This window comes from Vulpes lagopus, chromosome 4 (assembly GCF_018345385.1).
Source record: "Vulpes lagopus strain Blue_001 chromosome 4, ASM1834538v1, whole genome shotgun sequence".
NCBI lineage: Eukaryota > Metazoa > Chordata > Mammalia > Carnivora > Canidae > Vulpes > Vulpes lagopus.
In genome coordinates, this window is record NC_054827.1 from 87,713,245 (window position 1) to 87,834,235 (window position 120,991).

The 120,991-nt window shown below is 41.7% G+C and overlaps 3 protein-coding genes and 2 pseudogenes across 7 annotated transcripts in view; 2 read left to right on the forward strand and 3 right to left on the reverse strand.

Moving 5' to 3' along the window:
• BHMT (betaine--homocysteine S-methyltransferase) overlaps window positions 1-5,129 on the reverse strand; it is an 18,765-nt gene extending 13,636 nt beyond the window's left edge. The window contains exons 1-2 of the mRNA XM_041752673.1: window positions 4,968-5,129; window positions 3,089-3,221 (exon numbers count right to left, since the gene is read on the reverse strand). Of these exons, the coding sequence (XP_041608607.1) occupies window positions 3,089-3,221; window positions 4,968-5,000 (166 nt within the window). The 5' untranslated portion in view covers window positions 5,001-5,129. The remainder of the gene's footprint in view (window positions 1-3,088; window positions 3,222-4,967) is intronic.
• LOC121489538 lies at window positions 966-1,590 on the forward strand (annotated as a pseudogene).
• Window positions 5,130-13,851: 8,722 nt separating the features above from the next.
• Window positions 13,852-19,862, reverse strand: LOC121488812 (annotated as a pseudogene).
• Window positions 19,863-27,551: 7,689 nt separating this feature from the next.
• Window positions 27,552-41,385, reverse strand: BHMT2 (betaine--homocysteine S-methyltransferase 2). Of its 3 annotated transcripts, none has more exons than XM_041751667.1 (8): window positions 41,213-41,385; window positions 37,249-37,381; window positions 35,267-35,358; window positions 33,910-34,101; window positions 31,800-31,947; window positions 31,176-31,358; window positions 30,729-30,957; window positions 27,552-28,734 (listed from the first exon to the last, which is right to left on the reverse strand). In XM_041751667.1, exons 1-8 carry the CDS (start codon window positions 41,243-41,245, stop codon window positions 28,653-28,655), a joined length of 1,092 nt encoding a protein of 363 aa, XP_041607601.1. In that variant the 5' UTR covers window positions 41,246-41,385; the 3' UTR covers window positions 27,552-28,652. The 3 variants fall into 3 exon arrangements, with proteins under 3 accessions (XP_041607601.1, XP_041607599.1, XP_041607600.1); XM_041751665.1 differs by having other exon boundaries at window positions 30,885-30,957; window positions 41,213-41,369; XM_041751666.1 differs by lacking the exon at window positions 41,213-41,385 and adding an exon at window positions 39,603-39,621.
• Window positions 40,820-108,299, forward strand: DMGDH (dimethylglycine dehydrogenase). 3 transcript variants are annotated; one of them, XM_041751664.1, is made up of 16 exons: window positions 40,820-40,965; window positions 42,732-42,906; window positions 48,335-48,433; window positions 50,089-50,253; window positions 53,239-53,443; window positions 59,674-59,922; window positions 61,750-61,948; window positions 68,608-68,777; window positions 69,915-70,068; window positions 72,589-72,754; window positions 73,215-73,345; window positions 74,583-74,800; window positions 76,479-76,636; window positions 78,544-78,603; window positions 95,664-95,798; window positions 106,954-108,299. In XM_041751664.1, the coding sequence occupies exons 2-16, from the start codon at window positions 42,847-42,849 to the stop codon at window positions 107,167-107,169; spliced, it is 2,385 nt and encodes a 794-aa protein (XP_041607598.1). In that variant the 5' UTR covers window positions 40,820-40,965; window positions 42,732-42,846; the 3' UTR covers window positions 107,170-108,299. The 3 variants fall into 3 exon arrangements, with proteins under 3 accessions (XP_041607598.1, XP_041607596.1, XP_041607597.1); XM_041751662.1 differs by lacking the exon at window positions 40,820-40,965 and adding an exon at window positions 41,415-41,547; XM_041751663.1 differs by lacking the exons at window positions 40,820-40,965; window positions 42,732-42,906 and adding an exon at window positions 42,965-43,472.
• The last annotated feature ends 12,692 nt before the right edge of the window (window positions 108,300-120,991 follow it).

Genomic DNA, 120,991 nt, shown 5'->3' on the forward strand with positions numbered 1-120,991 from the left:
AGAGAAAGAGGCAGAGACACAGGCAGAGAGAGAAGCAGACTCCCTACAGGGAGCCCGATGTGGGACTTGATTCCAGGACCCTGGGATCACAACCTGAGCCAAAGACAGTTGCTCAGCCATTGAGCCACCCGGGCGTCCGTACTTTGAATATTATTTAGGGATAGTTCGATTTGAACAGAGAATTTCTATACTTCTCTAGCAGAAATAGATGAATACAACCAAGATACCAAGAAGAGAAAAAAAAACAATGAATTTAATAATAGTTACTAGTGTTTAACATGCATCAGGCTATTTTAATGACTTTACATATAACTTATTTAATTCTCCCAACAATCTTGTGAGGTAGATGTTAATATTATTTCAGTTTTATACAAGAGGAAACTGAGTCCCAGAGAAGGTAAGTAATTTCCCCAGGGCCACACAGCCTGGTGGCTGTCAGGATTGAATTCAATTATTCTGGATCCAGAACCTGTATGCTTAATCTTAAAGCTGTCCTGTCAATTTATGTGCTTAGTTAGTTTCTATCCCTTATCACTGAGTTCACTGAAATGTGCTCTTTAATAATCATTAAAGACAACTGTTCAACTTGTATAATATTCACAAGAACTTTCTTCACTTTCCTCTGAAAGAATCAGCTTCTTTCAGTTTTGGCTACTGATGGCTCTCCGCTAAGACCTTATCTAAGAAGTGCTCTAGAGCAGAGGGAGCTTCCTTGCCCAGGGGTAAGCTCTCTGTTGGGAGAGGGAGAGTTGATAGTTTGCAATACTTGGTCTCACTTGCTTCAATTTGGGACCACTGTGAAAGGCCTGTCCAACTCCAGAGCTTCCTGAGGGACTGGCCAAGGCTTCTGTAACAACTGCATCACAGTGCAATTCCTCCCCTGCCCAATCCTGCTTCTCTGACTGCCTCAGAGGTGTTATCTCATAAATGCACTCCGCATTAAAACTCCTGAGCACAGGAGAGCGATGGGCATCTCTCGGGACAACTGGCACAAGCGCCGCAAGACCGGGGGCAAGAGGAAGCCCTACCACATGAAGCAGAAGTATGAGCTGGGACACCCTGCGGTCAACACTGAGGTTGGCCCCCGCCGCATACACATAGTACGAGTCCGGGGAGGCAATAAGAGGTACTGAGCCTTGAGGCTAGACGTGGGGAACTTCTCCTGGGGCTCGGAGTGTTGTACGCACAAAACCAGGATTATCGATGTCTATAATGCATCCAACAATGAACTGGTCTGCACCAAGACCCCGATGAAGAACTGTATCGTGCTCATTGACAGCACACCAAACCGACAGTGCTATGAGTCCCACTATGCACTGCCCCTGGGACGCAAGAAGGAGGCCAAGCTGACGCCTGGGGAGGAAGAGATTTTAAATTAAAAAATGATCAAAGAAAATTCAGAAGAAGTATGATGAAAGGAAAAAGAATGCCAAAATCAGCAGTCTTCTGGAGGAGCAGTTCCAACAGGGCAAGCTTCTTGCATGCACCGCTTCGAGACCAGGCCAGTGTGGCTGGGCAGGTGGCTATGTGCTAGAGGGGAAGGAGCTGGAGTTCTATCTGAGGAAAATCAAAGCCTGGAAAGGCAAATAAATCTTCAGTCATGTTAAAAAAAAATGACAAAAAACTCCCCAAAAAAACTCCTGAGCACAAATCTCCACTTCTGGCCAGCTGGTAATGAGCACCTAAGCTCATGATAGGTGATAGAGCTCCTGGCATGCTCTAGGGGTAGATTGTTTAAAAATTTTCATCTGTGGTGAACTGGAATGAGATGTTCTTACAAGGAAATGTATTAGCAGGTGCAATATCTCAGATGTTTGAGAGGTTTAGAGGAAGTAGTAATTATAAGGACTTTAGAATCAGATGGCTATTGTTGGGTACCACCAATGTATTGGAGAAAGACAGTGAAAGGTAAGGGGGATTCATCACCAATTTAAGGCAAAGTATGAAAGTCTGATGGTCTCCTGGGTGGCATGGAAAGAAACTCACCTCTTCTAGCTAGAGAGCAGAAAAAGCTGAGAATCTGGCCCAGGACTAATTTACACAGGGAGCAGAGAGTCAGAGAGGTTGAATTCTCAACCAGGCAAGCCTTCTATTGCCAAAGCCAGGGCCTGATTAAGAAGAAATGGGACCCTGTGACTGGGATGAAGATAGATGGGCGGAGTCACTCACGAACCTCAAAAATCTAGATTCCCCCTTGAACTCTCTGGGCCTGCAGAAGTGGCCCATTTCTCCCTTTTATTTTTTTTTTAATTTTAATTTTTTCAATTTCTCCCTTTTAAAGATTAATGCTTCCTACTTGCTTTAGGCTGATACAGAAGCCCTGTAAGACAGCATTATCTCCCTCGTGTGCCATCCCAACACCCCTCTTGGCACTTCACCATGAAAGATTTGTGGTCCAAAAAGTAAAGTGAGAACAAGGTGTGTGGGTACAGGTGCAGGATAGGCAGATAATTAAATTTAAATAGGATGGGACTAGTATAATGGGTTTAACTAGTTGGTAAACATACAGTGGAGGAGGGCTCATCTACAAGACAGTGATTGATACTGTAGGTGAGGATGGACGATGACCATGTGGGGAGAGAATGGATAATAAATGCTAACATGGAAGGGATGAAGGACTGAAAATCTTGATGAGGTTGATGAGTGGGAGAATTAGAGTGAGCAGAAAAGATAGGAAGTGGTGGTCAGAAAGGGGGGTCCTTGTAATTGAGATTTCAGAAGTAGACAGTGGTGATGGCAAGGTCTAGGAGCAGGTTGCTGAGGTGGAGATTGGAGGACGAGTTCAGTTGGAAATGAGGAGGAGATCAAGGCACTGACAGGAAGAACCCTGGATAGATCATTTGCATGGACACTGAAGTCACCTAGAGAAGTGAGGGAGGGAAGGGAGTGAGCCCAGTTTTAGACTCATCTAGAAGAAAGGGCAGGAACCAAGAGGTAAATGTAGGTGACAGCAACAGGGATCAGCTCATCCAGTGTGAGTCTGTACATGCTGGGAAATGTGCCATAAACATATCTATTTGATGGTATGCTCCTCGACTGGTCATTGCAGGGCTCTTTATGAGAACTTAAAATAGAGCTATGCACCAACCTGCTTCTGGATGTTCCACAGCAGCTTCTGGGGTCCAAGGGCCCGCCTTCACATAGCCCCTCTTCTCCAGTGCAAAGACAAACCCTCCATCTCCAATCACAACTTCTCCAGAGTTTAAACGTTCTAGGATGCCCTAAAATTATAGATGAGGGGGAAGGAGAGGAGTTACTTGAGTCTTTAAGATGGTTTTCTATTTTTAGTACTTTTGCTATCATATCCTTGGGAAGTATGATTTCTTTAGAATTCTCAGAAGGTACATGTTTATAAATTCATGAATATAAGGCAAATAACCAGAATGCACACATAATGAAAATGTGTGTATACATGTGCTGGGAGTGAGGGTCTTCCAGAACGCATGAAGGGATTTTTAATTTTAATTTTTTTTAATTTTTTAAATTTTTATTTATTTATGATAGTCACACACAGAGAGAGAGGCAGAGACATAGGCAGAGGGAGAAGCAGGCTCCATGCACCAGGAGCCCGATGTGGGATTCAATCCTGGGTCTCCAGGATCACGCCCTGGGCCAAAGGCAGGTGCTAAACCGCTGCGCCACCCAGGGTTCCCTTTAATTTTAATTTTTAAAAAAGATTTTATCTATTTATCTATTTAGAGAGAGCCTGAGCAGGGAGGAGCAGAGGAAGAAGGAAAGAAAGCATCCCAAGCAGGCTTCACGCTGAGCACAGAGCCCTTTTGGCCATGGATCTCTCCCCTAGGATCATGACCTGAGCAGGTGTCAAGAGTGGGAAGTTTAACCCACTCAGCCACCCAGGCACTGCAGAACACATGAAAGAATTTTGAAGAATATGGTGGGAGACTGTTACCTTTGAAGAAACGTCTACAGAAGGACTGAACGAAGAGGTTTTTTTTGTAAAGTCTCAAACGCATGCTTAAGCACACTTTCCCAAAATGGTGAAAGCTAGTCTCCTCCAGCTTTCTGTAGACTTCTCCAGCTTTCTCTAGTCTTCTCCAGCTTTCTCTAGTCTCCTCCAGCTTTCTCTAGTCTCCTCCAGCTTTCTCTAGTCTCCTCCAGCTTTCTCTAGACCTCTCCAGCTTTCTCTAGACTTCTAGCTCTATCGGTAAACAGTCCTTACAGTTGGCCTGGCCCTGGCCTCTCCCGGGCTTCGACGCCCAGGGGCCAGGTATATTCCCCCCTTCCCCCAGGCCTCTTTTCCAACCGGCCCAACCACAGGCCTGCAGAGTCCGACCGTCTGTCTGTCCCTCCATCTATCCGTCCCTCCAAACACCCCCACCCTGGACGAAGGCCGCCCATCTGGGCTGGAACACTCATCCCGCTGTGGGGTTAACCCGGGGCTGGAGCGTCTGGGTCTCGGTGTTTGGACCCGCCAGCCCCTGTGCCCACCCCCAGCCCCCCTTACCATGGCCCGGGCGGCGCTAGCGGCGGGGCTGCGGCCCCGGGGGGGGGGGGGACGGCCGGTGGGGGCCGCGCGCCCTAAGGCGCTTCCCCCGCAGCTCCGACATAGAGGTGCGGCCGCCCGGACCTAGGGCGCGCTCTGGGTGCGGGCCGGGGAGCTGGGCCCGGCCCCGGGAGTGCGGGCACCTGCGGTGTCAGCCGGGACCCCTCCCCCGTGCGCTCCCTGGGGCTGGGGTGCGGGGCCGGGGTGCGCGCCCCGGGGCGGGGGGACCGTGCGCTGCGGCTCCTGCCGCGCTTCCCGGGCAGCTCCGACGTCGGGGTGCGGGGGTCTCGGGGCGTCCCCGGGTCTGCGGGCGCCCGGACCTAGGGCGCGCTCCGGGTGCGGGCCAGGGAGCTGGGGCCTGCCCCGGGAGTGCGGGCACCTGCGCTGGCAGCCGGGGCCCCCCTCCCCCGTGCGCTCCCTGGCCCCGGGGGGGGACGGCCGGGGGGGGGGGCCGCGCACTCACCCTCCGGGCCTTCCTGCCGCCCACGGGCGCCATCCTCGGGCGGGGAGCGCGGCGGCGGCGGCGGCGGCGGCGGGGCCCTTTATAGGGTGGCGGGCTGGGCCCCAGGCCCCTCGGGCGGGGCCACCGCGGGACCGGACTGGTGCGGGGCGCGCAGGGACACGGGCTGGCGGCCCCTCCCGCCCCTCCGCGGCCCGGGGTCGCGCTCGTACCCCCGAGTCCGCGGGGGACGGGCCCCGAGAATCCCGTCCCAAATATTTGCCCAAGGCCGGGTACAGGGTCACTATCGAGCGAGGCGCTGATGCCCGAGGGACTTCAGTCTCCAGGGTGAGGAGCGAACGACCTGCGGGGCTTGCGCAGAACCCGAGCGGCCGCACAGGTGCGAGGCGAGGCGGCCCCGGGGGGGGGGGCTGGGGGGGGCAAGGATGCAAGACTTTCCAGCAAGAATATCTTTGCAACGGTTAACCCCGCCCGATCGCTGACATCTACGTATCACAGTGGAAATGCACCCTAGAGACTTCAAAATTCAATTCCACAATTATGTGTAAAAAAAACCCCTAGGCGTCAGAAAAACTAGAAGGAAATAGAAATGTTGACACTAGTTATCTGAGGACGGTGGAATTAGGGTTTGCTTATAGTTCATTCATTATACCTTACTGTATTTTCCAAAATACCTTTATAATGAGAACACATAGATTTTAAAGTAATAAAAACATTGCTTTAAAACATGCGCAGCCCGGCGGTAAATATTCTAGAGAACAACTAAAAATCCTGAAGCAGAGTTCAGAGCCTGTTACCCAGATAAGGAAGAGCACACAAGAACATTTTGTATGTGGAACGACAGCTTCCATTTCAACAGAGGCAGAGAAGGAAATTACTGTAGCAAATGATGAATTAATAGAAACTTAGTTTTTGAAAATGATGTGCATTCGAGATATAACCGAGAAAGTAGAAAAGACCTTTTTGTGGTGATAACTGTCAAATTTAAAATGGGGAAAAAAAATCTAAGGATGGTAGGTGCATATATTGTGATTTCAATAATGTAATGTTTCGGCTGCCCGGCAAGAATGAGGAATGTTCCCCAATGCTTTTTCGACCATTAAAGCAACGGAGTGTCTGAGGAGCTAATAGTTTAGTGTATGCATCAGCTGTGCCCTGATAGAGTATTGGAGACAAGAGCAGGTGCAGAGCGAGCGCGGAGGTGGCTGCAGGGGGTAGATGTAGTGGTGGGTACTAGGCGCTAGGGGGCGGTATCAGGGCCCTGACGGTAAAAGCTCAAAGCAGACATTCTCAATTTCACCGGCCCAAATTTAGCAAAACTTACGATTTTAAACCATTAGCATTTAATTTAAAATGAGTTGTGAACTTTTAGTAGATAATGTAAACACATGGCAAATTTTAAAAAGTCTCCCCAGCTGATCAAGTCCTCACTGGAGGAAACCACTATTCCCTACTCTTCCAGAGGAAGAGTATGCCTATCTAGGCCTATCTAAGTGTATACATGTATAGATACGGTATAAAATACAAATGTATACATTTGTATACAAGTGTATACATGTATAGATACGGTATTAAATACAAATGTATTTAAATGTAGGAAATTTTAGTTATTTAAACACTTGTCTACCTCTGCCTTTTCCAAAATGATTTATGGGCAATTGTTGGAATATTTTTTGTTTTCTCCACAGCTTCCCTGTTATCCTACCTTCGCACCCCCATCCCAATTAGGGCCATTCAAAAGAATTCAGTCACCTAGTATTTCCAAAATAGATAATAATGACCCTATTTCATTGTTTACTATATGCCAGGCACTATATTAAGCCTTTTACATACATGGTATTATTTACCTCTCACAACTCTGTGAGGTAGGTACCTCCGCTTTGTACTCAAGAACTATGAAGTCAGAAAGCTAACACATACTGAAAAAAAAAAAAAAAAAAAGCAAGCTAGAGCAGTTAGCAGTATGACTTCTAAGGTTCTTTTGCTCCATTCCCAAAGGACTAAGTTCACTGGCTACCACCTGGGGAGTGAGTTCTGGAATAGCTTGTTTGGGAGGCTGCCCATGTTCTCTGTTCTCTGCTAGAACAATGAGATGACAAGGGTCGTAACACAGAAATCTTTAGCCTCTTATGAAGCTGTTTGGGGTTAGAAATAAATCCTGAATGGAAGAGGGAGGGTTAGAGCTGGAGATCCATCCTGAATCTTCAGTTCTATAACCTTCAAACGGAGGTTATCATTCTGTCTTCTGCTGGTGCTTTGCTCTTCTTAAAACTCCACTTATTCATTCAATAAACCTTTATTTATTTTTTTAAGATTTTCTTTATTTATTCATGAGAGACACACAGAGAGAGAGGCAGAGACACAGTCTCTTTATTCATGAGAGATACAGAGGGAGAAGCAGGCTCCATGCAGGGAGCCCGACATGGGACTCGATCCCGAGTCTCCAGGATCATGCCCTGGGCGGAAGGCAGTGCTAAACCTCTGAGCCATCCCTGCTGCCCTCAATAAACCTTTAAATGTTTCATTCATACAATGTTTCAAACACCATGCTTGCTGTAGGAGGTAAAAGTATTTCCTTCTTTTTTTTTTTTTTTTTACAAGGGGGGATAGGCACCCTCTCATGCAAGAGTTAAAATGTCCCCTGTATCAATATGTAGATGGGAAAATGTCAGGACTTTTCATATTCCATTCAATTGGGATCATCTCTAAAATGAAACTGGTTTTTCACAGATTTTTTTAGACTGAAAACATTGCCTATAGCCTTGGAACCTTTCAAGATGTTTCGTGTTTTAACACCATGTGGAGCAGTGTTTATCAGCTGGTGGGAACCTCTGTGTTTCCTTTGGCAAGGCCAGTGTTTTTAGAAAATGCAAATTCCTTTATGTGGGGCCTTCCCATTTGCCAGTCTGCCCCACATCCAGTTGTCCCACACTCTTCGGGTTCACATAATTCCCTTGTCTTGAAGGTATTTGAGTTTTCAACTCCTGCTGTAAATAGAAGGTAGAGTTGGGATTATCATTATTATTTTTTAAGATTTTATTTATTTATTCATGAGAGACACACAGAGAGAGGCTGAGACACAGGCAGAGGGAGAAGCAGGCTCCATTCAGGGAGCCCAATGCGGGACTCGATCCCGGACCCCGGGATCACCTGAGCCGAAGGCAGACGCTCAACCACTGAGCCACCCAGGTGTCCCTAGAGTTGGGATAATTAAAGACACATGAGATGTTCTTGGGTTTGAATTATCCCAAATCGCCCTCACATTGAAGATTTTACTTTCATTTATATTTTTCTGTTGCCAGGAACCCCAGCTATTTTTGGTTGCCGCTGCCCAGGATCAAAATAAAGGGATGGTGGTGGTGGGCTTTGCAAGCCTCTTCCCTGGGTGCCCGGCCTTTCCTCTTGATCATTTCGGGGAGTACTCTGTTCCCCCTGCCCGTGCTCAGCATACAAATCACCTCACACAATTATACCCGAAGAGCCTTGGTTTATTCATATGTAAAGTTCAAGTTGGAACTGGGTGACTTTTCAGATTTCTTTTTTAATTGGCTTGGCATAAACCTCGCCTGGCATGCACTACCGGGTAAAATGGCCTTTTCCCAGGGTGCTCACTTTGCCTTCCCCTAGGGGTCATCAAGCACCCAATGAGGTTGGCTGGGAGAGGGCCTCTGGCTCTTGTTCATGACTCCAGCTTTAGCCTATTCCTACGTCCTGGAGATGCAGCGCAGTGTTTTGCTTGTTTTTTCCTAGATTCTTCTTCAGGGCTTCCTTCCACTGCAGGTAAAAATGTTCGTCTCCGAGCTCGCAGAGCTGCCAGCTTGTACAGAGTCTCTGGGTTCCACAGAAGGGTCCTCCAGCCAGGGCTCCGTGAACTGTGGGCATGCCCAGTTTCCCACGGTATCCTTCCAGCATCGTACTTGCAACCTGAATTTTCCTTCTAGCTCTGAAATGTTCTCTCTTCTCTTCAGTTTTTCCTTTAATACTTTCTGACAGGGTAATGAGCCTGTCCTCTGCAGTCATGGGTCCCCTTGCTGCTGCTGCTTCTTCTTCTTCTTCTTCTTTTTTTTTTTTAAGATTTATTTATTTGTGACAGAGAGAGAGAGAGAGAGAGAGAGAGAGAGAGACAGGCAGAGACACAGGCAGAGGGAGAAGCAGGCTCCATGCCGGGAGCCCGACGTGGGACTTGATCCCAGGACTCCAGGATCGTGCCCTGGGCCAAAGGCAGGCGCTAAACCACTGAGCCACCCAGGGATTCCCTCCCGCCCCTTTTTAGAAAGATTTATTTATTTGTGAGAGAGAGAGAGAGAGAATGAGAGAGCCCTTGCTTCTTTTCTTAAAAACAAAACCAAACCCCAAACCTGGATAACTCTAACTTGATGAGCACTTACCCTGTGGAGTAGCTGGGTTAAGTGCTTCAGAGGCATTACGTGACCTTTACAGTAACCCTACGAGTTAGGACTTGCCCATCCCCATTTTACTGATGACCATATTGGGGCCCACAAAGTAAATGCTAACTTTCCCTGGATCATGTCAATAGGAAGCATGGGGGCTGGGAGGAGAATTTTGGCCGGGGCAGAATGAAGCCAAAGATCCCATTCTCCAGAGCGACTTTAAGCTTCCTTTTCAGTAAGTGAAATAATAAGCTATTTTTCTGAAAAGCTTCCCAACTCTTTATAACCTCATCTAATTCATGCCTCCCCCAGCCTCCCACCAGTAGACACTGGCTTGGCCCAACAAAGAGGTCCTTCTCTTGGTCAGAAGTTCAGACTCACTGGATGCAGTTTGTTACCCACAGCAAACAGTCTGGCTGTGCAGGTCATCAGCCACAAAGACACCATGACTCTAGGATTGTGTGCAACCCCCGGGGTTGATCAGTCATTTGGAAACTTTGTTTTAAATGGGTATCAGAGCAGAAAAGCCATGATTGCCTGAGATGAATGAAGACATCTATTGCCTCCTTGAATGGGACAATGTGGAGTAACAGCCACAGATCTCCTTTCCCGAGGAGCTGCCACATGATGTCAACTCTTGCATGTAGCTCCTCATTTCCATGCCATGTCCTGGTTGAGAACCTGAGGGGAAATCACACCGGGTTGCAGGGTATGTGTTATGAGAGCAGAAAAAAGACGCAGACATAGGGGAGGAAAAGATCATAGGGGCTCTGGGAACATCTGGGTGTGGTGCTGTGAGATGTGGTGCTCAGCCCAGGGAAGGTTAGACGTGAGCAGCACACTGAGGAGATTACACTGATGGGAAGCTCACTACTCGGCTGAAACCAAAGACTCCTCCTCCTCCCTTTTATTCTCGCGAAAAACCTTGCTATTTTCTCATTTCTGTGTCCTTTTGGCTTGCACATAATTGCTTAACCAGTCAGCTGCATCTTAAAGGGGATTTAGGAAGGGCTTTTAGGCTGGTGATGATCTTTATCCACGTAAAACATTTCTTTGCAGTCAGCTGGTACTTGACTTTGGTGTATGTTAAGATTATTACCAGTATACAACCCTTAGTTGATTCAGAAAAATAATAACATTTTTCTAAATAGCAAAATTGACATCACCCATCAGGTTCTGAACCTCAAGGATATTGGAACATATATATTTTCCAACTTAACATATGCATATATTAAGAACCCCAAAGAGGGCATCCATAAAAAATAAGGTTCTAACTTCCACCTCTCCATTTCAACTTTTTAATAACTTACCAGTTTAAAGAATTTTTGACAAAATATGGTACTTCCAGAAATCTTCCAATGATGCCAGTATAGGTGCACCAGAATAGATGAAATGAAAAATATAGATGTTGGGAGGGCATGAGGAGAGACTAGAACTCTCATTGCTGTTGCCATTATCAAAGATACTGGCCAAACAACTACTTAGAAAAAAATGTTTGGCCGGTACCTTTTAGAGCTGCACTTACCTATATCAAGCATTTCCACTGCTGGGGGAAACGTGTAAGTTTTCCTCCAAAGACATGTACCTGTTCACAGCAGCTCATTCATAAACGGCTCAAACTGAAATGTACCCAAACACCCACGAGTGATAGAATAGTGAGTTGTGACATGGTTACACAATGGAATGCTGTACCCAATGCAAATAATTCACTTATAACTGACTACATGCAGCAATATGGTTGAAGCTCACAGTGTTGAGTTAGAGAAGCCAGACACAAAAGGGCAATACTGTAAGATTACATTAATATAATGTTCAAAACCAGGAAAAACTAAGGTATCCTCTTAGAAGGCATAGTTGATTACCCTTAGGGAAGGGGAGAGTGATGAGAAGGGAATGGGGTGCTTTTGGGATGCTGGTAATAGTCCATTTTTTAAATCTTAGTGCTATGCACATAAGTGTGTTCACTTGCGAATGTTCACTAAGCTGTACACTCATAGCATATGTACTGTGTTTTGTATGTACCTCACGCTCTAATAAAAAATTAAAAACAAAAGTAAAAACATAAAACAGCTTCTTGGGTTTTTGTGTATCCCACATAAAGTCCAATAAACTAAATAAACTAAAAAATCTAAAATAACCCAGTCTAGGTTTTGAATATAGTCATTTTACTGGTGGTAGGGAATGATTCAGCAGACAGAATGAACTCTAATCATTTTCTTATTATAAAAGTAATCCATTTTGAAAAATAAATTCAGTACTTAATATATATAAATGGTACCCAAAATTCAAAAAGTCATTAATTGTTAATGAGATGAACTATATTAGCATGATCTAGAATAAACAATAAAAAGAAAAATTAAAATGCTATTTCAGGGTGTCAGTTTCACTTTATTTTTAAATGATTGTTAGATCAGCATTGCATAATGTATAGAAGATCCATTTTCTAAGGTAATGTCATTTTAATTAATAGGTTAATTAAAATAGGTAAGAGATATTCACTTGGTCCAAAGTTCAAAAGGGCATCTTATCCCTCAGGTACCGGATTCCAGTCTACCAATGTTCCTGCTCTGTTGTGGCCATTCAGAAATATTTTATGCACATACAACAAATACATATAAACATTTTTGCCCTTCATTTAACCAACTAGTCATGCACCATAGACAGTCTTTATTTTGCTTGCTTTTTTCCCCCTTAGCATAACTTCTCAATCATTTCACATTAATAGACAGGGAGCTCCCTCTTTTTTTAATGGCTTAATATTTTATTGTATAATGTAGCAAGATTTATTTAGCCTGTCTGTTTTGATGAGTAGTAACATTATTTCCATGCTTTACCACTTCGGATAAAACTGAAATGAACAGCTTTCTACCTATGTTATTTCATACATTTGAATAAATATCTATCTAGTAAATCTAGAAGACTAGTTAACTTTGTATCATCAATATTCGTTTGTTTTCTTCATGTAATCATTTTTGTTTTGAGCTTAAAACAATCAAAAGTGAGTTCCAGAGTTCTGAGTCATAAGAGTTTTCAGGTAGAAGAGATTTATTGACCCATGCACTCATTAATTCCATCAACAAATAATTATTGAGTCCTATTTTATTCTCCTGGGTGCACAAAAGAGACAACATTTCCTGCTGCCCTGGCATTTGCATCCTGGTGTGTGTGTGTGTGTGTGTGTGTGTGTGTGTGTGTGTGTGTGTGGCAGAGGGAGGGCAGGGAGAGGAGACAACACATAAAATGGCTCAGTTATATATATGTCAGGAAAGGTTAATAATGCTCTGGAGAAAATTACAGCAAGGATGGGGAGTTGGTCATTCCAGGAAGGGTGTCTCAGCTTTATTTTTTTTTTTTTTTTTTTTTTTTTTTTTTTTTTTTTTTAAATTTTTATTTATTTATGATAGTCACAGAGAGATAGAGAGAGGCAGAGACACAGGCAGAGGGAGAAGCAGGCTCCATGCACCGGGAGCCCGACGTGGGATTCGATCCCGGGTCTCCAGGATCGGGCCCTGGGCCAAAGGCAGGCGCCAAACCGCTGCGCCACCCAGGGATCCCGTGTCTCAGCTTTAAACAGGGCCAACAGGCCTCCGTTAGGACTTGGCATTTACCCCGCATGAGCTGGGAGCCGTTGGAGGAGTTTTCCTACCGTTATGTTTTTCCTTTCTTTTTGAAAAATATGATTTTTATTTTGAAATAGTTTTAGGTCTATAGAAAAGGTGCAAAGATAGCACAGATAGCTCATCTTCTCACCCTCATCAGAGAAGTCCTAACATAAGCACCCAGCCCTTGATAACTTAGCTGCGAGGATTTCTAAAAGAAGGCTGCCTCTCCCACTTTGTGTCTCCTGAAGGTATTACCTACATCACTGTGGTGCTTCTCTCAAGACTGGGAAACCAATATTAGGAAACTCCTGTTAACTAAACCTCAGACTAAAAAAAAGAGTTTTCTCTAGTTTTCCATGAATGTCCTTTCTCTGTCCCAGAACCTGATCCAGGATACCACATAGCATTTAGTTCTTAATGTCTCCTTTAGGTCCTCTCATCTGTGACTGTTTCTCCATGTTTCCATGTTTTTCATGACCTTGACAATTTGGGGGAGTATGGATCAGGTATTTTGTAGGATGTCCCTCAGGCTAGATTTGTCTGATGTTTTCTTTATGGCTAGACTAGGGCGATGGGTCTGGGGAAAGAATACTAAAGAAGTGAGGGCCCTTCTCCTTACATTGTATCAGGGCTGCCTGATACCTGCTGACCTCACCTGCTGACGTGAGGCTGACCTGGTCGTTGGTTCAAGTGGGTCTGCCAGATTTCTCCACTATCACTTCCTATTTTCCCCTTTCTATTCTTTATTCTCTGGAAGCCTGTCACCAAGTACTGCCCACACCTCAACTGACATTCATTTTAGAAGCCCTGCCCTTGCTCCTGGCTGGCGCTGGATTGTCAACAGGACAGGGGCAAAAGCAACTTACCAGGTAGAGTTGATGGGGTCACCATCAACTAGTGCACCACGGAGGAGGCAATGACTGGCTTCCGTTCTAAACTTCTGAGCTGGGGAGCCCTGAGCCCTGTAGGGATATGAGAAAACATAAGGATGTAGCAATAGACCAGCTGAAATCATTCCCTTCTTGCCTCTCAGGGCTGGGCTTGGGCATTATGTTGTTCCCTTTGCATGCCACCCAAAAAAGATTTTGGCTGTAGATGGGAGAAAGGGAAGTTTGGTTTACTCACTGAATTAGATAATTTATATATAGTGCAGGGATATAGGGGTTCCAAATACATGGTACTTTGGCACTTGCTATTATTTTCAGTTGTACAACAATTATTAATGGAAAGTCTATTATCTATTTCTAGATGTAAGTAAGTAATCATTGTTAGAAGAAACCATAGCATAATACCTGGTTCTCAAATAAATACTTGTTGAATCAGCCAGAAGAAATTAGGCAGCAGGTGATAGAGAGAGGAATGGCCACTCTCACCTCTGACCTGGGCAGGGCCTCCAGAGCTCCTCCTCTCCTCCTTTCATGGCTGTCTCTTAGCATTTCCTCTCTTCCTTCTCTTTTTCCTTCAAACAGCTGCTTCCTAGGGATAATCCCTTCACCATCATCCCATGCTGGGTCAGGTGGTTCTGTGGTTAGTTTGTTATGCCACAGAGGGCCAAAAGCCCTCAAGAAGTTAAATCTAGAAACAGCTCACCCATCTAGTCTTATTTCCTTCTGATATAAAATGAATGTGATCTTGCTTCTTCACTTTTGAGTGTCCAATAGTAGTCTTCTGGAGGTGACAAAAGAGTTATTCTTTTTTGTCTTGCCAAGTCTGCTTTCAGAAATCCCCATGGTTAAGTTTTTTTCCCCCATAGTTAAGTTTTAAAAAGCCAGTTGCTTGGGCACCTGGCTGGCTCAGTTAGTTAAACCTTCGAAATTTTTTTTAAAATTTTTATTTATTTATGATAGTCACAGAGAGAGAGAGAGGCAGAGACACAGGCAGAGGGAGAAGCAGGCTCCATGCACCGGGAGCCTGACGTGGGATTCGATCCCGGGTCTCCAGGATCACGCCCTGGGCCAAAGGCAGGCGCTAAACCGCTGCGCCACCCAGGGATCCCCTAGTTAAAACTTTGACTCTTGATTTTAGCTCAAGTCATGACCTCAGGGGTGTGAGGTCGAGCCCTATGGTGGGCTCCATGCCCAACAGATATCCTGGATTCTGCTTAAGATTCTCTCTCTCTCTCCCTTCTTCTGCAACCTGCTCCCCCAGCACTCACTCTAAATACATAAATACATACATACATAAATAGCCAGGTGCTTGTATTAGGCCCTGTACAGTTGGCCCTGTACAGTTTCAAAGCTGAAACTGTGCTCTGCTCTGTTGTTCTCCTACCTGCAGTGGGCTTCTTGCCCTTGTATTGTTGGTTCTTCTTTAAGATTCAGATCACATTTTTCTTTGGTCAATCCTCCCCGACCGACCACTCCTTCCCACTTCACCCAGAGTAGGAACTTGGTGCTGGCTTAGGAGCCCAATCACATTCCCAAGTAGGAAAATGTGTTTCAAGTTTAAAAATATTTATAAATTTGTAAACATATTTTAGAACACAACTACAAATTGTTTATATCTTTAAAAATGGTAAGCTATAGGGATCCCTGGGTGGCACAGTGGTTTGGCGCCTGCCTTTGGCCCAGGGCGCGGTCCTGGAGACCCGGGATCGAATCCCACGTCGGGCCCCCGGTGCATGGAGCCTGCTTCTCCCTCTGCCTGTGTCTCTGCCTCTCTCTCTCTCTCTCTCTCTGTGTGACTATCATAAATAAATAAAAATTTAAAAAAATGGTAAGCTATAAAATATAAAAGAAATTAATATAAAATTAAGATCATAATGTTTTTTATTTGGTTTCTTGAAATATGGTTTTGGATTTAGGTATTTATCTGAGACATGACTTGAGGCAGCCTGAATGAAGAAGTGGGAAAAGTCGGGCAGCCTGCGTGGCTCAGTGGTTTAGTGCTGCCTTCGGCCCAGGGTGTGATCCTGGAGAGCCAGGATCGAGTTCCATGTCGGGTTCCCTGCATGGAGCCTGCTTCTCCCTCTGCCTGTGTCTCTGCCTCTCTCTCTCTCTCTCTCTCTCTCGAATAAATAAATAAAATCTTAAAAAAAAGAAGTGGGAAGAGTAAGACAGGGAAGGAGTAAGGTCCATATGTGGTGTCCTATAAAGGCTGCTAGCTGTAAGTGATGGGGTTGCATTGCCTCTACTGTAGGACCTTCTGAGAATCATCCAGAATATCTATTGGGATTATCTAATTGGAAGAACAAGATGCTGGAGCATTAATCCACTGGATCTGTTCTCCATTAATTGGGGGTTACTTTGAGAATGTCAACTCCCTTACATTTCTGGTCATTCACCTGCACAGGTGAAGGCTCTGGGCCACCAGCAGGATGACTGGGGCGGCTCTAGAGAAGGGTGCTACTGGTGCCCCGTGACTTTGAGCCGCAGGTGAATTTCGGTCAGAGGTGTGGAGGTAATGGGACATGGGGCCCTGGAGCTGCCTGTTGTAGTCATGTGAGGAATTGAGGACACAGCATGGTAGGCACTGCTGTGGCTTGAAATTCTGGTCTGGGGCTCCTTAAATAGGGGAACTGGTTCTGGGTGCTTATTACCATTAACTTATTGTACAAGTCCCCAAATTTGATTGCATAACAGCTCTGTGAGCTACTCCAGGCAGATATTATTCTCTTGAGTCTTTTTAAAAATTGTGGTAAGATAAACATAGCACAAAATTTGCCATTTTAATCATTTCCATGTGTATAGTTCAGTGGCATTAAGTACACTTATATTATTATGTAACCATCACCACCCTCCATTGCTAGAAATTTTTTAGTCTTCCCAAACTGAAATTCTATACCCATTAAACAGTAACTCCCCATTCTGCTCTTCCTCCATTTCCTGTAATCACCCTTCTTTCTGTCTCTATGAATTTGACTACTTTGTGTACCCCATATAAGTAGAATCCTACAGTATTTGTCCTTTTCCAACTATGCTTATTTCATGTAGCATAATGTCTTCAAGGTTCATTCATGTTATAACATGTGTTAGAATTCCCTTCCTTTTTCAAGCTGAATAGTATTCCATTGTGTGTACACACCACATTTTGCTTATCTACCCATCTGTTGATTTTCGCTTGGATTACTTTTACTTTTTTTTTACTTTTACTTTTTGAATATTGTGAATAATGCTGCTATGAACACAAGTATACAAATATCTGAGTGTCTGCTTTCACTTTTTTTTAGGCATACACCTAGAAGTGGAATCATATGATAATTCTATCTTTACTTTTGTAAGGAGCCACTATCCTGTTTTCCACAGTGGCTGTACCATTTTACTTTCCCACCAAGAGTGCTCAAGTATTCCAACTTCACCACATCCTTGTCAATACTTGTTATTTCTAATGGGTGTCAGTTGATATCTCCTTGTGGTTTTGATTTGCATTTCCCTAACGATTAGTGATGTTGGGCATCTTTCCATGTGCTTGTTGGCCATTTGTGTATCTTCTTTGGAGAAATATCTAATCAAGTCCTTTGTCCATTTTTTAAATTTGGTTGTTCTTTGTTGTTGTTTTGAGTTCTTTAAACTCTGCAGGATGGATGCCCACGTGGCTCAGTGGTTGAGCGTCTGCCTTTGGCTCAGGGTGACATCCTGGAGACCTAGGATCGAGTCCCATATCAGGCTCCCTGGATGGAGTCTGCTTCCCCCTCTGTCTATGTCTCTGCTTCTCTCTCTCCCTGTCTCTCATGAATAAATAAATAAAATCTTAAAAAAAAAACTCTGTAGCAGTTCTTTATATATTCTGGATATTAACCCTTAATCAGATATATAATTTAGAAATATTTTCTCCCATTCCATTGTTTACCTTTTTCCCTCTTTTGTTTCTTTTTAAGATGTTGGGGCTTAGAGTGATTTGGTGACTCGTAAGAAACACAATATCATATTGGAGCCACTGGGATTTGAACCTGGGTCTCGTACTTTTTATCTAGTCCCCTTTTACACTGTCTCACTCCACTTTCTAACATTTGGTCACATCAACATAAAAAGTAGTTTGTCCTGTATAGGCAAAATACCAAGTAATAACATTTTAACTGGTCCTTTGGATGACCTCGGCTCTTGCTGTTCTCCCCAATTAGTCCTCCTCTCCCATCATCTAGTGCTGATGCTACAGAATGCACCTGCGGGACTTTAGTTATCTTAATTGGCTAATTAACTAATTAAATTTATTGTTTTCATCGTATCCACCTTAAAATGCTCTATTCTGCTCCTTAAAATGTTTTTAGGAATCAGAACATGTTTTCCAAAGGCTATTTTTTTTTACTTTAATAACTGCTTGATGTTTTACAATGAAGACAGCTGATGGGTTTTTCAAGCACATTTTACAGAAGAGACTTTTATTAGATGGAGCAAGTTTCCATCTATTCCAAATTAGTCCTAAAGCATTGATGCTAATAAATGCAGGCCACTGCTGAGTAGAGTGCCTGACACAAAGTAGGTCTCCAATAAACATTTGTCAAATGAATACCACGATGCCACAATGGGGCGGGGGGGAGGATTTATAGGAAAAGCAAGCTCAATTGTTTGATTTAGCAAGGGAAAAGAAGCAATATTTTCCATGTTATGGCCTCTGTGGAAATTGGTTTTATTTGTCTCATTCTTCACGCCTGAGGCTTCAGTACACAGCATACTCGGGAGGGGGCAGGAATAAATCTCTGCAGAAGAACACAGCAAGCTGGAGTAGCCTGTCTGGCTGGATGTTGCAGGGAGCCTAGTAGCAGACCCTTTTGATCAAAGCATCCTGCTTCCCCACTGTATTGTGGGAGGCTCTGAAAAAGGATTCTTGAAAAAAACGAGGAAACTATTTGGACTTTCAACATGACTTCTTTTCAACAAAGACCTTTTGAATAAATCAAAAACTTTCTTGGGCCTCTGTGTCCTCTCAGAAGCAATAGTGGAGTGAACTAGAAGGGCTACTTTCCTTGGTGCAGGAGAAGTCTGGAAAAATAGCTTGAGCAGGTCTGAGAGTTAAATGCACATCTTTTCTTTTCTTTTTTTTTTTTAGAATCCGTCCTTATAGAACTAGTTCATAGTTCATTTTTTTAAATTTAATTTCAATTAGCTAACATATAGTACATTATTAGTTTCAGATGAGGTTTTCAATAATTAAGTGTACATATTTTATTTATTTATTTTAAAAGATTTTATTTACTTATTCACAAGAGACACAGAGGCAGAGACAGGCAGAGGGAGAAGCAGGCTCCATGCAGGGAGCCCAATGTGGGACTCGATCTCGGAATCGAGTGGATGCTTTAGGATCCCACCCTGGGCTGAAGGTGGCGCTAAACCGTTGAGCCACCCAAGGATCCCCTGACTTCACTTTCTAAGATAAAAAGTAATCTTCCAATTATCTGTTCTTAAACTCAGTGTTTTATAACTAAAAAGTCAATAAAAAATATGACTGATACTTTAGTAACTATTTTTTTCTTGTGTGTCAGTACTTTTAATGTTGTGTACATCAAATTATAGTAAAAAGATGACTATAAACAACACGCACAAGAGTACAGTAAACCGAGTTTATATTTCACCATCAAGTGTGGTTCTCCCATTAGTTCACTTTGTGACAGGTCATTAAGATATCTTCAAATCCAATAGTCTCATCATTACCCCTCAAAATGTCCAGTGACAGGTTTGACCTTGGAAGAAATGTAAGACGCTGAATCTGCTGCACTGCCTTGAATTCCATTTGTAATTTCAGTGGAGCAAACAGACCTTGGATGTTTCTTAGTGTAGAAAATTTCATTGTATCTTGGTTGAGCTGGAAATTTTTTTCTGATAATTCAAGAGGATGATTGGGCAAAAGTTCATTTTTCACACAAGGAAGACCTTTTCAAAGAAGATCATGCTATTCAAAAGGTCCACTTGCTGAAAGTTCAGTAACTGGAATACTGACTTCGGCTGAGATCTAAGTCCTCTGGCATTCATCTTCACTTGCTCTGTGAACAGCCTCTCTTTAGTAACAGTTATTTATTCATTCAATAAATCTTACGCTCAGAGCTGAAAAGGATTTGATGATTAGTTAAAACACAAGCCCTATCTCTGAAAGCTCACCTCCGTTTTAAAGCTGAGCATCTATCCTTGTATAGCTTAATAATTATAATAATACTTAACATTAATGAATATTTACCTTGCTCCAGGCACAAGTGTTAACTCATGAAACTGTTCTAACAGCTCTGAGGGGAGGGACAGCTATTGTCCTCAAGCTAAGTCACTTGTTTAAGGCCACATAGCTACCGAGCCACAGAACTGAGACACAGACTCAGGTGGTCTGGGCCCAGACTGCATATTCTTTTTTTTTTTTTTTTAAGATTTATTTGAGAGAGAGAGAGCGAGCATGAGAGGAGGGGCAGAGGGAGAAGGAGTGAGAGAACCTCCAGGCTCCCATGACCTTGAGATCATGAATGGAGCCGAAACCCAGAGTCAGATGCTTACCAGCTGAGCCACCCAGGCCCCTCCCAGGCTACACATACTTAACACCACTCTATGGAGGTACATTCATGCCATATGAGAGTTTTGAGTTAGATGACATCATTTATATCCTTCATGTTTGAAACTGTTTCTCTTTCATTATAAAATTAAGAATCAATAGTCATCACTGAACCAGGAAAGAGTAGATTTCTCGTTTTTTTTAAGAGATAAAACTGAGGGCACCTGGGTAGCTCAGTTGGTTAAGCACCTGCCTTCAGCTCAGGTCATGATCTCTGGGTCCTGGGATGGAGCCCCATGTCGAGCCCCACGCTCAACGAGGTATCTGCTTGTTCTTCTTCCCCTGCCCCTTCCCCTGCTCATGCTCTCTCTCTCTTTTTCAAATAAATGAATAAAATGTTCAAAAATAAAAAGATAAAACTGAGCCCCCAAAAGGAGCGAAATCTTTCTGTCAGTTTCCTTGGGCACAGCTAAGAGAGATAGAACTTTCAAAAAGACAATTTAAGGGACTCCTGGCTGGCTCAGTCAGAAGAGCCAACTGTTCATCTCCGGGTTGTAACTTCTTGCCCCACGTTGGGTGTAGAGATTACTAAAAATAATAATAATAAAAAGACCATTTAAATACTATTTCTCCCTGTCCTGTTGTTTCCTCTTTGTGGCTTATTAATACAGTAGCCAAAATGATCCTGTCCTTTCCTGGATCAAAAAACCCTCCCGCGCCCTCTCCTATCACTCTGGGAAAGCAGAAATTCTTGCTAGGACTGACATGTCCTCACATAATCCGAGTCTCCTTGTTTCTCAGATCTCATCTCCTGTGACTGTCCTCTCACTGTGTCCTCAGCAAGCTTGGCTTCTTGGCTGCTCCAAGTGCACATGGGGTCAGCTAGCTGCCTCCGGCTTTGACCTTTCTGAACTGCTCTTCTCCAAAAAATCTATTGTGGTGATTGTTGTTATCTACTCCAGGGCTCTTCCTGAAAATAACCTCTTTTAGCAAAGGCTTCCTAGGGCCCTCTCTATTTAAATCTCAACTCTGTAGGCTCTGGAATGACTAACACTGGCCCAGGAGAGAGGGCTTTCCCAGCACACAGGACTTGCAGTGCTAAAACTGGATTTGTCTTGGGCAAACCAGGCTAGTTAGTCACCCTGTATAATCCCAGTCCCTAGAACAGTGCCTGGTTTGGGACACCCGGGTGGCTCAGCAGTTTGGCACATGCCTGCGGCCCAGGGTGTGATCCTGGGGTCCCAAGATCAAGTCCCACATCGGGCTCCCTGCATGGGGCCTGCTTCTCCCTCCACCTATGTCTCTGCCTCTTTATCTCTCTCTCTGTCTCTCATGAATAAAAATAAATAAAATCTTTAAAAACAAAAAACAAAAACAGTACCTGGCTCATAAGAGTCTTAATAAATATTTGTTGAATACAAGGAATGAATGAATAAATAAATGAGCAAGTAGGTAAAAGAGAGAAATATTTTTCGTGAGACTGAAGGGAAGGTATGTATTGCACCTAAAATCAGAATATATAGATGTTCATTATAGCAACTTGTAAGGCTTCTTCAGCATGGAAAGAAGCCCAACTTTCATGAACCAGGTACCAGTATTTTTAATTTCCTTTTTTTTAATATTGTATTTATTTATTCATGAGAAACATGTGCTGGTCTTCAAGGCAGCTGACTGTACAGCCAAAATGAATTGCTTAACTTTGCTTACGGTTTTGCAGGAGGGAATCCAATCACATCTGTGCTCACTGGGAAGGGAACTGCTTTCCCAGCTGAACTCTGGCCCCTAGATTCCGCCCATCTCTCATCCCTTACAGCTGTTCGCTGGTGTGCACTGTTGATTCTACACGCAGCCCGGCAGGGTTTATCAGAGGGCCATCTCCCCTTCTGGGTAACTCCCTAGTACAGTAAACATCTGCTATGGAACTGGAAAGATCTGGTTCAAGCCAGTTTTTCCCAGTTTCACTGAGCATTCTTAACTTTTGACAATTACCTTGTTCTTCATTCCCTCCCTACCAGATCAGAACCTGTAGAAATTCTGCTCTTCAAGGAAACCCTCACTTTTATCTGCTAAAACATTTAAAGTAAATTTTAAACAGTGCACATCAAAAAATTTATACACATCTTTACTTTTATTTTTTATTTTTTAAAATATTTTATTTATTCATGAGAAACATACAGAGACACAGGCAGAGACACAGGCAGAGGGAGAAGCAGGCTCCCCATGGAGAGCCTGATGTGGGACTCGATCCCAGGACCCCGGGATCACACCCTGAGCCGAAGGTGGACTCTCAACCACTGAGCCACCCAGGTGCCCCTCATGTGCATCTTTAAAAAGTGAGGACATTTTCCTACACAGTCAAAATGAATTCCGATTCCTACTCAGTCTGTATCCAAATGTTCCCAGTTTGTACCTAAAAAGTCTTTTATGTCAGGTTTGTTGAAACTAGGATCCAATCCAAGACTGTATTGCATTGGTTTCTTTCTTTCTTTTTTTAAGATTTTATTTATTTATTTGAGAGAGAGAGAGAGAAAGAGAGAGCAAGTAGGAGGAGAGAAATGGAGAAGCAGAGTCTCCACTGAGTGCTGGAGGCAGAGCTCCATCTCATAATCTGGAGATCACAACATGGACCAAAACCCATCAGAGTGAGCCGCCCGTGCACCCCACATAGGTTTCCTACATATAGATGAGCAGTCCCAAGGTACTGACCTATGGAATAGACCCGACCAGCTCTCCTACAGAATATATGATTCTCTTGATTGCTTCCTTGTGGTGGTGTTTATTCCAGTATCACTTGTATTTCCTCAAAATTGGATTAGAGTTCACTCAGGTACCTTTGCCTGGTGTATATCATTGATGATACGGAGTTTCTAATTCTGTGTCACAACAGGGAGCTCCTGATGTGATGATTTCTCCTCTTGAAATTAGAAATCTTGGTATAAATTTTAAATCTATTTTTTTGTTGTTGAATAACTACCCATATTAAGAAACCAAAAAAGGTATCAGAGAAAAGGAAGTTTTCTTACTGTACCATAGTTGGGTTTTTTTTTAAGCTTTTATTTATTTGGCAGAAAGAGAGAGAGAATGAGAGAGAGCACGAGAGCATAAGCAGGGGGAGTGGCAGGCAGAGGCAGAGGGAGAGAGCCCAACATGGGGTTTGATGTGGGCGCTGGATGTGGGGCTTGATCCCTGGGACATTGGGGGCTGGATGTGGGGCTTGATCCCTGGGACATGGGGGCTGGATGTGGGGCTTGATCCCAGGACCCTGTGATCATGACCTGGACGGAAGGCAGATGCTTAACCAACTGAGCCATCCAGGCACCCCCTCTACCATAGTTTTGTTAAAGCAGGCAGTTAGGTTCTAACAGGACACCGGGAGGCCAGCACAAAGGAAGTCATGGGCAGCTTTCGGAAAGTCAGAGGCCTGTCACGGCAGCACTTCATGAAAAGCCAGATCAAACCAGACAGGCCCAAGATGAGGGGTGCCGTGACAGGAAATCTCTGATATAAGGAAGAAAAGGCATGAAACCCTCCTAGGAAATCCCTGAGCCAAGTAATGAATGTTCCATCCCCTAGTTGAAGACTGTCAGTAAAAGATGGAAACTCGAACCCCAGGTCAGCATCTCTCTCTCTTTCTCTCTCTCGTTCACCAGCTCTCATATCTTCAGAGTGTACTTTTGCTTTCATAAACGTTCCCGCTTGTGAATTCAGATGTCCTTGAATTCTTTCTCGTGATGAGACCAAGAAACTTTGGTAAATTCTTTGGGATGGGTTGAGTCAAGGCCTCAGAGCCTGGGATCTCTCAGTTCACCTGGCAACAGTTTCAGTTGCTAGTCTCATCTTAGGAGGGAAGCATTCCTCCTAGAAATATTCTACCCAGACACAATGGGACCACACTCTCATTCAACAACATATCTAGGAGCTCCTTCCGTTCCAGTACCTGTTGACCTCAGGTATTCTTTTTAATGGCTCCGTGGTTTATCATCCTGTTGATGTTCCTTAATTCATTTAACTAATGTTTCATTATGGATATTTTGGTAATTTCCAGATATGGAAATAGTGTGGAATAGTGATTGTTGAGCAATGGTGACACTTCTACTGCTGATTCCAAGGGTTTGCTTGGTCCCCAGTTGCATACATTTCCCTCTCATAACACTTTTGAGCCCAAGAAGATTCGGTGAAATGGACTTCTGAATGCTAATCTTATAGGTGAGCACCCCCCCCCCCCATTTCTGCACAGAAAGTTGAGCTAAGACATATCAACAGAAAGTTGAGCTAAGACAGCTCAAGACTTGCTCTTGGAATAGCAGTTACTATTCCACATTATTACACATTATTCCCATTTGACTTCATCTTTCTTTAGAGTATTTTGAGTTTTGTGCATACATTTAAATGTTTTGTATGATAAATTTTATGTTTTTTTCTTTTATGTCTTTTTTCTTCTGGATTTATGTTTAAAACTTTGATCAATCTTGAACTTGAAAAAAAAAATCTTGAACTTGTTCTAAGAGATCTAACTTTTTCTTTCCATATAATTGACCAAATGTCCATCATTATTAAACAATCCAGCTCTTCTTCACTGACCTGAAATGCCCCCTTTATCATACATTAATTTCACTGATCTTTCTTTTTTTTAAATGCAAATATCTAGTGGCTTTAATCACTCCAGCTATGTTACATATGGTGATTATTTGGCAAGGCTATACCTTCCTGACTACCTCTTTTTCCCATCACCCTTCTGGTTTTCTCCTGGTATGAACCCAAGAGTTTGCCTATTTCCCCTCAATCCTGATGATAATTTCACTGTATATTACATTTATTAATAAATTTAGAATAACTTTACACCTTACAAAATTGTGTCTTTCTCTTTATAAGCATGTGTAGATTTAGTCGTCTTATTCTGTATCCTCAAACAGTAGCATCCTCAAACTTCCTTCAACAGCTCTTGTATATTTCTTTTTATTTTTTCAAAGATTCCATCTATTTATTCATGAGAGACAGAGAGAGAGACAGAAACACAGGCACAGGGAGAAGCAGGCTCCATGCAGGGAGCCCAATGCGGGACTCTATCCCAGGATCCTGGGGGTCATGACCTGAGCCAAAGGCCAACGCTAACTACTGAGTCACCCAGGTGCCCTGGCTCTTGTTTATTTCTTATTAATTTTTTCCTAAACACTTAATCATTTTACTGAAAATATAAAAGAGATCTCTAATTCTGCTCTACTTTCAAAATACTTGTCAAATCTATGTAGAAAAGCAATGACTTTTATATACAAAATTTTTACCAGCCACTTTACCAAATTCTTCTATTGTCTATAATAGTCTTTCAGATGATCTTCTTGAGATTTCTAGTGGTATTTTATTTTTTCATAAAAAATTTTTTTTTTAAGATTTTTATTTATTTATTCATGAGAAACACACAGAGAGAAAGAGGCACAGACAGAGGCAGAGGAAGAAGCAGGCTCCATGCAGGGAGCCTGATGTGGGACTTGATCCCGGGTCCCCAGGATCACACCCTGGGCAGAAGGTGGTGCTAAACCACTGAGCCACCTGGGATACCCCATAAAAAACAATTTAATCTTCAGTTTTCCAATATTTTTAGTTACCTAAATGTATTGTCTAGTACTGCCAAAACAAGACACATAAGAGTGGGGGACTGAGTATACTTTCATGACTTTCTTTTGGGGCATGATTATTACATCGGAGTTGGGACTGCATGGTGTGAAATACTTTTCCCATTACATTTTTATTATTATCCAAAATGTGATACAATCACCATATAAATTTTGGAGTCTTTCAATGCAGGAAATCTATCTTTTGAAAACTTCTTTGGTTACCTGTTTGTCTCTTAAAATGCTATCAACTTCCCTCTCATCAACATCCTGTTCCACATGTTGCACTTACTAATGAAGCCTGTGTGTTTCACAAATATAGGAAGACTTTTGTGTTATTAATAATGCTGAGAACACAAGTCATCAGAGCAAGGCAGTACACAGTGATATTATGAAATACACTTCCTGAACACAATTTTCAGGAGCTGCACATGCTTTCATCAAGTGGGTGTAACCTATGTTATTGCTCAGGCCAATCATGATGCCACATCAGATCTTCTTCAAATTCATTTTTCCTTATTACTTTCCCTATTCACATCTTTAAATCCATGTCACTCCTGTGACTAGGAAATTCTGAAGAATATATATATATGTATGTATTTTGATACATAAATTACAGTTATTAATCTGAAAAGCAGATGAATGACTTCACTCTCTCAAAGAGTCTAAATGAACTGCTCTTAGCAGATATGGTCCTCAGGTGACTTTCATTTTTTATGGACTGAGGGACCTAGGTGAGCACTTCCATATATAACTCATGTTTACTTGCTATATCACTTCTAGATTCTATGATGTGAAATAAGATGAAGGTTTTAGTTTGTACTGGTATAGACCCAAAGCTAGCTCCCCTTCTTGGATGTAGCCTCTTAGTTCTTGCTCTGCTCCCAATGCCATGCACTGCCCTTTTCACATAAAAGTCATCTATCAAGCATGCTGTTGTGCAAGAAACCACTCCTGGAGTGCAGGGTTCTGGGCTAGGTACTAAACTTAAGCTGGAGTTGGCCAGAGGAGAGTCACCACAAGGATAAGGGGATTGGGAACCAAGTCACTTAATTATATTACACTACATAATGTTCAGTGAAGGCCTACTATATGCCAGACACTCTTCCTAAGTATCTTTTTATTACACCTAATCCTCATAATAATCCAATGAGGATGGTTCTATTGTTATTGTCATTTAACAGATGAGGAAATTAAGATTGAAAAGTTAATTGTCCAGTATGATGGTGCTAGTATGGTAAGGCACATCTTAAAAGTCTATGCCTTTGATTGGGGGAAATGAGGAAGAGTCAGTATAGGGAAGCATGATACCTACCTTTAAATTTTTGAAGAGCTATCATATGGAAGAAACCATAAACTTTTTCTATGGATGCCCAAGACTAATATGTAGACAAACAGGCAAACTCTCATTCTTTAATCCCCAGAAGGGACAAATGAGTGTGGATGGATGGATGGATGGATGGATGGATAGAGTGTGAGAATGAGAGAGAAGCAAGAGCCTGGAACCTAATAAATAGTAAATGTTTGTTATTATTTTCCCAAGAATGTTCATGATATTTTAAATATCCAAACACTATAACAGGTAAATCATTTTTAATTTTACCAATTGTCACAAATTGATACATTGTTTTGAAAAAAAAGAGAGATTACTGGCATATGGCAAATAGCACAAACAGTAAGTCAAGAACATATTAGATCAAGATAGATTAGAACTCTGGCTTTTAAAAAGATCTTCTACAACTTGATCTATTTTTATTTAACAATCAAAAATAAGTGTTTCATTGAGCATCTATTACCAGGCCCAGCACAGTGCTAAATACTTTGAGGAAAAATATGAGAACATCATATTGTCCTTGTCCTTAAGTAGTTTACAATCTAGTTGTTTGTGACTTTTTAACATTTATTTTTTATTGGGGGTGAAGGGACAAAGGGAGAGGGAGAGAGAAAATGCCAAGCAGGCTCCATCTAGCGTGGACACAGGGCTCGATCTCACAACTCTGAGATCAGGACCTGAGTGGAAATCAAGATGTTTAACAGACTGAGCCACCCATGTGCTCCTTATAAGACACATTTAAAAAATTCTAGGACCTAACCTTTTTTTTTTAAAGACCTAACACCTTTAGGTAAAATCATCTTTGAAAGTAATCACTTTGGAAAGTTATAAACTTATTTCAATAACCCTGCTATTGCTCAAAAACATTTTTTGCATCTCTTCCTTTGGGATTGCCCTTGGAGTCATTATACAAATCACATAAGAAAAGCAGACTCATTGCTCTTCCTTCTTCTGCAAGCACCTAGTTTAGTTGCCTGAATTAATCATTAGATTTGGTGTTCAGCAACTTGTGGTTATTTTAAAATCTCAGATTCACCTCACCCTAAAAGACAAGTTTTGCTATTCTCAATGACCTTCAAAAGAATGTACCACAGCATTACTGGACAGTAAGCAGCTGGAGGACCAGGGGCCTTTCTCCTTATCTTTGCAGGATCCAGCTGGGTGCTCGTCTTCCACAAGAGTGCAAGGTGCTGGCTTGAACTGAAGGGCCAGCAGCACCTTAGCTGTTCAGTTAGAGATAGCAGGGTGGGCTGAGGGGAAAGGCGAGGAAGAGTTCCAGACGGGGCTGGGGCTCAAGGGGGGATTTCTTTCTGTTCTGTTCTTTCGGTGTTTTCTTTCACTACTCCTTAGGCATCCAGCTGTGATAGTGAAGGACAAAAAGGTCTGCCGGAAGCTGGTAGCAGATTTTCCCAATACTCCCTTCTGGCCCTGGGTTTAAAAAAAAATAATTAGTTTCAAAATGCATACCTATTTTATAAATCCAATATGTTTTATATATATTTGTATGTATGTGCGTGTGTATACATATTTGCCAAATACACAGAAGTGTGGTGGACAATCAGGCTAAAGTAGAACTTCAGTTTCCACATACAGACTGAAAAACTATGTCCGTTAATGCCTTTCTCACATTTCCGTCAAAAACAAGCACTGGGTGTCATCCCACCTTTCAGATAAAAACCATGTGTTTGAAATCTGGAGGTATTTAGAATTACCAGGAAGGACAGTTAGACCTCCCAAATAGGAGATATTTGGAGTGACCTGCTGAAAAAGACAGGATCCGAAAGGGAAGTAGCAGGCAGAGGAGACTGTGATGCCTATGGCATGAGAAGCACAGACAAAAAGTTCCTAGTGGCAGCCTGGAGGGAACCATGGCAGCACCCGTGACGATGTACCAGGCCCAGAAGATGCGCTCTTCCTACTAGGCTGCCAGCCAAGGACAGACAGGTTACTCCCCTTTCCATCCTCTCTTCTCTCCCTTTGAATTTGAAGAGATCAGAAATGCTGGTTAGCAAGATGGGAGGGGAGGGTTGCAAGCATAAGACCGAGAAATAGAAGGATCAGCCTGGGCTTCCCTAGTTTCCTGCCTATTAAAGACAATTGCTGGAAAACCAGAGAAAAATGTAAGATTCATGGGTTCCAGTTTTGATTTTACATGGAACTGAACGTTTCCTTTTTCTTTTTTTTTTCTTTAAGCAGGCTCCATGCCCAGTGTGGAGCCCAATGTAGGACTTGAACTCACAATCCTGAGATTAAGACCTGAGCTAAGACCAAAAGTCAGATGCCTAACTGACTGAGCCACCCAGGTACCCCTGGAACTGAACACGATTAATTACTGAATTAAAATTGTGTTTGCTAAGTAAGGTGGTCATGGAGCTTTCTATGGCCTAAGACTATCCAACAAAGTCCTGAGGCATGTAATATTTTCAAATACAGAGAGAGGAAACACTGTGCCCAATGAGCAGGCTTAAAGAAACAGAGGGAGACAAAAATAAAGTTGTATTCTGACGACTATATTTCATGAATCCTGTTTGTTTAATATGACAAATTTATTTCATGAATCCTGTTTAATATGTTTGTAAATGTTATTTATTAGCTTTACATTTTTATAATAAATTTACAGACTAAGCTTGAAAGACTTAGTTATAATTACAGAGCAGAACACAATGGTTATACACCTTGATGATGAAAAAGTAATGGTCTAAGTTAAGAAGCCAAGAGGTATGTGAGGGAGGAAGAGAAGAGGGGAGCAAAAAGTTCGTTATTATTTTACAGAATGGAAGTAAGAGATAATATATGTTGGCAAATTGAATATAAGTTAAAAAAAGAAAAAATAAAAAAAATAAGAGATACTGCTTTACATCAATGAATGGTTAAATGGAAAATTCAAACTTGAAAGATAATCAACAGAAGAAATAAAAATGTAATAAATCAAAATTGGGAAAAATGGAGCTGGGAGAGAAGGGAAATATTACATGGTTTAAATGCCTCTGCTTTTGTAAAGGGTTACCAGTAATTACAGCTTAAAATTGATAAACCAGAAATGAGGTATAAGAAGAACACAAATGGCCAACCGGTCATTACTTTTGGGAATGGGACTGGTGTCAGGAGGGGGGAAACTTAAAGTTTTAATTTTATATACTCGAAGGATGCCTGGGTGGCTCAGTGGTTGAGCATCTGCCTTCGGCTCAGGTGTCATCCCAGGGTCCTGGGATCAAGTCCTGCATCGGGCTCCCTGCATGGAGCCTGCTTCTCCCTCTGCCTCTGTCTCTGTGTCTCTCATGAATAAATGAATAAAATCTTTTAAAATAATAATAATTTTATATACTCGGATACTTTTTGAATTTTTATTGCATGCATAGTATTTCTGACAATAAATAAAATGAGATTAGACAAAAATAGTATGTTAATAAAAAAATTCCTACCTGGCTCTAATCCAGGGTTTGGTGTGCATATTAAGGCCCCTTCCCCAGCTGCCGTGTTTTTCTGAAGCTGGAGGCAAAAATCCCCTTTCTGGGGCCAGCTCCTCAGCAATAGCCCTGATGTGATAGGGCTCAAATCCACAGCACCCGCCAATGTACCTGACCCCCAGGTTGTAGGCCTCTCTGGCGTATTTTTGAATATCCCATCTGGTTGCAACTCGGGGTTCTAGTCCTGCAACACAATAATCACAGCGTTTCTATTACTGTCCCTACATTCAAATCATAGGTGGGCAAATGATGAACTTTAGGTGACGCTCATTTCTCATTAGCATTGAATGTTTTTTGTCTTACATAGTCTCTTTCTGTAAGACGGGATCATAACCATTCATGATAGCCATTTCCATGTTGTCACCACAAGAAAACACAACCTCTAATACGCCCTAAGCTTACCAAAGGGATATTCTGGGAGATCCACAAACCCGCCTTTGCCACAGTCAGGGGTATGGAACCCCAGGGACTGCACCAGCAGGTGTGCCTGCAACCCTGCAGCCTGTAGGCCCTCCTTCATGAGCTTCATTGTCTTCAAGCTGGTGCTCGGCCCAAATCGGCAGTTCACACCCACGATTGCAGCTCCTGTGCAAAGAAATACAGAACTTTTATATTTTACTTATTTTATTTTTAAATTTTTTAAAAAGTTAACTTTTTTTTTTTAAGATTTTATTTATCCATGAGACACGCAGAGAGAGGCAGAGACACAGGCAGAGGGAGAAGCAGGCTCCCTATGTGGAGCCAGATGTGGGACTCGATTCCAGGACCCCAGGATTGCACCCTGAGCCAAAGGTAGAAGTTCAATCACTGAGCCACCCAGGCAACCTTTATTTTATTTTTTAATAGTTGGAAATTGCCTTAGAGATTAGGATTAGTCAATCCTTCTCCACCTCCCAAGTTTTACAAATAGGGAAACCAATTCCAGTTCTTCTTTTATTTCTGAACTGCTCTTGCAAGATTAAGGAACCTTTGTTAAATTTCATAAATGACAGCTGAACCGCTTATCCCATAATGGGTCCAAATTACCTGCCTTCACCAGCTTAACGGCACATTCTCCAGGTGTCACACCACACATGTCTCCGTCTGGGCCTATGCACATGGTAACTGCCACAGGCTTACCCGATTCTTTTAAGACTTCCACAGCCCATACAGCTTCTTCTGCATGCTCAAAATACTAAGAGAAATCTCACTTTTTCTATTGGTCCAAACATAAAGCAGATTTTGAAAGGTGGAATGCAAATGTTGCAAAACAGTTATAAAAATGACCAAGTATATGTAGTAAAACTTGCTGAGGAATAGGTCTTTAGCAGACTAAAGAATACTTTTCTGAGTAAACATTTCAATTCCTTTAAGAATAATATATAGATTTTCATTCAGAGATCATCAATTCAGCAAGATGATGAGTGTTACAAAAAAAACAAAAACAAAAACGAAACCCACAAAGGCTTTTAACATAATTGAGTATTTAAAAATCATCATGATTTTGAAGGAATGAAAGTTGTAATAATAAATTTTATTTTGTTTTATTTTAAAGATTTATTTATTTATTTGAGAAAGAGTATGTGAGTGGGGAGAGGGGGAGCGGGAGAGAGAGAATCCCAAGCAGACTCCACACTGAGCACAGAGCCTGACTCAGGGCTCGACCCCATGATCCATGAGATCATGACCTGAGCCGAAACCAAGAGTCCCATGCTTAACCAACTGAGCCACTGAGGCACGCATGCTAACAGATTTTAGACCCTTCTTTTATGGAACTGGGGTAATCTCTGAGACCCCATGATCCATGAGATCATGACTTGAGCCGAAACCAAGAGTCCCATGCTTAACCAACTGAGCCACTGAGGCACCCATGCTAACAGATTTTAGACCCTTCTTTTATGGAACTGGGTGTAATCTCTGAAAAATAAGGACTAGTTTATTATGTTTTATACTTCAAAGTGCTTTTTATTTACTTCTCATTAGATGTTCATAAGCGCTCCATGCAGTAGGGAGAAATATGATGATTTCCCCCAATGAGACCACTAGGCTCAGAGCAAGGAGGAATAGCTACTGAGTTTTCTTTGTTGTGGGTGGACATGACACCCTGTTTGGTAAACCCAGGTCATTTGCAGGAGTCTTCCCAGGAACCCCCTTAAGGGCCACAATTGAAAAGCTGACCTTAAGTAAGTAAGCGAGGAAAGGCCAGCTAAAGTCTCCCTGTGTTCTTCCTCCTTGGCTTAGATTCCGTAGGAATGGCAGAGAGGGTCCACAGAGAGGTTCTTAAAAAAAACAAACTTGTGTTCCCACCCATCCGGAGAAAACACTGGGTGGAGTTTGTGCCCATCCCTGCAGATGATTGTTGCCAGGTGTGTCTTACAGGCTTTGGTGTTCTTGAGCCTCGGGAAGGTTGACAAAGCAAACTTTTTGGTGGATTCAGAGAGTGCCAGGGGAACAGCAGCTGGAAGGTGGCTGTCCTTGCTAGGGGCAGAGACTTGGCCTGAGAGCTTGACTCCAGGTGGTAGCAAAGGTGGAACATAGGGGATGAGGGCTTTTTAATTTTTGGAATTGGAAGGAAGAGAATGTTCTGGGCCTTCATGTCCAGTCAACGACCAATTCTTATTGATTCTTTTTTCAAAATGTCACTCACATTCTATAGCTTGAGTGGAAGCAGGGGGATGGGAGTGAGCAAAGAATGGACAGAGGAAGGCAAGGAAACTACTTGGCACCGAGTGTTATTAGTGGGGCCTACACGAGTCCGAGCAGCCACCTGGCTCCTAAGCTTTGCTCTCTCGCAGCCTCTGGCCCTTGCCCAGCGACTTCCTGCCCTGCCCCTCCACAGGAGAGGTTCCTCCAGGAAGCACTGTCCCCTTTCCACCCAACATTGCAGGGCTCCCTGCTGAGTCAGCTGCTACAACCACCCAGAAGAAAACCAAGGCCATGGTCAGGCCTGTCCTGGGTCTGCCCTTTGGCTTCACTAGAACCTAGGTACAAGTGAGAGGATGTTTGCCTTGACTGCAGTGTGTGTACACAAACCTTTGACCCTGTACCCTGAGGAAATGAGGGCACAAGGCAACCCAATGCCCCTGTGAAAGCTGAAGACCATGCAGTGGGATTTGTCAGAAGGGAGCAAATCCTTTCCCTAAGATCCTAGGCTTACCTCTGCAATCAAGAAGTCCACATTTTTCCTTATGAAAACCTCTAGCTGGAGTTGAAAGAGTTTTTTAACTCTAGCTTCATCCTTGTGGTGTCTGTACACTGATGTCTGGGAGATCCCTCCTGCCACCAAAGCATCACCTTTGCCAGCCACCTCCCTGGCAAGGTCACAGGCAGCAGCGTTCACATCTTCCCACTGAGGTTAGAGAGCAGGGGTTCAGATGGCGAGCCCGGCATTGTAGAGGTAAAATGTAATAGATACCAAAGGGGGCAATAAGCAAGTAGGATGAGTTCAAGTCATGGTTTAAACTACAATTTGAGGAGGGATAGGGGAACCGGGTGACGGGCATTCAGGAGGGCACAGGATGCAATGAGCACTGCATGTTATATGCAACTGATGAATCATGAAATTTTACCTCTGAAACTAATAATATACTGTATCTTAATTGATTGAATCTAAATAAAGATGAAATTTTAAAAATCTGAGAGGACCAAAAGAGTTGGGTACTTTCTCCTCTACTACCAGTGAGCTTCTAATTCCATTACTGTACTCACCACACGGGATTTTTGTAAATGTTTGTTTGTTTGCCTCCCTCACTTGACCATGAGCCTCTTCAGAATAGGGTCTTTGGCTTTCTTTAATCTTTGTTTTGAGCATAGATTGGACTATTACTGGTACTCAAAAAATGTTGGTTGGTGGCATGCATAAATGCGCATGAATGTTTACAACTTCTAACACTTTACCCGTACAGACTATCTCACAGTCCTTCCACATTCTTCCCCTTATCTACTTTTCTCAACAAGCCTATGCATTTAAGCATAAATTATCTGCATTTTGCTGAGAGAAACCCAGTGCTCCACGCAGTCAAGTGTCTTGCACAAAATCACACATCCCACAGGTGGCATCAAACCTAATTCTTTTCATTCCTAGGCCAGTGCTGTGTTCCCAAGGACCACCCTGTCTCCAGATGGGAAAGTCAGAAGAGAAGAAGGTAGAAGAAGGTGAAATAAGGCGAAATAAGGGGCATCTAGAAAGTGTTCTTTCTCTATAAAAAAGTAGCACAGAAGGATGACCATGTCCTTCCAATGGCCTATTCCTTCCTAATCCTATCTCCCCACCTCCCCGACCCCAGCTGAAGAGCAGAAAAAAGCTCATTTACATGGTACATATTCATTTACATAATAATTAATTTCCTAATAGACATCTTATGTGGAGTTTTTAATAAACTATAGGAACACATCAGGTCAGTTTCATAGCCTGCAGTCAAGAGGTTAGTTTTATCATAAATCCCTAACACTCACCCCACCCTAAGATCCTCCCTCCCTGCCTCCACCTCCACCCCAACCAAAATTACAGTTACCTTGCTTCCCATATTGTCCTCACTGGCGGAAAAGGTGAAAGTCTGCATGACATTTGATCCTGCTCTCAAAAATTCCATGTGAAGTTGACGAACTACAAAGTAATTTTAAAAATTAATATTAAAAAGATAAAAATTATAAGAGCTCTCATTTGTAGCAAAACAACTCTTTCAAGCACTAGTCCTTGTAAAAAAAATCGCAGATTAAGGTCAGTAGAGCTCAAGGACAGGACATGGGAGAGTCAGTACTAAATTGAGGCTGTTTGGAGTGGCCTCATATTGTCCTGTCAATGGGCCTCAATGGTCTTGTCAGTCATCGGCAGACATTAAGGCCTGGTTGGCCAATTGCTCCTTGGTCTTTTGGTATAGAGAGGGTTTATTCGTTTGTCTGTGTTGTGGAAGACTTAGTTGCTCCACTTACAGTCAAGAAATCCTTACACGAGGAAATTCTCATAGTGGACCAGGTAGGTGTGTGTGAGTGGTGCCCCCACCAAATTCATTCCACAGAAGGCAGCTCATGAGACACAGCCAGGGAGCTTCCTTTGGCCTATCAGGACACCCTTCCCTTCTCTCTCTTCATCTCTCCCCAACCCCAATCCTCATCCTTGCTATTTCAACACTTTCTTTCTGGCTTAGCAAAAAGATCTTCTAAAATTAAGAATAAGTTGGGACACCTGGGTAGCTCAGCGGTTGAGCGTCTGCCTTCGGCTCAGGGCATGATCCTGGGATCCGGGATAGAGTCCCACATCGGGCTCCTTGCATGGAGCCTGCTTCTCCCTCTGCCTGTGTCTCTCTCTCTCACTGTCTCTCATGAATAAATAAATAAAATCTTTAAAAAAAATTAAGAATAAGTTCTCCATGGGCCAGATGAAAACTTTGAGCTAAGTGCCAGAGAAACAAAACTTGGTCTTACCATATAACTCTGTGTGTCCAGTGAAACAATAAAACTGGCCAGTGGGTACAGTATGATGTGTTGGGCTTTTCGTGCAGGTTAACTCACAAGTTCTAACAACTAGCCCATGTCATCCTGTCCTGTGACATGAGTCAAGAACCTGATCCTGGGTGGCTCAGTCGGTTGAGTGACTGGCTCTTGGTTTTGGCTCAGGACATTATCTCAGGGTCATAATATTGGGCCCTGCATTGGGGTACTTGTCCTTCTCTATCTACTCCTGCCCCACTCACACACTCATTCTCAAAAATAAATAAATCTTAAAAAAAAAAAAGACACTGATCCTTGGGAAAGTCAAATGACTTGTTGGTCGGTGGAAGAATCAAGACAGCATCCCAGGTTTCTTGGACACATGGTGCATAGATGAATACAATCAGAGCAAACCAAAATCCCATTCCTGGCTTCTATTCATTTCATTTGTTTGCTTTATTTTCCACTTTAATTTAGGAGATTGCCCTCAAAAAAAAAAAAGAGTAAAAACAGAGTTAAAGTTCCAGTTTGATGTTCCTTGCCAATCCCATCATAGTTGCTACCTCCAACTTTTATTGTTTTTTTTCTAGCTCGGGGATGAGGCAAAACTGCGTTGATTTCTTCACACCCCTCTCCCCCAACAAAGCCCAAATGTCTACTGTCTAAGCTCTGTTAATTTGGTGGTTACTATTAATCATCTTTACGAAACACATGGATACAGTATAATATGTAAATTAGTCAGGAAGATTAATGTGAAGCAATAACAGTTTTACTATGTTAAGGAAACTCTTGAATATCCACAGGGTGAATATTCATGGAACAAATATTAAGTTGCACATTTTAGCACTCCCTGTATATGAAGTGTGGAGGTGGGTGGCTGGGTACGGAGAGGCCATTTTCCTACATATGTTTCAGGCCATGCACTGTCACTGTCTCTACATCTTGGTGACTCTGGCAAGTGAAACAGTCCTTGGACAACACTCAAAATTATTTCTTAATCTTCCTTCAGTCAAATTTAAGCAAATTGTCACCCAGATAAACACTCTTGGGAGACGCCGGCACTGACCTGCATCGGGATGGTCTACTATGGCCTCTGGAGTCCAGAGCCCAGCCTTCACGTAGCCCCTCTTCTCCAGAGTTATGAGAAAGCTGCCATCTCCAACCACAACCTCTCCACTATCCAGACGTTCCAAAATACCCTGAAGAAGAGAAAGAAAAAAATCACTTAAGATACCTCTTTTTTTCCTAAAAGCAGTCTCCAATTTTAGGAAAGGTGGTACCATGTTCTTATTGCTCCAGTTCTGTTAAAATCCTCAGTCTAATATTTCAGAAAGATTGAAAAGTTTTATATTTCTTGGACCTTCCAGTTATTTTTGTGCATAGTGCTGTGAGTATTTTTTCCTCAAATAACATTTAATCTGAGTCAAATTATAGTGAAAGTGCTAATTCCATGATAGTTATTTTGGTTTTTCAACATGTCAGTGGCAGATGCTGATAGTAGCCTAATTAATATGTGTTTCCTCTCCTTTTCTTTGTTCATGTGTTTCGTTTGAGGAGACAATGTCCCCTACTTAAAAAAATATCCTTGGGCTCCCTTGAGGCTAGGAGTGGCTATACATATAACATGGTGCTGGCCAATGAGGCATAGGTGGAACTCAGTTAAAGATTTTTGGAAAAGTTTTGCTTTCCTGATATAGATGGGCACTCCCTTCCATCTAGGCATTTTTGTCCTCCTTCTATCTGTAATGTCACCATAAGTCCTGGAGGTATAGCAGTCATCTCTCAGCCATGCCATTGAAAGTCACACACTAAGGTTGGTGGAGCCAACTAACAGCTGGTATAACTTGCAGCTGGGTGTATTTATTTATTTATTTAAGATTTTATTTATTTATTTGACAGAAAGAGCACACGCACAAGCAGCAGGAGTGGCAGGCAGAAAGAGAGGGAGAAGCAGGCTCCCCAAGGAGCAGGGAGCCCAATGCAGGGCTCCGCCTCAGGGCCCTGGGATCATGACTTGAGCCAAAGGCAGAAGCTTAACCAACTGAGCCACCTGGGCACCACTGGCGGGGTCTTATAATGACAACTTAGGCAGCTGCAGCAGCCATGGATTGCAAAACCTCATTTTAGGTGCAAAAAATAGCCCTTTTGTGTGTGTGTAAACCGCTACACACAATCCTAAGGGACACAAAGTTTCATAACTATGCCCTGCATTTTCCAAGCATGTTTACATACAGGTTTTCATTTGGTATTCTGGACAGCTCCGTAAGTTTGGCAGGCCAGACAGTTTTTATTCTCATTTTATAAATGAGGAAAGTGATGTTGAGAGAGGCTAAGTGATTTGTACAACACCACAGAGCTAAGTAAGTAAAAAAGCAGACTTTAGATCATCTAAATTCCTAATCTAGTCCCTTTGTAGTCCCACTTCTCTATTCGGCCCACCTATACTTGAATAAGTAAATTTAGATGTTATAGAATTGTATCTCCCCTCCCTCTCCAATCTCTCACAGGGTTATGCCAAGGATAACTACTTAACACTTCTTAGAAATGTCCTCCCTCTTCCTTTTCCTTACTGAAAAGGCTTCTGAGCCACTCCAGCCCCCTCTGTTGTATCTTCCCTGGCTGCAGAGCAAGGCCTTGTCTGACCTACTCTGGGATTACTTCCACCTCTGTGTTCTGCCTAAGGTCAAACACACTCCATTCCTGCCTCTACCTCTCTCAGGTATCTGGTTACTTCCCGGTCTCCTCCGGTTGGCTTTAAAATGCTTGAGGCTCAGGTGACAAATCTTATTTGCCTCTATCCCTACCATCTCAGCACCTAACAAAGAGCAGGCCCTTAATAAACTGTGCCAAGAGTTAGCAGACAGATAAGACTTTTGAAAATGTCACTTGTCTCATATAGCTACAAGTTTGGTCCTGAGGAGGGGAAAGAAATAGTCTTTAACAGAACATCAGTTAGGGTTTTAAGAAGATTATAGCACTTATTTCAACTGTATCTTCATGAAAACAAGTAAGGACATTTTGATCTGTTATCTAGATGTTTATCCAAAAGTATAAAATGTGCCAGTTTTCTAAACAGCCATTTGCAAACTAACTACATTATCAAGATTTGAATAAGCAGCACTGTAAATTAATCTGCAGTACATTTATATTTTCATTCCATCCTCCCTTCAGTGTGGCAGTGAATCTGCCTGGGATCTGGTCGTGAGCTCTGAGAGCCAGTTGTGCTTCCTTTTTGCAGATCTCAGTATCTAGACTTCAGGTCTGGCTTCAGGGCACCTATGTTCGCACCTGGAGCAGGTCACCTTTTCCCTCTGGCCAGAGATCTCTTCTGCCTGAAACTGCCACCAGGACTGGGCTTATGGATTAAGGAAGCTCCAGGAGGTGCCCCCTAAGGCAATTAGATGAATTCTTATAACGTACCTCTTAGCTGACAGGAGAGGTGAGAGTAGCTGTTTCCCACTAACATTTTAACTCAGAGGTACACACTGACATGGATTATCATAGGATAATCTTGGTGTTGCAAGAGCAGAGGCTGGGAAGAAATTGGACAGGGACAGCATATTTTAAAAACCTTTTTATTTATTTTTTATTTATTTATGATAGGCACACAGTGAGAGAGAGAGAGAGAGAGAGAGAGAGAGAGAGAGAGAGGCAGAGGGAGAAGCAGGCTCCATGCACCGGGAGCCCGATGTGGGATTCGATCCCAGGTCTCCAGGATCGCGCCCTGGACCAAAGGCAGGTGCCAAACCACTGCGCCACCCAGGGATCCCCTTAAAAACCTTTTTAAAAAACAAACTAAAGGTGAACACAGTATTACAGAAAGTTTACCGAAAGAAATCAGCACGTCTTTATCTTTTCATGAAGATCATTTTCTTCCATGCCCATATTTTTATAAGCAGAAAGACGTATCCAAAGATTTTTTTATGTTAAGCCCATATTCCACGTTCTATGTAATTACCATTATTATTTCCCTCCTTACGTGTATAAAGTATATAAATATTTTTACATAATCAGTGTGTGACAGGGTGTAACTCCTTTTGTAACTTTGCCAAAGCAGTTTGCTTGTTCCCATACTTGGCTTCGCCGTTGGCTGCCTAATAACGTATTAAGTGGGTGCACCTTTATTTAGGGAGCCCATCATCCGCGGCATCTTGGTCGGTCCTAAGTTTTTAGCGTAAGTAGATCAGTGGTGCACATTTGCACGTCCCTGCAGCTTCTCCCTCCGCGCTCCCTCTGAACTTCCAGGCGCACGTGGGTTGCTTTGGGGGATCCCGGAGATGTCCTGCGTTCAGCTTCATACCTTTCCTAATTTCGTCACCCTTTCTCCATCACATACCCAGGGGAGAAGGGCGGGGAGGGGGGCAAAGCTGGCAGTCGGTGGGCAGATGGGGAAAGAGGCCTAGAGAAGGAGCCAGGGAGACCTGAGTGGTGGGGGGAGGCCGAGCCCCCGCATCGACCCTGCGCCTCCTCCCCGCGGCCTCCCCTCCCCACCCCTCCTCGGCAGCCTCACGTCTGGGAGTGTCTGCACCGACACCGGTTTCAGGCCAGCCCAGCACTTGCAGGGAAGGTGGGAACCGAGCCCTGCAGCCAGTTGAGGCGAAGGCCTGACGGTGTAGGTGGGCTGAGGGTAGAAGATGTGAGCCTGGCCCCCGAATCTGAAGCTAGACCCCAAATCTCCGCTTCACCCTGGACCAGCAAGGGCGACCCTGAGCTAGTCGCCTGCCTCTCTGGGCCTCAGTTTCCTCACCTGGAGAACGGGCATCATTGTGAAAAACGGGATAATGTGCGTTGCGCCCTCCGCGCAGCGCGGGGCACCGAGCCGCGCTCTGTAACCGGCCCCCCAACCCCCCAACCCTGCGCCGAGGCCGCGGTCACCCCGGCCCCCGCGGGCGCCTAAACCGCGGCACAGGGCCCTGCGGGTGCAGGCCGCCGCCCCGGGCCCCGCCGAGGGCCGAGGTGGGACTCGAACCCTGGCACCGGAGCCCCGCGGCCGGGGAGGCTGAGTACCTCGCGGGCGCCCAGTAACTCACCTTTTTGGCCCCGGGGCCTCCGACGGGTGCCATGGCGCGGCGACCTGTGGGGCCCGGCCTGCGAGCGCGCCGGCCCCGAGCCCGCCCCGAGCCCGCCCCGAGCCCGGGGGAGCGCCCCCCTGCGGACGCCCGCCCGCCGCAGCAGGTGCACGGGGCAGGTGACCGGGGCGGCAGGTGCACGGGGCAGGTGCACGGGGCGGCAGGTGCACGGGGCAGGTGCCCGCCCGCCTCGCCATGCTCCGTCTGGGCGCGCAGCGGCTGCGGGGCCTCCGGCTGCCGAGCCTCCCCCCGCGGGGCTCCCCGGGCCGCGCGCGCTCCGCCTGGGGCCGCCGAGGGTGAGTGGGCCGGGGTGCGGGGGGCGGCGGGGCCGGGGGTCCGGAGAGGGGGCGGGGGGCGGCGGCCCGGGGGGTCCGGAGAGGGGGCGGGGGGCGGCGGGGCCGGGGGTCCGGAGAGGGGGCGGGGGGCGGCGGCCCGGGGGGTCCGGAGAGGGGGCGGGGTGCGGGGCGGCTGCGGGGCGGGGGCGCCGTGGCCTGGAGGGAGGGGCGATGGACTTGCGCGGGATCTCCGCACGCTCCCCCCACGTGCACGCAGGTCCGGGGGCGCCGGGTCGCGGGGTCCCAGCGCGAAGCCGCTCCTCGCGTCCTTCCCCGCAGTCGCCTGTTCATAGGGTCTTGTGTGTTTTGCGGAGACTGCGTGTGTGTGTGTGTGTGTGTTCCTGGGTATTCCTCTCTGCCTTCCTTACACCTTGCTTCTTACAGTGTGTCCGGGAGAAGCTCAGGATCCAGCAAGGGAGAAGGTCATGCCAATAAATATAGTAAACCCCGAGCAACACTTACAAAATTAGAGAAGAATGTTAGCGGTGAGACAGTTGAGGGAGGGAGTACATTTTGCTCCAGCTGGCTCTCTTCAGCCTGGGAAACATTGCAGGGAGGAGGTGACCCAAGGTTTATAGAGGCCAAACTTCATGATGATTGTGGCTTTTCATGGAATGAAATGATTGTCTGTGTTCTTTAGGTAGACTGGGAAAAGTTATTCTCTACATTGTTTGGAAATTTAAAAAAAGTCATGTTCAATTCTTTAGTTTTTTAACTTCTTTTTTTTAAAGATTGTATTTATTATTCATGATAGACATAGAGAGGCTGAGACACAGGCAGAGGGAGAAGCAGGCTCCATGCAGGGAGCCCGATGTGACTCAATCCTGGGTCTCCAGGATCCCACCCTGGGCGAAAGGCAGGCGCTCAACCGCTGAGCCACCCAGGGATCCCCCAATTCTTTAGTTTGATTAGTTATCTGCAATGGAGCAGAATTACATGGAAGGGGCTCAAAGGCCTCCCCTTGCCTCCTGGAACCAGGTTGCAACAGTCAGGGTTTCTATGCTCCATATGATTAAAGCAGCACTATGCCGACCTCACAGCTACTGTTAAGATATTAGAGAAACTAGGAGAAAGAAACCCATTAGTCAGAAAAGCTAGAGCTACCACAGCCAAGTAAAACTACCATTTAAAAAATTGTCTTCCAGAGAGGAAAACCCACCCGCATCTGCGGAAACCAGATGGAAAGACAGAGCAGAAACCGTGGTCATTGGAGGCGGCTGCGTTGGAGTGAGTCTGGCTTATCACCTGGCCAAAGCTGGGATGAAAGATGTGGTCCTCCTGGAAAAATCAGAGCTCACTGCTGGATCTACGTGGCACGCAGTAAGAAAAGCACCTCAAAACCATGATACACTCTGATCTGTGCACCAGTGCAGCTACATCTCCCCACTTCGAGCCCTTTCGAGGGAGTTTTCCTTTCAGTAATGTTGGAAAGTGCAATTACAGTGTAGTTGCTGTACTTCCAGGATGGGATCTACATTTGTAATGTCTCCTCTGTCTTGGACATGTGGCTTCTGGATTCAACTCCGGCTCTGCCATTTTCTGGCCATCCGGCTTGTGGCCACGCACTGAAGTCCCATTCCTGCTGTGCAGATAGGGAGTATTAACAGCACCTACCTAATAGGGTTGTGGCGAAGGTTGAGTTAATACGTGTAAAGTTATTAAACACATGATAAATGTTTAGCAAATGTCAGCTTTTGTGTGGAAGGATACTGGCCGGCTGATCTCAAACACAGTCAGAGACCTTTGCCTAAACTCTCCTCACCTAGGTTTCAAGATCCTTTGGTTTTTATTTATGATTTTAATTCTGCACTATGAGTCAACAGCGTGGCTTCCTGAGGCTGAGAACTGTGAGGGCCAAGAACATGTGCCAGGGCTTTCGGGTTGTGGTGAATAGACTCATGACCGAGTCAGCTGGCTGTATTTAATGATACGCATAATTGTTCCAGTGCTACACGATAATTGGGCTGACATGGACATCGCTCGGGTGAATGAAGTGATGACACTCCTCTCGTACCTGTATGCTGTACCAATTTTCCTGAAGTCAGCTGAGGATGAATGAGGAAGCTCTTGTGACCGTCGGTACCCATTTCTTTTGGAGAAAGAGTTGGGCAGGGTTAGCCACTATTCATCCCTTTCGGTCACTAGTTTTCCTCTGCCCAGACAAGAGGGAACCCTGCCTTTCGGGAACTTCTGAATCTAGGACTCATTCTAGATTGGGGGGTTGTCAAGCACTGAATGAAAGGGTTGCCCCACTCCTGCTGAGATTCAGAGAGAGTGCAGCCCAGATCTAAGCCCAGCTGGCCCCAGTATCCTGGGCCTCCCCCACTGGCTGGATGGAAGCTCCTAGAAAAGTCACACCAAACCAGGCTCCTCTCCCCTGTCTGCTTTCCCTTCAGTCCCCTTGTCCCTCAGTCTGAGCGGGAGGTGCGGGCCCCTGGTCTTCCCGGAGTGTAATTTCAGAGCCTTTACAGGCACACTGTCTCTTGTTTCCTCACTTGTCCTTCGGCTGGCTTCCTTCTGTCTGGAGAAGCCACCAACACTCCTGGCTCTTCTCCCCTCCCCAGACTAGGCTTCCTTTCCAGGGAGGCTTCACATCATCATGCAAAAGGAAGTCTGCATTTCTCCCGTAGCTCTCCTGTAACTTCTCCTTCAGGAACATTTACTCGCCCTTCCACGAATATTCACTGAGAGCCTATATTGGGTCAGGCTGAGAGCTGGGGACACAGCAGTTACCAAAACTCTGTGCCTGGGGATCCCCGGGTGGCTCAGCGGTTTGGCACCACCTTCAGCCCAGGGCCTGATCCTGGAGACCCCAGATTGAGTCCCATGTCGGGCTCCCTGCATGGAGCCTGCTTCTCCCTCTGCCTGTGTTTCTGCCTCTCTCTCTCTCTCTCTCTCTCTCTCATGAATAAATAAATAAAATCTTAAAAAAAAAAAAAACAAACCTCTGTGCCTGCCCTCACAGAGCTACATCTGGTGCTGCAGGCAGAGACCACACAAGCAGTGCTTGAGAGTCATCAGCGCCACAAAGAAGAGTAAAGTGGGGCAAAGGGGTGAAGAATGGTGGGGCAGAGGAAGCAGGAGGCTACTTGGGGAGGTGACACCTCAGCAGAGACCACAAAGAAGTGAGCGCGGGTGGGCTGAGGCCACCTGGGTGAAGGGGCCACAAAGGCAGCGGGAGATTTAGGGCAGTGGAGATATCCTGAGAGAGAGGCTTACACCCTTCTAAATGCTTTTGGATTGTTAAGGAGGGCATACATTTCAGCATTTTATTTACGGATTTGCTCATTTATTTTTTTTAAAGATTTTATTTATTTATTCACGAGAAAGGCAGAAACATAGGCAGGGGCAGAAGCAGGCTCCATGCAGGGAACCCGATGTGGGACTTGATCCCAGGACCCCAGGATCACACCCTGAGCCGAAGGCAGACCCTCAACCACTGAGCCACCCAGATACCCTCACTTATATTTGATTGATTTGTTGTGGCCTACATTTTAGAATAGATTACGGGATTCCCTGTGTTATTACTTCTTAGACACCCCATGAATGAAAAAAACAAAAGAGCAACATACTCTTAACCTAATTTTTTCAGGAAAAGTTGCCAGAGTTCTTAAGATGATAGCTTCTTGTTTAAATGTTAACCGTGCAAAAATAATTTTCCCTTAACTGGAGAGTTACCAGGGCGAGTGGGAAAGGCACTTTGCTTTGCGCATGAGGTATGATGCAATATGGTTTATAAAATGACATTTAGGCAGTGTGAGTTCAAGAGGGACTCTGGCATCAGGAGCCAGGTTATTTGAACCCCTGGGAATAAAGGATAAAGAAAGAGAGTGCTAGGAAGTGGACCCTAGGAACTTTTGCAAGTCAGGGAGGCCTCCCTCTGAGGAGCAACATGAAGAAACTCCACATATTAGGAGTTCTTTTTTTTTTTTTTTAATTTTTTATTTATTTATGATAGTCACAGAGAGAGAGAGAGGCAGAGACACAGGCAGAGGGAGAAGCGGGCTCCATGCACCGGGAGCCTGACATGGGATTCGATCCCCGGTCTCCAGGATCGCGCCCTGGGCCAAAGGCAGGCGCCAAACCGCTGCGCCACCCAGGGATCCTGGGAATCAAGTACTTAAGGAGGAAGGCACAGCTTGCAAAGTGAATATTAAAAATGGAGTCACAAATCCAAAAATCCTGAGGTTTTGCTTTATTTTAAGAAGACTGCTTTGTCAGCATGAGCCACTACTACCAATATAGAACATCTCATGTAGGATGGAGGGAAAGGGGAGAAGATGGAGCAAGAAGCAGCTTTGGAGCTGGGGTCCCCCAGGAGAAGCAGCCCCTGGGGTTGGGGCCAAAGTGAATATTTTGGAGAATGGAGGACTAAAGATCTACAGATGCACAATGATCCACCTCAGGTGTAGGAAGACAATATTAGAACTGTCTATTTTTATTTAAAAATGTAACAAAGAAATTAAGCTTTACTGGTCTTTATAAAGAGCCTCTGCCTTTGATGCAACCATACTGGGTATGATTCCAAGGTTGACTAAAAGAGAGGTTGGCACACCACAAAGGAGGCAGCCTCGTACTTCCTTTGGTCTTTTGTCTACCATGACATATTACAGATCACATGCTACAGGTTATCATTGCTGTAATGAATTCTATAGAATAGGACTTTAAATAATACAATTTGTGATGAAAGGAAAAGAACTTGGAAATGTTATACCACATCTCATACAAATTTTGTGAAACAAAATTTTTCTTTTACAAAAAGACAAATATCCTAAATTTAGTGACCTTTGTAGTGTTGCAAATGGCTGCCAGTCATTTCTGCGAAGCAGATCCATATAAAAAAATAACTGCAATCTATCCTTTCAAAGTAAAGATGATGTTATAAGTGAGAAATAACTGCTTTTTGCAAAACAGTCCTGTTAGGAAGAGAACATTTTAAAAAGGGATGTTTGGAAATGTTGGCATCACTATTAGATTTTCTGGCCAAAATGATATGTATCATCAAGAAAAAAACTCATATATATATATATATTAACATATATATATACACATATATATAATAAAAGCAAAAATAATTTAAAAATAATTTTTTTCTTTTTTTTTGAGATAATTTTTTTTAAGATTTTATTTATTCATGAGACACACACAGAAAGGCAGAGACATAGGCAGAAGGAGAAGCAGGCTCCATAGACTCAGCCTGATGTGAGACTGGATCCAGGAACAGGATGTCCCTAGAATTCTTTTTTTGGTTACTATGTTGCATCTGCAAGAGTTAATAAAAGATGTTTTGGCGTGGGACTATTTAGATACTTTTCGTGAGAGTAATTAGTAAGTGTTTATTCAGCAATAATTTGTGGGGTACAACCTATGTGTTCATCAGACCGGTTAAGCTTTAACAAAAGTCTGTTCACCAATTAGCCTGACTGTATTTCTCAGGAATTTTCCGATTCTTGAATTTTGGAAATCTCAGGAAAGAGAGCAAGAGGTCTGTTCCATTTAAGAGAATGGTGGGGACTGGGTCAAGGAAAATTTTGCTAGTCCATGCTCCGTCTTCTTATGGGAACACATGATTTGCTGATTTGGGTCCATGTCATATGCCACCCCCAACCCCAGAGTCTTCCTAATAGCAATTATTCATAAACTTCTCATTTAAATTGTCCCATTTATGAACCTACAAACACTCTTTCCTTTGTAACTTTTCGGGACTTAAAAGTATATGTTCATTGGCTGACTTTCACATTACTTACATGATTCAAATTGGTTCTCATAACCCTGCCATGAGTCTTATGCCCTGCTGTGCTCAAACTGGAGCTGATGTGTTCTCATCCCAGAAGAATGGCTGGTGCTTCTCAGTTTCTTGCCAGTAATGAATTATTGCTTAACAGATAAACTACTAAAACTTAGAGAATGTTTTTGGCAAGGACGTGGATGAAAAGGAACCCTTGTGCATGGTTGGAGGGCATGTAAATTAGTATAGCCACTCTAGAAAACAGTATGGAGGCTCCTCAAAAAATTAAAAATGGAAATACCATATGATCTAATAATTCCACACCTGGGTATTTATCCAAAGAAAACAACCCCACTTAGATATTATATGCACCTCTGTGTTAACTGCAGCATTATTTGCAATAGCCAAAATATGGAAGCAACCCAGGTAAATGGATACAGAAGAGTGGTACACACACACACACACACACACACACACACACACACACCATGGAATATTACTCAGCCATAAAAAAGGTCGAGATCTTGCTGTTTGTGAAAATATGAACGGACCTAGAGGGTATTATATTAAATAAAGTAGGTCTGATGGAGAAAGACAAATACCATATGATTTCACTTATATGGGAATCGAAAAAATAAAACAAATGAATAAACAAAAAGTAGAAACATGTCCATAAATACAAGAACAGACTTATGGTTGCCAGAGAGGAATGGAGTTGGGGGCAGATAGACAAAAGGGCTAAAAGAGAGTGAGAGCAACAAACTTCCAGATTATGGAATAAGAGTTCGGGATGAAAGGTCCAGCACAGGGAATCTAGTCAGTGGTATTGTAATAGTGTCATATGGTGACAGATGGTAGCTACACTTGTGGTGAGCACAGCATAATGTATAGAGTTGTTGAATCTCTATGGTGTACACCTGAGACTAATGTAACATTGTGGGTCAACCACACTCAAATAAGAAAAAGATTTAGAGAATGTTATTTATTGACTTAGTATTTTCTTTCCTTTCCCCTTTTAAGGCAGGTTTAACAACTTACTTTCATCCTGGAATAAACTTGAAGAAGATACATTATACCAGCATCAAACTTTATGAGAAATTGGAAGAGGAAACTGGACAGGTAAGTGCATTTCACTTGAAATTGCCCAATTGGTCAGTTTCTCAGAAATATGTAGGATTTCTGAGGAATTTTGACCTATCATCATTAAAGCCATGTGTAGTGACATTAATGGCATGTGAAATGTTTAACATGGTAGAGAAATCTGATGAGTATTTAAAGTAAGAACCCCTAATTCACTTTACTACGAATTTAATTTCTTGAAGTACATTTCCCATGTAATTAACCACTCTTCTTGATTTTTTTAGATAAGGAAAGTAAAAAAGCAGCTTTCAAAAATATCTTTAGTCAGTTACCATATCTAGAAACCAAGAAATCAGAGCCTTTCAGCATCTGGATTACAAAGGATCTGACCACAGTGTCTGCCAGATTGTCAGTTTCGAAAAGTACGTCACTAAAAGCCCCTCACTTTTATTTTTATCTCTTCTCATACTTATTAGTACCCTCAAAGTGGCAGGCAAAAACTATCCACAGGCTTAGCTGAAAGTTTACTTAAATTTTTCATGCTATTTTCCTTGCCTGTAACTATAAGATGGCTCCCTGCAGTTTGTAGGCCGAAGGCCAAAGGAGGAGAGTCTTCATCAGTGGGCCTGCTTTCCCACATTTTGTCTTGACGCTCCTTTGCTATGCTCATATGCTTCAGCTGTTCTTAATTACATGTATTTCTGGAATGTGCTGGGCTCTGTGCCTGAAACAACATCGTCTCGGATCCCATCTCAGTAGTTACCCTCCACCTTTCCCTGAGGTCACCCTCTTTGAGAAATTGTCCTTGACTTTCCTCATCCACCATTCAGGCCAGTTGAGGGTACACCTCTTGGTTCAAACAACATACAACCTTTTTAAAAAAGATTTATTTATTTATTTATTTGAGAGAGAGAAAGAGAGAGAAAGCACGAGCAGTGGGGAGAGAATTAACTGGGAGCCCCACAAGGGGCTCAATCCCAGGACCCTGAGATTCTGACCTGACCCAAAGGCAGATGCTTAACTGACTGAGCCACCCAGGTGCCCCAACATATAACATTCTTATCACACGAATCTCTCTCTCTCTCTCTCTCTCTCTCTTTCTTTCTCTCTCTCTCTTCCTCTCTTCTAGTAGTTGCTTTACTGGTTGGTCTTCCTAGGGACTATGAGAAACTTAAGGGCAAGAGATCTTTTATTTCTGTGACCCAGGGCTTAGCTGAGTGCTTGGCCAATGGAAGGACTTCAATAAATGCCAAATAAAGGTTTATTATCATTTACACTTAAGCTCATCACTACAACATTCTGATGCTTTATATTCTTTCCTCGAATTCTGTGTCTTCCTCTCTTTCACATAGTTTTCTTTTACTCTTATATTAACACTATCCCATTTTATTGTAATTATGCTCTCAGCTGTCTGCCTTCACCTGTTGACACTATAGGCTCCACACAGGCAGGGGCTTTGCTTCTCATTCATAGCAGTATCTCTGGGGCTTACCCTAGTGTTTGACTAGAGGTGGCAGTGAGTAAGTATTTGCTGAGTGAATGTCTTTTTGTAAGATGCAAATATTTTATATAGTTATCTTTTACACTGCATAGTAAATCTCTTTTCTGTATGCTCGCATTTTCACTGTGCTGAAGAATCATGTTTGAACACCAAATGATTTATTTATGTGTTTTTATTGGCATTATTCTCACAGGTGGTGGGATTCCATCAGCCAGGTAGTATCAGAATTGCTACAACTCCTGTAAGGGTTGATGAATTTAAATATCAGATGACTCGGACTGGCTGGCATGCAACAGAACAGTATATTATTGGGCCTGAAAAAATTCAAGAGATGTTCCCTTTACTCAACATGGATAAGGTATTTATCTTAAGGGTATTTTCACCATTTGTTGACTTGAATTAGGATTAGAAAAAGTTACTTTAAGAAGTTTATTAATGATAGAAAAACTTTGTGCACACATTTCCAATGGCAAAATCAGATTATTAATGCTGGAATCTAGGTGTGTAACAAGGTGGGCCATTATGTGTGCTAAATGAAATATAAAAGCATAGTGAAAAAATTTTACTGGTTTTCCACTTGTGACAATTGAGAAGGGATTTTCCCTCACATCCAGGGGTTTCCATACATAAACTTCCGCTTGAGAAATGCAGAGAAAATAATTACATGGTATGATAAATATGTATATAGAAGGGCTGTCTAAAACTTTTTACCAAATCAAATTTAGAAGTACCATGCTGTGTTGCTCCACAAGTATTGTCTAGCTCATAACTGTATTTCCAACATGCTCTATACCAGGTATTGATCTAGTTTTAACCAAATTTGGCTTAGAAAATCCACTTGGGAATTTAGTGTCCCTTTTTTTTGGCTGGGCAATAATCTCATTTGAATAATAAGAATGACTAACCACAATATAGCACAGATTTACATACCAGATACTATGCTGGGCCCTTTATATACATAATTTTTATTTAATCTTCACAATAATATCATATACTATATATTATTACTAAACAGGAAATTGCAGTTTAGATGGATTACATAATGGTCTCAAGCTCATCTAGCTGGAAAGAGATGAAGCCAGGCTCTCTGACCCCTTTGTGCACACTACTTAAGTACACCACCAGAAGGGGCTGGTGAGGAACGTGGGGGCTTCCGTTTCTCCCTAGGAACTACTGCAGTACCTGAAATGCCACAGCACCTTGTATCATTGATCTGAGTGCTGGGGTTGTTTGCTGTCATGAGTCTTTACTGCTGCTGGCATTCTCCTGTCCCTAGTTCTGTGTGATGACTGTGTGGTGGCAGACTGGTGTTGCATTGTCTGCACTGAAATTCCATCACTGTAAGATTATGCTTATATCTGTTTGTATGTCACTCTTGGAATGCTTTGCTGGAAGTCCTTACCATCACAAAGTTTTCTCAAAGGCAATGGAAGTATGTGGGAAGAATATTCTCTGGATCTGGGGCAGGGTGCCAAAGCAAATAGACACAGGATTACTGTAATGAGGACATATCTATTATAAAACACCAATGTGACATTTGGAAGTCTACAGTAATATGAATTCCATTAAAATCAAAACAAGTCTCTTGTGCTAAAACTATAACAAGAGATTGAATTAGTAATCAAAATATGCCCACAAAGAAGACTGGGCTCAGATGGCTTCACTGGTAAATCCTACCAGACATTTAAAGAAGAATTAATACTAATCCTTCACAAATTTTTCCAAAAATAGAAGAGAACACTTCCCAACTCATTCTGTGAGGTCAGTATTGCCCTGATAGCAAAATCAGACAAAGCCATCACAATAAAAGAAAGACAGGTATCCCTTGTGAATATTGGTGCAAAAATCCTTAACTAGCAAGCTGAATTTAGCAACTTATAAGGATAATGCAGTATGACCAAGTAGAATTTATGCCAGGGATGCAGGGTTAATTGAACATCGGAAAATCAATGCAATATGCCACATTAATAGAATAAAGGTAAAAAACACATGATCATTTTAGTAGATGCAGAAAAGACATTTGACAAAAGCTCCTTGCTCATATTTGGTGCTCAGTAGATTTCTACTGAATGCATGAGACCTAACTATAATACTGCACAGTGTTCCCTCCATCAACTTGGTTCATCAGACTGTTACTCCTGGTTTCCCCGTGGTACCTAGCCTGAAGTCCTAGCATGACACAGGTGTTCAAGCTTTAGCTGTTGAGTGATTGAGTCAAGTATACATCTTCTTGACCCCTATATACACATAACATGTGAAGTTGTTCATAGTATTGAACAACTGAATATAAATAATTGACCAATTAGTGTTAGATTGACTACAAACGTCAGAAACCAAAATGATAATGCTTAAACACAATACAGGTTTCTCTTTCGTTTAGGCAGTCCAGGGTTTGAATAGTGGCTATTTTCCATGAATGGTGGCTAGAACCCAGTTGCCTTCTAGATCACTGCACTGTCAGTCCTAGGGCGTGACTCTTCTGTCCTTATTCCAAGTTGGCAGCAGCTAGAGCTGCAGCCATTGTGTCTGCATTCCAGACAATAGGAGGGAGGAAGCACAAAGATGAAGGGACAAAGGGCATATGCCAGTGGTTTGTTTTTTAAATAGGCTTCATGCCAATGTGGAGTCCAACTCAGGGCTTGAACTCAAGACCCTGAGACCTCAGCTGAGGGATGCCTGGGTGGCTCAGTTGGTTAAGTGTCTGTCTTCCACTCAGGTCATGATCTCAAAATTCTGGGATTGAGCCCCGCATCGAGCTCCCTGCTCAGTGAGAAATCTGCTTCTCCCTCTCCTTTTGTGTTCTCCTCCTCTCTCAAATAAATAAATAAATAAATAAATCTTAAAAAAAAAAAACCACCCTAGCTGAGATCAAGAGTCAGACACTTACCTGACTGAGCCACCTACACACCCCATGCCAGTGGTTTTTACAAAACGATTCATGAAGGCTGCCACATGACACTTTAATTTGTATTTCACTGACCAAAACTTAGTAATATTTCTAGCAATCAGTGGGAACTCATAACTGCCAACTATTGGAAACTGTTCCTAGGGGCTCTGTGTCTGAATAAACATTCAGTTTCTAAATGGAAACATTCAGTTTTCATTGCTATGGGGGTAGAGGAGAGAATGGATGTTGGAGACAGTTGCCTGGCTACTCAACACTCAGTGTGAGTCCTGCCCCTGCCTGAGCTTTGATAAAGGAATAAGAAGTACAGACTGATCAATTGATGCAATGATGCACTTTTAAAGTCCAGTTTTACTAAACATTCCCTGGCAGGATATAATTACACTGAATAATGGGTATGTTTTTGTCTAAACATTGACTCTTTTATGATCAATTTAGATTTTAGCTGGACTATATAATCCTGGAGATGGTCACATTGATCCTTACTCTCTAACCATGGCCCTAGCTGCTGGGGCTAGGAAATATGGTGCCCTTTTAAAATATCCCGCCCCGGTGACTTCTCTGAAACCCAGGTCAGATGGAACATGGGACGTTGAAACACCACAGGGATCAGTGAGAGCAAATAGAATTGTGAATGCTGCAGGTAAGCATCATTTATTAGTGAGTTTTTTCAAGTGGCCAAAAAATAAGACATTTGGCCATAGAGTAACGTCTTACACTGTGCACATTATTGTAATGTTCCCAAGATGAACATTTTGTCTGTTGCTAAGCTACAAAGTCATCACTTTGCTTTTGGTGTGTGATGCCACCTGCCCTTGGTTACTCATAGAAAGTTCATGTTCTTCTCCATTCTATTTTCTTTTACTCCAGATCATGTTTTGCTAATGATGCTTTTCCCCTTCCGTATCTACTTTCTTTATACTAGTAACCAAAGTCTAGTGTGCAGATTCGCAATCATCTTTTTTGTTCTCAGTTTGCTTCTGGGGGCAGATTTAGTCATTTGTATTCTCTCTCACCCATTTCTGATTAGTTGACTCCAGTCTAAATATGTTTAACCCTTTTCCTTTCAGAATATTATTAAATATATCTCATAACCTGTTTTTTTCTTATTTCTCTGTTACAACGTAGAGTAGTGAAGTCAAAAGGGATATTTGAGATGATCTAACAAGCCACTCATTTTCCATTGTGAAGACCAAGGTCATGTTACTTGGCAAAGTGACACAGTTATGTTGGAGTTAGGACTTGAACCTGGGTCTTTTGACTCCGGAGTTAATACACTTTCTAACAGGTCATTTACCTGTGAAGTCATTTTCAACCATCACACATACAAAATTGAGTTCTCGTGCAACTGAAAATGCTTATGCAGTCTAAACTGGACTAATAATTTGTATTTACCTGTAGTTGGTAGTGGTTAATGTAAAACCCAAAGTAAGCAGGAGGCAGTAACTGATTTTCTTGAGGTCTGCTCTTTGAGTTATTGCTTAAATTATAAATGAAAACAATCCTTATTATTTATCAGGTCAAATGCTAAGTCACAAGGACAGGTCAGAACCATGGACCCTTAAGTTCTTTCCTCTAAATTGTAACTTTTGGTTGATTTTTTTTTTTAAGATTTTATTTATTTCAGAGAGAGAGAGAGAGAGAGAGAGAGAGAGAAAGCACAAGCCCTTGCTCACAAGGGGAGGATCAGAGGGAGAAGCAGACTCCCTGTTGAGGAGGGAGTGTGATGTGGGGCTCAATCCCCAAACTACAGGATCATGACCTGAGCCAAAGGCAGATGCTTAACCGACTGGGCCACCCGGGTGCCCCGATGTTATTAATTTTTTTTAATGAAACAGTTGGTGGTTCTAGAAAAGTCATGTCTTTAATTTTTAAGAGTTTAAATTAGTATTTCTGAATTTTTCTAATCGTTGTCCCCCATTCGAAAAGCATAGAAATCTCACGCTTTCTTCAATATCTTTTGAAGTCCAAAAATAATGTAAAAGGGCTTGCCTAAAAAGTAAAAGCAAAGGCATAAAACACTGCTTTGTTTTATGCCTCATCCCCATTCCCCTAATCCCTATCTGATAACCCCACCCCACTCATCACCATCCTTAGGTACCACTGACCTAAATTCTGTTAGAAGATCGAAGACAATGAAATCTTTATCTATTTTTTTCCCATGTAGCAAGGATTTTTTGTAATCTTGCAACCTTCTGGTGTCACAAATTTATTTCCTAAAAATATTGGACTGTTTTTATAGTGATAGCAAACCAAACAAACTAAACAAACACACTCTGACCTCCAAAATCGGCACCTGGGCAGACATCACTAACTGATCACTTCCAGCGGGCTTGGGCTCTACCATTTCTCTCAACGTAGCGCTTCAGGCAACCACTCTCAACTGATACTTTGAGAAATAATGTAGAAGAACTTAATTTAACACATTTATTTATCATTTTCCTAAAATGGTAAGTTTTTATTTACATAATTCATTTTTTTCTAAACCACAAACAGGAATAAGGAATCACTGAAGATAAAGATAGGATAATTCTCAAAGAGATCTCACCTAAACCCAGGACAGTGGTTACCAGGTGCCGTTTTCTATGCAGCTATGAAATCTTATGGTCTGAATGCAGTAGGGGAGGCCAATGGCAAGAGGTCTTGGCAAACAGCTTTTCTGGTCCTGGCCTGAGAAAACAAATTGCTGGAATTAGGTTGCCAGTGTGGTCTTCCATGTTTTTACCACTCCATGGAACTAGATTCCTGGGATTATTCTACACAGTGTCGTTCTTTGTGCTTTGTCCCTGAAGCCTTTTACCCAGCCACATCTACTCCCTTCACCATCCTCAGTTCTTGGTAATCCAAGCAGCTGCTTCTTGGAAACTGTGTGAAGAACTATGCTGTCTCAACGTTCAGTTCTTTATCTCATTCAGATCATATCTGTGGCCCATAGTCTTGTTTTTTCTTTTCTTCCTCCATCTCTTCTACTGGGTAAGAAGTTACTAGATGAAATCTAACTGATTGCATAGTTGTAGTCCATGTAAAGTGTAGAAATGTGTGTGTTTAATTATTTGTGAGTCTGTTTTCAAAAAAATCTGATTTAAAGGCAAGCCTCAGTAACTGAGGGCAAAGGTTTCAGTATACCAGCTTCTAGAATTGAAGCTAACATCAGTATTATGAATAGAGCAGCCATTAGCAGAAGGCATCGTGCTAACATGATTTGAGAATGTGTGGCTGATGGAATGTATCCCAGAGTTACTCTGTGAGACCAAGATGTCTCACAAATTCAGGCAAGGCCTTCAGGCTAGCTCTGAAATCTAATTAAAGTAACCAGGATATAGACTTGGAAATGTGATCACAATGTAAAAGCTACAGACACCACTATTATCTACTCAATTTTATCATAACCTGCTAGAACTTTCTTTATATGAAATCATAACAGAAAGCAGCTGAATCTTCAGGATATTCAAGAAAAGGAGAGTTTAAAAGTAAAAATGTGTCTGTTTGCTGATGTGTCTCCAGCATTAGCAAGGTCAGTAGGGCTCCCTGGCCTAGAGACACATAGTATTGCCAGTCCTATGACCTGGGCAAATTATTCAGTTGTAAAATGGAGATAGTAAGCCCATTTCAAAAAGTTGTTATAGCAAAAAAAACAAAAACAAAAACAAAAAAAAACCCCCAAAAGTTGTTATGATCAATAATAAGCTAATAATGTAGAGTACCTAGAACAGACCCAGTAGCACATAGTAAGGACTAAAAAATTAAGTATAATAATTATGATTATAATTATTTCTTTAAAAGCCTATCCACACCCTCCCCCACCTCCTATCCCAGGGCCACTAGGATCAGTTTACTATAACTTCTTGGTACAGGCTTTAAGATTATTCCCCTCCTTTCACTTGCTCTATAGTCATACAGCACCCATTCTGCTGGTACATTTGGTTCTCAAGCTAATGTGCATGAGAATCACCATGGGCAGTATCCCAGACTTCAGAAAGATTCTACATGAAGTGGTCTGAGTGGGGACTCAGAGCTGTATTTTAAATAAGTACTCCAGGGGCTGTAATATCTGCTCCACATGGTCCGCAAAACATCTTTAGAGGAATGCTACTACATGTTCCTACAGGAGAGAGAACACAGTAACCTTATCCTTGAGCAAGCGTTGCTGAACACCAGTGTCAGACACTCCTAACGTCTTGGGATGAAATAGACTAACTTGCCTTTGTTACCTGAAGCTTTTAAATTTTGTTTCATTCCACCACCACCCCCAATCTAATGTATAGTTCAGGCAGGGACATGGACGAAAGCTATTTATTAGGATGTAAGCTTTCTCTCTGCATGGTGAAGAATGTTTCTCTTGACCTCATTTCTAATCGACTCATTAAGCCTGAGATAACTCTGTAAACTTAAGAATTTTCCTAACGTGGTAAATGAGAAATATGATTGGATCATGCCAACATGAAGCCCACTGTTTAGCCAAAAAAGAATTTCTTAATTTTGCCTGGTACTCTGTATCAAAGAATGTCACTGTATAAACCATCGTGTACGAGTAAACTTGTCCATGAATCTTCACTCTTCATTTTAACTTCATTTCTATTAATCATTGCCTTTTTTTTTTAACAGAAGCCATTTCCAGTAACATTGTTATTGACCATTCAGTTGCTTCTCAGGTCACAGTGGTAGATTTTAGTGATTCTTTCATATTTGTCTCTCTTACCTTTGAACATGGTGGGTGAGTGATGTAACAAGAGTTGAAGTATAATCCCTCTAGATTTAGGCTAACTTGCTTGACATATAGAGGAAGAAAATTCCAACAAACACCACCACCATAGGGTAAAACAGCAGGGAACTTGTTATGGAGTTTGAAATCATGTAGCTCTATAATACTTATGCATATGTTTCCACTGTATTTTAATGATCAAGTGCATTAATAAGCAAGCAATTAGACTCAGAAATTCATAAATATGTTTGAATAGGACAGAATTTACTTCTTCAATTTCTGTTTTTAATAGAAACAAGTGTATTGAGGATACTGTGGTGGTTTGAATTGCTAGGCTAAATATTTTGGATTTTTAAAAAATATTTTAAATCTGCTGTAGTTGCATATAACTAGAATATATGGCTTTCCTGTGTTTTTCTACAAAGTCCTGACATTAGAAATTCACATCTAACAAAAATAAATTAAATCTGTAAATTATTAAAAGGCCAACAAGAGACTCTAATGCCCAGAGGTAAGATTTTTGGTTTGCAAATAGACACCCATTTCTGGAACTATTAAACAAGTATGGCCAGTTAGGCATCAGGCCAAAAGAAAACAACAGAACATAGGGTGATGTTTAGATAGTTAAATAGAAAAAACTTGAACTTGGGTTCCCAGACTATATACTTTGTTATAATTGATGATTCTGGTTCTAGCTCTGAACCTTATAATTACAGAGGCTCCAGAAGTCTTTATTAGATTCCTAAAAAAGCAGAAACAGAAATGGTTGAAAATTAAGAGCATAGCCTCTAAATAAATAACTTGAATAAGATTCTCTAATCATTTGAATGACTACTTAAAATTGTTATGAAGCAAACAAACAAATAGAACCTCTTCCTCTCAAATAATCCACCGATGGGTCAGGTGATAGCACTTCCCTGCCATTTAATCATTCTAGATTCTAAAATACGTTTACACAAGTAAAAGTGTCTTGGATTTTTAAAATGAAGTCTTTCCGTAGCAAGAAAACCAATAAGGTGTGATGATTCTGGGTTCTCCCAGTGAGTCCTTGGGCATGTCTCTTTCCTTTTCTGGACTTTAGCTCCACATCTGTATACTGAAGTCACATGGGGCAGAAGCGAGGGCACATTCAGCCACAGTGTGGTTCCGTCTTTTGCAAAGGTGAAGATAACATTCGTCCCCACCAATAAGTGAGTCTCAGGACATACTGTGAAGTGACACATTCTCATGTAGGAACCTGCACCTACTTATGAGCCCTTTCCTCTTCGCTGTGGCACCTCTTTCCTCTTGCTCTGGACTCCTGGTTCTCCATGCTCTTTGCAAGAAAGGATCTTGCAAACACATTCTAACTAAACTTTTACAATAACAGATAATACTGGCTGTGCTATCTCTCTCAAAATATACACATTTTCAAATTTTAAGTTAACAAAACAATTCTGTACTTGTAGAATCTTCGGCATCAGTAAGTGGGGGAAAGGAGGGCCTGGGAGATGCAGGGAGTGACTTGCAGGGCTTTCTTATACACAATTATTATGTTGATCACACGGGGAGCCTTTATTGCTTCAGCATCTCTCTTTCAGGAGTAGTGTCAGTCCAGTACTGTCTTTCTTAGCAACATTTGTACCTTTTATATATTTGGGTTGTTTATTTTTTTCCTTCAAATAAATTTGTTGTTGTTGTTTTCCTGCCTGCATCTGCTTATGGGCAAAATGCTTTTTCAGGAATGGAGTTTCCTTAGATTACAGGCATCTTCAGAACACTGGGGCAGGATAGAATATGGTCTTCTCTCCCTTCGGTTTTGCAATGACAAAAAATTTAAAGTCATTGCAACATTCTTTTTACTTTGCCATGAGTACTAAAGTCTTTTAAATGTTTTGTTTTAAAACAAATTGCTGGAAACCTGGGTGGCTCAGCAGTTGAGTGCCTACCTTTGGCCCAGAGCATGATCCTGGGGTCCTGGGATCGAGTCCCTCATCGGGCTCCCTGCATGGAGCCTGCTTCTCCCTCGGCTTGTGTCTCTGCCCCCCTCCCCTCTGTGTGTCTCTCATGAATAAATAAATAAAATCTTTGAAAAATGAAAAATAAAAATAAAATAAATTGCCCTATCAATGCCAGTTGTGGTATGTTTACATATGTGGTAACATTTTTAAATGTCTTTTTTCTCCTTTAAGGATTTTGGGCTCGCGAAGTAGGTAAGATGGTAGGACTAGAGCATCCACTCATTCCCGTCCAGCATCAATATGTTGTCACATCGACTATACCTGAAGTGAAAGCTTTGAAACGAGAACTGCCAGTGCTCCGTGACCTGGAAGGATCCTATTATCTCCGACAGGAAAGGGATGGGCTTTTGTTTGGTCCATACGAAAGTCAGGAGAAAATGAAAGTGCAGGACTCGTGGGTCACCAGTGGCGTCCCTGCAGGTGGGTTCCACGAGTGCAAGTGTGTGTGGGTCAGGCCCATCCGTCTCGTCTTCTCTGTGGTTGGGGGCTGGCTGTAGAGTCAGCCAGTGTCATAATACTAAAGTATCCAATATCTGGGACTTTGGAGGTGAGCAGTTTGAGCTAAGCTCTGTTTTCCTGTCCCTTTGAACAATCACATCAGGAAGTGAGGAAAGAGAAAAGAGGCAGTGGGTGATGGAGAAGCTGAAGAAACATACCTTCTGCTGGTTTGGAAGGCTTCAGGTTCATCTGCCCACTCCAACCTCCTGCCTACCCCCCCCCCCCCACGTCTCCTCACTCCCCCACCTGTTGGTCTAGTTTCCAGATTCGGATGTAGCTGCTATTGTGCTTTGATGGTTGGAAACATGGCAGGAATCAGAGACTGGACATCCAGCCTGCTAAGGATGAAAGCTTCAGAGTGTGTCACAGAGCAGGATAGGTTGGTCCTGCAAACTGAAGCCTTCCCCTAAACTACATAAATGGGTTAGAAGAGCCCTTTGCTGACATGGGAGGAACTATAGTGTCTCTTTCAGGTTCTGTAAGGGAGATGGACCTATTTTTGTTTTTCATGACATATTTCTACAGAACTAGATTAAAGATGGAGGTTACATAAGCAGGTAAACAAAGCAATCTATAGAAAGTACTAAAATGTCATTGGTGCACTAAAATATTATAAGGGATGTAAAGAAATAGAGGAAATTGTACTTTCTAGAATTACACTTGATACACTACTTGGGACAGGGAGTGAACCTGTACTCCTCAGTACACCTATGCCCATGTGACAGCAAATGATCACTAAACCACCTCCTACCGAAGTTCGGCCTCCCACCTAGTTCGGCTAGGCTTTTGTCTTGTTGAGTGGGCTCTGCATATTTGGGCCTGTGGAAATAGCTCCTGGTCTCCAAGGGATGGCTGTTCGTCACCTGAGAGCCTTCCTTTCTGCTCTTCCCTCATGCTGGCAGCTTCACTTTCAAATAAATGTTGAACAAATACTTAATTTCAGCTGGAGGGAGAGCCAGATTGTCCGCTAGCCCTGGGTGCACTCACGTCCTGGTCCAACCCTGGTGGTCTCCAGGTCTCTGTGCAACTGACCCAACATGCAGGTCACAGGAGGAACAGCACCTGGCTGGCTACTGTGTGGGAAAGTCACCAGCCCTGGTGGAGAAATTCCTTCAGAAACTCATCTGCAGGCCTGCCTTCCATCACAGTACCTCTGAGGACTGAGAGAAAGATTGTGTTCCAAGACCCTTCCCTTGGAATTCTAGCCCTCCCATACGTGTGTGAGCAGGCTTGAGGAAGGAGGCCCCAGGCCTTTCCTTCTCTGCTGAGAGCAGAGAGGCATCTAGAACCCATTGTCCTAGATCCTGGAGTAGTTTTCATTTATCCCCTATGTCCTGACATGACTTTGTAAGCTCCCATTTGCCCTTACCTGGGAGGACAGAGCAGACTTTTATGGTTTATTGAAGGATAAAAACTCTCTTGACAAGCCAATCATTGTTTGTTTTTTAAAATTATGATTGGATTAAATGTTGGAAACTGTTAATATACCTAGATTTAAATTTATTACTAATGAAAAGGGTTAACTTTCATTATTTTATTGTTTCAACAAAAATAACATAATGTTATTTTCTTAGTAATGTGATGGAGACCTATCTGTTGATAATGAATATGAAGTTTAGACTTTTTTTAAAAAAAAGAAGTACCTTCCTAAAGACCATCTTTAAATGTGAGCTGATTCAGGGTTAAGTCACTTTAGAGTACATGACAGGGCAGCTGCAGCATCCTGACCACAGTGGTATGTCTCTTCAGGGTTTGGAAAGGAGCTCTTTGAGTCTGATCTTGACCGAATCATGGAACATGTTGAAGTTGCCATGGAAATGGTTCCAGTCTTGAAAAAGGCTGACATCATCAATATCGTCAATGGTCCTATCACCTATTCTCCTGACATTCTGCCTATGGTGGGACCCCATCAGGGAATCAGAAACTACTGGGTGGCAATAGGCTTTGGGTGAGTATCTCCATTTAGTTCAATATTTATTTAAAAATTTTCCCCTTATTTTAATAGAGCCAAGTATTTTAAGTAAGCCTTGTCTCATATTCTCAGGCCAAAATGGAGAATGGAGGGAGGGGCAGAGTTTTCTTCCTTTCATGACCATTGAGATATGAGGAATAAAATACTTTTTTTTTTAGATTTTATTTATTTATTTGAAAGCGAGAGAGAGAGAGAGAGAGAGAGAGAGAATGAGTGGTGGGGGGAGCAGGGAGAGGGAGAAGCAGCATGCTCCCCACGGAGCAGGGAGCCCATGGCTCCATCCCAGGACCCTGGGATCATGACCTGAGCTGAAGGCAGATGCTTAACAAACTGAGCCACCCAGGTACCCTGAGGAATAAAATGTTTCAATTTTAAAATCCGTACTGTGGATTATTCATGGTTTAATCACCTATATAGATTTTAAAGCTTATCACACACAGGGCAGTGATTTCCTGGAAACTTCTTTTTGCATATTTCCTGCCATTTTCATTATTCATGTCTCTTTTCATGTCTTATAGGTTCAGATTGGTCAATTTACCCCAATTTTACAAGGATGTTTTCATAACACAATGTGACAAACGTAATTTAAAATATCAAATGAGTAATGTATCTGATGCCTTTTTCACCATAGTTCGTGTTTGTCCAACATAATTTGCTTCTTTATCATTCCTCAGGTTGCTTACTATTTATGATTCTGTGACCCATTTCATGTTTCATCTTTAATATTTGTCCCATTAATTTGGTGACTATTAATGTCAAGCCCACTTTACTATCATGTCACAGCTTCTAATATTCTATTTTTCTTCCCCATTTTAGTTGGCCATTTATTCACTAATATTTAATGATCACTAGCTCAGTGCCAGGTCTCTTGGTAGGCATTGGGCTACAGCTGAAGACAAGGCAATGAGGTCTGTCCAGAGGCACAGGGCTGATTAGGGTGCTGTCCTACCAACACAGCAGAAGCTGTGCTCTGAACAAAGGGGGCAGCAGTGTACTGAGAGATAGGAGGTAAAATTCTTTAGACTTGGTGATTGATTGTATTATGTCTTGAGGAAGAGAAAGAAAACAGCAAATGATGCCAAACTATCTAACTTGACCCCTGGGTGGATGCCAGGGCCATCAGGAGAGAAAACCGGAAAAACAGTGAGTTACATTTTTGAAAGTTTGGGTTTGAAGTGTTTTTTTTTTTTTAAGATTTTTAAAATTTATTATTCATGAGAGATACACAGAGAGAGGCAGAGACATAGGCAGAGGGAGAAGCAGGCTCCCTCCTGGGAGCCCGATGTGGGGCTCAGTCCCAGGACCCCGAGATCAAGACCTAAGCCGAAGGCAGACGCTCAACCACTGAGCCCCCCCCCATGTGTCCCTGAAGTGTTAAGTGGGACATCTGTGGGACATCTAGAAGGAGAAAACCAGAAGGAGATAGAGGGCTGGAAGGTATAAAGTAAGTGAGGGTTTAGGTAGTCATATGCATATGCAGCCATATGCATGTAGGAGTGTTTCTGGTGTGTGTGGCTTGAATATCTTATTTGTAGGAATGCCTATTCATATTCTTTGCCCATTAAAAAAAAAAAGATTATTTGTCAGGGCGCCTGAGTGGCTCAATCAGTTAAGCGTCTGACTCTTGGTTTTGGCTCAGGTTGTGAGATCCAGCCTTTGTGGATCTCTGTGCTCAGTGCAGAGTCTGCTTAAGAATCTCTCTCCCTCTTCTTTTGTCTCTCACTGACCCCCCCCCCACATGCTCTCTCTCTCTAATAAATAAATCTTTTAACAAATTATTTGTATTGTTATTGTTAGGTTGAGGAGTTCTTTATATACTCTAGATACAGGACCTTTATCAGATACATGATTTGCAAATTTTTTCTCCCATTCTATGGGTCATCTTTTCATTTTCTTGATAGTGTCCACTGAAGCATGAAAGTTTTAAATTTTGATGAAGTCTAGAATGTGTTTTTTTTCTTTTTTAGCATGTAGTTCTAGTACCATATCTAAGGAATCATTTTCTAATCCAATTTCATAAACTATGTTTTCTTCTAAGATTTTTATAATTTTAATTCCTACATTTAAATCTTTGATCAATTTTGAGTTAATTTTTGTATGTAGTGTGAGGTAGGGGTCCAACTTCATTCTCTTGGGCAAGCACCATTTGTGGAAGATTGTTCTTTCCTATTGCCTATTTCCTGCCAAGGAAATTAGGAAGTGCATTCTTTAGAATACCAGTTACTGATTACCTAGAAATTGTATCTGCTTGCATGGGGCTGAGATTGCAATCCTGCTCTGATCGTAGACATTGAAATGTAGATAGGAAAGATGACAGGTGGGGGACAGGCAAAGTGCCTCACTCTCTGACAGATTTGGTCTGAACCGAAAAGGACTTCTTGTTATCTAAAAGTTGAGATTGCTAAGACATTTCTTATGTAATATGGAATGCTCACCTTGGCTGCCTCTCCTGGCTTACATCAGTGATCCATTCCCTGGTTCTGGAGGCCAGTGGTTTTCATACCTGGCTGAGCAGCAGAATCATCCAATGGGCATGTTAAAAAACAATCACAGGGACAACCTGGGTGGCTCAACGGTTTAGCGCCGCCTTCAGTCCAGGGCGTGATCCTGGAGACCCGGGATCGAGTCCCATGTCGGGCTCCCTGCATGGAGCCTGCTTCTCTCTCTGCCTGTGTCTCTGCCTCTCTCTCTCTCTCTCTGTGTATCTCTCATGAATAAATAAATAAATAAAAATCTTTTTAAAAAAACAATCACAGCCTTGTGATTAGTCACTTGCATGTATTTCATCCTCCTTTACATCCTATCTGTGAAATTCCTATTTGTCAGGAGAACCCATGAAGTTGTGTTGAGTCAGAAAACCAATAAGCAAACAGATTCCCAGACATTTGGGAATAGCTATAGCTATCGATCCTATAGCTTCTGATTCAGTGGTCTGGATAGGGGCCTAGGATATGCATTTCATTGTTGTCTGTAATTCTAGTACAACCAGTTCAGAGAATTTGGGTAATTTGCAAACTGTCTACATATATGCCAGTGCTCTTTTACCTTACTTGCAGAGCACTCTCAAAGTTGTTTTACTTTTGTTTAGTCACAATTCTAATAAGGTTTTCTGCTTTTAGGTGACTAACCCATGCCCCCCAAATGTTTAATAGTTTGGATTATATATTTTTTTAAGACTTTTTTATTCATGAAAGACATAGAGAGGCAGAGAGATAGGCAGAGGGAGAAACAGGCTCCCCCATGGGGTAGCCTGATGCAGGACTCGATTCCAGGGCCCTGGGATCACACCCTGAACACACCATTTAATATGTTGGCAAAGGGAAGTGCCTCCTGTGGCGGCTGCCCACCGTGCGCTGAGCAGAGCCGGGCGTGGAGGTGGTCCTAGGAAGCTGCCCACAGCAGTGCTGGCTGATTCATTCTGTGTTCAAGTTTCCAGTTATTTCATTTGATTACATTGGGGTGTGTTTTATGAGACGGTTGCAGCTCGGCTAAGTTGTAAAACGAACATGTGCATTTCCATTACCAAAGTAAGTATCAAATCCTCGGCGGGTTGGAAGGCATTCTTTCCGGTACATTCCCAGGTGCCACTTTCCGACCATATGGGTAGTGTAGCCTGCTTCTTTTAGAAGCTGGGGAAGGAGTTTTTCATCCAGAGGCACACAGCTGGGCTGACAGGGCCAGATTATTTGGTGTTGTAAACCTGTGTGGATCTTAAAGAGATAAACATGAAATTATATATAGATGATCTGAAACATCCTGAACAGCAGATAGAGTGGTTGTTTACTTTTCTTTTAAAAGATTTTATTTATTTATTCCTGAGAGACATAGAGAGAGAGGCAGAGACCCAGGCAGAGGGAGAAGCAGGCTCCATCCAGGGAGCCCGACGTGGGGGACTCGATCCCAGGACCCCGGTGTCACGGCCTGAGCCAAAGGCAGGCGCTCAACCACTGAGCCACTCAGGCATCCCTAGATTGGATTATATTGAATTGTATGTAGTTTATCTTGGCTTCGAATAGATTGTAAACAGCAAATTTGAGAAGCAGAGAGTGCTATAAGATATAACATCTGACAGTTTAACAGAGCTATCATAAAAAGCAGACGCAAATAAAAAGCATAGTAGCTGGGCCATTTAGAAGTAGTGGGCTTTGTAGATTAATGCTAGCAACAGCAGAACCTAATTCCCTTTCCTCATCAAGTTCCCTTCCACTTCCACTTCATACATTAGTTCCTTGTGAAAATCTTATCAATTGGGCTTAGGCATACTCTGTTGTTGGTTATACAAGAGCTCAACAGCCACCATGTATTGCTTGCCTACTATGAGCTTTTCAATGCCACGTCAATGAATTCACCACCAGCACCATAAAGAAAGTGTGCACAAAAGAAGACTAAAGCTCAGGGTGGTTACAAAATTTTCCCAAGGTCACACAGCTAATACCAGCAGAAGAAAAATCATACCCAGATCTCTCTTACTCCATGCTTATTTTTAGCTAGTAAGCCAGAGGCTCTCAATAGATGTTTCATAACACTCAGTTGTATGGCATTTTACATATAACTTGTTAATGGTTAGGAAACTGATGTTTGTAAAGGATTTGCTATTTGAAAATAAATTAGACTTGATTCAGAATTGTCTCCAATTAACAGCACTCTGCCCCATTTGTTAGCTCATACACAGTAATAGGGAGAGAACATTATGGTGTAGCAGTGAGACCAAAGGAAACCAAAGCACAGTCCTGGCTTTGCTCAGAGTCTGTCAAGAATGAGAATACTGTCTGTCATGTATGTCTTGGTTGAAAAAAATTGAGAAGCACTGAAGAAGTAAAGTCCAGTAATAGGAAGTGTACACTGGGGTCAAATGTCTGAGTGTGTATCCTGAATCTGCTCTTCATTAATGTGTGACCTTATTCAACCCCTATGTGGGGGCTGACTTTCCCACTGGGAAAATAAAATTGTTAAATAATAAATCAGCTGGTACATATTAGATGGAAACAATGCCTGGCAAAGAGCAAGCACTCAATAAATGTCAATAGGACTTTACACAAATTCAGATCTTATAAAGAGTATATCTAGCTTTCAAAAATGACAGCTTTTTATATATCCTACCTGCACCTGGTAAAATGAATTTTAAGCAGATATTTAATAATTTTTATTGCCTTCTTGAAATTTACTGAACTTGTTTATGGGTGATTTAGATGACCCATATCTCTTTTTTAGAAGATTCAGAGAAGTATAAATTGTTGCCTTTTTATTTTACTTGAGAAATATCCTCATAAGTTTAGTCATTTTTTTAAAGATTTTTTTTTATTTATTCATGGGAGACACACAGAGAAAGAGAGAGAGAGAGACAGAGACAGACAGAGACACAGGCAGAGGGAGAAGCAGGCTCCATGCAGGGAGCCCGACGTGGGACTTGATCCCGGGTCTTCAGGATCAGGCCCCGGGCTGAAGGCGGCACTAAACCGCTGAGCCACCCGGGCTGCCTGGTTTAGTCATTTTTAAATAGATTTTATTTATTTATTTGAGAGAGAGAAAACATGAGAGAGCACAAGCAGTGGAGGGGGAGAAGCAGGCTGCCCACTGAGTGGGGAGCCTGATGTGGGGCTTGATCCCAGGACCCTGGGATCATGACCTGAGCCAAAGGCAGCCACTTAACCACTCAGCCACCCAGGCACCTCAATCATTCATTTTTTTATAAGATAGCAAAACTGGTATCTTGTGAGAAAAGTTAGTTAACATTTACAGTCTTTGCTAAGGTCCTCTCAAGCTCTTAGAGTGATTCCTGCTGTTAGATTGTGGTCATTCGGGGTACCGGAATTTCTTGTATCTTCAGATCTGCTCATGTAGCTTCTTTTCTTGGTCATCCCCCAATGACTTTCTGTTCGTCCAATTACTCAGAAGCTTCTCTTGACTTAAACCTCAGATAAACCTACAGGAGAGTCCTTCATTAGACAAGAGTGAGTGTGTAGAACTAACTGTGATTCCTTCATCTCATATCAAATTATTTGCCACAGTCATGTTCTTGGTTTTAAAGCATCTTCGTATAGAACTAGAAAACAAGCCTACCCTTGCCACCAAGTGACCTATTTGTTGCAAAACACAAGGGGACGTTCTTTTCCCTCCCTTCCCCACAAGTCCCTGGGTAAGTGCCTCTTCCTCTGAATGCTTCTAAGAGAAAGGTTCCAGGTTCCTGCCCAGAGGTCATAGCCCAAGGTTACCTGAGCTAAACTGAGGCTGAGAAGAGAAGGATGTGCCACTCTGCAGTGTACAGTTTCTCCTGCAAGGCTCCTATCAGTTAAGATAATCCTAGCTCCAGAGGGCTGATAAGATAACAACTAAGTTTTCCTCTTTTGTTCCTTTCTTCCATTTTCCATTTTCCTAAAGTGAGCATCTCTCCCAGCTGAGAATCGTAAGCTATTTTGCAGGTATGCATCTCTTGAAACTATGGGTGCAAACTAGCTTCTTTTATGCCTAAATATGTATTTTTAAGGAAAAAAACTATAGTATAAACATTATGTTGTTGAGGGTTCTAAGTAGCACAGAACACTCCAACTTGGCGGACCTGTAAAATAGTTGGACGGGTCCCATTATTTGAAAACTATGTATGTTAATAACAGTGTATTTATCTCTGTATTTGGAAGGTACGGCATAATCCACGCTGGTGGGGTAGGGAAATACCTCAGTGACTGGATCCTGCATGGAGAGCCTCCATTTGACCTCATAGAATTGGATCCCAATCGCTATGGCAAATGGACAACTACTCAGTACACTGAGGCCAAAGCAAGAGAGTCCTATGGATTCAACAATATTGGTAAAGTGCGGGTTCACCGCTGTCTACAAAGTGGGTACAGAATCGATTTGCAGTGCCTCTGAGTTTAGAAGCTTGTTATTCTGTGCGTCGTGGTAGGAGTACCTAGGGGTTCTCACAAGCATGATGGCTTTGGGGCGCCTGGTGGCTCAGATTGTTAAGCATCTGCCTTCTGCTCAGGGTGTGATCTCTAGGTCCTGGATGGAGCCCCATGTTGGGCTCCCAGCTCGGCGGGGAGTCTGCTTCTCCTTTTCCCTCTGCCTCTACCACTGCTTGTGCTCTCTCTGTTTCTCAAATGAATTAAGTAAAAAAATCTTTAAGCATTATGACTTTAAGACATGACAAAGAATCTATATGAATGTGTATATTTGATTTGTAGAGTGCGTCAGTGATTTTAATTTCTAAACCTGCTTTTACTTTATCCTTGGACAGTAATATAAATGACCATTTGGCTTTTTTTACATAATTTTTAAAAAATGTTTATTTATTTATTTTAGACAGAAGGAGAGAGAGACAAGTGGGGAGGGGCAGAAGGAGAGAGAACCCCAAGCAGACCGTGCACTAAGCCCAGAGCTGGACTTGGGGCTGAAACTCAGGACCCTGAGATCATGATCTGAGCTGATACTAGGAGTCCGTCGCTTGACTGACTGAGCTGCCCAAGCACTCTTTACATAATTTTTTAAATTGCAGTGTGGTTGACATATGATATTGTTACTTTCGGGGTCTACAACATATTTGACATTTGTATACATTGTGAAATGGTCACGACAAAAGTGTAATTACTATCTTTTTTTTTTTTCAAGTTAAGACTTCATTTATTTTTTAAAAAAGATTTTATTTATTTATTCATGAGATAAAAAGAGAGAAAGAAGCAGAGACACAGGCAGAGGGAGAAGCAGGCTCCTCACAAGGAGCCCGATGTGGGACTCGATCCTGGGACTCTGGGATCACACCCTGAGCCAAAGGCCAATGCTCAACCGCTAAGCCACCCAGGAGACCCTATAGTTACTATCTTTTACATAAATTTCATAAATAAATGCTGCTGGATGTTAAGAACTGAGTTTTATATTTTCTGATTCCCTTCAAAGTTGTTTATAGTTTTGGTTATATGCTATTTAGGTACTAATTTTCCTCTTTCAGTTGGTTATCCTAAAGAAGAACGATTTGCGGGGAGACCAACTCAGCGAGTCAGTGGGCTTTATAAAACCCTGGAGTCTAAGTGTTCCATGGGGTTTCATGCAGGCTGGGAGCAGCCACACTGGTTCTACAAACCGGGTCAGGACACTCAGTACAGGTAAGCGAATGCCGTAACCTGCCTGTGGCTCTGAATGTAGAATGAAATTTTAGAGATAGAATGGAGGGACAAGAGAAATGCTACTCCCCCCTCCCCAAGTCACTTCACCCCATTCCAAAGAGCATTGAGCCTTTCCTATAAAAATTATTTTCTGGCAGTGGAAGCATTAATCTTTCCCACGTGATATTGGCTTGGATCTAGGCCCCATGTGGCTTTCAGAGTCCTACAGCCAGCTCAGGTGAAGCCTCCACTTGGCATTTTTCCAGGAGCTCAGGGGACCCTTCCCCATCCCCTCTAAACCCTCACATGGCTTCATTTGGCTCCTAAAGATGTGTCCTGGTTTGGGATGCTTGCTCAAATCACATCATATGGAAATAGTATGAAAACATGGATTTTTGGGCACCTGGGTGGTTCTGCAGTTGTGTCTGCCTTCGGCTCCGGGTGTGATCCTGTGGTCCTGGGATAGAGCCCCCTGTCAGGCTCCCCGCAGGGAGCCTGCTTGTCCCTTTGCCTGTCTCTGCCTCTCTCTGTGTCTCTCATGGATAAATAAAAAAATCTTTAAAAATATATGGATTTTCTGTTTATCAAGGAAGAGCTCATAGCAACATCTTTCAAATGTGTGTGCACTGAGTCATGCAAACTATACGTACTGTTGATAAATTAGGGGGAAAGATTGTTTACTTAGCATTTTACATTAAGCTAAACCATAAACCATGTCACTAAAACAATTCTCCAAATTCCTCTAAAGTTGTTGTCATTGTTGTATTTGGATTACATGCCATTGTTGTCATTTGGGATTAATAGTGATTATGTATTTTTTCTCATAAGAATTCATAAACCAAGAGAAAACAAATAGCAAATCTAGAAATTGTGGGGCTCCTGGGTGGCTCAATCAGTTAAGTGCCTTCAGCTTGGCTCGTGATCCCAGGGTCCTGGGATCGAGCCCTACATCAGGCTCCCTGCTCAGCAGGGATTGTGCTTCTCCCTCTGCCTCTGCTCCTCCCCCAGCTCCAGCTCTCTCTTTTGATCTCTCCTTCTCTCTCAAAAATAAATGAAAATCTTTTTTAAAAATCTAGAAATTGTTACCTCTTTTTTTTTTTTTTTGGTCTTGTCATTTTGCTTATTTAAATAGGTTTTGATGTCTACTTTAAGACCAGATCCAAATGGTAGAAATGGTAGAAAGCATAGTAGAGGCTCAGTTGTTGATTAATGAATTTGGGCAGAGTAGACAGCCTAGAATATCTGGGGGCAAAACACTGGTTCGTTTTTTTCTAAATGACTCAGGTAGATGCCAGATCACCTTTGGTCTTTGGATCTGACCTGTTTCTTTTATTTTAATAATTAACAGCCAAAAACTCATTAGCAGACAATATTCTGCTCTGCAGTTAAAATACCACATTAGAAGATGACTTTGTCAAGTAGAAAGGACCCTAAATGAGCCAGTAGACTTTTGTTCCAGCCCAAGCTCTGTCATTTACTTAGGCAAAAGCCTTGTCAATCACCTTGTGCCTTTTCTCTAAAACATGAAGATGTTGGGACCAGGTCCTTGCTTATTCTAGGTGTGGACCAACAGCATAAGCATCACTTGGGATGCTGTTAGGATGCACAATATAGGGCCCCAACCCAGACCTGCTGTATTAGAATCTGCGTTTTAGCAAGTGGAAGTGATTTGTAGTTGCATCAGTGTTTGAGAAGCACTGGACAAAATAGCTCTACCTCACTACATTCTGATTTAATTAGGTCCAAAAAAGATTTGGTATTTTTTAAATGCTCCCCAGGTGATTTTTTTTTTTAAGATTTTATTTATTTATTCATGAGAGAGGCAGAGAGAGAGAGAGAGAGAGAGAGAGAGAGAGAAAGGCAGAGACACAGGCAGAGGGAGAAGCAGGTTCCATGCAAGGAGCCCGACGCAGGACTCGATCCTGGATCCTGGGATCAGGCCCTGAGCCAAAGGCAGGCGTTCAACTGCTGAGCCACCTAGGCGTCCCACCCAGGCAATTCTAATATGCATCAAGGTTGAAAACCTCAGGACTGGTAGATTTCTATGCTTTCTTCCAGATTTGAGAGCCCATATGTCCTATCTTAATTTCTAGTTAATTAATACTACTTTGTTCACTGTAAAATGGGTCAAAGGAATAGAAGAGTAACTTTAAAAAATCAGTTTCTAGGGCAGCCCCAGTGGCGCAGCAGCTTGGTGTTGCCTTCAGCCCAGGGTGTGATCCTGGGGACCTGGGATCGAGTCCCATGTTGGGCTCCCTGGATGGAGCCTGCTTCTCCCTCTGCCTGTGTCTCTGCCTCTCTCTCTATCTCCCTGTGTCTCTCATGAATGAATAAATAAAATCTTAAAAAAAAACCAACAACAACAAAAATCAGTTTTTACCATATGTGTATGATTCACAGAACAGAACATTAGGTTGGTACCCCCCCCCATGGGATTTCCTAATTAATAGCATTTAATAAATATTTTGTAATTTTTTGAAAATGAATGACAGTTATTTTATGACAAATATTGTGTTTCAGGCCCAGTTTTCGTCGCACAAACTGGTTTGAGCCTGTAGGATCTGAGTATAAACAGGTTATGCAAAAAGTAGGGGTTATTGACCTGTCACCCTTTGGCAAGTTTAACATCAAAGGCCAAGACTCTGTTAGATTGTTGGACCATCTCTTTGCAAATGTCATTCCAAAGGTAAATAACCTTATACGGGTACAAGGTTCAGGATTTTGGCCTGCTTAATTCTTTGTCCTCTTATTTTTTTTTTCAATTAGCATAATTAGCATGTTACTTTAGTCCGCCTAATGATTCCTGTATGAATGCTGGAACTCCTCACCTGACCATGAATATTCTAACTAATTTTCTAATTTAAATTTTTGTTGAACAAATTATCATCCAAGGACCTTATGACTTTGCTAAATTGTGTCAATAGGGAACTGCAAAATTCACTGAAGTGTACTTTTTATGACGAATAGTTATAATGATCATTTAAACCAAGAACTTCAAAATTAATTTTGGGTTTAGGTTTAAAAATAGTTCACACAATTGATACAAATGATAAGATTCAGATTTTTTTCATTGTTGACATGTTGTGTTAAAAGAATATGTAACATTTTTATTTCATCCTGAGGTAATTTTAAATTGTTTTGCATAGGTGGGTTTTACAAATATAAGTCACATGTTGACGCCGAAAGGTCGAGTGTATGCTGAGTTGACTGTTTCTCACCAAACTCCTGGGGAGTTCTTACTAATAACTGGTTCTGGATCAGAACTTCATGATCTTAGGTAAGTGCACACCTAATAAGAAAATTTTATATTGATTATGTATTGACTCAATCTTACAGTGAAATTTTCTTTTACCAAGAGTTGAATTTACAACTTTAATTCTTAAACCTTTTCGTTTCAAATAAACTTCATATCTTTTATAGGAAATTATTTGAAGTGGGGACCCTGTCCCCACTTCCTCAAAAGGTAGTCCATCCATAGGGTTTATTGGTTCTAATAATATTAATTCCCAATTATTAGATAACACCAATGTGTCAGAACTCTTTTTAGACATTATCTTAATTAATTCTAATAGATATATCTGCAAGGTTCATATGAGAAAACTGAAGATTGAGTTAGAGTAACTTGCTTAAGCCAGTCCTTTTTATTCTGATGCCCATGTTCAGTCCATTTGAGTAAGCTGCCTACCTGGGGTTATCATCTTCCTTTTTGATGCTTTGTGCTCTCTGGCCCACCGCAAGATTTAAATCGTTGACTTGCCAAGACAATCCTTCACGTGAATCTTTGGTCTATGATTTAGTCTACTATAAAATCTGTAGTCTTTAGCATTCCAAAAACATTTGGAATGCTATTGTTTAATAAATGTTGTACTCTGAAATTCTCACTATGGTTGTAAAATGATGCGAATTATATCCTCCAACCCAAGATGTATCTTAGTAGCTTAGCTTTGGTAAATCCAGATGATCATTTTATGTAGCTCCAGGGACTGCTCAGTAAATGATAAACAAACCCTAAAACTGGGTTCCAATAACTCATCAAGCCTTAGGAATTGAAACTAGTCTTTAGAGTTTTTATCGTTTCCTTGTGATTGTCAAAGCAATTAAGTGTCTGGTGGCAGGCACATTATTAACCTGTAGCAGCACAAATGTGCCTTCCGTGTATAGGTATTAGAGAAAATTTGAGTTTAAATTAATTTTTGAAGATTGAATCATTAGTTTAAATGCAATAGGGCTGTCACTGTTGGAAAGAATTATGTGGCAGAGCCTATTTAAATTGAAGGATCCTTCTGTACTATGAAAAATTATCCCCAAATTTATAAGTGAGTGGTTTAAAGAGAATCACTTAACATCTCTGGGACTCAGTTTCCTCAACTTAAAAAATTAGGTTATTATATGAGATGACACTCTTGGGGCTTCCTGGTAATTCTAGACACAGAGCATGTCTTCCGAGAATTAATATGTTACCACCATGCATTATTCAAGCAAGATTTAACACAATGTTTATGACTCAAATGCAGATGGATTGAAGAAGAGGCAGTCAACGGTGGATATGATGTTGAAATTAAAAACATAACCGATGAGCTTGGAGTCCTTGGTATTGCAGGGCCCCATGCAAGGAAGGTTCTGCAGAAACTGACTGCTGAAGATCTTAGTGATGATGTTTTCAAGTTTCTTCAAACCAAGTCTCTAAAGGTTTCAGACATTCCTGTCACTGCTATTAGGATATCTTATACTGGTAAGAACTGGAAAACAATTTTCTAAAATTTAAGAGAAAGTCTCTAAAATTTAAAAGAAGCTAGCACAAATGAACATGTGCACATGCATATATGCCTGTGCACACACACACACTCACAGGTGCATGCACACATACACACGTGTGTGCGCACACACATAGTCTTGTCAGGATAACTTTAGAGGAAGATTTCCTCCTGTCCAACTCTTACAATAATTCTGGCTCTTCCCTCCTAGTCTGGGAGGGTCATTTCCCAGATTTCCAATTGTTGTTCTAATCCCATAGCTGCTTACTAGTTGGAAGGGTGGATTCAAAAGTTGGAAGAGGCCAGCTGTAGAATAGTTGGAAGGCTTGACAGCCTATTCAGGCCAGCCTGACTCTACCTAGCAACATTCAAGATGGTCTCTCATGGAATCTCTCATAATAATCTCTTAAATGTATCAGGCCCTTCTCTTAAAGCATTACCACTAAGGCTCTTTTAGGGAAGTCTTCATATAGCATCTAACCGTGTGCATAGAAGGTATTTGAAATAGAGATGAATGAATGCTTCTCAGTCCGCCTTGGTGCCGTGAGCTCACTTCCAACTTCCCTCTAGCCCTCCTTGTTCTTTCATAGAAAGAGTACTTGTTGCTCAGGCATCCCTTCAGGTACATGTGACTCAGGTTCTGGCAGTGTCCTGGAGAAACAGATCACCGTCAGCCCTCAACAAGGGAACGAGGAGAACGTACATAGAGGATGAAGGCTAAAGTTCCTCCCTGGGCTTCTGCTGTACACCTCCCTGTCCTTTCACCTGACCTTGGCAAAATGGTGACTAGAATAAAACATAAGCGGAATAAGTAATAAACCAACTATTTGAGTTGGGTTTCATTTCCTTTGGTTTTTGCCCACAGCTCTAATGGTGAATAAAAGTGGGGAAGAAGAGTATTAGAGATAAATGCTGTCCCACACTGAAGACCATTTGAAAAATTGTCAGTTGCTTATATTTTTAAGCCTTGTGATTTGAGGGTAATGAGTGGGAATTGAGGTTTCTTTCTTTCTTCTTTTTTTAAAATAAAGATTTATTTGTTTATTCGAGACAGAGCGGCCGGCGGTGGGGGGGGGGGGTGCTAAGGGAGAGGGAGAGAATCCACAAGCAGACTCCCTGATGAGCACAGAGCCTGACATGGGGCTCCGTTCCAGGACCCTGAGATCAAGACCTGAGCTGAAGCTAAGAGGCTGCTTAACTGACTAAGCCACCCAGGTCTCTAAAAACCCTGACGGTGATTAACTATGCCAGCATCATGAAGCTGAGGTCAAGAGTGCAGGTTAATTCCTGTATTAACTATCATATTGACTATCATAAGTAAATAAAAATTAAAAAAAAAAAGATTTAAAACTCAGCCGTGTCCCTGTTTTGTAAGTGGACTCTCTCCGTTCCTTTTTTTTTTTTTTTTTTAATAGTCACACAGAGAGAGAGAGGCGGAGACACAGGCAGAGGGAGAAGCAGGCCCCATGCACTAGGAGCCCCACGTGGGATCCGATCCCGGGTCTCCAGGATCGCGCCCTGGGCCAAAGGCAGGTGCTAAACCGCTGCACCACCCAGGGATCCCCTCTCTTCGTTTCTTTACGTGTCTTAGCTAATGCCCATTAGGCCTGGTAATCACTGGTCTTACCTAGTGCGGTCCTTGTGGGTTTGTTGCAGGTGAGCTGGGCTGGGAGCTGTACCATAGACGAGAAGATTCTGCGGCCCTTTATGACATTGTCATGGACGCAGGCCAGGAGGAGGGAATCGACAACTTCGGGACCTACGCCTTGAACGCCCTAAGACTGGAGAAGGCTTTCAGAGCCTGGGGGTCAGAGGTTTGAAACGCCAGCATCTTCACCCAAATTTTCTGTATTGTATCTGAGTTTTGCATAAGGGCTCGTTCTAAGCACGTTAACACCGGCTCTGGCTGTCAGAGAAATTCCGAGTTGTGAGATGACTCTTTCATTAGGGGAAGATGTTTCCCCCCTTCATTCATTGCCCAGTTGAAAGTCGGGGAAACTACGACCCCATTCACCCTGCTGGGCTCCCTCCTCCCGCCCCCCCACCCCCCCAACCCCCGGGGGCGCAGGGCCCGCGCAGCATCTCCGCAGGGGGGGCGGGGGGCCCCCAAGTTGGCGGCTGTCCCTCAGGTTCTTCCCGCCTGTGCCGCCCAGCCCGCTTCCTTCTTGCACCTTTCGGGGGAAATCACAACCGAGCGGGTGTGGCTGAGGCCCGGAGCCCTGCGCCCAGGAACCCACCGCCGCGCGGGGACCGGCGGGCACCGGGTGGGGCGGCCTCCTGGAGCCGCTGGGCCGCCTGGGCTCTGGGGCGGCCGCAGGCCTGGAGGGGCGCTCAGCCCCGGGGGGGGGGGGGGGGGGGGGGGGGGAGGGCCGGCGGCGCCCGCAGGCCCGGGCCTGAGCTGGAGAGCTGGCCCCGTCACCCCCACCCCGCCCAGCACCCCAGCACCCCTCGCCCCCCGCAGTCCTCCCGCATCCCCCCCGCCCAGCACCCCCAGCACCCCTCGCCCCCCGCAGCCCTCCCGCGTCCCCCCCGCCCAGCAACCCCCGCCCAGCACCCCCAGCACCCCAGCACCCCTCGCCCCCGCAGCACCCCCCGCTCCCCCGCAGCGCTCCCGTGTCGCCCCCGCCAGCACCCCCGCCCAGCACCCCAGCACCCCCGCCCAGCACCCCCTAGCCTCCCGCAGCACCCCCGGCCCCTCGCAGCCCTCCCGCGTTACCCGCCCCCGCCCCCGGCCCAGCTCCCCCAGCACCCCGGCACCCCCAGCTTCCCCGCCTTCCCGGCGGCGCCCGCGCGCCCTCTAGCGGTCGCTAGCAGTCTCGGTGCTTTCATTTCTTTCCTGGAGAAGATTCTGAAATTTTGAGCAGATAAAAGAAAAGTTTAGAGTTGCTCAAATTGATCAAATTTGACATCCTATGAAACAAGTTTATATTACTCATCTCGTTTATATGAGTGCTATGTTGTCGTTTTAAAAAGTTTGGCTACCTTTCATGGACTTGAGACTGTTCTCTTGGTACAAAAGGAAACAATGACAAAACAAACAAAACCCAGTGACTTGGGTCCCAAAGAGTGGCTTTAGCTTCCACTTAAAGTGTATTGTAATTACTCGACCACATATGACAAGGCTGAGAGTCAGTCTCGTTCCTGAACTCTACTGAAGCCACTTTGCTACCACCTGCTTTCTCTTCCACCTGTCCTGATTCCTGGCTAATTGTAAAATAAGTAAATTACCTAATAACTTTTCAAAAATCTAGCTATGTAAAACGATTAAATAAAAGCATATCAAAGTCTTATTTCGGAGAGGAACAGCATGTTGTGGTGTCCTTCAGATATATTTGTCAGTAAAAGAGCCACAGGAACAAACTGAATTTTAGGGTCTAATATGCTACTCAAATGATAGATAATATTTGCTGACAGGCTACATTTCAATTTTAGATTAAAAAATTACTTTAAAGACCAGTTTATAAGTTTCCTTTCAGAATCTATGTTCAAAATCCAAAAGTGTTTCTCTTCTCTAAAAAAATAACATAGGAAGGTGATGTTACTGAAATGATTTTCACTCATCTAAGATTTAAAATGGATATTTTCAGGGGGCTCCTGGCTGGCTCAGTCAGTAGAACATGTGACTCTGGATCTCGTGGTTGTGAGTTCAAGCCCCACACTGGGTGTAGAGGTGATTGGAAAACAAAATCTTAAAAAAAAAAAATGTGTGCTTCCCTTTTAGATGAACTGCGATACAAACCCCTTGGAAGCTGGGCTGGATTATTTTATAAAGCTAAATAAGGTATGTTTACATTCCAAAGTGTACTTGCAGTGAATCTTAAAATTAGGGGCTATTTGAAAATTTCAAGCATGGACAGAGCCATGCTTGAAAATTTAACCAAGTGTGATTATAGGACAAATGAATTGAACATAAATACTAAGCATTGCTCAGGTGCTTTGTATTAAGCTTTTGTCAAAATTGAGTATCGATTCAAAATATTGCAGTGTGCATATAGATGTAAGATCGCAGAATCCAGCAACTTGAGGCTAAATGTAAATTTTGAGATAAAAATTACTAAGGATAAGATGTCAGTAGACCTTGTAAATCCTGGTGATCTGTGGAGCTGTGCACAGTAGCTAATCAAACATACAGCATTAATCGACTCTCCCTGCGTGCTCACAGCGTAGACAATCTCCCCTCAGCAGATCTATCCATCTGCTTATGAAGCCCTATTGTATGTAAGTGCAGCATTTCAAATGTGCTCCGCGTAAAATGGTTATTTGTTGAGAAGCCAGTACAAATATGATAACTGATAGTAACATTCCAGAAGGAATCCCTATATCAGCAGTTCTCAGAGTGTGGGCCTCACACAGATAAAGTCAGCATCGCCTGGGAGCTTGATAGAACCGCAGATTCTCAGATCCTACCCCAGACCTGCTAAGTCAGAATCTCTGGTGCTCAGGCCAAGAAACCTTTGTTATAAGAAGCTGCAGGGGATTCTGATGCACCGAAAGTTTGAGAAGCACCATCCTACATAATTATGGTGGAAAACCATATTTATCACAGCCCGGATCACCTATACACATCCTACAGCTATAAATGAAGTGATGTCATTGTTATGGACTGGATGATTGTATCTCTCCAAAATTCTTGTGTTGAAGCCCTAACCCCCATGTGATGCTCTTTGGAGGTGGGGCCTCTGGGAGGTAATCAGGTGTAGGTGAGCTCATGAGGGTGGGATCTCCACGATGATGGAATTGGTGTTCTTACAAGAACAGGAAGACACCAGGGCTCACTTTCTTTCTGGTTGTGAGGACATGGCAAGAAGGCAGCTGTCTGCAAGGCAGAAAGAGGACACTCACAGGTCAGCTGAGTTGCCGGCACCTTGATCTATGGCTTCCCAGGCTCCAGAACTGTGAAAAATAATTTCCTGTTGTTAAAGCCACCAAGTTTGTGAGATTTTGTTATAGCAGCCCGAGCTGACTCAGACACCCACCTACTAGTGTCTTAGTTACTGGAAAAGAACTTAATAGTGATGCAGTTAGTGGTAATATTGAAGGATAGGACAACAGCTGCGGCTGTGTAGGCTACTTGTTAGAATTCCAGAAATAAACTGCCCTGTTTAGGTGCTATTAAGCTAAAGGCCGTTTTCCCATTCTATGGAAATATGTGAATGCATGCATATGAATCAGGCTAAGGAAACTTTTTTTAATGCCCCTGCCTCAAGTTCCCAAATTCTAAGCTAAGATATTAACATAAACATGTATATTTATAGTATTAGATTTTAGGAAAAAGAACCTCCTTAAGGGTTTTAAAGGGAATATCTTTCTGTATGTTTTCCCTATGACTTTTATTTTTATGGTGTACCATCTGCCTCCAGACCAGAGAAAGCAGGTGCTTGGAATTTGGGCAGACCCTTGCAGCAGATTGCTCTTTCTGATAACAGAAGTCTTGGTTTAGCTGTTTAAAATAAGGATTAAAAATGGTCTGACTCTTGAAAGCACTAAAGTTCTGTGGTTGGTCACCAATAGGTAAATAGATAACGGACTCTCTTGCTTCACAGTGTTTGGGTATTATTGTTTGGGGAGAAGGCATAGATAAATGAGCTCTTTGTGTTGAAATTGGGTTTTTGAAACTCTCTTTATGATCATAAGCAGGTGTGGATTGTGTATTTATTAGTTCCTTTAAATTATTTCAATAACCAAAGCCCAGCTCAGAACTAAGTCGTTTTACAGATGATTTTGATTTGTGGTAGGCTTTTTATTGATTTCTGAATTGTTGGTTCTCATTTTGGTGTCATGGAGTTAATTTCTAATGCTTTCTTTGGGTGAGGGTCCATGTAGCAGGAGCTGGGCCTGAGCTAGTTAGTGGATATCCTAGTGATGCTAGCCTATTTCCAGGACCGGTGACTAGTTTGAATCAACTTTGTCCAGATCCTGTATGTGGTTTCACAACAACCTCATCTCTGTTTTTTAGCAGTCTATAGTATGAAACAGGTTTCTGAAAACCTGATTAACATTACAAGCTAAACTGTGTAACTTCATAATTCACATTCTGTGCCTAAAAACAAAAATGGTACCAATCTGGCCTCATATTACATTTTAAAGAATAGATCATGCCACTTGAAATTGCTTTGGAAAGTTGATGGTCTATGAAAACTGAAGCAGCTAAGACAGAGGAATGTTTACATTCCATAAATATAGCAATAAAAACAAAATTTAAGAAAAAAATCCTGGTGTTTTACAATTGTTTAAAGACCTTTTCTTTCTTTCCCTTTGAAGCAAACATGTAAAATTCCCTGCTTGGCCCTTAAACATTTACACAGCAATTGTATAAGCCATAACACGAAGGGAAATATTTTAGGACGCAGGTTGTGTGGGAGCAGGGAGGGCCCCGGGGATGGCTCAGTACCCCCCTGAGGGTGAGGAAACCAGCACAGAGTGGTGAAGGGGCTCTGACCTCACTGGGGGGCTTTCTCACCCACCAGTTCCCCCAACAAGCTCCTTTCCCTTCACGGGCTAATGAGCCCTGAATAATTCCCCGGGAAGGTTTTTCTGGCAACAGGACCCCAAGATATGCATGGACAACATTTTATTTATTAATGCTTCCCACAGACATGGTTTTTGTTGTAACTGATTTTGTACTGGATGGTAGGATCAGAAGAGCTGCTTTAGCCATACTAAGAAGGAAAATAAGCGGCTGAGGAGATGGGCCATCAGGCCTCTTAGGAGAGAACTGTGTTCTCACCAAAAACTCGTAGGAAAGTAAGGAAAAGAAAAGTGGAGTATTGAGAGATCATAGATGGCAAAAGAAGAGCAGTGCATGGTAGTTGCCTCGCTGACTTCCTAGAGTTGTTTGAGCCTCCGGCGTTGGCTTCTGTGGAAGACAGAGCTGTGCACGGGGTCATTCTCCTCCTGGGCAACAGTAAGTACAATTTATCAAACACCTGGCTAGGCCACAGGTCTCCCAGTTAAAGACATAACTCCTGATGGTCTCTGATCTCATGAGGCTTGAAACAAAACTGTAGGAAACCTCAATATTCTGAAAATACCAGTCGGCTCCAGGAGGGTCTTGAGCAGTACACAACAGTGCCATCTCGTGGAGAATGAGCATGGAGCCTGGAAAGGAACCATTAACCAGAGCGCTGATACAGGCAAAAATAATTAAATACAGACTTTAAAATCTCAACTAAAATTCCTTTATCTGAAACAACTTATATCACTGTTATTAATGGTATTATAAATTACAAAAGAAGTTACTTTTGGGGAAAAATTAATGGTTGTGTGTGTTTAGGTAGAAACAAAGTGCACTAACGACAAGCAAAAGGAAAATCACCTGCCTTAGGGTGGAATCATAAGTAGTAGTGGAGTTTTCCTCTTGGAAATACTGAATCTTTGTCCATTTGGAGAGAACCAAGATTCAGAGACTGAAGTACAAATGTAACCATATTTAAGCAGATAAGGAGAATTTTTTAAGGATACTCCCAATTTCTTTCTTTCCCTCTCTTACTGTATCATGGGCTTCTAGCCAATAGAAGCAGAATAAAGTGACAATAACCACAAGGTAGAAGACAATGTTTCTTTTTGAGAAATTATTTAAAGCATAACTGGTAAGCAAAACAGGCAAAGAATCATCAGGCTTCGATACACGTTAGCATTATTAAAACATCAAAGTGGAAATAAATCCTTGTTCACAGACAAGTTAGGAAGGGATTTTCAAGATGTATAAGTAAAATTCCCCACCTCTGGGGAAATTTTAAGTATTATGGTAATAGGGATTGAGGCATAAAATTGTTAATGACTCTCAGTCTTGGCTGTACATTAGAATCATCTGGATCATATGTTTGAAAATATGTTCAAAAAATCTGAGGTTCATGCTGCAACGTGGAGCAGTTTAAAAAGAATCTCTGGAGGTAGGGATTCAGGCAACAGTGGTGTTGTGTTGTGTTTTTGATTCCCCAGATGATTCCCAAAAAGGTTGAGAGTGATTGTATTAGACCAACGCTCTTCAACTGAGTGTATTTAACTGTCATGGAGAACTTTTTAAAAATTATCATACCCCCCCCCCCCCGAGTGGTTCTCAGGTGTAGTTCATAGAGTAACAGCATCCATGTTACCTAGGGATTGGTTAGAAATGCAAGTTCTTGAGTACCATCCCCAAATCAGAAACTCTGGCGATGGGGCCCAATAACAATAACCTGTTTTAACAAGCCCTCCAGGTGGTTCTGGTGCTCACTCCAGTTTTAGAACAGTGATCTACCCCAAACCAATTGGGTTAACTCTGGGGGTAGGGTCTGGGTTTCTTGGTTTTATTATACAATGAAGATCGAGAACTACTCACTCTTAGTTCTTTCAGCCTTCTGTCTGCTGTGGTCTTGTCAGTAAATAGGAGAATGGAAAGACAAGTGGATGGGTCAGAGGAAGGTGTTATAGAGTCAGTAGTGAATCAATTGGAAGTAAACCTGTGACCTACTGTGGCTAGGGTAGAGTTAATATACTCTGCCTCAGATACCTCTCTCTCACGTGTGCACTCTTTTTTTATTTTTATTAATGGGCAGTAAATGAATTTTTTAAAAAAGTTGCCAAATTCTAGTTGTGTGGCCTTGGGAAAGCCATTTCATTTAATTTTACTCCTGAGGCTGCTGGTCTATAAAACAAGGGCTCCCTTATAGGTCTAAAATCCTATGAAGTACCACCCAGCAGAGTAGTTAAGGAAAGACCGTGGTACTGTTATCCATATGAGCCACATAACTGTGACATTTTAATTAAGCCATCCTTATTCTCTTACCCATTTCCATTGCTAATGATAAAGGAAAAACAAAAGGAAATAGAAAAAGGGGAAGTAAAATCTAGGCTGAGAGAGAATTGATCATTCCTGAAACATTTGTCAGAGTATATTAAGCCAACAGCCATTGTATTGGTGTCCTTATACACATCCAACTTCTGATAGAAACAACACTCTGGGGCAGCCCGGGCGGCTCAGCGGTTTAGCGCCGCCTTCGGCCCAGGGCCTGATCCTGAAGACCTTGGATTGAGTCCCACGTCGGGCTCCCTGCATGGAGCCTGCTTCTCCCTCTGCCTGTGTCTCTGCCTCCCCCCCCCCCTGTATCTCTCATGAATAAATAAATAAAATCTTAAAAAAAAAAAAAAGGAAACAACAGTCTGTTTCTACCCTAAAAACTTAAATGTGCTATTTAGCTGCCTGCTTTAAACTTTGCAAGTCTATGGAAATCATCATCTAAGAACAGAAGTAATTCTTTAGATTGCTTTTAATGTATTTTAATTATTTATTTTGACAGCTTAACTAAACGTTGCAGTAAATGGACATAGTGAAAGTGCACCGTTTGCTGCGGTTTAATGCAGATAGACACTTGTGAAAGAAACCCTGACCACCAAGAGGATGGTGAACCCATCCCTCATGCCCAGAAGTTGGTTCAAGTCTCTTTGCAGTCCCTACCTCCCAACCCCTTACAGCCCACTTACTCCCCCAGGAACTTTTTGTCACGATACTCCATTTTGCATTTTCTAGAGTCTTCTATAAATGGAATCATACAATATATACTTTGGTTTTGGTCTTCATTCTTTAACTCAGCACAATTAGTTTGAGAGTCATCTATGGTATTATATGTATCAATAATTCATTCCTTTTAATACTAAGTAGGATCCCATTGTGTGTATATAGCACAATTTGTTTATGTACTCAATGAACTTTGGGGTTGTTTCTAGCTTCGACTTTTCTCTTGGGTAAGTATCCAGGAGTGGAGTGGCAGAGGTATGTCAACTTTTTAAGGAACTGTTTCACAGAGTGGTGTACCATTTTATATTTTATCTTACCACCAGCAGTCCATGAGAGTTTGAGTTCCTCTACCACATCCTTACCAAATACTGGTCATTTTAGTCTTTTTAACTTTAGTTACTCGATAAGTAGTGGTGTCCCTTGGTTTTGATTTCCTTAATGGTGGCTGACCACCATTCCTGTTTCTTCATTTGTTGAGTGTCTGGTCAACTCTCTTACTCATTTTTTTAAAGATTTTATTTATTTATTCATGAGATACAGAGAGAGATACAGACAGACAGACAGACACAGGCAGAGGGAGAAGCAGGCTCCATGCAGGGAGCCCGACGTGGGACTTGATCCTGGGTCTCCAGGATCAGGCCCTGGGCAGAAGGCGGCACCAAACCGCTGAGCCACCCAGGCTGCCCTCTCTTACTCATTTTTAATAGAGTTGTTTTTGTTTTTGAAAGTTCTAATGTATCCTAGGTGCAAGTCCTTTATTAGACATATACTTTGCAAATATTTTTTCCCAGTCTGTCTTTTCATCTAATAATGTCTTTCCAAGAGCAGAAGTTTTAATTTTTCAATTTTTAAAGTTATAAACTTGTTCTTATGGATTATGCTTTTGGTGTTGTATTAAGAAATCTTTGCCTAATCCAGTCATAAAGATTTTTTGCTGTTTTCTCCTAGAGTTCTTACCAACTTTTTACATATAGGTCTATTTATTTTCAGTTAATTTTTGTATCTAGAACTAGATAGGAATTGAAGTCATTTTTTAGCATATAGACATGCAGTCTCCAGTACCATTTGCTGAAAAGACTGCACATTCTGAACTACATCGCCTATGTAACTTTGTCAAAAATAAGTTGTCCATATGCATTGAGGTCTATTTCTGGACTCTTAGTGGACTCTATTGAATTTTATACCATATTGTATTGATTACTGTAGTTTGAATCAGGTTGTGGTAGCTTTGCAAATATGTTCTTTTTTTTTTTTAAATATTTTTATTTATTTATGATAGTCACAGAGAGAGAGAGAGAGGCAGAGACATAGGCAGAGGAAGAAGCAGGCTCCATGCACTGGGAACCCGACGTGGGATTCGATCCCAGGTCTCCAGGATCGCGCCCTGGGCCAAAGGCAGGCACCAAACCGCTGCGCCACCCAGGGATCCCCTGCAAATACGTTCTTTTTAGGTTGTTTTAGTTATCTGAGGTCCTTTGATCATGAATTTTAGAATCAGCTTGTTAATTTATGCAAAAAAAAAACTGCTGGAATTTAGACTGGAATTGCATCTATACGTCAATTAAGGTCTTCCAACTGAGGAACAAGATATAGCTCTCCACTTACTTTGGTGGTTTTTAATTTTTTTTTAAAGATTTTATTTATTCATGAGAGAGAGAGAGGCAGAGACCTAAGCAGAGGGAGAAGCAGGGAGGCCAATGTGGGACTCGAGCCTAAGACTCCAGAATCACACCCTGAGCTGAAGGCAGATGCTCAACCACTGAGCCACCCAGGTGTCCTGGTGGTTTTTAATTTCAAGGAGATTTTGTAGTTTTCAGATTTTGCATATCTTTTAATAGGCTTATCCTTAAGTATTTCATATTAATAACTTTTTACATAGTATTTTTAATTTTCAATTTACTACTAGTGTAAAGAAAACAGTTGGCTTTTTATTTATTTATTTTTAACAGTTGGCTTTTGTATATTGATCTTGTACTTTGAAACTTCACTAAACTCTGTAGTAGTTCTAGTACTTTTTTGTATTTTTTTGTAGATTGCACTAAATTTTCTACATGGACAGTCATACTGTGCACAAAAAGTTATTCTTTGTCTTTCCTAATTTAGATGCCTTTTTTTTTGCATTTAGTACCTCCACTGGTTGAACATTGAACAATTAAATAGAATTGTTACTTGTTCCTGATCTTAGGTGGAAAGATTTGAGTCTTTTATTATTAAATATGATGTTAACTGTAGTTTGTTCATAGATGTTCTTTATCAGATTGAGGCATCCCTTTCTATTCCTCGTGCTAAAAGTTTATTTATTTATTTATTTATTTATTTATTTATTTATTTATTTATTAGAGAGAGAGAGAGAGCGCGCGCGCGTTGAGTGTGCACACACTTGACCAGGAGGGAGGGGCAGAGGGAGAGGGAGAGGCCACGGAGCAGGAGCCCTGATTTGGGGCCTCAATCTCAGGACCCTGGGATCATGACCTAAGCTGAAGGCAGACTCTTAATTGACTCAGCCACCCAGATGCCCCCAAAAGTTTTGTTCTTAATTGGGATATTAGATTTTGGCAAACGCTTTTCCTACATCTGCAGAGACCATCGTATGGTTTTTATTTTTTTACTTTGTCAAATGATAAATTACATTTAATACTCAAATGTTAACCCAACTTTCGTTTTAAGGGCAGAATCCATTTAGTAATGATGTGCTATCTTTTTCTATATTGTTGGACTTTATTTGATAATTTTTTAAGTAGGTGCCACACCTAGCACAGAGCCCAACATGGGGTTTGACGCCTGTTCCTGAGATCAAGACCTGAGCTGAGATCAAGAGTCAGACACTTGCCTGACTGAGCCACCCAGGCATGCACCATATTTGATAAATTTTAGAAGAAATTTTGCAGCTACATCATCCTTTTGGATGTGTCACAGCTTGCAATTATTTTTTTCATTTTCTTCTGAAAGGAATGGAAGCTTCTCAAGTACAAGTTTGGCAGTGTACAATAGATGTTTACTTTTTTATCCCTAACACCCAGCTCAGGCTGGCATGTAACAGATGCCCAGCAAATACTTTGCTGTTGAACGTAGTATCAAGGGCTGATGTTGAGAAGTACTGAGACTTCACCATGAAGGGTCTGGTCTGCCAGGCTAGGGAGTCTGGAGTGTGTCCTCGGGGCACTGGGGAGCCACTGAAGAATTTTGAGAAAGGAGTGACACTCAGATGATAGAAAACAAATTGAAAGGAAATTAGCCTGCTGACTGGGAGAGCACTTTCCCAATTACTGAAGAAATCCAGTGGAGAGATGAGGGCTTCAACTGAGGTAGTGGCCAAATAGGATGGAGAATAAAGAGGTGTGAGTGATAGGAAGAAGGTAGGATGGAGACCACATGAGGGAGTGTCTGTGAAGAGAATGACGAGGAGCATCCAGGATCCTGATAATGAACAGGGAAACACAAAGGGTGTAATTGGCAGATTGGAAGGAGTTGTGGTGTTGAGGGGCTGTGGGGCAGACAAGTGACAACTGAGTACATGGGTTTGAGGACCTCTGCTCCGAAAGCATGGATTTAGGTTAGGTCATTCGTATGTGGTAGTAATTAAAGCCAGGGGTGTGTTGGGAACCCCACTCCTCGAGCACCCTGTATTTAGATCTACTGTGGTCCTTGGCACATTCCATAATACTGGCTGCCTCAGCTATAGCCTGTGAGCTCTTTGAGGACAGGTGGAGAATTCTTAGGGCTAGCACTGTGTCTGTTAACTAGTAGGATCTCAGTAAGTATTTGCTGAAGAATGTGAGTTATGGCTCTGCCACTTGTTCTAGAAGTAAACAAGGTGCTTAACTATCAACACTTCAGTTTTCTCATCTGTAAAAAGAAAATACCCACCTCCTAAGTTTTTTAGATGAGATAGAGAACATCTGGTACCTCAGTACAAGTTAGTCTCTTCCATCTTACTGAATTGAATTGAATCTAAAAGTACCTAGGGAAAAACAGCTATAGAAAAAAAACCCTTTGAGATTTTTGAAGACCCCAGAAAGATAGATCCTGGGTCCCTGCTGAACTGATGAAGCCTTCTTTTTTCTTTCTTTCTTTCTTTCTTTCTTTCTTTCTTTCTTTCTTTCTTTCTTTCTTTCTTTCTTTCTTTCTTTCTTGATTTGAGAGACAGCATGAGTGGTTGGGGCAGAGGGTGAGGAAGAGGGAATCCCAAGACAACTTCACGTTGAGCATGGAGTGTGATGTGGGGCTAGATCTCATGACTTATGAGATCCTGGCCTAGGCGGAAACCAAGAGTCAGATGCTCAATCAACTAAGCCACCCAGGTACCCCGTGAAGCCTCATTTCTTTATGATTTTCCTGTTTCCTTTTGTAATTATTGACTTTGCATTTAGGCTTGAGTTGCTATACTTGAGACACCAAATGGGCATTTGTTCCTCACTCTAGTCTAGAGGTGAAAACTATTATGAAAAGTATATTGTAATTATTGGTAATGCAGTTAAACATTGAGTACATCTAAAGCCACAGGTCTGTTCCGGTCCATGGCTTTCCATTAGATTTTAGACTCAAAAACTGAAAAGTAAATATTCTCTTTAAAACTGAATCTAGTAAAAATCATAACATACATGTAATGGAGGCTATTTTAGTTTTGAAAAATCTGGTTTGGTTTGAATACTAACCTAATTCTTGGCCTGACTTTGAAATAGTATGTTAAATATTTTCTCCAGGTTTCTGTTTATCCCCGGGATTCTTCTAGTTAAGAGGGTCACTTTTCTAGTTATATTAAAGACTTCTTTGAGAAATAATACTTAACTGATGAGTAATTTTGGTTAGAAAATGCTAGATGAATTGTTTCTTTGACATTGCTGAGAGCAGAGATTGAAAACCTGGTAGGTAGGAATATTGGTTTCCAGCCAATAATAACAGAGTTGAGTTGCTACACTAATCATTTAATATTTTGCTAATAAAAAGATATTGAAGTTGTGGTCATTATAAACATGTGGAATGTTCTAAGCTCTGCATAGTGGAAAAGGAATGGAGAATTGAGAAGCCTGGGCTCAAGGTTTGGTGCTAAACTCACTTCATCACTCCAGGCAAGGCCCTGAAGTTTCCTGCCTGCTGAAAAGCTGTGATCCTAATGATGTGAAGATAAAATGAATGATGGTCTACTCTGTCTTGGTGGGGTGGTGGGTCACTTGATTCACCCCCTAGATAAGTGAACCCCTGTACGGCTTTATCAGTTTGAGTGTAAGACAAGCACAGACGTACCTGGTATTCATCAACTGACCAAAGAAAGTTAAGATTTACATAGACTGTAGGTTAGTATTGGCCACATGCTTACAGAAGCATTCCTATCCCTGTTTTTAAATGATGATCCCTGAGCCCCATTTAAAATAAATGTTTTGGGGTACTGGGTGGCTCAGCCGGTTAAGGGTCCAACTCTTGATTTCAGCTCAGGTCATGATGGCAGGGTTGTGAGATGGAGCCTTGCATGGGCTCTGTGCTCAGCGGGAGTCTGCTTAAGACTCTGTCTCCCTTCTTCCTCTGCCCTCCACTCCTGTGTGTGCTCTAAAATAAACCTTATCTAAAAATGAAAAATAAGAAACATTTGAGTAAAGTATTGGGGAACAAGTGGCAGAAGTCTGTCACCTGGATTTCCATCTCCACTCTGCCAATAGTGACAGGCGACTAGCTGGTTTCTCAATTCTCTCCACATCTGTCAGCACAGAAGCATGATTCTCCCATTGGGGCTTACCTCGTTTCTAAGGGGAGCTCTTTTGGGACCCAGGATGTTACAATGATTGTCTTGTTTATGCCTTTGGAGACTTCTGATATTTAGGTTAAAAGGATTTTGGATAATTAAATTAAACTGATGACTTCCTTGAATTTTCTGTTGGGTTTTGACTCCAAATAAATGGTATAGAAAATGTTCCGAACTAGGTTTTTATAAAGTCACACCTGGCCTATGAAAACCCACTACTCTGTGCATATCAGAACCTTCTTAACACTACTCCAGTTAAATTCAGCTCCGGTTAAATTAGCTTTGACCTAAGAGTCACAACCAAAAATAGACTGTTTATTTCATTTCTATGTGCTTTGAGGGAATATGAGTATCTTTTTTATGACCCAGATATGTTTATTTACTTAGTGGGGGAGAGACAGTGCACAAGTGGGGAGAGGGGGAAGAGGGGGGAGAAGAAGAATCCTAAGCGGACCCTCCTCCAAGGTGTAGGCCTCGATCCCACGACCCTGAGATCGCGGCCTGAGCCAAAACCAAGAACTGAAGGCTCAACTGAGTGAGGCACTCAGGTGCACCATGAGTGCTTCTAACAGAGCTAATAAGATGAGTAATTATATTTCACTTAAAATCTTAATTTATCATCTTTGTGGATGTTGTATTTAGAATATATTACAGATGGCTATTTTAATGGCTCTTACTGCTTTTTAAAATTAATAAGCCAAGACTATTTTTCAGCTATAGTCTCAGTGCCCCAGAAATGTTTGTTTCTCAAATATATTAAAAGCTATTTTTGCAGTTAATTTGGCTGTGACTCATTAAATGTATTTGCTCTCAGGTCATCCTGATAGCACCAGTTTTAATCACAGCACTTAACTTTAGACATATTTTCAGCTGTCTCATTTATAATTAAAAGCTATGTAATAGATTAAAATCTACAATCTTGGAAGAAAAGCCGAGTAAAAGAGAGTGAAATGGCCTTGCCCCACTTGAAATCTTTCCATGTCAGGCACAAGGTTAGCTTGAGAAGGGAGAGCGGTCTCCAGGGGCAGGTGTTAGCTTTTATCGTTTTAAGTAGGTGTTCCTTACTTTTAATTAGGTTTTTGTTGTTGTTGGAGTGTTTTCATTCAGGCCTGAGGGCAGTAATGCTGACTGGATCACTTCCTAATTCCGGGACATGCAGATAGAGATGTCAGATTTCATTAATAGTAACCTTCAGAGTGGTTTTTTTTTTTTTTTATTTTTTTTTAATTTATTTATGATAGTCACAGAGAGAGAGAGAGAGACAGAGAGGCAGAGACACAGGCAGAGGGAGAAGCAGGCTCCATGCACCGGGAGCCCGATGTGGGACTCGATCCCGGGTCTCCAGGATCGCGCCCTGGGCCAAAGGCAGGCGCCAAACCGCTGCGCCACCCAGGGATCCCTTTAGAGTGTTTTTGAATCCTCCTTCATAGTACAAACATACTGTGTCATGAACATCATTCACAACAGGTTCAAAACAGGTTCAGAGTAGCCAGAAATAATTTAAAAGAAACACTCTTGAGAGTATTTATATAAACTGTGCCTTCCAATGATAGACTCTAGGTATAGTCACTTAAAAAAAATGTACAGATAAAATCTAAAGGTGGTGACTTGGTGTCTATGTAACTAAGGTTCTGGAGAGACCCTTAACTTGGTTGGGTCTTTCTCTTCCATAAACTCGGCAGAGAATTACTTATCTCCTAGCAATGTCATGGGGATTAAAGGAGGTCATGAATGTTTATCCCTCCACAGAGTGGCTGGCACACAGCAAGTGTCTAATAAGTTGTAAATAGTACTTTATATTTATTTTCCCTGAGTTTATTAATTTTTCTCTCCTGAAAAAATTTTCTGAGGTCCCTCCTCCACTTTTCCTATTTCTTATTCATAGCTGATATCTTATGTTCCTGCTTAGACTTGGGTTAAATTGTAATTTTTGGCAGAAGTGGAGTTAGGTCCCCCTTCTAGCACATCTTATTCCCCTCACCCCACAGCACATGCCCAGGTAGCTCTTGCCTAGGATCCCAAAGGGATTTCTTTTTTCTTTCTTTCTTTCTTTCTTTCTTTCTTTCTTTCTTTCTTTCTTTCTTTCTCTCTTCTCTTCTCTTCTCTTCTCTTCTCTTCTCTTCTCTTTATTCTCTTTATTCTCTTTCTTCTCTTTCTTCTCTCTCTTTCTTTTCTTAAAACAGGGTGGAAAAACTTAGATTTAGCCAGCTGGACTCCGGTTAGATGATCCCAATATTGTTCACAATATCCAAAGCATTAAAGTCAGGAGCTTGTCAAACATATGCCTTCTTCTCTCCATCGGGCCTGATGGGGGTGTTGACTTCGCTTACATCAGAGTCATGGAGCTCCTTCATAGCTTACTCTGGTGCTTGTTGTCCTTGACATCCAGAGTAAGCACACGAGTGTTGCTTTCTATTTTCTTCACAGCTGACTCATGGTCAGGGGGAACTTGATGGCATCGTGATCAAGCTTGTTTCTTCTGGAGGGATCCATTTCTCCTCCTCCTCCTCCTCCTCCTCCTCCTCCTCCTCCTCCTCCTCCTCCTCCTCTTCTTCTTCTTCTTCTTCTTCTTCTTCTTCTTCTTCTTCAAGATGTATTTATTTATTAGAGAAAGAGAGGGTACAAGTGTGCACATTGTGGGGAGGGGCAGAGGGAGGGCAAGAGAATCTCAAACCAACTTTGAGAGGAGCATGGAGCCTGATATGGGGCTTGATTTCATGACCCTGATATGATGACTTGAGCTGAAATCAAGAGTAGGATGCTCAACCAACTGTGCCACCCAGGCTCCCCATGAAGGGACCCATTTCTGAAAGCTTTGGTCGTGGCCAGCTTTTGGCACAGGTGGAGCAGACACTGGCCTTAAGTGATTCAGGACTGGGCATGTTGTGATGTGGAGGGAAGGAGTCAAATCTCCTAGAAGCCATAAGAACATAGTCTACTTATCTCCAAATGTTTCCTGCCTAACACAGTTTTTGAACACAGCCAGGGGCATAACAATGGTTGAGTAGATAATTGAGTAGATAATTATAACGTTCTCTAATAGTTTTCAGAAAGACCCAAAACCTTCAAGATCTATATGGCTTTCTAATAGGGGAAGATCCAGATTCCATTCTGAAGCAATCTCCTCATCTCCTAGCACTCCACAAATCACACGAAATAGCCCATTGGCCGTTCAGTATAAAATGCTTTTCCACACAAAGTGTGAAACTTTTTTTTCATTTTCTATTGATTCCTATATAGATAACTCTAGAAAGCACCCCTCATCACCATTTCTCCATGATAGCAAGTTGTCTTTTAAAAAAGATAGCAAAATTTATTATTGTTAAAGTTCTTTCTGTATTTAGGCATACATGTTTTAACTATAATGAATTTTGTTTTTGTTATTAGAACTGGTTCTGCAGTCAGGTTTGGCTGCTTGCCACTGGAAAATTAATACTGGAGAGATAAGGGGTGATGGGAAAGGAAAATGCCTGCTTTATTTAAGAAGCCAGCAGCCTGGGATGATGGTAGACTAACATTATAAAGACCATCTCCCTGTTTTGGCAAAGGTAGACAGCTTAAAGGGGAAGGTGAGGGACCTGAGGGGGGGTGAGTGGGCTGCCTGTGGCTGATGCTGGTGCCCTGGTGGTTAATTGCACATTGACATGACCCTGAGGAGATCGGTTGGCATCAGTGGTGGCTGTTTATGAATGTGGTCAGGCCTTACCTTCTGGGAAAGTCTGGTCCTCAAGGCCGGGGATCTGCAGATCTCAGGTAGGTTAGTTTGGCTACAGACTAAGGGACATAAGTCAGCAAGCAAGGAGTGTGTAAGCTTGAAGCCAATTAACCCTTAATACCTGTTGGAATACAGTTACAGCGTGTTAGTGACTTCTGTTATCATGAATTTATCCTACGTAGGAATTCCAATCAATCAGGCCTTTTCTATGGGTTGGTGGTTTTGTTTTTTCCCCAGCAGTCCTGTCTTAAATAACATCGAGTCCAGCTGTCTTTGAATTTTTATCTGGCTTCATAATAAAACTTTATAGATTGTTCTCACCATCTGGATCACACTGGGGAAGATAATCGGACTTTCATTTTGCAATTATTTTAACCTTGGCCAATGGAAACTTTCAGTTTCCTGTGAAGGTCAGTAATTTCAAGTTGTAATATCTGTAGAAATCATACTTCATTGTGGGCTTAGCCTAGGCAGTCTGAACCAGTAAAGGAGTGAACTGGGAGATGTCAAACAGAGGGTGAGGATCTCTCCCGCTACTTCACTGAGAGGTTAGGAGGACTCACTGATCTCAATCCTAAATGTTTTGTGTGCAGAAAGAGCTGTATAACTCCTAAATGTTGGTGGCAGAGGACATTTTTGGCATGAGATACTGTTTCCTTTCTTCTTTGGCCAATAAGGAAATTAAAGTTGTTTCTTCTTTCATAAGAACTCTTCTGAGAATTTTCCTCCATCATATTGTAATCTCTTTTTTAAAATTATTTTATTTTTTCATATTGTAATCTCTAATTAAATCTCCTTTGTAGAGATGTGATTTGTATATCACAGATTCCCCCATTTCCTGGGTAAGATAAGAGATGCTTGTTTGGCTCCTTTACGTAGAGCCTTACTCATACCCCTCTGGGGTCAGCCTTCCCTCCTACTCTAACTGTTCCTGGCCTCTGACTAGCTTCTCACACTTACCTAGCCCGTATCCTTGGCATCCTGGTTAGATAGATCTGTTGAGCCTCCTTATATTAGTTAAGTGTCTCCACTGAGGAGTCATCACTCACCTGTTTGTTGTAAAGTGTGTGACTAATAAATGTAGAAGTCCTGTAGTTTGCATGATTCCTACTTTTTTTTTAAACACATAAGAATGGACTCAAGGTTATCACTAGAGCAATGTCACTCTCACTTGTGTTGCGTTGGGAATAACTCTGAGTGTGCCCAGGGGAACATATTAGGAATAGGAACGTCATCCATCATGTGTTAGATAGAAGGAGGAAAAACAAGGTTGAAAACCGTAGTATTAGAGAATAAGCTCTTTGATCAAAATGTCTATATCTAATTTTGGAACCCACACAGGGCCTAGCATGATACCTTACACATAGTAGGGCAGTCAATACATTCCTGAGTGAACTGAGTGCAATCCAAGGTTCGACTCGTTTATTGGAGCACTATTCTGAAGAAGGGAAATGTGCAACATTTTGGGCTTGTTTTGGCATCACATTTCAAAAACCCAGGTTTCCTTCTTGGAAGACGCTTACTAAAGGTAGAAATTGAGTAGTACGTTGCTCACTACCATCCAGTACTGCTGTCCAGAGCCATTAGATACAAGGGTCGCTTTTGTAATCCACCATCGCAATATCGTGCCTTATGGTTTTCTGCCCAGGTGGTTCTGGTAAAATTGTTATCACAAGTTATTACCTTTAAGTCTAACCTGTTATGAAGGAAAGGGTGGCAGATATTGTCATTTGAGGACTAAGAAATATTTGTCTAGATGTTTGATCCAATCTGTATTTTTATTTGATGTGTAATTGGCGAGAAAATCACAAAGACAAATTTAAATGCTTGCATCTCTAACCTTGTCACAGTGTCTGAGCATTCATTCATCATCATTATCTTGGATTCCTGCAGCCAGCAGACTTCATAGGAAAGCAAGCACTGAAACAGATTAAAGCCAAGGGGCTGAAACGGAGACTGGTCTGCCTCACCTTGGCAACGGATGATGTTGATCCGGAGGGAAATGAAAGCATCTGGTTTGATGGCAAGGTGAGTGCTGAGGACCTCGTGGCCAGGGGCCAGCGCAGCTTTTCTGCACCAGAAACCCTCCTTGTCCCTGTTTCCTTTTGGAGTCCTGTGTTTTGGGGTTTGGGGTTTTGTTTTGTTTTGCTACTTATTTATCTACTGGTTGGGTGACACACTTTGATTCCTGAGCTGACGTTCAAGAAGCAGAAATCAGTTAACTGAAAGGAAAATGAAATGCTGCTCATTTTTAAAAACATAAACTTCTCTATGCCTTGATGAAAGAAAATAAAACCAAGGCTTAAAATACAATGGACAATGAGGAAGGTATAATTGAGAGGATCAAATGATCTCCTTTCCACCACCTTGATATCTGTGAATGCAGGAGATGGATTTTATTTAAAAAATTGGCATTCTGGTTGTGCTTCTAAGGGATCTTTGAGAAGGAAGTAGTTCTAACCTTAGCACATCTTCAGAAAAAAAAAAAAATTCCAAATGAAAATCTCCATGACAACAGAAGGCAGAGCCTTAGAAAGTGGAGTGAAAGTGAACCATTTAGTTCTTCAGAAAGTAAATGTGCCTTCTTCCCCTTTGGGGATGTTGTGTCTTAGTCTGCCTGTCAGTGTCCAGTAAAACCAGATAACTCACCAGCAGAGCCTCAGGTGTTTGACTTTTTATGACTATTTGTGAGACCCAGTTTGGCTTACGATTTTGCTGTGTTTTGGTTGGTGTTGGAGACAGATGTGCACCCTCTGCCTAGGCTGGGGGTGAGCACGTGGCCTTCAGGTCTCATCTGAACAGCTGGTCCCTGTGGAACAGTCTGGCCACTACCCAAAGACTCAGATTCGGAGCCTGGGTTTTCTCTCCAACACTGCAGCCTACTTGATACTTGTTTCCATTGCCCTCTTCTCTTCAGTGGCAGAAAGAGCCCTGGACGTGGGGGAAGGCCAGTGGCATCACATCTCAGTCTTTGGATGACTAAAGAAATGGCCACATGGGCTGAGGCATGGATCTGCCCGACGCAGAACTAACATCTGCAGAGGCTCTACTATGTGCTGGATAGTTGTTATGTACCCATTTAATTTTATGACCCCCTTCCCAGATAGGTATGATCATCCCATTTTAGAGATGAGGCTTTGGGGTTCAGAGAAGTGAAATAACTTGCTTGAGGTTGTGCAGCTAGTGATGGACAGAACTGACTTCTGACCCAGGTATAGTTGGCCATTGAATTGCTTACCCTTCCTTCTAAGCCATGTTGTCTATCTTCCCTGTCTCTGTTCATGTCCCACTGTCTTCTCTTCAGCCACTAATCGTAGACCCACAGTTTTCTACATCCCAGAAGCAGGTGGATGTTATTAGACACCGTGATGGTAACAGACTTTTCTCAGATTTCAAGCTCTTTCTTAAGTATCTCACCCTTAATTGTGCTGAGTTCATTCTCTTTGAGCCATCCTGACTCTTACCCCACTGTCTCCCCTTCCTTTCTGTTCTAAATCCCTTCGTCAGACCTCTTTTCTTAATAGGCTTTTCCTCATACTTCACCTTTGCCCACAATTGCCACTGATAAGCACCTCTGTCAGTAACCAGCTGCTTGACTTGACCTGATCTTAGCCTCTCTGGGCCTTCATTTTCTCATCTACAAAATGATGAGATCATGTCTTAGGTTCTTTGCACCTCTAATTAATTTTTTCTGTAGTCAGCAAATTTCCCCATCTCCTCTTTCTACTAGTTCTCATTTTTTTTACTCTGTTCTCATCCTGCTTTCTAATATGGTCCACGCCAGCCCTTGCACTGGCTTTCTGTTCTGGCCGTGGGATGACACATTATGCTATTGTGTTTTGTTTTGTTTTCTTTTTCTTGAGAGTGGGGGGGTGGAATGTGTGAGCCAAGGGGCTACGGCGGGGGTAGGGAGGTGGGGAGGGGGTGGTGGTGGTGGTGGAGGAGGGGGATGGGCAGGGACAGAGGGAGAGAGAGAATCCTCAAGCACACTCCCTGCTGGGTGCAGAGCCTTACACAGGGCTCAGTCCATGACCTCAAGTCACAATTGGAGCCAAAATTAAGAGTCTGATGCTTAATCGATGAACCACCCAGGCTCCCCTATGCTATCATGTTCTGTATGCAACGCCACACCAACCCTGATGAACACAGTATACACCTGACTCCCAAATTTAAGTGAAAAGCCTGGAACTTATATCTTAAACTTACAGAACATTCCATGCCAACTGTATCAAAGATGGGAAGGGATTTGCTGAAAACCCGAGTTCCACTTTTTCCTTCTTTTGCTGTATCAGTGTGCTGAGTTTACCTGCTATATTTTTCATCTTTCCTCCCATATGCCATCTGCTTACAGAGCTGTTACTCCAGTTGTAGTTGCCTTTATAAATAAAATAACCCCTGAATTTCCTGATACCCGCTTGTCTGTTCTTTGATGCTTAGTAGGATCATCATCTTATGATGCAGATGAATTTTCTAGATCCTCTATATACTCTGGAATGATAGGAAATACTTTGTGCTTTTATTTCCTGACTTTGTTGGGATTTGTACTACCTTTGATATTCCATTCTTGCAAATACTCAGTGAGTGGCAGAGATACAGTACAAATTTATAAGGTACAAATTTGTTATTCAACAAATCTTACCACAACGTGACAAAGATACCCTAGGCACTGGAGGTGCGGCAGTCAACCAAACAGATGAACATCTCTGCCTCCATGGATCTTACGTTCCAGGGGAGAGAGAGCTAGACCGTGAACATACTAAATAAGAGAAATGGCACATCTGAGGGTGGTGAGTGCCCTGAGGAAAAGGAAAGTCCAATGGAGAGATGGGCAGTGATTCCAGGGTAGATTACAATTTTAAATAAGGTTTAGTTCGTAAAAATCAAGGCATAAGGGTGGGTATGAAAAGGGCTTCTGTTAGAAAAGCAGCTTTGCTGGAAACTTTGAAAGATGTTTTGTGGGAATGTGTTTGGAGAGTTGAGAAAGCTCTCCTTTTTATTACTTAGAAACAAAAACACGGACAGCCAAAGAAACACAATGTATCATCCGACTTAAATTACATTCTCTCTTCCAAAGCCATCTACCCTCAGCTCCGAAAGTCAGAGGGGTCTTGAATTCTCATAAAGAGAGGAATGAGAAGAGGCTAAACACAAGTGAGGATTGCTTATATTGGTAAAGGGGAAAGCCAGTGTTTAACACAGGATCTGAAAACGTCTAGGCAGAGGGTAGGCACAGGTTGTTCTTGTGATTCACAGAGCAAAAAAGAAGAAATGGATTTAATTGAATCTGGAAGATTTTAAGGTAGAATGATATAAGACTGCTGCTAGGGAAAACCTTTCTTTAGAAATTTAGTAATAAGATGAAAGGCTGGCCTTCTAAAATACTCTGGGCTACTCAGCATTGGATTAGAGAGAAATTGAAGGAGAAATGAAAGTAATTTAGCAGAAAGCAACACATTAAATATATTAAAAATAACACTCCTAAAATAAATATGCTATTTCTTTACATTACTGATGCAAAAATAACTGCAAGATGAATCACTGCTAGGATTTTAAGAGATGGGAAGGCCTGGTGAAATGGTTCACACAATCTCTGAAGAGGGATGGTAGATTTTTGACCCAGTGAGTTAGGGGATTTAGCCAAGAGCCTTGCTTTGGCCTCTTCATGTTTTCTTAAGATGCTTGCCCAAGCAAATCGGGTTACCTCTCCAGGGCTCCAAACACAGACCTCAGGCTTACAGACGAAGGCATGAAACCAAGATTACCAAGAAAATCTTTCCAAAAGCTGTGATTGAAACTCCAACCTTCTGGGATCCCTGGGTGGCGCAGCGGTTTAGCGCCTGCCTTTTGCCCAGGCCGCGCGATCCTGGAGACCCAGGATCGAATCCCACGTCGGGCTCCTGGTGCATGGAGCCTGCTTCTCCCTCTGCCTATGTCCCTGCCTCTCTCTCTCTCTCTGTGTGTGTGACTATCATAAATAAATAAATAAATAAATAATTAAAAAAAAAAAACTCCAACCTTCCTGACCCAAATCCCTGCCTTATGTTCCTTAACAATGATCTAGAGGAGATAAACCACTTTAAAGCACATGCCTTGTCTCAGCAACACTTTGGTAGTTAATCTGCTAGAGGAGAAGCCTCTACTAATGAATACATTTATGTGTTTTTTTTTTTTTTCATCAAACCCTCATAACAAGTTCAGAAATGATGGGGCACCTGGGTGGCTCAGGGGTTGAGCATCTGCCTCCAGCTCCGGTCAGGATCCTGGGGTCCTGGGTTCGAGTTCTGCATCGGGCTCCCTAAATGGAGCCTGCTTCTCCCTCTGCCTGTGTCTCTACCTCTCTCTGTGTGTCTCTCATGAGTAAAAAATAAAATCTTAAAAAAAATGAGTTCAGAAATGATATGGAGAGCTTCTGATGTGGAGTTTCAATGAGATAATTACAAACTGAGGCTATAGAGCCAGGAGTCTATATTTACTATTATAAACGTGTCGGCTTCTAAAAGATGAGAAATGCTGTAACAAGACTGTTGACTGTAGGAGACTCTTTGCTGAGGCAGCTGAAAGATCACCAGGCAGATTCATGCCCATGAATATTTTTGAGCACCAGCTACAAGCTGCTTGCTGTGCGAAACAGTGCGGCTCTAAGGGTTAGTGCAGCGTTGTGTAGCCAGGAGAAGCCGACAGGAGTAGGGCTATATATCATATCTTGCTTTTATTGTCTTCCTTTTACAATTTTTAAGTACGGTGTTTTAACTTCACATTTTCTATCGCTTTTGTGTGTGTGTGTGTGTGTGTGTGTGTGTGTGTGTGTGGTTTTACTGTTTCTCTTTCATCTTTTCCTTTAGATCTGGTTTCAACTTGTCCTCTTATCTTTGTAACAAGACTGATTAGATTTTTTGCTGCCATAAAGCCTTTGTTTTGATCTCCTCGGTTTTGTTTCTTTGCTCAGTACTTTTCTCTAGTTGGCCATCCCATGTGATTCTGTTTCATCTTCCCTAATTTTGATTGCTCATGCCTGACTCCATGTCTCCACTCATCCTGGGAAGTTTCATTCCCCTTCTCCACCTCCCTAATTCCATCCACATTCCAAATGAAGAACAAATTCTGGCTTCCTGGTTCTATTTTCTTTTCTTTTTTTATATTTTTTAAATTGGAGTTCAATTTGCCAACATATAGCAGAACACCCAGTGCTCATCCCATCCAGTGCCCCCCACAGTACCCATCACCCTGTCACCCAACCTCCTCCCCACCTCCGTTTCCACCACCCCTTGTTCATTTCCCAGAGTTAGGAGTCTCTCATGTTCTGTCTCCCTCTCTGATATTTCCCACTCATTTTCTCTCCTTTTCCCTTTATTCCCTTTCACTATTTCTTATATTCTCCATATGAGTGAAACCATATAATGTTTGTCCTTCTCTGATTGACTTACTTCACTCAGCATAATACCCTCAAGGTCCATCCACATTGAAGCAAATGGTGGGTATTTGTCATTTCTGATAGCTGAGGAATATCCCATTGTATACATAGACCACATCTACTTTATCCATTCATCTTTCGATGGACACCAAGGCTTCTTCCACAGTGTGGCTATTGTGGACATTGCTGCTAGAAACATTGGGGTGAGGGTGTCCCGCCATTTCACTGCATCTGTATCTTTGGAGTAAATCCCCAGCAGTGCAATTGCTGGTCATAGGACAGTTCTATTTTTAACTCTTTGAGGAACCTCCACGCAGTTTTCCAGAGTGGCTGCACCAGTTCACATTCCCACCAACAGTGCAAGAGGGTTCCCCTTTCTCCGCATCCTCTCCAACATTTGTTGTTTCCTGCCTTGCTAATTTTCACCCTTCTCACTGGTGTGAGGTGGGATCTCATTGTGTTTTGATTTGTATTTCCCTGATGGCCAGTGATGCAGAGCATTTTCTCATGTGCTTGTTGGCCATGTCTATGTCTTCCTCTGTGAGATTTCTCTTCATGTCTTTTGCCCATTTCATGATTGGATTTTTTTTTTAAGATTTATTTATTCATTCATTCAGAGAGAGCGAGAGAGAGGCAGAGACACAGGCAGAGGGAGAAGCAGGCTCCATGCAGGAAGCCCAATGTGGGACTCGATCCGGGTTCCCAGGATCACACCCCGGGCTGCAGGCGGCGCCAAATCGCTGCGCTACCGGGGCTGCCCCATGATTGGATTGTTTGTTTCTTTGCTGTTGAGTTTAATAAGTTCTTTACGGATCTTGGAAACCAGCCCTTTATCTGATAGGTCATTTGCAAATATCTCCTCCCATTCTGTAGGTTGTCTTTTAGTTTTTTTGACTGTTTATTTTGCTGTGCAGAAGCTGTTTATCTTAAGTTCAATAGTTCATTTTTGCTTTTGTTTCCCTTGCCTTCATGGATGTATCTTGCAAGAAGTTGCTGTGGCCAAGGTCAAAAAGGGTGTTGCCTGTGTTCTCTAGGATTTTGATGGATTCTTGTCTCACATTTAGAGCTTTCATCCATTTTGAGTTTATCTTTGTGTGTGGTGTAAGAGAATGGTCTAGTTTCATTCTTCTGCACGTGGCGGTCCAATTTTCCCAGCACCATTTATTGAAGAGACTGTCCTTTTTCCAGTCTTTTCTGCTTTGTCGAATACTAGTTGACCATAGAGTTGAGGGCCCATTTCTGAGTTCTCTATTCTGTTCCATGGATCTATGTGTCTGTTTTTATTGCCAGTACCACACTGTCTTGATGATCACAGCTTTATAGTACAACTTGAAATCCGGCGTTGTGATGCCCCCAGCTATGGTTTTCTTTTTCAATATTCCCCTGGTTATTTGTTTTTTTTTTTTTTTTTTCTGATTCCACACAAAACTTAAGATGATTTGTTCCAACTCTCTGGAGAAAGTCCATGGTATTTCGATAGAGATTGCATTAAATGTGTAAATTGCCCTGGGTAGCATTGAGATTTTCACAATATTAATTCTTCCAATCCGTGAGGATGAAATGTTTCCCCATCTCTTTGTGTCTTCCTCAATTTCTTTCAGAAGTGTTCTGTAGTTTTTAGGGTATAGATCCTTACCTCTTTGGTTAGGTTTATTCCTAGGTATCTTATGCTCTTGGGTGCAATTGTAAATGGGATTGACTCCTTAATTTCTCTTTCTTCAGTCTCATTGTTAGTGTATAGAAATGCCACTGATTTCTGGGCATTGATTTTGTATTCTGCAACACTGCTGAATTGCTGTCTGAGTTCTAGCAATCTTGGGGTGGAGTCTTTTGGGTTTTCTAGGTACAGTATCATGTCACCTGCAAAGAGGGAGATTTTGACTTCTTCTTTGCCAATTTGAATGCCTTCTATTTCTTTTTGTTGCCTGATTGCTGAGGCTGGGACTTCTAGTACTATGTTGAATAGCAGTGGTGAGAGTGGACATCCCTGTCGTGTTCCTGATCTTAGGGGAAAGGCTCCCAGTGCTTCCCCATTGAGAATGATATTTGCTGTGGGCTTTCCATAGATGGCTTTTAAGGTGTTGAGGAATGTTCCCTCTATCCCTACACTCTGAAGAGTTTTGATCAGGAATGGATGCTGTATTTTGTTAAATGCTTTCTCTGCATCTATTGAGAGGATCATATGGTTCTTGTTTTTTCTCTTGTTGATATGATCTATCACATTGATTGTTTTACATGTGTTGAACCAGCCTTGCATCCCAGGGATAAATCCCACTTGGTTGTGGTAAATAATCTTCTTAATGTGCTGTTGGATCCTATTGGCTAGTATCTTGTTGAGAATTTTTGCATCTGTGTCCATCAGGGATATCGGTCTGTAATTCTCCTTTTTGGTGGGGTCTTTGTCTGGTTTTGGAATTATGGTGATGCTGGCCTCATAGAACGAGTTTGGAAGTACTCCATCCCTTTCTATCTTTGGAACAGCTTTAGTAGAATAGGTATTGTTTCTTCTTTAAATGTTTGATAGAATTACCCAGGGAAGCCATCTGGCCCTGGACTTTTGTGTCTTGGGAGGTTTTCGATGACTGCTTCAATTTCCTCCCTGGTTATCGGCCTGTTCAGGTTTTCTATTTCTTCCTGTTCCAGTTTTGGTAATTTGTGGTTTTCCATAAATGTGTCCATTTCTTCTACCTAATTTATTGGCATATAGCTGCTCATAATATGTTTTTAAAATCGTTTATATTTCCTTGGTATTGGTTGTGATCTGTCCTCTTTCATTTGTGATTTTAATTAGAGCCTTTTCTCTTTTGTTTTTAATAAGGCTGGCTACTGGTTTATCTATCTTACGAATTCTTTCAAAGAACCAACTCCTGGTTTTGTTGATTTGTTCTACAGTTCTTCTGGTCTCTATTTCATTGAATTCTGCTTGAATCTTTATTAACTCTCTTCTGCTGGGTGTAGGTTTTATTTGCCTTTCTTTCTTTAGTTCCTTTAGGTGCAAGGTTAGCTTGTGTATTTGAGTTTTTTCCAATTTCTTGAGGGAGGCTTGTATTGTGATGTGTTTCCCTCTCAGGGCTGCTTTTGCTGTATCCCAAAGATTTTGAATGGTTGTACCTTCATTCTCATTAGTTTCCATGAATCTTTTTAATTATTCTCTAATTTCCTGGTTGACCCTTTCATCTTTTAGCAGGATGGTCTTTAACCTCCACGTGTTTGAATTTCTTCCAACTTTCTTCTTGTGATTGAGTTCAAGTTTCAAAGCACTATGGTCTGAACATATGCAGGAGACAATCCCAATCTTTTGGTAGTGGTTAAGACCTGATTTGTGACCCAATATGTGGTTTATCCTGGCGAAAGCTCCATGTGCACTTGAGAAGAATGTGTATTCAGTTGCGTTGGATGTAAAGTTCTGTAAATATCTGTGAAACCCATCTGGTCCAGTGTATCATTTAAAGCTGTTGTTTCTTGGAGATGTTGTGCTCAGAAGATCTGTCATTTGCAGAAAGCGCCATGTTGAAGTTTACTGGTGTAAGTGTATTATTATCTAAGTATGTTTACTGTGGTTATTAATTGATTGATATACTTGGCAGCTCCCACATTAGGGGCATAAATATTCATGATTGTTAGGTCATGTTGTTGGATAGATCCTTTAAGCATGATACAGTGTCCCTCTTTGTCTCTTACTACAGTCTTTGGGATAAACTTCAATTTATCTGATACGAGGATTGCTACCCCTGCTTTCTTTTGAGGACCATTTGAATGGTAAATAGTTCTCCAAACTTCCATTTTCAGGCTGGAGGTGTCCTTAGGTCTAAAATGAATCTCTTGTAGACAGCAAATAGATGGGTCCTGCTTTTTTATCCAGTCTGAAACCCTGTGTCTTCTGATGGGATCATTTAGCCCATTCACGTTTAGAGTTAATATTGAAAGATATGAATTTAGTGTCATCATAATACCTCTTCAGTCCCTGTTTTTGTGGATTATTTGGACTTCCTGTTTCTTTTACAGAGTCCCCCTTAATATTTCTTGCAGAGCTGGTTTGGTGGTCACATATTCTTTCAGTTTCTGCCTATCTTGGAAGCTCTTTATCTCTCCTTCTATCCTGAATGAGAGCCTTGCTGGATAGACTATTCCTGGCTGCATGTTATTCTCATTTAGGACCCGGAATATATCCTGCCAGCCCTTTCTGGCCTGCCAGGTCTCTGTGGAGAGGGCTGCTGTTAATGTGATATTTTGCCCCATAGAAGTTAGGGATCTCTTGTCTCTCACTGCTTTAAGGATTTTTCTCTTTATCTTTGGAATTTGCAAGTTTCACTATTAAATGTTGAGGTGTTGAACAGTTTTTATTGATTTTAGGGGGGAACCTCTCTATCTCCTGGATCTGAATTCCTGTTTCCCTCCCCAAGTTAGGGAAGTTCTCAGCTATGATTTGTTCAAATATGCTTTCTGGTCCTCTGTTCCTTTTGGCGCCCTCTGGAACCCCAATTAAACGTAGATTTTTCCTTCTGAGGCTGTCATTTATTTCCCTTAACCTTTCCTCTTGGTCTTTTGTTTTTCTCTTTTTTTCCTCAGCTTCCTTCCTTGCCATCAACTTGTCTTTATGTCACTCACTCTTTCTTCTACCTCATTAACTCTCGTCATTAGGACCTCCACTTTGGATTGCATCTCATTTAATTGATTTTTAATTTCAGCCTGATTAGATCTAAATTCTGCAGTCATGAAGTCTCTTGAATCCTTTATGCTTTTTTCCAGAACCACCAGTAACTTCATAATTGTGCTTCTGAATTGGCCTTCTGACATTGAATTGTAACCCAAATTCTGTAACTCTGTGGCAGAGAGTACTGTTTCTGCTTCTTACTTTTGTGGTGAGTTCTTCTTTCTAGTCATTTTGCTCAGTGCAGAGTGGCTAAAAACAAGTAGTACTTGTTAGAAGCACAAATTCTTCTCTCTGTAGCGTTCCAGCTGTTCTCTCTCTAAATCTCAAGTCGAATTCATAGGTTTTCAGGATGATTTGGAAGTTATCTAGGTAAGTTGGTGGGGACAGGTGACTTGGGGACCCTACTCCTCTGCCATCTTGCCCCCACCCCCAGCTCTATTTTCTTGTATGTCTATGCTAATTCCTCAACCAGGTTGGAAGCTCCAGAGTGTAGGAACTAAACCTCACTCGTTCTCTAGAATGTCCAGAGAGGTGTTTTGTATGAGGTAGATCTAGAGAGGGTAAAGTTAACATTAAGTGCCTAGCAAATGCCAGGAATTGCTAAATGCTATATATTCATAGAATGTTCACTTCACACTGACTATTGATATGTCGATAGTTTCAGCACTCTTTTGGAAAGCCATTTTCTCAACCCCAGCAGGAACAGTTGACTACATTTACATTTGGATATTTAGAATTTTTTCCCCTGGTGTCTATTATTGCCATGATGGAAGAGGATTTTTTTTTTTAAGTTTAAAATGAAAATATTTGAGTCTTTTCCTCTCTGATCTCTTGGCATGAAAGTGAGCAAAATAGTGCCGACTATTAAAAAAAAATAGGTGCTATTTAAAACTGAGAAGTTTGAGGGGGTTGATATGTATTTTGAGAATTATTTTTCATAACTTTTAAACCTAATATTCGCAAAAGTAAAGTTTACTTCCTGGCGTTAGCCCCATGGGCAATAATCCCTAAAACTTGCAGATTGTAAATCAAACCTATGTTTTAAGTGTTTAATCTGGAGAGGAGGACCATAAAGCTGATGGCCAAGATGTTGAGGGTTACTGGCTCTTGTTTTTCAGGTGGTTGGCAACACGACATCTGGAACCTACAGTTATAGCATACAAAAGAGTCTGGCGTTTGCCTATGTCCCTATAGAACTAAGTAAAGTAGGACAACAGGTGGAGGTTGAACTGTTAGGCAGAAATTACCCAGCAAGCGTCATACAGGAGCCCTTGGTATTGACTGAACCAACCAGAAACCGACTTCGGAAGAAAAGCAGAAAGGACAAAATTTGAAAAGAGACCTTCAGGCAACTGAATTATGTTAGCTCTATGACTGTACTAAAAATCATAACTGCTTTTTGGGAGAATATAAGAAATCAAGAATTCATTCAACCCTTCAAAATCTTGATGAAACCTTTCTCAGCTCTTTCCTAAGCGAGAAACAATAATGGATTAGTGATTAACATTGTTCTTTAAAATGAAGACGTTGGAAATGAATGTTTTTATTAACCTATATTGTTAATGAAACCCAGCAAAACATTTAGGTGTTTGCTAGTATATAATCACTATTATAACTCAATTAGAGGACATTGTGTAATTTTAGGAATATATCCTTATATGGTTCTTGTGACCTGAAAACGAATTGTTTTACATAAAAACAAATGCAGTACTATTGATGGATTTGTTTCATTGAGAAGCAGTAGTTGAACAAGGGATAGTTTTAATATTTTATAATATATCTACAGTGAAAATAGTAAAATTTAATATTGATACATAAATTTTTATTCAGTTCTCCAAAATGCTTATTTTCCTAATGAATTCCCTGAATGCAGTATTATGGGGCATCATTATTGTCCTTTGAAAGGTTGTTTTAGGAGAGTCATTGCAAAAAAGAACAGTCTTCCAAAGGAAGCAGTGCTTGTAGACCTTTTGAAATGAAGCTGAAACATAGATTGTGCCAGTAAAAACACAGTTTGAATACTGAACACCTCTCTTTGGGAAAGAATTAATGCAAGTTGACATCACATGTGCTGTTCTGAATATCATTTCACAAAGCATTTGACAAAGCAGGTCAAACGAGCTTAAGAGCTGACAGGATTGCCCTTAGTACTGTGTACAGCAAGAAAAAAATTATTTAGAAATAATTCTCTGATAAATTTTTCAAAATTGAATTTAGTTGACTGAACAAATCAAATGGTTTTTTTTTTCCTTTGGTAAAAGGTGGCTTATCACTTAAAATTTGTTATATACACATTTGTTAAACATTTATTGAATCTTTCCTAGGTATTAAAGTTGAATGTGAAACATAAAATGTATTCTAATTACAGAATTTTAAAATAATTTCTTGTATGTTTTACAAAGGTGCCAAGTTTATATTTAAAATACTTCATTAAAAAATAAAATACTTCATTAAAGCAATCATATATTAGAATTCCAGCAGGCCCTTCATTTCTCTTTAATGTATCTTTTTGTATGAGAAAAGAGCAAAATCTTGGTAATAAAATTTGATCATCTTGATAATTTCCTAATTATCAAGAATATTATCTTGGTGTAGTCACTATGGAAAACAGTATGGAGGTTCCTCAAAAAAGTAAAAATAGAAGTGCCATCTGATCCAGCAATTCCATTTCTAGGTATTTATCTGAAGGAAACAAAAACATTAATTCAAAAATCATGCCATTTGTGACAATGTGGGTAGAACTAGAGGGCATTATACTAGGTGAAATTAGAGAAATACAAATGGCATATGATTTCACTTATATGTAGAATCAAAGAAACAAAATGAACAAACACTATAAAACTCAGATACAGAGAACAAATTGGTGATTGCCAGGGTGGAGCTGCATTGGTGGGTGGGCAAAATGGGTGAAGGAGGTGAAAATGTACAAACTTCCAGGTATAAATACACTTTGGGGACCTAATATATATCATGGTGAATATAGTTAATATAGTATGGAATATTTCAAAGTTTTTAAGCATAAATCTTAAGAGTTCTCAACACAAGGAAAAAAATGTAACTTCATATGGTAATGATTAGTAGCTAGACTGGTGGGATCATTTTACACCAGGGAATCATTAATTATATACCTGCAACTAATATAATGTTATAAATCAGTTCTACCTCCTTTAATAAAAGAATCCTCCATATCTACTATTTCATTTCAGGTAGGTGCTGGTTCAAGCCTTTGCCTGGAGGCCCCATTTCTCATTCTCTGCCTCTCTGTAGCCCTATAACTGTTGAGATACTTATTTACCGTTTCTGAATTCTTTATCTGCAACATAGACAATTCCAGGTTTTTTGATACCGAAATCAATAATGAAAGCACAACATTGAATTAGTCTCCTCCATTTAATAGAGCATTACAACAGATCAATAAAACACATAGAACATTTAGATGACTATTAAAGAAGTCCTACCCGTAGTATGAAGGACATGTACTTCCTAATTTCTTTAAGAAGTTGTACTCATTCCTCCTTTTGTGCTTCGTTGGGTGCTATTAAGTCACCCTGGCATTCCCATGCCCTCCCAGCCAGTGAACCTGGCCTAGGTACGAAGTTTGGCATCTGCCAATGCAGAGGCTGACCAATGACCTATTATACAACTTAGCCAATAAAAGATGGACCAAGTTAACCAGACTTCATCCCATGGGAATGTGAACTGTGAAATATCAGAGAGTAAACTGACTGATGAGCCCTGAAAACTGAAGCTGAGAAGATGGACAAAAGATGGAAGAGAAGCCTTGGGGTAACAAGAACTCCTGACAAGTAGGGAGAAGCCTTGAGAGAAAGACCAGTTCTTGAAGCTTTCAGTTCCCCATGGCCTATAAGCCAGTTGTTAGCTGAAAAGCTTGACTCAAAAGAGCCTCCCTAAAACCACCAGGCTGGAGAGAGGCCACACAGGGATGGGGCTCAGGATTAGTGTCAGCCATGAAGAGCGAACAACCAGTATGTCTAGAAGTACTCTACTGAGGCGCAGAAGCTGTGTCTTTGGCTTAGGAAAAATGTTCTCAAGAATGTGATGGTGAATGCTGGGTACTTTCTTGAGTTAGGAAATCTTCTTAGAACTGCAAAAACACTTTCTAGTCTACATTTTATTGAAACATTTATGTAATTATTTTGCTGATGTTCACCTCTAACCTGTATCTTACTCTTTCATCACATCAAGGTGAAAATCACCCTGCCTTTGCTTATCTGTCTGCCATTAATGAATCCCCAGGATAGTTCAGTAGTTTATAGAAGCAACCTTATGAATTATAAAAGGCTAACACATTACTCAATTATATTTCCTTCAAGTATACATTTTGGGAGTATTAGCATGAAGCATAGGAGTGACAGGGTAGTAAAACGCTACCAGAAAGAAAGCCAGAAGACTTGCTTTTCCCAGCTCTGCTGCCAGCCAAGAATGGACTACATAATCATCCACTAAAGCCTTTCCTATGTTTAAAGTTCTCTGAGTAATAGCTCTCCTTACTGAAATGTTTGTTAGTCTACACATGTTCCTTGAGTACTTCCAACAGTCTAGGCACTGGAAAAGCAGTGAACAGACATGTTCCCTGTCTTTGTGGAGTTTATAGACCAGAGAGATCAAGCTTTTTTTTTTTTAAAGACTTTATTTACTTATTCATGAAAAAGAGACACAGGCAGAGGGAGAAGCAGGCTCTCTGTGGGGAGCCAGAAGTGGGACTCGATCCCAGGACCCCAGGATCACGACCTGAGCCCAAGGCAGATGCTCAACCACTGAGCCACTCAGGGGTCCCAGAGTAGTCAAGCATTTAATGAAAAAAAAAAGTGGGGTATATTTCATTACAAACTGAAGTGTCATGTAAACCAAGGGGAGAGAATGTTCTTGAGAATGAGAGGATGGTAAACTGTGTCCAAAGTTAAGAGATGTCACGTAAGAGTAAGGGCTGAGCAGTGCCTCTGAGGTGAAGCACCTGAGTGTTGTGGGTGCGATGGGCACGGGCTCTTCCAGGGAACTGGAGAGGGCGCAAAGGCAGGCCACACTGAAAAAGGACTAGGAAGTAAGGAGTTGGAGACAGGGAACGTAGACTCTAACTGTCCGGGAGCAGCTTCCTACTAAGCTAGAGGGTAGCAGTTAGGAAGCTTTCAGCTGCGGGTAAGAAAATATCCCATCAACAGCAGTTTAAGCAATTACTAAATCTGGAGGTAGATTCAATGATGCCATCAAGTATCTCTGTTCTCTTTATTTCATTATGTCAAATCCTCCTCTCCTGCCTGTAAAACACTTTGTTAGTTTAAATAATTTGTTGTTGCAATTGTTGATGTTTCGACCATCTATCTACTTCAAATTAGCACCATCTTTATTGCTAACCTTATTAAATATTGTGTTCCATATGGAAATCAATTTAGAGAGGCCCTGGGTGATACTGCCGGCCCTTACCACTAGCAGGCTCAGCTTTATGCATTCATTTCAAGAGCAAGTTCTTTAACTGCTGGAATCATTCAAGCTTACTTCATGCATAATTTGGGTCTTCAATCCCTGTGGAGCTAGTTAGCTCACACTGAAACAGTAGAGCAATTGTAAATACGAAGAAGCAGAAGTTGAGCTCAATCCTGTCATTCTATGTGATCACTTAGAGTTTCTATTGATGTTTATTATGAAACAGAGGGCAAATTTTGAGGTATAACATCGTGCTCAGTAAGTGCAGATTTTAGTTCATACATGAAATAGCTTACTGGTTTTGAACAGTATCTCTAAAATTCATATTTATTCTTTTTAAATGTTTGTTGAAACTGAAGAGTTAAGAAAATGTAATCATCAATGGCGTAGTTTAATCACTACCTAAGTTGTGACTTTTCAGTACCTTGTTAGTTACTGGACAAACTATTTACATAAAATATATCAGACTCCAATCAAAGGAGCAATACATAGAAATAGTGGAGGAGGTTATTAATCATGCAATAACAAAATATCAGGAAATGGTCATTTATTCAGAATGAACAATCCAACTTCAAAAACGCCGGGAGATACAACAAAATGTGCTGGTCTTACACTGCTGGAAGGAATCAGCAGAGCAGTATTTGCCTTGATATTTCTCACCAATGGTTGGGCACTTGTAAAGCAGTAGATCAAATATTGGCACACTGTTATCATTCATCCATTTTCTCTGATTTTAGCAGATGAAGAAAAACCCTATATAATAAAAATACACAACAAAAATCTTTTAAGATTTTATTTATTTGAGAGAGAGAGAGAGAGAGAACACTAGTGGGGGCAGGAGGGCGGGAGGGGCAGAGGGAGAGGGAGAAGCAGACTCCCCGCCAAGCAAGGAGCCTGATGTGGGGCTCCATCCCAGGACCCCTAGATTATGACTTGAGCCGAAGGCAGACACTTAACTGCTTAACCAACTTAGCCACCCAGGCCCCCCCGAAGAATTTTCTGATGAAGATATTTTAGTGGAAAATTTTCAACTGTGGAGATATTTGAAAGCCACTATACTTGTTCCCAAAGAAACAGTATTGCAATTTCTGTGGTTTATTATGAAGGGGATTTTTATGAATCTCTGCCAAACTTATTATGTTAAAGTCTTTTCCTAATTATTTATACATCTGTTGCTCATGTAAAAACAAACTTTTGAAACTTAAGAGCTTAAAATATGTTCTTCAGTCAACTATGTGCAAAGGTAACTGGCCAAATCTGGCTACCCTGTCGATTAAACATTAATATGTGAAGAAAATTAATTTCAGTGAAGTCACTGCAAAGCTTAAGGTTTAAAACAGAAAAGATGACTTCATTATTCACAGACAACAGACCATTTTATTATAAGAGATCACTATGTACGTATAAATACTTTCCTTTTTCTTTTTTTTAAATACTTTCCTTTTTCAAAGATACATTAATATAACTTAAAAATATGGACCTCTCTCCCATACAATTATGTTTATTTAATTTCTATTTTTCTTATTACTATTACTGGCATGAAACAAAGTTTAATAGGACATTTTCACTCTTTGTGTTTCTTTTCTGGTTATTCTTTATCTTGTGATTATTACCAAAAATAAATAAATAAATAATTGTGTCCTATAAAAAGAGGTAGGGTCTTTTAAAAAAAATGATTCTCACTGGTTGGTTATTCAGGAGGGCTTCTTCACTGCCATGTCTAGCAGCTCTGCAAGGAGGACTGTCAAGCTGGGGCTGGCAGGGCATCTCCCTCCACGTGGCCTCTCCAGCTGAGTAACTTGCCCGGTAGTTCATAGGAGGGAACTTCATTTTTTTTTAAAGCTTTTATTTATTTATTCATGAGAGATGCACAGAGAGAGGCAGAGGGAGAAGCAGGCTCTATGCAGGGAGCCCGGTGAGGGACTCAATCCCGGGACCCCGGGGTCACCCCCTGAGCTGAAAGCAGACGCTCAACCACCGAGCCACCCAGGCGTCCCTACGAGGGAACTTCATGTGGAGAACTAGTATGGAATGCCCTGATGGGGGGCCGCCAAGCCAACACTAGGACCATTTGGGAAGGGGCTGCCAGCAGGAGCTGGAACCACAGAGACTCAACCATACTGTTGAAGATGCTACCCAAAGCCTAAAGAAGGGAAGAAACACCCAGGCTTCTCTCTTCCTCCCACATTCCAATTTTTCAGTGCCTCTCATTGGCTGAACCTACGTAGGTTCTTATTTTTTTGAAACATAATATGACTATTTTTATTTTCTAAAGCATTCACATTGGTTTGAGATATATAAGCCTGGTTGGAAAGTATTGCTTAAGAATGGTTTAAGAATTTAGTATACAGTGTAAAATGCTCAGTATGAAAAGGTGAATGCAATTCAGTTGCATATGGTAAATACTGCGCAAACACTAAGGACTGGGCTGTGTGAAAGGTAAAGGAAAGGAAAGAAGAAATGAGACAAAATGCAACACCAACATCCGGTTTCTTGATCTGGGTGGAATTTACATGGGTGTGTTCACTTTGTGAGAATTCATTGACCTGTATACTATCTTGTTTTTTTTAAAGATTAAAAAAAATTATTTTCATTATTTTTTTTATTGGAGTTCAATTTGCCAACATATAGCATATCACCCAGTGCTCATACCATCAAGTGCCCCCCTCAGTGCCCATCACCCCATCACTCCAACCCCCCACCCACCTCCCTTTCCATTACCCCTTGTTAAAAAAATATTTTTAAACTTATCTCTACACCCAACATGGGGCTCAAACTGACAACCCTGAGATCAAGAGTTACAGGCTCTATTGACCAAGCCAGCCAGGCACTCCTAGTTCAAAGAAATGCTATGCCAATATCTTTTTCAATGAAGGATGCTGTTTTCCACTCTCTACTTTCTCTAATCAGTTTTGAGGAGGTAGGAGGTGATAAGCGATGGGAAAGATGAGAGAGGGGAGTTTCAATGTGAGGTGGCCATAGCTATTCTTATCTAGGCTATTAATTTCAGAGGTCTGGAGTATATTAGAGCTCAAATAAATCTTTCTTTTAAAAATCTGACCCTTTTTGTTTTCAACACACACACACATGTATTAACACATCAAACAAAATCAACAATAAACTGAAGATGCTTCTTAGGGAGAATTATCTTCCTACGTGCTTAATGATTCTTTTTTTTTTTTTTTTAAGAATTTATTTATTTATTCATGAGAGACAGACAGGCAGAGACATAGGCAGAGGGAGACATGGGCAGAGGGACATCTCTCACAGGGAGCCTGATGCAGGGACTCGATCTCCAGACCTGGAATCAGGCCCTGAGCCAAAGACCGATATTCAACTGCTGAGCCACACAGGAGTCCCCATGCTTAATGATTCTTAATGCAGTGTTAGTTAGTAGTTAGCACTGATAGTAGTTAATATAACTTATGCATGTAAGTACTGGTGACTAGAAGAAGGTAAAAGAACATTAAGAACAGTCATATATAAATCTGGTATGTGACCTTACAGGCCTTCAAGAAGGCCCTCTCCCTGTCAGTTAGATATGGTAGAAACAAATCCATCCAGATCAGTTTCCAAAATTAAATGTATTGTGAAAATAATTTAATAGCTGATACCTAAAGTAACAAAGCTTGGATATTCTTTCTGACGTTCAAGTCTATCTCCTTTTGGACTATGCAGGGTGGTAATGGGGCAATGAGTAACACCAACCACAACTTACCCCATTTAGTTAGTGAATTTCAGGTTCTCTATTTGAAGAAAGACTTCTTGTCATTCTTATCTCTACCCCAACGGTTAAACATTTAGAGATAGTGTTTAAAATTGCTTAGACTTTTATGAAATAGTTGTCATATTCAAGTTATCATATCACTTTTATGAAATAGTTATCATATCATATTCACTGAGACAACACAGGTTGAGAGAAGCATTGAAACATGGGTATCTGACTTCTAAGTGTAGCTTATAGCCAGTTAGTACCGTGCCAAGAACCGAGGGGTCTGCAAACTGGAGAAACCAGGAGGCACAGCAAGGCACCTATGTGATTCTCTTAGTGCATGGCCTTGGCGCTTTACAAACATGTTCATTCGGGGCTATTTGTTTTAGCACTCTGATCTCATAATGCATTCTACTTTTGTAGAATTACATTTGTTTAAATGTAAATTATGTTGTTACCATTACTGATATTAGAAATAGGTATTATGTATAGAGTAAAAAATTTGCAGTGCATAAAGCATATATGGTGTAAAGTTAGTATCACTCTTATTCTTATCTGCAAATTGTCTACTCAGAGACAATAAATATTATTTCTTCTGTACCCTTCTTGAGATACTTTATAAATATGTAAGCATCTATGTCTCAAAATATGAAAATATATGAATATAGACGTATATGCACATATATACATATATTTTTAAGCAAACTAAGGTATACCAAGCATAATGTTTTTTGCCTAGCTTTTAAAAATTAATGATATGTTTTGGACACTATTCCATATCATCCTTTTGAATGACTGCTTAGTATTCCATTAATTAATTTGACCAGTCCCTGTTATTTGCCTTTTTCTAATAAAAATAAAACTAAAGTGATTATCTTGATACATATGCTATTTCTCACACTGAGTATATCTGGAGTATAAGTTCATACAACTGGAATTGCTGGATTAAAGTGTATGTGTATTTTGATAAACATGCAAAGTTGTTTCCTTTAGAGATTATGCCAAATTTCACTTTTGTGATTAATGTATGAGACAGTTTCTTTATACCATACCCAAAGCAGTGAGTTATCACCAGTATCAGTAGTATATTACTGAAAGTTCAATTTGTATTTTTCCTCTCGAGTGAGGTTGAATATCTTTTCATTTATTTAATAACCACTTGAATTTCCTTTTCTGATAAATATTAAGTTCCTAGATTTTTGCTTATGTAAAAATGGATTGTTGGCCTTTTTCTTACTGACTTAAGGAGTTAATAGATTTTAACCTATGGGTTAAATAGGTTTTGTGTGGGTTAGATGCAAACCAGGTGTTATGTATAGTATCTTTTTTTTTTTTTTAAGGTTATTTATTTATTTTAGAGCAAGAGCACAAGCAGGGGGAAGGGTAAAAGGAGAGGAAGAAGTAGACTCCTGCTGAGCAGGGAGCCTGATGTGGGGCTTGATCCCAGGGCTCCAGGATCATGACCTGAGCCAAAGGCAGGTGCTTAACTGACAGAGCCACCAGCTGGACTGAAATTATTGTTATTGATATGATTATGTACTGGAAAACCCTTAAAAATCAATAATTTAACTTAAACAGGGAAAATAATTCAGTATTTGGTAGAACATAAATTGTCCTGCAGAAATCAGTAACTTTTATGTCCACAAATAATAACCAGTTAAAGGATTTAAGAAAGCCCCGTTTCAATAGCAACAGAGAAGATTAAATACTTAGGAATAAACTTAACAAGAAAAGCCAAAACTGATATGAGGAATATTTTTAAAACTTCTAAAAGACACCAAAGTAGACTTAATGGATGATAACCTTTGGTTTTAGATAGGACAACTTAACATTACAAGTTTACTGTTGTCTCTCAATTAATTTATAAATTTAATGCAATTCTAATAAAATTTTTCCCCAACATTTTTATGGAACTGGACATGCTGCTGTTGGAGTTCATATGACAAAATAAACATGCAAAAAAAAAAAAACAAAAAAAATAAACATGCACAAATAACCAGGAAAACATTACAAATTAAGTTATGAGGAGTCACTATTCCTATCATACATCAAAACATATTGTAAAGCCTCTGTAACTAAAACGGTGTGGTACCAGTGCATGAATCAACAGACATGCCAGCGACATAGAACAGAAAGCCCAGAAATAGACTCAGTATATGAGAAAATTAACCATAAGCTCAATGTGGCATCTCATTGCAGTGGGGCAAAGATGGACTTCTTTCTTTACAAATGGTGCTAGGATAGCTGGGTAACCATTTGGAAAAAGGTAAAATTAGATTCAAATCTCACATTATACACAAAAATAAATGCCAATGGATCAGGGATCTAATGTGAAAGCTGAAACCTTACTAGAAGAAAAAATGGGTGAATTTTACTTTAACTTTAATATAAGAAAAGTCTAATCATGACTCAGGATCCAGGTGCAATAAAAAAATTGATAAATTTTACCAGGTTAAAAAAATCACTTTGGCATATCTAAAAACACCATAACAAAATATTTGATAGTTGACAAACTTAGAGAAACATTTTTCTGATACATATCACAGTTAAAGAGGTCACATCTCTAGTACCTAAAGAACTCTTAAAATTCAGGGAAAAGACCAAAACCAGTTGAAAATGACACAGTTCACAAGAATGATGTAAAAATGGCCCTTCCACATATCAAATGATGTTTTTAGTCTTATTCCTAAGAAAAATGAGAAACCCAAAACTATCCTGAGATACCACTTTTTTTTTTTTTTAAGATTTTATTTATTTATTCATGAGAGACACGCACAGAGAGAGGCAGAGACCCAGGCAGAGGGAGAAGCAGGCTCCATGCAGGGAGCCCGATGTGGGACTCGATCCCCGGGACCCTGGTGTCATGCCCTGAGCCAAAGGCAGACGCTCAACTGCTGAGTCACCCAGGCGTCCCAACCACTTCTCATATCAGATTGTCAAAAATTAAAAAGTATAGAACTTTAACGGCTGGTAACAATGAGAATTGGTACTAAGCATATACATTTGGAAAGGGGAAAGTAGAATTGGAGGTATTGACTATGAACTCATGGTTTTATACCTATTCACGTGTATCAATATGCTATATATACATACTTATGTATGACTACATACATCTAGTTGCTATCTTTGTCTGATAAGAGATCCTAGAAGTAATGACAGTCCAGTAGCAATGAGCACACCTATAGAACAGATACTGGGTTCTTGATGCCATCCTCCACTAAAAGCAATCAGGGTTTCTCATAGAAATGGTTAATTCCAGGGTTGGGGAAGGAAAAGTACAATATGGGCCTAGATATCTTGTACCAAAAAGCAAGGGAGTGCTCAAAGTTTAAAAAGGATATGCCAAAAGGATATGAGAGCCAGACTGAACGGGTTCCCACTGGTCAAATCAAAGGAAATTTGAGGATTAAAATAATTAAAGCACATTGATTAAAACAAGAATTGGGGGCACCTGGGTGACTCACTCAGTTAAGCCTCTGCTTTCAGCTGGGGTCATGATCCCGGGGTCCTAAGATAGAGCCCTGTATTGGGCTCCCTGCTCAGCAGGGAGTCTGCTTGTCCCTCTCCCTTTGCTCTTCCCCCACCCCTTCCTTTCTCCCTCTAAAATAAATAAGTAAAATCTTCTTAAAAACTCCGAGAATCCATGAGTTCATAGTGATTTAAATAAACAAATTAATGGGAGAGAAGGCAAACTCTTCCTTACTTGACAAGTAATTAATATAGATGGAATGATGGAATTAGAAAATCATCATTCAGTAACCATCCTAATAATAATAGATCAAAGCAAGAAGCATCAGTGGGTGCTAAAACTAATAAGCAAAAGTTTTAGAAAAAATAGAAAAAATTCTCAAAGTATCTCCCTATAAAATAATGATTAGTTACAAGGGGAAAATAGTAACTTAATAGTGGAGAAATGGCTGCCTTAAAAAAGTGATCAAATAATAAATCAACATCATGCCTTTTTTAATACAAAGCATCAAGGGGCACCTGGGTGGCTTGGTGGTTGAGCATCTGCCTTTGGCTTGGGTCATGATCCTGGGGTCCTGGGATGGAGTCACACACCAGACTCCGCAGAGAGCCTACTTCTTCCTCTGCCTATGTCTCTGCCTCTCTGTGTGTGTCTCTCATGAGTAAATAAATAAAATCTTTAAAAAGCATCAAAAAGATACATTGTTTGTATGATACTTATGCTCAAACCCACCACTGAATCTAGTCATCAAGAAACACCAAAATCCAAGTGAGAGATTTCACAATAACTAGCATGTATTGCATATCATGTGTTCAATAAATAGATACAAATAAATGAATTCTTTTTAATTAACTCATTTCACATTTCCAGGGCACAATTATCATACATTTTTGTTCAAAAATGCAAGATATGAGAAGTCTCAGTGCAAGTTTAGCTAGTTTCTGGAGCAGGTGGTCAAAGGAGGAACTGTTTCTGAAGATTAGCAGCTCAGTTGGTTTGGGCAATTTGATTTCTATCAGGAAGGGTAGGGAGAAACATGCAAGATTACGGAGAAGGACATGCAACGGCCATAGAGGAGAATTCTCAAGCCTTTATCATTTCTTTTTTTTTTTAATTTTATTTATTTATTTATGATAAGTCACAGAGAGAGAGAGAGAGAGAGAGAAGCAGAGACACAGGCAGAGGGAGAAGCAGGCTCCATGCACCGGGAGCCCGACGTGAGATTCCATCCCAGGTCTCCAGGATCGCGCCCTGGGTCAAAGGCAGGCGCCAAACCACTGCGCCACCCAGGGATTCCTTACAGGGTGTTTAAATGAAAATTTCAAGCTTTAACATAATAATCAAACAGCTCTTCAAAATTATCCTTTTGAATTTAATGATAAATTTAATTTTTTTTCGTGCTAAATTCCACCGAAATTCCACCGATTCCACCAGAGATTAAACGTGGATGTTGGGTAGCCTGGGTGGCTCAGCGGTTTAGCGCCGCCTTCAGCCCAGGGTGTGATCCGAGTCCTGGGATTGAGTCCCACGTCGAGGTCCCTGCATGGGGCCTGCTTCTCTGTCTGCCTGTGTCTCTGCCTCTCTCTCTCTGTCTCTCATGAATAAATAAATAAAATCTTAAAAAAAAAAAGTGGATGTAACATAAACTAATCCACTTCATGCAAATAAAAATAAATATATGTAAGAGCAAAACTCTCCATGTTAATATTTTGCAAAAACAATAATGACCCTTTTACGAATATAGAAATGAATATATGTTAAAGATTTTAATTTACTAATGAGAAAGCTGGTAAGGTGTTAAAACTAGTTAAAATCCGAGGATCATATCATGAATATTAAAATAAATGTGCAAGTGGAAGCAAAACGTTTTTCCACGGTGGCAGTGGGGATTGTCACTCCACTGGATAGAATTCATTTGTGTTAGGTATAAACAAGAACTAGTTTCCACTCCTATCTGTTATCTACAGTTTATAAAGCTGTGAAATAGTTCCCAGGGCATCAGACTAGGCTAACCTGAGAGGATACAGCGCATAATCCACTCCCCCTATTGTAAATAGTTATAATCTATCCCCAGGCATAGAAGAGGCAGAGCGTTTGGATGGCAGTGGGAATGTGCTGGTCCTCAGGCTAACTTCCCAATTCAATGAGCATGTGGTTAAGGAAATTTTTTCCTTCCATCCAGATGATTTCAGGCAAATTAGATACTATAGTTCCCTGGTTCACTACTTAAGCGTCAGAGCCAGGCCCTGAAAGGGCTCCTACCCGGACAAGCTAATTAATGAGCTGCTCAGTGGTCACACAACACCCCCCAAAATCCTCAGGGCAGCCTAAGCAAAGCCGTCCCTTCGAAGGGGCACCGCGCAGTCGGAGTGTGCATTTGGCCCCTCTTGGGCAGTGAGGAGGAAGTGGCTTCACGTGTGTGTGCTCTTCATAAATGAATCTGAAACCTCATCTGGAGTCTGCCTCTCCATCCACCTCCCACTTGCACAAGTCGGTGCTCTTCTGCTAGAAAGGATTCCCCCAGGGCCCTTAA

What these genes read in the sequence shown, in the direction of transcription:
- BHMT2 (XM_041751667.1), bottom strand. Translation starts at nt 41,245, where the DNA reads ATGGCACCCGTCGGAGGCCCCGGGGCCAAAAAG. An exon ending in AGGACAATATGGGAAGCAAG is followed by an intron (nt 34,102 to 35,266) that starts GTAACTGTAATT and finishes CTCTAACCTCAG; the next exon opens with TGGGAAGATGTGAACGCTGC. An exon ending in AAACCCTGGATTAGAGCCAG is followed by an intron (nt 28,735 to 30,728) that starts GTAGGAATTTTT and finishes TTTTAAACCCAG; the next exon opens with GGCCAGAAGGGAGTATTGGG.
- DMGDH (XM_041751662.1), top strand. Translation starts at nt 41,447, where the DNA reads ATGCTCCGTCTGGGCGCGCAGCGGCTGCGGGGCCTCCGGCTGCCGAGC. An exon ending in ATTTTATAAAGCTAAATAAG is followed by an intron (nt 78,604 to 95,663) that starts GTATGTTTACAT and finishes GGATTCCTGCAG; the next exon opens with CCAGCAGACTTCATAGGAAA. An exon ending in GCATCTGGTTTGATGGCAAG is followed by an intron (nt 95,799 to 106,953) that starts GTGAGTGCTGAG and finishes CTTGTTTTTCAG; the next exon opens with GTGGTTGGCAACACGACATC.